The sequence below is a fragment of the Trifolium pratense genome, linkage group LG6 (genome assembly GCF_020283565.1).
Source record: "Trifolium pratense cultivar HEN17-A07 linkage group LG6, ARS_RC_1.1, whole genome shotgun sequence".
Classification (NCBI taxonomy): domain Eukaryota; kingdom Viridiplantae; phylum Streptophyta; class Magnoliopsida; order Fabales; family Fabaceae; genus Trifolium; species Trifolium pratense.
In genome coordinates this window covers 19,666,998-19,771,164 of record NC_060064.1, presented here as the reverse complement: position 1 = coordinate 19,771,164, position 104,167 = coordinate 19,666,998, and the positions used below count along the sequence as shown (strand labels likewise).

Below are 104,167 nucleotides of genomic sequence, written 5' to 3'. Positions count from 1 at the left end.
TTTATCTTATTTTGTTTAACCTTAAATAGGTTAGGAAAAATCTTATGTTGTTTATGATCTTTAGCAAGATATTCTCTCCACAATGGTTACTTGAATGAGTTGATTGGTAGTTATATGATTCCTTTGAGAATCATACCTAATTGACTTGATTTGCATGTGTATGTGTGGTGCAACACAGACTAGACATATGCTTGTTTTTTTTTGACAGTCAGACTAGACATATGCTAACTAACTACTAAGATGTTTTTTTGTTGTTGAAATTTTAACAGTTTGATAAACTCAGTTTTAAACTTTGCAAATCCTTTAGATAATTTGAATATATGTGATCTAATGTAAGTTACATCTTTGAATTTTTACTTTCTATTAGTAACCATTAGAAGTGAGCAGTGAGGTACATCTTTGATATTTTTGTTGTAATTTGAAATCTTGGCTCAACTAATCAGGTATTTTTTTTTATTCTATTTCTGATCAACTACACCCTCTAGTTTTATATATAAGAAAACGTTGACTTTTTAGATATATTGTATAATTGATGTATCTAGACAATAATATCGTTTAGATATATTGATTTTACAATAATCTAAAAAGCAAATTTTTTCATATATAAGACTCGAAAAAGTATAATCCAATTATGCGGCTTTTTTGGGCAGCAAATCTTATTTGACCTATGGCATCATTATCATAATTAAACATTATTTGTTGACCCGTTCTGTTTCTTCTTGATCATTCATCACTCTAGGAATGGAATGTCTATTCTACACGCATACAAATATCTTAGACTTTAAACCATCAAAGCACCTTCGTGGTAATCTTCTTGTTCCCATTAATTCAACAAATGAAATTTATAAAACAAAGTTTAATTCCCAATCTCATTATTGATTATTATTCTCACATATATTACTAACCAAAACGAAACAAACAAGACTTTGATCAGCTAGCAGCATCATTTATCATCATCTTCATAATGGCTTATCCTTATAAGCCTTCTGCCTCTGCACCACCGATGCCGGCGCTTCCCACCACCATAATAGGCCCTCAATACTGTGCTCCTTATCACTTGGATCTTGCGGTCGTCAAAAAAGTCTTGACTATTTCCGATGGAAATTTCGCTGTCACCGATGTCAACGGCAACATCATCTTCAAAGTTAAGGGTTCTTTCTTAACCCTCCGTGACCGTCGTGTCTTGGTTGATGCCGCCGGTTACCCAATCACCACCTTACGTCGCAAGGTTCAACTTTGTTCTCTCTCACATATTTTTTTTGGTTACTTTTAATTTCAACAAAAGGTATTCTCTTCGTCCTAAATTATAAGAAAAAAATAACTAAAAAGGGAAAGCAGTTATTATATTAAAATCATAAGTAAGGTTTCTTAATAATAAAGTGAATTCTTTGTTTAGATATGTAACTCATGTATTTATTTGGTGAACTTTTCTATATGATATTGTAATTTCTTGAAAGAATTTATGTAAAAAAAACCTGGTAAGTGTAGTTCTGATGTAAAATTAAGTTGTATGATTTTCTTGATTGATTGATTGATGCAGATAGCGACTATGCATGATACGTGGAAAGCTTATAGGGGTGAAAGCACAAACTCTAAAGATCTGATATTTACATTAAAAAGATCATCCCTAATCCAGTTTAAGACCAAATTAGATGTGTTTCTAGCTAGTAACAAAAAACAAGATGTTTGTGACTTTAAAGTCAAAGGTAGTTGGTTCCAACGATCTTGCACTGTTTATGCTGGTGAATCTAACAACATTGTTGCCCAGGTAATAATAATTAAACTTAAATTAAGCTCCTCTAATTAGTTATTAATTATCACTTAAAGTATGTATGTATATACTAATCAAAACCCAATTTTCATGGCATCATTGTTATTGCAGATGCACAAAAAACACACTGTTAAGAATATTTTAATTGGTAAAGACCATTACATGGTCACGGTTTATCCCAATGTTGATTACGCTTTCATAGTGGCGTTAATTGTCATTCTTGACGAGATTAACGATGATAGTAGGCAATGATTATTTTTACTATGATTATTGTTACTACTTCTCTACCCTCACATGAATTGAGGGTATATGTCCTATGCTGACATGTCACCAATCAAATTCAGTCATATATGTGTCAGAGTCAAACATAAATAATTTTTTACAAAAAAGTAATTTTAATTACTTTAATTTTCAAATAATTATATTTTAGGTTACACATATTCTTATCATTTACTAAAAAACACTTTTCATAAATCCTATTCATCTTTTCTTACGATTCATCTTTTCTTACTTCGTAAGATCAAATTTTTTCGCTGGCGCTTCGCCTGTCAACGCCGCTTCACTTGTCCTCGTCGCTGCTTCCTAATTACTCTCTGTCGATATTCCTTGAGGGATTTGTAATTGCTATTTGAATTGTTAAATCGACAAATAGTGATTAAAACATACAAGAGAATAAAAAATAAAATCAATGTTACCTAGATGAACAGATTCTGGAACAAACGTAGCCAAAACAAAATTCTGAAAGACAATTGTGAAGAGGCCGATGATGGAGAAGTGATTCTGGAGCCTATGGAAGCGGCGATCTTCAAGGATCACAAGTGAAGCAGCGACGACGACAAGTGAAGCGACGACGACAAGCGAAGCGTCAGCAAAAAAATTTGATCTTACGGAGAAAGAAAAGATGAATTCATAAGAAAAAATGAATAGGATTTGTGAAAAGTGTTTTTTAGTAAATGATAAGAATATGTGTAACCTAAAATATAATTAATGAAAAGTAGTAACCTAAAATATAATTATTTGAAAATTAAAGTAGTTAAAATTACTTTTTGGTAAAAAAAAATATTAATGTTTGACTTGGACACATATGACTGAATTTAATTGGTGTCATGTCAGTATAGGACACCTACCCTCAATTTATGTGAGGGTTAATTAGAAAAATCCTTATTTTTTTGGTTAATGTTTACCATGTATTATTGAATTAAGAGATAGATTATAGATTGAAGTGACAATTATTTTGTAGGCTTAAATGCAGTTTTGCCCCCCCTGTTTTGATTAAATCGGAGTTTTACCCCCCCTGTTTTAAAACGCGGACTTTTACCCCCCCTGTTTTATAATTTTTTGGATTTTGCCCCCCCTAAAATTCTGTTTTCGAGTCACAACTTTAAAGCTTCGCACACAACTCAATTTTGATCAATAATTCACCAAAAGGATACCGAAATGACCGTAATCGAGTTATCTTTCCACATAATCAAACCCCACTAAATTTGGAGTTACAAAGAGAGATTAATTACCGTTTTAGTGAAGGTATGTCCCCCAAAATTCTGCAAAAAATCTGCTTTCGAGTCACAACTTCAAAGCTTCGCATACAACTCAATTTGGATCTATAATTCACCAAACGGCTACCGAAATGACCGTAATCGAGTTAGCTTTCCACAGAATCAAACCCCACTAAATTTGGAGTTACAGAGAGAGATTAATTACCGTTTTAGTGAAGGTATGTCCAATTACTAATTCTGCAGAAATCTACTTGTGATCTTCAAATTCAACATCGTCTACTGAACACATCGTAACTCCAAATTCGACGAAATTGAAATGCCAACAAGGGTAATTTCGTTAGATTTCCATACATGTAAATAGTATTAAAAAATGAGCTGCAGGGTGAGAGGAATGACAAAAATACCAGTAGTAGTTTCATACGATAATTAATTTGAACAGACCTTCACTAAAACGGTAATTAATCTCTCTCTGTAACTCCAAATTTAGTGGAGTTTGATTCTGTGGAAAACTAACTCGATTGCGATCCTTTCGGTACCAGTTTGGTGAATTATTGATCCAAATTGAGTTCTGTGCGAAGCTTTGAACTTGAGGCTCAGAAGCAGATTTTGTGCAAAATTTTGGTGGGGGGGCAAAATCCAACAAATTATAAAATAGGGGGGGTAAAATTCCGCATTTTAAAATAGGGGGGGTAAAATTCCACATTTTTCAAAATAGGGGGGGTAAAACTGCATTTAAGCCTATTTTGTATTTGTGCTGGACATTATTAATTAATTACCTAAATAGCAAATTTCATATTCTAAAGTAGGCTCCTTCTATCATGCATAAGTGAGATACATCTTTCAAATTTCATATTCCATTTGGATTTTTGAGTGAAGTGGACTTAAATTAGAGAGATAGAGAAGTGGGTATGGCGGTGAAATTTTGGAAACCGGAATCGGAGCTCCAAGAGAGAGGAGGAAGCTAATCAAAGGACAAACTAAGGATAATTTGTTAAGTGTTGTTCACCACATTAATGTCTTGATTAATAAATTAAAAGGTTAAAATTATTTGTGCACCATTATAAAAATATATTATTTGTGCACAGTAAATCATATACTTTTTCCGTCTATAACAACTTAAATGAAAATTACATTTAATTTACTCTGTCTCTTATCTTTCCCATAACCAATGATCAACAAAAATTGTTTTTAGATTTTTTCATGAAAGTGTTTTTACAAAAATAAATATGACATACACTCATGAAATTTATTTTTGTAAATCAATTAATAGTACAATAAATGAGTAAATAAAATTCATACCATGAGATCTAAAATAATAAAATTAGGGTCATGTTAACTTGTACCCTAAGGGCACATGTTAAGCTACCTAAAAATAGAAATATAGTATTTAATGATACAAAGAATTTAATGTTTAGATAATTGAATACACCACAAATTCAATAAATTTTTTCCACATTTATCTTCTTAACATGTGCCCTTAAGGGCACAAGTTAACATTCTCCATAAAATTATACTACTGATAGTATAAATTTAAAGCCTAAAAAAAAATATGAGGCTCAAAGCAACCGACTCACTTGCCTACCCTTGGCCATCATATAACAATTTAAGCATTTTGTGATGCAAATTAGGCAGCACTTATGACCACAAATCCACCTCTATGGCTCTATCAATTGTTTATCTTGGCCAGTCACGCATGAAAACTATAGTGCTGAGATTCAATATTTGTGAACAAACTTTGCTCAATGAGATGTTTCCCCTTGTATAAGTGTTAGTTAATACTTAATAGTTATATCATTGGTCGGCAAGTATAATGCAACACTTGTTACACTTCCACTGTTTTTTTATAAAAAAATTGTTACTAGTTTACTACAAGAAATTTGATTTTTGGCAACGCTTTTTTTGTTACAAGTCATTGGCAAAACTACATTTCTTCTAGAAAGGTAGTTTTTGCCAACGACTTGTAACAAAATAGGACGTGCCAAAAATCAAATTTCTTGTATATTTTTTGGAAACTAAATTTCAAAGACTAGTATATTTAAAATTTTACTTTTTTTAAAGGTATTTAAAATTTACTTATCAATTATTGATTAAACAACCTTAAAAATATAGTATATAAGAAAAAAGGGAGTAATTTTTGCTTGACCATTTCTATGTAAGTATTGCATGGTAGAGAGCCAAGTTCTTGACCAACTTCATCAATGAATATGCAATTATTTATGCTTTTTCAAGTCTCTTTTTCCTCTTTATTAAAAAAAAAGAGAAAAAAAAGAGAAGAAGAAACACCTTTATAAAAGTAGACTTTAAATTTTTCAAGTATAATTAATCTTTGTCATACCATTCCTTCCTGTCTTTTAAATATTCTTTTTTCAGATAAAACAGCATCCTAAGACACATGAGATGCTGAGATGCATATCCTAGTTTTCTTTCAATTTTTGTTTTATGACTATATTAAAAAATTAATCAAGAAATAATGGTACAATTTCTTCCAACATTTGCATAGTACAAAAAGCTACGGTTAAACCGATAGTTTCATTTTTGTTTTCTCAAAAAAGTATTATTTAATTTAAAATAAATTTTATAAGCATTTTTTATTTTAGAATACGTAATTTAATAGACAACAAATTTTATATTCCATTCTAAACTTAATTAGGATGTTAACGTTAACGTAGTTTAGACTAACACTTAACATTGATTAAAAAAGGATTAATACCTGCACTTCAACTCATACTAAACTTTGAACTCATACTTAAGATGATGGAGACAAGATTCTTCAAAAGACCTATTCATTTTCTCTCTCTCTCTCTCTCTCTCTCTCTCTCTCTCTCTCTCTCTCTCTATTTAATCATTTCATAAATAAATATTTAAATAACTCTTTTAAAATGGTCCTCCTAACTATTATAGATATAATATTTGTTATAAGTCCCTGGACATAGTTCAATCCATAAGATATTAAATTTTATATGTAGGATCGGTGTTCAAACCTTTGATATTTCACTTAAAAAAATTAATCAACATACTACTTGACCAAAAAAATACATATGTGGCAAACGGAGGTTGATGTGGCAGCTTGTGACGTGACAAACAACGATGATGTGTCAAAGATGATATTCAGTCATCTATTTGGAGGGAACAAATTCAAAAATTAAATTGCATAGAGAGACCAAATAAAAAAAAAAGTAATTGAAATTTTAAGATAAAATAACTCATTTTTATTTTATTTTTTCTTTCTTTTGAATATCTCAAATCACATCCATTAAAACATGTTTTGGTGGTGGACGGTGATTTCATCCGATAATTGGAAGAAACTGAATTGTGTTTTAGGGTTTTTAATTAGGATAGTCGGTGATGATTTCATGTTTGAATTTGAGGTTTACTTTTTACAAAATGCAAATAACAACATCACGTGTTTAAATATCTCTTTCTCTCACACACACACACACATAAATTGCTTCTTTTTCCGATTTAAATCCAAATATTTTTTGCTTATGTTGAAAAATTGGGGAATTAATTTGAACGTGAGCTAAGAAAAAATATAAGTTTGTGTTGAATTTGTCAACAACAATAATATGGCTCATGTTGAATCTATTACGGTTGAAGAAGAAGAAAAAAAGAGAAAGAAAAATTACAAAGATAGAGAAGAACACATTTGATTTATAGATTGAAAGAGAATTCTAATAGTCTCAATATCTAAACAAGAAGAAAATATTGTTCAAAAAAATAAGAAGAAAATATCGTTTTAGTATCTTCAACATAGATTTCTAGACTTATAGAAATATGAGTTAATTTATGGGTTTAGAGAAACAAGAAGAAAAAAATATTTTTGGGTTCAATGTTGTTTTCATTTTTCGATTTGGTCCTTCTAAGTAGATGATTGGGCATCATCTTTGACACATCATCATCACTTTGCCACGTCACACGCTGCCACATCAGAACCAGTTTGCCACATATGCATTTTTTTTAACAAAATTTGACGCCAGGGACCAAAATCAAAAGGATTTGCACATTCAAAGATTTTTTTTAAAACAAAAAAACATACAAGGATGAAATCCAAAAACTCGCGAACTTATAAGGACGAATTGATTATTTACGCAAAAAAAAAAATAATGTTTATCATGTGTATTGAGAAAAACCTATATCTAACGAGTGATATTTTGGGTACCAAAAACAAAAGAGTGACATCTTTTAGATTTTAATTAAGTTGGTATTCTTATTAATAACTATTTTGCTTATTCAAAAAAAGACACCTATAATCGTCTCTGAAATTTTGAATACCTTATGCGATCTATGATTATGATGCCAAATTTTTAGAATAGAAGTTTGAGCGAAGTTTTATAATTTAATATATTCATTTTATTATAATTTTGGTTTTGTTAATTTTTTTACAATTATATTTGATTTGGCTGAAAATTTAAATTTAGTATTAATTTTAATTATTTGATTTATTAAAAAAGTGTAAATAAAAGAATTTAGACGATTTATCAAAATAAAAAATTTAGACAAAGAGTAAAAATAGAAGAAAAAAGTTTACACTCTTATGAATAATAAGTCTTAGTGAAAGCCTTAATGAATGTCCATTTTATCTCTTCCATTTCATATAACTCCTACTAGTGAGTAGACTTTAATTACCTTTGTTCTTTCACTTACTTCTTTGTGTCCTATAAATAGGACTCTTGTTATGATGTAAAAACACACATGTGAAGAGTTGAATACAAAACTCTCATTCTCTCTATCTTTATATGTAATAGTTTGAGCCCCTCTCTTAGACGATCCCGGCACTGCCACCTCACAATCTTCTCTACTCCCCTCTCTAGGAGGGTTTTTGTCTTTTGTGGGAATGGAACAACGTACCATGAGGTTCAAGTACGTGTTCAATCTATTCTCACTACTAATCGAGCTAACAGCTCGGCCCTGTCTCTTAGGTGATCTCGCCACTACCACCTCACGATCTTCTATAATCCACTCTCTAGTAGAGTTTCTGCCTTATGTGAGAATTGAACCACGTACCAAGAATTCAAGTAGTTATATAGAGGTGAGCAAATTCCATGCTAAAACTAATTTTTGTACTTCACCCTAAAATTGGAGCAATTTGGAAAGGAAAGAAGTTAAACTTTTAAAATTATAATCATGTGTTCAAAATTACCCTCATCCATATCTGTTTAAGTTTTAAGAATATTTAAAATTGTTTGTCTTCTGTTTCGGACTGCCCAAACCCATATTTGTTAGCTGGATTGACCGAATCATACTTAGTTAGGCCGGTTATACAGTAGACACGCTTTAAAACACAAACGATTACCACTTGATGAACGACACGTGTGACCTCCAAATTTAGCCTTCTAATCATCAGTCAACACATGTCCACATGACAGATGTCCAAGAGAATATTATAGGTCCCCAAAACCCTAAGTGTATGTTTGGTTTAACAAAAATAAAGAGGAAAGAAAGAAAAACACAAAAATAATCCATAAATAATATTTTATTCATAAAAATAATCTTTAGTTTATTTTTTTTAATGTATTAACTTAGTTCCCGTTTGGATTATCTTATTTTTGAGCTTATGAAAACAACTTATGCAAATTTTAGGTATTATTATAAGTTTGTCAAGGTAGTTTATGACAGGGGCGTCTCCGGGTTTTAGGAGGTCCTGTGCAAAATATAAAAGTGGCCCCTTAACATAAAAAAATTAATTTTTTTTTAAAAAAAAACTGTCGATTTAAATTGCGTATAATATAAAAAAAAAATCATTTTTATTCTTGTAAACATATAGATTATCAATATTAAACCAATTGCATCAAATCAAATGGGATAAGAAATACAAAATAATTATCTTTATATATAACGTCAAAAAGGAACCTCATAATCTAAGTTTAAATTTTATGAAAAGATTAAAATGGACTAAAACTATATTTACGAGTATAGATAATTAATCTATTGATACTCATATGATATTATATGAACATTAACAATATATAACTATTAGTTTAGGGCCTAAAAATTAATATATTAATAAATATCTGATATTTTATAGGTATAAATAATATATAAGTAATATTATAGGACCTCAAAATTTTGAGCCGAGGCCCTTAAAATTTTGAGACCCGATGCCGTCGCACACGTTGCACATGTGTGCAAGCCGCCCCTGGTTTATGATAACATAGCTTGTAAAATAACATAAAACCTAATTTATATTGCATAAGCCGTTTGCATAAACTCAAAAATAAGTTCATTCAAACGAACCCTAGATTCGAATTTCATAGAAGTTCCCTATCATTTAATTATATAGAAACATAATTGGAAATATAAAAAACCCACTTTGGTCCATAGGTATTGGCTTGAGTCCTTGGAATATGTTCCTCTCAAGGTTTCATGTTCGATTTCTCCTAGTGCCAATTTCGGTGGGCTAAGTCCAAACAGAGCAAAAAAAAACTCTGTCTTTAAATGAATCGCCTGCAAGTGAGTAGTGAGATTGGTCTTTGGATTAATCGGTCCTAGAGCCGTATCTCAAGTTTTTTTTAAAAAAAATGGAAATATAAAAAATATATTTATTAATCTAATTATTACTATTATTATTAAAAGAAAAAGAAACTAGAGAAAGAAACTTCAGCATGACACAGCAACATCACGATCCTATTACAGTGACGATGAATAGGAAAAAATAAGCCAAATTCAACTTTCCTTACCATCAAAATATGCCACGTGGCGCGTGATATTAAACACTCAAAATCCGCGCGTGAGTCATACAACACCGCCCAATAATCGCAAGCTCCTTTCAGCCAAATAAATAAATCGAATAATACGAATTTTCCGGGAAAATACTTTTTTTCTTTCAAGAAAATCTTTTCGCAAAAATTAAAATTTCGCCGAATCCACTTTTTAGCACAAAAAAAATAAAAAAAATAAAAACAAACATAAAAACCGACGACTTTTCGAATCATGATGATTATTGCAATTGATTTTTGTTTTGTTCATGTTCATGTTCATGAATTGTGCTTGCGCTAGGGTTTCGTAATTTTCCTTTAATTGAGAAATTTGCCTTCAAAGTTTTAATCTTTTTCCGTTTTTGAGTATTGGGTCGTTGATCGAAATCGAATTTAAGGTGTTTGAAGAAAGTTCAAAGAGAAAGGGGAAAAAAATGATGGCTGTTTCTTCTTCTTCAGCTAGTGTCGCAGTAGATAAAGCAACTAGCGATCTTCTTATGGGTCCTGATTGGACCATGAACATCGAAATTTGTGATTCAATCAATTCTAATCATTGGTAAAATCTTCAACTATAAGCAAAAGAGAAAGAAAATTAGATAGCATATCAATTTATAATTTCTTTTTTGTTATGAATGGGTTTGACTTTAATCATCTACCACATGTTTGTGATTTTATGGTTTTAAATATGATATATGATGTTCCATGCAGATGTTTATGGGTTGTTGTTATGATAATGAAATTTGGGGCAAAAAAAAAAATACTAATTTTAGGTGTTATTGATGATATTATTATTTTATCATGTTTTTCTGATGAATTAATCAAGAGTAAGTTTCTCAAAAAATTTTAATTACTGTTTTAGAATTTTTTTTTCATGCATAATTGTTGGTGTGAAAGTGTAACAATAATTTATAGTGTAAATTTTTATCGTAGAAACAATTTTCAGTGAATTTTAGAACAAACTTACTAGGTTGTCTCTTTGGTTTTCTCTACTTTTTTTTTTTTCACTTCAATGAATTTGTGTTTTGGAAAATTAGTGATTTTTTAACTGAATATTTGGTATTCTTAATTTATCAGGCAGCCAAAAGATGTGGTAAAAGCTGTGAAGAAGAGAATACAGCATAGGAGCTCTAAAGTTCAAATACTAGCTCTCACGGTACTTTGTTGGCAATGTTTTTAGGATTCACCTTTGCATATTTACTTCAATACTTCTGAATTCATTTTTGTTTGGAACATGATTTATGGTTTCTTGTTGTCTATTGATTAGCTTCTGGAGACAATGGTGAAGAATTGTGGTGATTACGTGCACTTTCAAATTGCTGAGAGGAATGTATTGGAGGAGATGATAAAGATCGTTAGGAAGAAGGTAAGTTGGCGGTGATTGGAAACTTTTGAGTTTTGATGCATTCTGTTATAATTTGCACATTTGATGCTCAAAACAAATTGTTGTTGCATATCTATATACTTAATATTAGCTAGTAATTTGTTTTCTTCGAAATAATAAATCAAGCCTGTAGTTGTTCAACCTTCAACTCCACCCTTGACAACCTTTCTGTTATCGATAGTTTTTATATTAGTATATTAGTAAAAGTAAAAATAAAATTATCAAGAGAAATACAGAAAACATTGAGAAGAGACTGATGATAATCAAGATTTTCATATTGATGATGTGATTCACACCTGCAACTCTTTTCTGATAGTGGAAATAATTTTTGTTTCTCTCGGCTGAACTGTTGTGCGGCGGAGTGCGGACTGCTTTGGAAATTTACCTATAGAGTGATTAGTATCAATATCAAAGTTCAATGCAAACATCATGACTTAATTTACTTCATTAATATGGCATTTGGTATTGTTGTCGTTTACTGCGCCGCATGCCTTGTTTAATTGATATGCAAATGAAGTTTGTGGCGCTACTCATGTATATCATTAATGACCTTTATCTTATACTGTCTACGGTCTAGTCGAGATTTCTCATGTCATTCCTGTATTCAACCACTGTAATCATGGTTGTAGACTTCAAAATTTAAAGCCACTGTCCTTCAACCTTTAAAAGGTTATGGGGTCATGCAGGGGCGGATCTTTTCTAGGGAGGGGATGTGCCATGGCACCCCTCAAAGTTTTATTCTTTTTAGTTTTATCTATATATTACAAGTTTCCCCAAATATTGTCAATTTTATCTAATGGCGTAGTGGCAATAGTTGGTTTTGCGAGTGGATGGTTCGGTGATCGATCCCGATATTTGCCATTTTTTGTGTATTATTACTTCATTATTGAAAAAATGGGATGAGAAGGATTGAACCCGTGCATGTGAGGTAAAAGGTAGCGATTTTTACCACTGCGCCAAGATACAAATTTGTTTTGTACATTAAATGTTAATAATCATTATAAATATGACCACATCTAAAATTTCAGTCAAGATCTGCCACTGGGCACTGAGGCAGGGACGGAGGCACATAGACCATCCTGGGGGCACAAGCCTGCACTACATTTTGAGAATTTTTTTTATATAGTATGCATGTGTTCACACTTGACTAACTAGGCCCACAATAATTAATCACCCAATAGAAAGTTTGATCTATTGTTTAGCTATTGCTTGTTTGAGATTGGAATGTTTTCAACAATAACTTTGATATTTATTTAGCTATTGGCTCAATTTTATCGTTCAAAGTTTTCTCCTATTCAATTATTGGCTCTAGATTTTCAACTTAAAAATTATTTTATAGATGTATGTTGTGAAGATGCATTTTCAAAATTAGAGGGGATTAGTGATATATTAGTATAAAATTACAGTGGAGACAAGAAAACATATTGTTTATCTGTTAGTATATATATTTTTTTAAAGTTATCTTTGATACTACATGTGGCAACAACAACTACTGAAAGAGCTTTCTCTGCTATGAAGATTATCAAGAATGAGTTGCAAAATAGCATGGTGGATCAATGATAAATGATTGTTTAGTTACTTATATAAAGATGTTTTTATTGAGATTGAAAATGAGAAAATCATTCAATATTTTCAAAATATGGCAGATCGTAGAGAAAATTTGTGATGTATATATATATTTATGCGCTAAAAAATGAAATATAAAATATATTTAATGCTACAAATATATGGTGCCCCCTCTCCATGAAATTTCTGGCTCCGTCACTGCACTGAGGTCATAAGCTCAAAATTATCTGAAATTTTATGTGCGGTATTTCCTGTACGAAATATTACTGTGCAATGTTAAGTTGGTGCCCTTATATGATTGATTATTAATTAATTAACCTAAATATGGATGGTATTTACCTAGGCAAAACAATTTAGGATTTTAAAATTCTTGTAAGTTGTCTCGTCTAACATAAATACATGTGGTGATCATTTAGGCAGACATGCAAGTGAGGGATAAAATTTTAGTACTGCTCGACTCGTGGCAAGAGGCATTTGGGGGTGCTGGTGGAAAATATCCTCAGTACTATTGGGCGTACGAGGAATTAAAGGTTAGTATACAGCTGTCTACTCAATAATATTTCTTGATTGTCTTTTATACAGTCTATCTTGATAGCGTCATGTGTAAAGCGGGAAGCTAGATAAACTCAAAATTAGTATTCACTTAACATCTGTGGATTTTCTATTACATGACGTTTCACTTTTGCAAATTTTAAGAAAACAACTTTTCTTATGATATATTTTTCCAAATTTGTATTTTATAACTTAACTTGGCACCTCAATAATTTGGATAGATGTTTTATATACAAACCTAATGTGAATAGATGAATTCTAAAGGTTTGTTTTTGTTTCAGAAAACATTTTCTATTTTCAGTTTCAAATACAAAAGTGCCACCTAGTTTTTCATTTTGTTTCCTGTTTTTAAAGTTTTGAACTATTTCTTATACAAACCGTGAAAAATCAGAAATAAAGTAAAAATACAGTGGCATGTAAAATGTTTCCAGAAGTCAAACAAGTCCTAAGGTTTCTCTCAGAACCTCAGTATGCAGAACTGTCGTTGTTTTTGTTGCTAAATTAAGTTGAACTTTGTGATTGAATTTGAAACAGCATTAATGTCTGTAAACCATAGTTACACGAATCATAATTCAATGACTGTTAGATCATATCATCAAATTATTGTGTTGAATTTTATAAATGGCAGCGGTCTGGAGTTTCTTTTCCGAAGCGTTCACCGGATGCAGCTCCAATATTTACTCCACCTCCTACTCATCCATCTTCATCTTCAAGAAATATGCATCCTGGATTTGGGATGCCAAGTAATTCTTCCAAAACACTTGATGAAACAATGGCAACAGAGATAGAAAGTTTGAGGTGAAACTCTGATTTTTTTTTTGTCTGCTCACCTATGCTTCTGTGTTTATGTGTCACTGAATTTCCATATGCTGCCAGCTTCGTCTTTTGGCTAATTTTCCCTTTAAATAAATCCTTAGTATGTCAAGCTTGGAATCCATGCGGCATGTGTTGGACCTTTTGAGTGACATGCTACAAGCTGTAAATCCTAATGACCGTGCGGTATGTTAAACGGTGTTGCTTGACCTTTCTAAATCCTCTTTGCAACCAAGTAAATTGGTTTAAGTGTTTGCTTTTTATGCTCTCTAGGCTGTGAAAGATGAAGTAATTGTTGATCTTGTTGATCGATGTCGCACCAACCAGAAAAAATTGATGCAGATGCTGACAACAACTGGGTTAGTTCCATTAAATAAGTTATAGCATGCGGCACATCTCAAATATAATTGTGTGTCTATAGGATTTGCGGAATAATATTGTTTTATCATGGTTATGTTGTAGGGATGAGGAACTTCTTGGGCGGGGCCTTGAACTGAATGATAGTATTCAAAGTTTGCTTGCGAGGCATGATGCAATAGCTTCTGGAGCTTCTTTTCCAAGTCATGGTGCAAGTTCAAGCACTATATCATCTGAAGGTCAATCAAGTGTCAATCAAAATGAAGTGAAGAGCCCCAGCCCGGCTGAATCTTCAACACCAAAAGCTAGCCCTCTTGCTGCAGTTTATTCTGAGCCAAGGGGAGAGAGTGATGAAGAGGAAGAAGATGAATTTGCACAGCTTGCTCGAAGGTATCTTAAAACTGATAATGTTTCTTAAATTGATATTTTATTGCTCATGGTTATTATGGGAACAATTTTCTTTTCCACTGCACCTTTCATATGAAATTAGAAGTGTTACATGACCAACATCGAAAAACATAAATAGTTTCGCATGTCCTCCACACCATGCATTTTGGTGATATTCATGACAATGTGTTGATTTGCATGGTCAAGTGAATTCTGTACTGGTTATGTTCAGCTGAAATAGGGAATCATTGCATGAAGTGTTTGTTTGTTTTTTTTTTTTAAAATTCACACTGCATGCCATTTTATTCTATCGTATTTGACAAAGCACGGTATATTATATGCCTATAAGTCTTTTTTCATCATCAAAGAATTTCATGTAAATTGGCATAAGCAACATGTTTGTGGTCAAATTGTAATTATTCCAATTGTTCAACTTTTTCAATAATTTTTAATCAATTAATTAATTTGTTTGAACTCTTCACTACGGCAGGCATTCTAAGACACAATCAGTGGCTTCTAAAGATGCTACAATTGGTTCTAGTGAAAATTCAGGGTCAATGAACACCAACAGCACGACTCCAAATGTTCCAGAGACCTCAACTTCTATCCCATCCTTGGCATTAGCTCTTCCCGACCCGCCGGCACCTATTAGTACTACATCAAAAGATCAGGACATCATTGACTTACTGAGTATCACTTTGTCCCTGGCACCATCTTCTCCACCGCCAACAACATATGCTCCATCATCAGCTCCTACCCAAGGCGGCATGCATCAGATACCTGTTCCATCCAGTGCAGACAGTTATTCTTATTCTCCCCAATCATATCCTGGAAATTCGCCATTCAACAGTTACGTAGCTCCTTGGGCTCAACCTCAATCTAAGTCAGAGTTTCAAACCCAGCCTCCACAACAGATGTATCAATCCCGATCCCAACCCACAACCCCGCTCTCATCTCAACAATTGCATGCACATTATCAATCCGAGCAACAGATGCATCAATCCCGATCCCAACCCAACACCCCGCCCTCATCTCAACAATTGCATGCACATTATCAATCCGAGCAACAAATGTATCAATCCCGATCCCAACCCAACACCCCACCCTCATCTCAACAATTGCATGCACATTATCAACATAACCAACAACCCCAATCTGAACTAGCTCAATCACAGCTGCAGAATCAACACTTCCAATATAGGCCTCACCAACATAATGAACCCCAACCATCACAATATCAGCCTCAACAGCGTCCACATTTACAGCCTCAACCACAACCGCAGTTGCAAATACAGTCTCCGCATCAGCCTCAACCCCAACCACCGATGCAATTACAGTCTCAGCAATCTCAACCGCAGCCACAATATCAGAACCAACATGCTCAATACCCTGCAAGATATCCTCCACCACCATGGGCTGCTACACCTGGATATGCCAACTATCAAAGCCATTTATCGGCTCAAAATGCTATTTCAACCTCTCAAGGCAACAGCGCAACAGCATCATATCCTCTTGCTGCACAAGGGGTTAGGCCCTTGCAACATCAGCATTCACTCCCTTCACAAGCAGTTGATCCGAGGGCGGTAAATTCTGGACAAAGACCCTTCATTCCCTCTTACAGGTTATTTGAAGATTTGAATGTATTTGGAAACACAGATGGAAGGGTAAGTGGTACATCATCCAACGTGTCGGGGGCAATGGGACCCGGTATGGTCGGGGGAGGACGTAAGTGAAGTTTTTAGTTTTATATTCATCTAATGTAAAGAAAAAAGTGATGTGCTGTATATCAACAGTATTGTTAGATTCTTCACATTTGCTGATTATCTAAGTTGTTTAGATTGATGGAAGTCATTAGTTTTGAGTGCTACCTAACCTCAGATATGACAGACATGGAACATTCTTTGATATAAGATTTTAGTTTCTGGCAGTGGTTCTTACTTTCAATTTCTTTCATTTCATTGATTCTTCAAGCTTAGTTTAGACTTTAGAGGTGTTTATGTTGTACTTGCATGTGTTTCATAGATTTATAGCATGTTTGGATTCGCGTTCATGTGTCAATTCTCGTTTCCCAATGTCATTTCCACTGCAAATATTCTGAAGCTACAAATTGAAGCGTCTAATAATTGTGCGTTTAAATGGTTCTGAACATATGCTGAAGCCGTTTAAATGGTTCAGAACATATACTTAAGCTGATAAATGTAACATGGTTTTATTAGTAGACAGATCCATGCAGACACATCACACATCTGATTATGGATATTTTTATATGTATAATTCTTGTCTTTTTTTTTTTTTTTTATGTTGGAATTTATGTATTTGATCATGGTTGCAGAGAGAAGCTAAACAATTATGTCTTTCATTTTGAGCTAATGCATGTGGAACTGTTATTTTTATGTTGGTTTTTCATTTTTTTTTATCAATCCCCTGGTTCTCTCAGGAGAAGTGAGTCTTGGTAATTCAAAATTCGGTCACGAGGTAAATAAAACTTATTTTTATTTTTCCTTTTTACCCCTAAAATAATCAAATTTTACTTTCTATTTCGGGATTGGATTTATGAATTCAAAACATGAAATTGTTAATTATAGGTCTGTATAAGATTTCTACCAAAAAATAGGTCTATGTAAGTTTGCTAAAATTACATAAATATTGTGGGATGGAGATAATAATATATTAGTTGACTTATATATGAAATGTGAGCATGTGACTTTTTTTGGTAAATGAAATGTGATACTTTTTGAAGATGTGACGATGGATATGTTAATATAATCCGGATGTATTATTGAAACACAAATTTTTACACTTAATGGAAAAAACACAACAACAAAAAAACAATTAAAATCTAGAGAAGAGTGTTAGAGATTTGTTAACAGGTTAGCACACCGGTTATAGTCTCGTGACACATGTGATAAATTGAGGTTCTTCATCCATGGCAGTGGAGTAGAGAGATCACCACTTGAAGTAGAGGATGGAGAAAAGCATTTGGAAGTGTACCCTAAGTAATCATATTAACAACAACCAACAACCAAACTAAGTATCACGAAAATAGCACGAAATGTTGCACAAAAAGAGCAAGAGTTTAAGCTACAAATCATCGATCACTTGTTTTTGTCTACACGTCATAAAACTTTTCTTTCATCACTCACACTCAAGCACTTCATTCTCATCATATTTCTGAGTTTACTGAGTGTTTCTATTTGCTTCTCAAACAAGAACTGTATTTATCTTGTAACAGAAGATTGCTCAAGTCAATATATAACTATGATTGAGTGTTACCTTGTAAAATCTGTAGGAGTAAGTAGATTGAGCTTGTAGGGCTTGAGGTTTTTGATCTTGGTCTAGATCAAAGAAGAAGACGACGGAACGTAACCCAAGATTAGGGTGAAACAGTATAAATTTTGTGTGTGAATCTCTCTTACCTTTATAATAAAACTATATATATATATATATATATATATATATATATATATATATATATATATATATATATATATATATATATATATATATATATATATATATATATATATATATATATATAACTTATTTAAATTTAATAGTTTTATTTTTAATCTAGAAATTTAAGTGTTGTGAATATTAATTAAAGCAAATATAAAAATTTAATATAATATTAATTTTAAATTCAAAAATCAACTTTAAATATTAGATAATTCTTTACACTCAATTGATTGTATCTCATTCCCGTGAATTAAAGATGACTATATCATGCATTTCAATTACAAATATTGTTGTTGTTGGTTGAAAAGTCTTGATTTTCAATGACATCAACAACTATATACCTACAATATATAATAATACCACTCTCATTTTGCATATATTAAATATATATGACTCTTTAAATCATGCCTATCATGTAAGAATGAATATTATATATATTGAAATATAAAGTTATTGTCGTGTAAAATTTAAGCTTTGTTATTTTATTTTTACTATCTATCTATCTATCTATCTATCTATCTATCTATCTATCTATCTATCTATCTATCTATCTATCTATCTATCTATCTATCTATCTATCTATCTATCTATCTATCTATCTATCTCTCTCTCTATATATATATATATATATATATATTAGTAAAAAAAAGTATCTATTAAATAACTTATTATATATTTTGAATAATTGCATAAAATTTTATAATATTCTATTATTTTATCAAAATATAATTATTTATATGTTTCGTCTCTCATATATTTTCATCTATTCTTTTGTATATTTTTCTTTTCTTATTTTCGCACACATGCATAAAATAAGAGGCATTGTTTCCGACTGGCTGCTATAAGTAAAAATTCAGTTTTAAGATAATTGAATAATTGATATATTTGATGTATAATATATAATGAATATTGAACCTTATTAAAATGCCAACAAGTGTAAAAAATTATTACCCCCTAATTATTTATTACTTCTATGATTTTATATTTATTTTTAAAAAGATGTATGCTCTGTAAAATAATATTTTAGCTTAAAAACGTTCAAGTAAGTTAAAACGTACAAGTTTAAATGATTTTATAGATTTTATAGAGTCGTGTAAATTCATTTTGACTTGCGGTTTTACTCAGAACTATTTTTGATTTAACACGACGATTTAAAATGAGATTTTAACAAATTTACACTTGAGATTAAAGATCTCTAGGGAAACCCCTAAAAAAAGATTGAACATATGTGACAAACGAATTACTCTTGAAAATTACCCTTGTTGATTGATTGAAGATGTGGTGAAGTCATGGATAAATCCCTAAAGCTTGAGTTCCAACTTAATTTTCTTACAAACAGCCCCAAAGCTCCTTGAATGACGTTAAGACACTTACGTATTAAATCACCCTTCCAAAGCCTATGTCAAGATGGATTGCACATGCAATGTTGGTAACAATGGATGAAATTTGGGAGGAAGGGGAGAGAGATGGCGTGAGTTGGAAGAAGAGGGGGTGAAGAATAAATGCTCAAACCTTACTCTAATTGACCTTAGGAACATATGAAGTAGATTGCATGCTTGTTTTATGTTCAATTTGGTGAGTTTTGTGTAATGAAGATCAGAATGAGTTTTTTTGCTTATGTCAATTGTTTGTGCCGCTAGAAGGTGGAGTTTTAAGGGAATTAAAGAAAAGTTGAAGTTAGAGTTAGGAAGGTAAAAAATTCTGCATAATTTCATTTAGACATATGTCTAGTAATTAAGCTGTATTTGTCAAATCGTAATTTCGTTTTTAATGGAATTTACATGTCTGGAAAGCCAACGAAATTCCCGTCGTTTGGGCTTCAATTTCACGTATTTTGGATAATGTATTGTTGGTAATTTGCTCATACTATCTTTTGTAGAACAATTTTAATTCCACAGTTTTAATGTTTCCGATTCAGTTATGCATACTCCTATCGATATTATAGATAAATCAATACGAAGTGTTATAAATTTTCTTTTGTTTGGATAGGGTAGTTAGTCCTACTGTAATTGTTACTTGTCTTTTAAAAAATGTGTCTGTTATTGTTACTCATTAGTGTATCTTATTGATCTATTTTTCTTTACTACTATTATATCGAATAAGATACTAAAATACTAGGGCTTGGTATACCAAGGTTAGAATTATACGGAGTTAATTACTTGTTTTCTGAATAGCTTAGGATCAATGGATGATAGATCAACAAGGTGGATGAATGCTTATACCGGAACTACTCACTACTCTCGATGAGCAATCAGACTTCTATTCTCACAAATAATTCATCCTAAAAAAGTGCCCATTAATTACATTCACTTGGTTAAACTACTATCTTATCGGTATATTAATAATTTCTTAAAGTATGCACATTACATTAAAAGATAAATACTATGAGCCAGAGGAAAGCTCTAATAAATAGCTGAACCTCATGGTGATTGCAGTATTACCATATGTATCATGTTCCAATTTTTTATTTTTTATTTTTTTTAAAAAAAGAAACGATGGATAAATAATGTAGTATGAAGAACAGTGGTACCATTACTACTAATTATAACATATTTCTTTTTAAAGACAACTATAATGTTGTTGTTTTTTTACGAGAAAAGGTATAACACAAACACAACGACTTATTCAGATGTCACTTATCTTAGGACAACTCTTGTTCAAGTATGATCGACTGCGGAACATAACTATAATGTTATTGTTAATTAATAAAAGAGTAGTATATGGTTTATCTTTACTAAGAGAAAGCCTATGAATCTTTTTCATAAGACACCATTGCTATGCAACTGTGTTCTTGAGTGTCACATTATGTTGTGCTTTCCTTCGTATCTAGTCACAAATGATTTTGGATCATCTATCGCTTTCCACACTCATTCATCGTGGAGTCCACGTCAAGTGTCAAATCTTTATTTAACATTTCGCATCATACTCTCTAATTATTGAACTTAATAGATGAATTTCTTTTTTATTGACATGTTACAATTTCAACACTAATTTGAGTGATTGATACATTTTAGTATGAAATTGACCATTCACTCAATATTTAGGAGTAATGCCTAACATAATTCAGAACCTTCCTTTACAAGTAACCTTGAAACAAGTAATTTATAAACGTTAATTTGAAGAACAAAAGTATAAGAAGTATCAACCTGGGATATGGATTTCCCTTTACCACCTTCTGTCCATATTTCCTCCGACGAAAGCCGTCTCCAAGGATTTCAAAATCCACATAACTTTGCATCACAATGCGTGGCTCTAATAAACCTTCCTCTGATACTGCTCCTTAATTGGATTGATTCTCATTTTTCCTGGTGAACAATGTACAAACATAAGTACAGTTCGGTTCAGCTATATACGTTAATGGTTCGGTTCAGTTTTTTCGAACCATTGTTATGGTTCAGTTCGGTTCGGTTCAGTTCTTTGACCGAACTGAACCATGAACAGTCCTAACTTCGAGAATACTCGCTTCCTTTTACTTGCTTCTGTCCATATTTTCTCCAGTTATATCCATCATAAGGATTATCTATCAGCATTCATTGTGGATAGTGTTAAAGCTTTTTGGTCCTCTTCCGTGTTCTGCTGTGCCGTCTTACAAGGTTGAGTGGCCTGCTGGTATGTTTCTTTTGGGAAGGTAATGTTCTTAGAATTTAGATTTGGACCTAACTTAACTCTATATGCTAACTTATGGGTATACGAGTTGCCCTCGCTTATAACCATTGTTCATGCTTAATAGTTAATATGACTCTCAACCATCTCAAAAAATCTAAGATTCATATGCATGAGAAAAAGAACAGTACTATGTGTGTGTAATTAATTACTGACCATATTTGCCAAGAGAGAGACGGTTGTCTTTGGCACAAATTTTGCAGTTGGCTTGTAAATGAGAGACTGATTGGTGTCTGGTTTGGGATCCATGTCAGACTGTAATTGTAAAAAACATAACAGATGTTAGAAATAGTAACCAAGAAGCACTTCAAAACAGTATCATAATGTTTTAAAAACCGAACAGGACGTGAAACCAGCATGATCTCTAGGTCATCACTCAACCGCCTTATTTGAATCGGGACTAAACCGCAATCAAAGTCAAACCACCAACCTAGTCAAACCGTATTAAAGGCCGGTTGCAGCACAAATTGATGTTGGGATTCTATTTGATTGGATCACATAACCAGGAATGCTAGTTAGTAAATATTGAGCCAAAATACCTACCCACAAAAGTGAGTGATTTTGCTTTCAAAACTGACAATTTACTTGATGAAGCATTTTATCAAGGATACACTCATAATCAAATTTAGAAGTCCTTTAATGACACTTCAAGATCCTTGGCAATTTCAATGTTCAAATCTCTACTCAAATTACTTGCAAGATCTCCTGAGACATTATTATAAAAGAAGACTTTGACTTTTTTTAAGGTATAGTTTCTAACCTAAGGCATCACAATTTTATTTTTCTTCAAAATAGAACGAACCAAAGTAGTCTGATCAGAGGAGGTAACGTCAAAGGCTTTCAAAGCACATGTGTAAAATATATATATATATAGGCTATGTTTGGCCAAGAAAAATAGTGAATAGCAGCTTATAACATATGTTTGATAAGCTCGTCTTGTTGGACTAGGAGCTCTACTAGGCTTGACCGCGGTAAATTAACTTATAAGTCAAGTGGAATCAGTTTAATTTTTCTTTAGATTGAGATTCAATAGAGAATGATTTGGCACATCTTCAATTTCCTGGTATGAAAACTTGGTTTTTATTTGAGTTCAAGATATTCGGGTCAGGAGCACTTTTTTTTGTTACGAAATCCTCTGGAAAGAGAAAAGCCTGTCCCTTTCAGTTCGAGGTCAACCAGACAATTAGTTTCCAATTAGTCAGTTCAAAGCTTCAAGAGGAATAAAAACCTCCATATCTTACCGCAGCTTTACTCTTTGAGTTGATAGCCAAAGAGATATTCTAAATAATTAGTAGCGAGTAAACTAAATGATTAAATTTATAATGTTTAATAAACTTACCAGTTAAATTAACTTATAAATATAAACCGACAAAAACATATGTTTAATAGTTAATTTTTTTCCTTTAAGATTTAACAAAAGTAAACTTAAAGAGAGAAAAAAAAAAAAAAACAGCTATAAACTACTTTGTTTGTTACCTTATCAAAAAAAGGCTATAAACTAGTCAAAATAAATTGTGAACACATAAAAAAAATGACAATTACTCCTTTCGTCTCATAAAGAGTATCTTATTTGCAATATTTTTGCCTCAATATTATTGTCACCTTAAAATAAATATTATTGTCACTTTAAAATAGCTATGGAAAATTAATTTTTTCCACAAATATATTTATTTCAACTCATCTAACTACTCTACTAAATTCCTTCAAAAAAAAAAAAAAACTACTCTACTAAATATAATTAATAATGATTTTACTAAAAAATTCATACAGATTTTTTTTTTGACGAATATATTTATTTGTTGTATTTCAAGTTTTCAACTCATCAAACTACCCTACTAATTATAATTAATAAGGAGTTTACTAAAAAAAATCATTTTATTTTTAAAATCAACGAAACTAATCGTTTTCTTAAAAATTGCAGACAATCCAAATAAGACATATTTTACTAAAAAATATCATTTTATCATTAGAATCAACAAAACTATAGTATCATTTTATGAAACGGAGTTTAAGCTAAAAAATGTCTTATCAAACAGACCATCATAGATACCGAGTATACCAACTATAGTATCGCAGCCTCCTTATCCCCAGAGATGTTAATTATTAAACTTGTAATCTGAGAATAAATTGCACACTGAACAAACTTGAATTTAATTACATGTTGCTCAAAGCAAAGGTAAAAAAGTCACAACATAAACTACAATCATATGAATGAAAGATCCCGATTTACAGGAGTCAATCACCCACATCTGTCAGCAAACTAAATTATGTTTTCAGATAAAATTTACAAATAATGAAAGGGTGGACAACAACACACAAAACAGGAATAAAAATTAATTATGGATAAAATGATATTTACACACATATACGAACATGACCTTATTTGTCGGAGCCTCCGATATGCTTCTTTCTTCATGTCAAGTGCAACCATCTGACATGGAGGCTAATGAATATCTTGCATACACTGCCAGAATAATTTATCCCTACCAAATATTTTCAGATGTATTCACAGCAGAGAGGAACTAAAGCATCATCACAGGATTATACAACTGTGATGCACTCCTGAGAGATATCTGATGGACTCTTCTCAGCTGGAGACAACCAATGAAATCTTCAAGGGAAAAATTGTGGATTCATTTTGCTTGAGTGTTGTCATCGGCATAGATGCAGACACATGCATCTGCAGCACCAGCAGCAAGTAGTAATTGGTATGGGTGGAAATTGAGGCAGCTCACGGAACCAATTTTCTGGGCCATTAGAGTAGGATAGTAACGAATGGTGCCCAGTTGATCACCCTCAAGGCTGAAAACCTTAATGAGTTGTTTGGCAGAACCACTGGCAATAATTGGAGCATGTCTATGTACTGCTAAAGCTGTGAGTGAGCCCCGGTGAGCTTCAATGGTGAGATAGGCGCTGCTATGATTTCTTATATCAAGAAATTGAATATCCCCGGCCTGAGAAGCACTAACCAACTGAAGGAAAACACATAATTTCATCATCCACATCAAATCAAATTCATTAGTCACTGAATTTCTGCTATGGTCAAAATAATGAAAAATATGAATCTTTTTCTTTACCTTTCCAGGGTCTAACCCAGGTTGAAATCCAATCCCCATAACTTTTTCTACTCTCTGTGTGTGTGGCCGTAATCCACATACGAGCCTAAGAAACATCATTGTCAATAGTCGTTAGTCATTAAAGTGACAGATTAAGAGACATGGAAGATTTCAAACTGAATCTTAAAATGGTCTAGACGTCTTAGATAAAACTTAAGATACTAGATTGATCAATATGGTTCAAGTCTGAACATAAAAGCATAACATCATAAGAACTGAACATAGAAGCATAACATCATAAGAACATGTAGGAGCTAATAAATAACAATGCTGCTCAAATCAATCTCATCAGTTAATGATAACCAGTAACCATGATTTTCCATCATGATGGAAGCAATTCAACTGAGGTGCTTACTTTTCAGGTGTTCTGGTATCATAAAGTCTTACAGAACCATCCATAAAACCAGCTGCAAACTGACCCCCGTGAACTTGAGAAGCAGCCTAAAATACAATAGTACATAAATCAGAGGGTTTGGGTCATAATTTAATTATATGTTACTGAAAGAAAATCACATCAAATATGCAACCCAAAGTTGTGCGAATTCAACTGGAAAATGATCAACCCGTGTGCTGAGTTTCAAAATTTGAAAAAAATCATAAACCATTAGGCCAAATTCTCTATCTTATAGACTTAATAAAAATGAATTGAGGGTCAGTATGATGAAGTATGACAGCAGGGACAGCTAAAGAATTAAACTTCAGAGAAGTAAACAAAAGATCAACAAAGCTGTAATAAATAGAAGATCAACAAAGCCGTAACTTTTAAGACTTCTAGTTCTAGTGCAACACTAATTTTGAAGAAGCCATAGTAAAAGAAAGAGGGGGAGAGCGAGGTTTCTAAGTGACAGTACAGTTACATAAGTTTGGTATTATTATCATTAAACTTCACGGCTAACAAAACATAATAGATTCACCCGTTAAGAGCTCTAACAAAATAGGTAGCTGAGCAGGCTTACCGAGGCTAATTAGCTTATACCTATAATACTATAATAATTTGAGCAAAAATAATATTCACCAAAGAAAAATGTCAGCATAGAGCAGGCTTACCAAGGCTGAGACACTGCACTCTGATAATGAAGGTATAGTATTAACAAGCTGCTCTTTATCAAGATCCCACTGCATTATTGATGACATCTCCCCCGATGAATACTGGTAAATGCATTGGAGTAACATGAAACAACACAAGTCATTAACATAAAAGCGTAAGGGAAAAATCAGAGTTCTAATTTAGAACATTGGTAGGGAAGAGGAAAACATCCCCTATTCCAAAGCATAATATTCAAAGAAGAACCATATACCAGATAACCACTTTGCTGTTGCCAATCAACAACTGCATTCCGACTTCTTACACCAGGTTTATGACCATGAATTGAAGAGAAAGCAGTGGCAAGCTTCTGTTTCCCTCTTAGGGAATAGTCTTTCCAAACCCGGATGTTTCCGTCAGCTGCAATAAGATTCCACAAGATTTATTATTCTGATAATTTAGAAATGGAATAATATATTATTAAACAGTAGATAATATTACATGAAGCAGCAAGAAGCAAGCTATCATCAAGCTCATTCACCAGGCAGAGCTTAGAAATTCCTTTGTCAGCAAAATCGTGATTATCAAAACTATTAAGTAGTGTTGCTTCCTCGTGGTTCCATATCCTGTGCAAAACTCCAAAGTACATTAGTCACAGCAGAATTTAATATGATGCAATACAAAGACTAACAGTAATCAATTAATCAAAACCAGAAAAATATTATGACATAGTCCAAACACAATTCCTATTGCCTATAGGATTAAGAATGCTGGTGGTTTAGTTTCCTAAGGCACCGTTCCGGGTGGTGTTCTGTTTTATGTTTTGAGATTTTAGAAAAACGAAACCGGTGTCAGTTTTGAGTTACAAACTCAAAAATAAATAAAAATATATAATCAACGAAGAAAGATTCACATCAGGGGAAGGAAATGGAAGGCTTGAAATTGATTCAACAAATACAATAACAATATAGAAAATGGATTCATCAACACAGGAGAACAACTCCATTTGCATCAATACAAGGAAAATCATAACCCCTTTTTCATCAATAAAAGCAAAACCACAAACCCATAATCCATAAAAAAATAAAAATCAATTCAACAAAAAAAGTTTCACATCAGTGGGAGGAAATGAAAACCTTAAAATTGATTCAACAAAGATCACAAGATAAAACCCAAACGATTGAGAGGTGAATATCATATTCTAAGAAAGATCTGATAAAAAACTCAGCTTGCAACTGGATCTGCACCATCAATCGGCTAATCCACTGCTCACTCAAAAATGGAAGAGCTTTGCACTTCCACCACGTTTTACATCAAGAGGTTCACAAATATGTGCTTTACACAGAGAATATATCCTCAACACTCAAACACCGCCCTTAATAGGGACAACGTTGGAGGTATGCAAAAGTATGGGAAGATGATGAAGGTCCAAAGGGAGGAAGATGAAAGAAACGATGGTTAGCATGAAAATTGAAAACTACCAACAAAAAACCTATTTTTGAGGTTGAGTTTTAGGGAAATAATGTTTTGAAATTATGTAAAACACAACCTTGACCCCATTTTACCCGGACAGGTTTTGTTTTCAAAATTAACTTTCAAAACCAAAAACTCACAACCACCCCGAATGGGACCTAAGCCCTTATACCTGAGAATCTTTCTGAGTTCTACCAACCCAGAAATTGGAAACATTTTGGAAATTTATATCCCTTAGCAATTTGTCGCAGCTCACATTTAACTCTTTAAATTTATTCTCTTAACATTTACAAAGAACACATAAGTTGACTTATGCTCCATGCCTAAAGCCATGTCCATCTTCATAACAGTATCCAATAAATTAACAATAGTATTGACGAATTTTTCATACCTGATACGTTCATTCTCGTCAGCAGCTACCACTATAGGAGAGAAAGGTTGTAGCAACACTGTTTGTGTACCCTTTATGTCCCATTTAGCAATTGGATTTGTTAACCTAGTAACAGCTGACAGAATAAAATGACATAAATTTATCAACTGGAAACTGTAAGGGATTTGCTTAATTGAACCAAAAAAAGGTGAAATACAAACCAGAGTGCTGGCATTTCACAATGTGCTCCAATGCAATTTTCTCTCTCTCTTCTCTTCTAGCTAAAATTTCTTCGCTATCATCTGGAGCAGTTAAAAGTGATTTGGAGAAGTGCCCACAGCTCCAATTATATATAATTGATTGAGGAAGAAAACTGCGATCTGAAGTCCCAGAAGCTCCACCAGATCCTAAAAGTGGGTCAGCTAGTCCAGTGTCTGGAGAAGTCATCAGGTGAGGCCTAAACTCCAATGAACATACTCTACGCATTCCAGTAATATAACTTGGGCGAGGAGGACTAACTGGAGGAGTTCTGAAGGTTAGAGGCAAGTGTCCTACCAGAGCAGGGTTCAATTATAAACATAAAGCAAATAACATGGCAGCAGAAATTCAAGACATAAAAAAATGATGCAAAGAGATAAACATTACCAAACACCATTAGAAAGGTTAATAATTAAATCAAATAAAAGTGAGACCTACCGCCATTCATATCAAACCAAGAAGATGAGCGAGCAAGACTAGGAGAAACAATAGCTTCACTAGTCCGGACACTAGAAGGCTTCGATGGTTTTGCTACCACTTGTTCAATACCTATTATGGACAGTACCCGACGACCCAGGTTCCCAACTCGAGGAGATGGATCTTTTGCCAAAGTACACATAGCAAGTACACATTGTGAATACAACGCATTGTCCAAAGGCTTCGGCCCAAAGTTGTTAACCGCTCCATTGCTGAAACCGTCATTCAATATTCCTGAATCAGAATGATGAGACGAATTGTCAGACAATGGGGACCCATGCATGATTCCAGAACTAGCAAGAGGACTGCTTGAAGAGACCCTTCCATCACGAATTACTTTAGAATTATCACTCCCAACCCTTAGAGGACCGATTTGAGGTGAAACAATACCACCATGAGCCACATGTTGGCTCTGTTTAGGATATCCACCATCCGTATCTTTAATATTAGCCAGTGACGGCAAGGAATTTATCAAAGAATTAGTCTGAGGCTTCCAATATGCAGCAGCAATAGATTTCAGGTGCTTGTTGTGGCCAAAAGCAAAGCGTGCTAGAGCTGACAGTTGAAAAAAAAAATCCATTTCAGTAAAATATCTTCCAGATCCTGCCCACACTTAATACTATAAAGACAAAATTAAGTTATCTAGGAGAATGTTACATGCCAACCATCAAACAAAACGACAGGCTGTCATTATTAACAAATTAGAGAAAACAACAAACAGACATAAATTTACATACATACATACATATGTATAAACAATTGTGGGTGGGTGGGTGCGGAGGTTTTAGATGCAAGTTTACAAAGTTCTGATATAACTAGCTATTAGGAACTCATTTGCATATAATTAAGAATTTCTCAAGATCATTCTACTTCTAAAATAAATAATCACTAAACAAACAATCAGTATTTTACATCTAATCATAAGAACAAAAAATCTTCTCATAAAAACATTCAAAATAAATATAAACGTTCAGATGTTTCATCACCTACCAACTGCTACCTCTGCCCTCACCAATGGACTCCCATCTGAAGCAACACTCAACAGACTCCTAACTATACTAACTTCGGACCTAAACTTGTCATCATCATCACATTCTTCATCTCCAACACTTCTACATGAATCAAATCCCACGTCGACAAGGGTACCCAGTGCAAAAACAGCAGATGCCCTAACCTGAGCAACAAATTACATGGCTCAGCTGTTTATATACCGAAACAGTAATCATCTGGAAACTATAAATAGAGCCAATAAGTAGGTAGTAAACCTCTGGCTGGGGTTCAGATAGTAAAGGAGCGAGTATAGAAGTTGCATGTCCCTGCAAACCGATTATTTTCCCCTCTGGGAACTCTTCCCACAATTTCCCCAAACACAGGCAAAGCCATTGAAGGAAAAGGGGCTCAGTTTGTGAATCATTAGGAGATGAACTCTCCAGGTGCTTTAAGCAGACATGGCTCAAACCATCTTCAATACAAGCTTCTTGGCCTCTTCTATGACCATCCACAATCACAGCCAAAACAAAAGCAGCCATTGCACGTTGCTCTGGGTATGCTTCCAAGCTATCAAGAAACTTCATAAAATAGATATGACCTCCGTCCTTCACTAGATCAACCTGACATGACTGCAACCCAGCAATGGAACACAATCAATGTATAATATATAGTAGACATGCCACATGGAGAGTTTCTAGCCCAAATTGGAAAAAATAAAATAGGAAATAGGAAATACATATTAGTGGACAAAATATGAGTTTTTGTAATACTCTCATTATTCCTTCATTGATTCTATTGTATATCAAGCACTTATGTTGACTGTTTCATTGGGACTTGATTGCACAATTTACATTTTTCATAATTCAGGCATTCAATCCATAAAATGATCAACTGCCAATTAAAGGTTTATCATAAAAGAAAAGAAATATTTCAGTCTGCCTACACAAAAAAATAATAATAATAGGGAAATGAACAATTGAGCAACTTCATATTGGCCCTTGATGTTTATTTCCCTCCTTTTCTATTCTCTATCTTTTACTTTTTCAGCTAATCCAGAACTACATCTGAAGGAAAATAATAACAAGAATTGACATTCTATTTAAGACAAAATTAAGATCCTCCAAAAGTACCTTGTCAAGTGCAAGAATCTTTGTCCATATGAATACAAGAATCTGACGTAGTTCAGGGGTGGTTGTTTGCAACAACTTCAGAACATAAGGGAAGATTCCAACAGATAATGCCTACATATAAAAACTCAGTATCCAATTATTATAATATAATAACAATGCTTTTGAAAATAGATAAAAACTGCAACAAAATTTGATGAATTGTGAAAGAATTACCAGATCCACAGCCCATGGGCCCATATCAAGGAATCGTCCTAGGAGTACTAAGGCGCGAAATCGGTGGCATTGACTAAGTAAAACCTGAAATAGGAACAGAACTACTTATGAATGTATGCAAAGATATGAACAAATGCCAAACAATTTTCCCAGAGAGCATGATTAACCAAAAAAATTATAGAAAAACAACACAATCAGTCATCATGCAAGTCTAGTATGATTACCGAAGCTAAACAGAATAAAGAGAAAGCAAAATAATTCGGAATCAAAAACTTGCAACAAAACCCCAGTAATTGAACAATTTGAGAAGCAGCAACTTGTCCTCATAAATTTCCAATAGCATCTCCATTGGCTGAATAATGAACCCGGAAAATATCCCTTGGCATTTCTACTTTGGAATCTAGACATATAGCTAAGAGAAAATGCTTGCAATAAATACATATTTTTATCAAATTTCCTTCAGAAGAATGATAATTATCATCATCAGCCAAATTGAAAAAGTTTTAGCCAGCAAAAACATAATTCAAATACCAAAAACCTAATCAAGGAACAGTAACCTACATAACAAGGGTATTAGAAACCAACACAATGGTTCCAAAGGTAAAAAAGACTAAGACCATGTGATGTACCTGAAGAACTATAGGCAACTGTTCGGGTGGTTTCTTATGCTCAGAACCATGGTCAAGCCAAACCTCGAATGCTGTTAACTGCTCTGTGAAAAATGTACTAGGCTGAAATAGAACAGTCATATACTTCATCAGGTAAGTTAAAAACTTAATAACAATATTTATTCATGCTATTGTTCCTAGTAAAACCAGAATACCAGAACCAACTTTCTATATTTAATATTCAAATTCAGAAGGAAAATTTACATCAGAGGTATAAATAAAAACTATCAAATTACCTGAAATTCTGCATTAGGATCCTCAACTAATGAAGGAAGTTGAGAAAGGCAGAGCTCGGCAGCCATGTCCCATGCATCCCTGCAGCATGCATTAAGAACATATTCTGATGATAAAGTTTATCAGCACATAGCAATATCATAACAACAATCATCAACAATACCACATATGATGTTGATGGGTTGGTGGTAGTGTTGGGTGGGAGACAGGAGTACAATTTGCAGATCGCATAATTCGCTCAGCAAGTAGAAAATTTCGAAACAAACTTGCAACAAGCAAATCCTGTCTGAACAGTCTCTGAAAAAGATCTGCAGGACAAAGTAAATATCAATATACTATAAAAGAGACCAACCAAAATTGGTAGCCAAATACCTGCGTTGAAAATACACCATGGAAATTGAAGAAGTCAGCAGTAAGAATGGGGAGGGTTGAGACCTACCATGAGGAAGAACATTCCATGCAATCGTATCAGTTACTGCTGTAAAGATCCAATTCAATTCACCCAGAAGTGTCTTTCGGTCATTTGGACGGCCAGGGATCTTGTCTATAAGTGAATAATCAAACGAGTCGCGAAGTAATGATCGAGTACAAAACCTAGAGACAAAATACATAAAAACTCATTGAACATTTAATAATGAAATAAATGTTTCAACTATTCAAAAGTTCATGATTTAGAAAGTGACAACTATTAACTGGGTCAAGAGGGAAATTATGAGCATTACGTTCATGCATAACTTCCATACCAAGCTTAGTAATGAAAAAAGCATAGTCAAACAAAAATCAACTTAGTAAAACCGTCAGTACCAGTGACATTTTTATATCAGCACAAGCATAAATCCAGCTAAAATACATTAACACGGTAATAATAGGCTGGTACAACAAAAATACCCTCAACCTCGAGGAACAAATTACATAATAAAATATGCCCTAAACAGTAATGATGTATACAACCTGTCATCATGAAATGGCACTAGATAAAAGCAATCAGAGTTAGTAAGGAATCACTCTGCGAAAACATACAAAGACTAAAGAAAGACTAAACTAATACCAATCACATCACAAAAGCATGCCATATTTGAAATTACATGTGCAAAGCATTATTTTACCCCAAAAAAAAGATACACTAAACCTTCCCGAAAGTTTATGATATGAAACATTCTAAAGACGATACTAGGCCAGAATTAATGGGAGAATATTCACCATCGCAATGCCATCTTTATAGGTGTTGTAAGACAAGCTGTAAATACATCAGCTGGGAATTCTACACTCTGGGGCAAAGTCTCATGCGCTTCACATGCTGCAAGCATAATGCAATCCCTTGGAGACCCGTTTGAGTTAGAAGCACTCCATTCATGAAGCTTATCAATAACAAGGCCAGCAAAAAAAATTCATAGTCCAAATAAGAAGAAAAAAATTACAAAATCAGAACCGATATATTGAAGTTTTCATATATAGTATTCAATAAACATGATTTTGAATGAATACCTCAATGAAGGAATTCACAACTTTACCAGCCCCAGAGCAATCAAAAACATAAATTGATGGGGTCTTCAGCCAGGAATCCAGATCATTGAGTGGTAAAGGGATATACTGGGTATAGCTCTGCAAGAACGAAAATGAGAATGACAAAGGACACAAATTTGACATTGAACTTTGACATCAAATTGGATGGTTAATGCACTTCAAATGTGGTTAATTATTCAGTTCAGCGGATGGTTATTATAAGGTGCATCAACTTCTTAACCACACAGTGAACACAATTAACCACGAATTGTGAACGTTATTATAACTAAAATAATTAGGTGTTCAAATATACATATATCGATTAACCATCCAGATTGTGTTCAAATATACATAATTTTCAGGTGTTCAAATATACCTAGTATTTATTAACCACGATAAGCTATTTAGTACAAAATGTTCTCAAATAGCGGGCTATAGCAGCACTATATCACTGTACGAACCACTATTTTCCGTGATTCGTGATTGACAACACTTGGCGCGACACTTTGGTATATTCGTTAATCGTTTGCTGAACGTAATTAACCACATATTTGAACTACATTAACTCAACTCAATAAAAATATGATAAATTTCTTTTCATTATTATGATATAGTAACTAGGGACATTTTATGGATTTGAAATCAACGGTTCAGTAGTTGGAGTTAACTTATTCCAGAATATCTGGTAAATAAACATTCACATCAAGTGTAGCTTTACTATAATAGTAATAATTTCCGGTTATTCCATAGTTCTTCTTTTCCTGATTACCTAACCTCTACCGCCCCACCTCTATGCTGACAAAATATTTTAGCAAAATAAAAGGCTTAAAAAGTACACTAATTAAAATACAATATATTCATTTTGCTTGGATAAAAATAGCAAAATTGCTTTCTCGCCTATTGCCATCCCATACTTGTCACTACTTTTCTTCTATCCAAAGATTCAACATGTGTGTAACTGTGTATTATCACTCCTTTTTTCAATCCTCCTATTTTCATCTTTTATATCAGTAATTTATTTTTGTGACAATAGGAACTCTGAATATGTAATATATATAAGAAGCTCCAATACGAAGCAAGATATCTGTCTACTGGTCAAACATTTCCACCAAGAACAGAGTGACAATTTATTGATTAGATAATAAATTGGTTTGAGCGATAAGAAGGAAGAAATTTGACCTTATTGAAGACCCAGAGTTCACCATTAGGAGTTGGCTTTGGTACACCATGCCCATTGTAATGGAACAAAACTCTTTCCGACTTTGCATATCTACGACATGTAGTACAAAGCTTTTTTACCTCTTCCAATGTTGGATCAAGTTGACACTTATAACGTGCCTGTAAATATCGCTACAAGGTGAGATAAAAAACAATTTAAGAAGCTTATATGCAGATGAGGCTAGCAAGCTAAACATCTCAACCTTTGGTTGCCATCTTTCATACTGACTGGTCAAAGATTTCCCGATCAAATCTAATGCCTTTTGTGGTGCCATTGAAAGAGGATCTGCAGCGTTAAGAAAGTAAGGCATTAAAGGTTGTTTGTGCCAATAACCATAGTCATAAACGTGCAGAATTTTAACATGCTACAAAGATTTTACTTCTTCATTTTATTTGCATTTCTCAATAACAAAGTCGCACCTACTCAAAACAGTTAAGTTGGGAGTCAACAGGCATAGCTTGGGAAAAAATTGGACAAGACATGTAAACACTTAAATCTGAGAGTCCAACCATCAGAAATAAGTGTAAAACAACGTGCAATTATATGCCTTACAGGCAGAAAATTCATTTACAATTAGTTTGGATTTGTCAGCATTTGGAACTTGTAAATTCAACTAATTATTTAAGCAAAAAAATATATGAACTGAACATGAAGAAATGCCAAAAAGCTAATTCCAAACATTAACTGCACATGAAGAAATGCCAAAAAATGGGAAGTAACTTATAGTACAAACAAGATCGGAAAGGTAATAAGAGACCTATCCAGCACTCCATTCTGGCACAAGGGGATATCTTTATTACATCTGGTGGATCAACACTAATGTTTAAACATAATACTAGGGCTACACATCCTGTCTTCATCTGCAAAACAAAATTAGGGGTTAAACCAAAGAATGTGCCTTAAATATATATATATATATATATATATATATATATATATATATATATATATATATATATATATATATATATATATATATATATATATATTTGTGTGTTTTTCTTTCAGAAACATTGATTATAATATTTTTTAAGGAAAAACAGACATTTCAAAGGAAAATTTCTTCTTATTAGGAAAAAATAAAAAATGCTGATATATCTTTACAGTGTAAAGCTAGATTACGAAAAATTCCCTAGTTACAGCAGAATATTAAATAAATTTATAATGGAGAGATAGGGAGGGAGAGGGAGGGAGAGAGAGAGAGAGAGAGAGAGAGAGAGAACTTATGTGATTTGAGCTACCCTGCCCCCAAAATAGGTTACAGGAAAATAAGCTATGTTTATGTTGCTTTATTCTTGGTAAGAAGTAAGAATTCTATATGAAGGAAAACAATCATGCTAGACACTATCACTATAAAAAACACCAGTGTTTTGGCACAGTTCAGATTTGTAATGTTATTATTATTAAAGATAATACGGAATACATTTCAGAGAATTACAAATGATAACATAGTACTTGTTTTTTTACTCAAAAAAAAAAAAACTTATTTTTGTTATTTATTTTATTCTTATTAGTTTTTTAATATATAACAATCAATTGACTAGATGGATGCCCAAAATTATTAGATGACCTTTTTCTTATTCTAGTTTTTTTCTTTATTTTTGAATTAATTGGTCTGAATGGCCCAGCTTTATATCCTTTTCTCTAACCTAGAGACAGAGTGGGTCACTGAAGAGGCGTCAAAATCAGCGCAGAAGGATGGATCAGAACCAGCCACCCCTGCTACAAGTTGAAAATGTTGCTGCCGGCCAAATGCGAAGAGAGGTCAAAAGAGGCTGGGAAAGAGGAGCACAAAGCAGAGAGGGTCAAGATACCCGAGAGAGATTGGTTTAGAAGAGCAAGGATGATTGAGAGAGATTGGGAGTCTCTAAAGTCTAAACAGAGTTTGTCTGCTGAGATTTGATTTGTTTTAGGGCACAAATTGGAATACGGGTTCATGAAACTGGGTTGTGCAACCCAACCTGTATCGTACTGAAATTTGATCTTACATGCGATATCAGCAATCTCACCATTATAGCAATCTTCTGCGCAATCTCACCACAACCCTACCAGTAACCGATCTTAGATACAATATGACTTTTCCAGGCATAGCAAGGTCATCCGATCTTACAATTTAACTCATCATCTTAACAGCAATGATTGTACAAATACACAAAATCGGTTCTCCCCTCCTAACCTAAGTCATCCATTGCACCACAGTAGCGGGCGACAGCAGCGTAGCAGTGTGTCTGTGGCAGCCATTGCAACACTTTCCGCCACCAATGCGGCACTTCAACAGGTGTGGCCATTGCTGTAGCAATACATTTTTCTGCATTTATTGACTTTTTCTACACAAGAATCAACTTCTGTCATCCACTTGCCACCTTATTCCCAACCTAAGAGACTAGCACCCTCCCATTCATGTGACAGACCACCTCCTAGTGGAAACCTACTGATGTTTATAAGCAAATGTAAAAATCCTCATTTCCAAAAATCACTACTTTTGTCAAGCAATTCCAGCATAATTGAACCATTTTCAGCTCAATTATTTAGCCAATATGAATTCTAGAAACACCATTTTCAGCCTAAAAATCCTTGTTTTCAGCCTAAAAATCCTTTTTTTTCTACAGTTTCAGATTTCTATGACACTAATTTCCACTCAAACAGAAAGAAAACCGTGAATCACAAATTCATCACATAAAAAATGCAGAAAAACAAAACGTTACCGCAAGATACTCTAAACAACCGAATCAAAAACAAAGCTCAAGGTACCAGCATACCTTATCCTTCGGTCTCCATTTCGATACCAAACCACTATCGGAAGGACCTGAAGGAAGTTCAAGCTCAAATGCATCATGACGAAGCTCATTGAAGAAACTCGTCTGAGGTAAATAAGCCATAGTAGTGGCGGCATTAGCATAACCGGAGGTGCTACTACTACTTGCAGCGGTGAATTCAGAATCACGGCGATGAGGAACGGAAGTGAAATCGCTTTCATCGTTTAAGGCGGCGGCGGAAGCAGATGAGGAAAAAGCAGTAGCGGTGGAATCGTCATGGTGATTCGGAACTATGAGAACAGTTGATTGGGAAAAACGTGATGCCATTAAATCTCCCAATGCCATTCAAATCGGAAACCCTTAGTGATCAATCATTCGATAAAGATGGGTTTTTGGAAACCCTAGGTATTGTTTTGTGGAGAATATGAAGGTGATTGTGATAACGACGATGGTGGTGGGTGGTGGTGGTGGTGGTGGTGACGGTGGCGCATAGAACGGTGGTGGTGGTGGTGACGGCGGCACCGAGTGTTGTTTCTTCTTCAATGGAAATGGAAAAAACCAGTGACACAAAAATGCGATTTTGTAGAACAGAATAATAATTATAAAAGGTAAAAATAAATATAAAATAATAACGATAATATTTATTATTTAATATTGTAATAATGCAAAATTTTGTTTTTGAGCATGTAATAATAATGTAATTTTCAAAATGTTTCAAAAAAAAAATAATGTAATTTTCAATTTAAAAATCTTTATGTTTTGGAGAATTGTTGTATGTCTGCTGGCTTTTTTTTTCTCTTTCTTTTTGATATTAGACATTATTTTATTTTTTTGGCGAAGATATTAGACATTATTATTTGTCGCTTTTCTATGTTACTTTTTAAAATATTCATTCACTTAAAGATTGATTTGATTTGAAGTATAATTTAGATTGATTTAAGCATGTGATTATTTCAGCACAAAAATACAAATTCCATGTGTATACTTTACTTTAGTTTATTTACTATTTAATTCAAATTATCTTTTGTTTTTACTGTTTAATTCAAATTATTTTTTGTTTAAAATTGTTTCGATAAAATTGTATCTTTCTTTTTAGTATAATTAAAGGTTCTTAGTTTAAAATTTAAGGAAAAGAAGATTATAGTGGACTCGATTGTTACGAGGACAAAGAATTTTAACCTATCAAATTTAAATCAAAGTTTTTATGATAATGCAAATTAAAGTAATCATATATGATCGCCAAATGTGCAATACATTAAAATTCTAATTTTTTTATAAAATAAATATGATATTATATATGTAAGATAATTACACTTGAATGAATTCTCGATATATTCTAATATCTTTTAAGATTATGATTACCTAATCATCCATATTTTTATGTGCTAATATAAACATTTAGACTTGAGTTCTTTTAAAATAAATTCTCCATTGCTTTAATGAATAAATTGTCAAAATGAGTATCAAAATTGTCAGCATCATACAATTTGGAATCTGAAATTTATAAAAATTGTGAATTCTTCTTTAAAATTAATAATATCACACAAAATGCCTCATGCATCGAGAATTATGGTTAGGAGTGTTGAGATATCCCGATAAATGATATTGTAGTTTGTCCATGTTGGTGGGTGCTCACATCTAAATCTATTCAAACTAAAGCCGCAAAATGATCCAAACAAAAATCGCAAAAAATCGAATTTTATATAATGTGTTTGTATGTGCTTTTGTGACAATCACTCAAATTGAACCTGGCTTTGTATTTTGTTTTTAAAGTAAACTAAATCGAACCAAAATGCATATATTAACATTAATACTTTTTTTTCTTCTATTACTATGAATCTATGATATATTGCATTAGTATACTATTTATTGGTTTTTAATAATACTTATTAGTTAAAACTAATGCATTATTTTAGGGTTAATAACACTTTTATTCCCAGCCAATTGGACAAATTTTGGTTTTCCCCCTTGTAAATTTTTGTTTTACAATTTCACCCATGTAAATTGAAGATTTCTTATTATTAGTCACTTGTAATACTTTGTGGCATTTTAGAGGGGGAAAACCAAAACAAACTCAAATGGCAGGGGGCAGAAGCGCTATTAACTCTTTATTTTAGTTAATATATTTTTTAAAATATTGTTGAGTTACGTTAGATATTAAAAAATGTCAATTGTTGATACAACGTGTCACGTCATCTATACATTGTGCCACATCTTCTACTTAAGACAGTCACATGCCATGAGAGACTAAAAATAAGGAATCTTCAAATTACATGGGTGAAATCTTAAAAATAAAAATTAAAGGGATAAACCAAAACTCGCTCAAATGGCACGGACAAAAGTGTTATTAACCCATTAATTTATTATTTCATACATTTAAAATGTAATGATTTTTTTTTACTAATTTTTTACTTATATTATAAGTTATACTCTGCGTCAAATCTATAACTTTACCGTGTTTTTCTATTATTAATATTAAAAAAAATTACCCAATTGTTATTTGGATATTCAAAAATCGATCCAAACCGCATTAAATTGGATCTGATCTTTTTTTTCTAGTCATTTGAAATTGAACCAAACTGCGTGTGTATTTTTAATCGGATAATTTTTTGCCTCAAACAGATCCAATCCGCATCGCAAACACCCTTATTGGTGACACATCATATGAAATAGAAAAATCTTATGGGTTACAAACTTCAATGAACATTTTACCTACAAGATACGAATTTCAAAGAGTCTGTCTATAAATAATTTAAATCAGGGAGCAATTTTCTTCCCTATTAATCTTCTTTTCCAAATCCGAAAATTTGAAAATCCCCAAATCTAGAAATTGAAAAATCCAAATCTGAAGATTCTTATTTTTATCGTGTTATGTGAGTCTTCAGAAATAAATTTGGGACCATAACTTTATTATATGTTTCCTCTATAATATATATAATGTGTCAAAATCATAACTTTAAATACAAATAATGGCAATACAAAATATATAGGAAAAAAAAGAGGTCGGGAAAATAGAGAAGTTAAAATAACTAACCTTGGTAGAAACACCGGTGATAAAAGGTCTTCCTAAATTCTTGCAAGTAGGTCTTCCTAAATTCTTGCAAGTGTTGACAGATCTGTTGAGATCTATTATTTCATAGTTGCGATTGAGCAAATAATTTTTTTTGCTCAGACCCCCATAGACACTAGATCTCCTTGAACGATTTTTTTTCTTACTTTTTCTACTCTCTGTTATTGGGGTATCACTGCGATTCATTTCACAAATTTACGGATTAGGGATAGATTTAGAGGGGAAGAAGAGATCCAGCCTTCACAATTTCTGAGTTTAGGGTTTTTCAGATTTAGGGTTTCAGAAAGAAAATAAATAAGTAGACAAAATACACCCTAATTTAAATTATTTAAAGGCAAAATGCTCCCTAAAACGTGTAACCGATGATTTAATTATTTAATTAATTAATTATGGACTAATAAGAATGGTCAATTATTTATGAATTATTAATTAATATAAAATAGGCCACATGTATCAGGAGTCCTTTAAGTTTTACGTTTGTAACAGTTAAGTCCTTTAAGTTTTTTAGGTAACAATTAGGTCCTTATTAAAATGTTTTAGCTAACATATCGGTCATTTAAGTTTCTAACTTGATTCATTGTTACCCTTCTTTCAATTATCCTCCCTTTCAACTGAGTCTCATATGTCTGAAGCTCATGATTCACATCAGATTGAACCTAAAATTCATCATGATATCATAATTAATAGTCACGTCAGCGTTTTGTAAACATAGGATAATATATTGGAAGGGTAACAGTGCAACAAGTTAAAAACTTAAATGACCTATTTTGTTGCATGAAAAACTTAAAGGACATAAATGTTACACACGTGAAACTTAAAGACCCCTAAATATAGGATTATTCATTATTAATTGTGAACCGAACCAACGAACCGAACCGGAAATAACCGAATCATACTATAAGTTGACGAACCGGACCATTAATCTCAGGACAGTTCTCTAACTGTGAACCGAACCGCAGTTAACCGAACCAAACTATGGATAACCGAACCGCAAACTCAAAACTTAAAAACAAAAATTTTCTCAATTTTCAGTTTTTCACGTTGTTTCTTTCCACTTTCCTTGATGATGTAGAACTACAGAACTGCTTGCAAATTGAAGAGAATTTTGATGTGTTTTGACGCGCTTGGTGTTTCAACACTTAGTTGTTTTGATGTTTCAACACTTTTGGTACCAACTACTAGATAGTAATATGCACTTGTGTATGAAGTAGCAAAGTTTTTCACAAAAAATGGAGGTTTGAATTGTGACCCTTTTAAAATTTAACCTTTAGTCACAAAATAAAATGTTAGTAAATAAAATAAATCTGTGCACAGTGAGATCGTTCTAAGAATGATTTGTGCAGTGTAAATCAGTTGTAGAAAATAAAAGTTAAGGGAAAGAAGATAAACACAAAGAGTTATTCTGGTTCACCCCTAATCTTTGGGTTACGTCCAGTCCCCACCACATGTGAGTTTATCCACTAGAATCACTTAAAGGTTACAGATCCACGATCTACAATTCTTCTTTCATCTTGACCTAAGATCAACAACTACCAAAGCTCCTAGAGCTTTATACTTTCCTAGTCACCTTGACCAAAAAACACTCAATCAATAGTCACGTATTGACTTGAGCAATTACAATGTGATTGATTTGGTTCTAAGCTATTTTAAGACTCAATACAAAAGAGAAGCTTAGATGAATGCACTCTAAAAGAGATTGGTACTCAGATTATGATACAAATAAAGTGACTTAAAAAAGAGCTTTGAGCTAGAGAGATTGAATGTGATTGTATGACTTAGATTGCTTGAAAACTCTTGCTCTTTCTCTTGGCCTCCATCCACCGCCTTTGAGAACAAACAACAATAACCTCAAAAAAACAAAGTTACACACCAACCAAACAAGCTAGGCACACAACCACCCCGGAAGCAAATAACCGTCAACAAAATTCAACAAATTTACTCTAAGCAAACCAGAAACGGGTAGGAAGTTAGGCGCTAGACACGAAAGGTGGCCACATCACTAATAGGTTCAGTTATAAGACCTCGTAGGGTTCACGACCCTTGTTGACGTTTGCAACTGAAACCGAGGGTCACGACACCTGGTCGTACCACCACACTTTAGTGACTACATTTTGAAGTGAATGGTTTGAATTTTGGAGTAGGAGAAAAGGTGGCGGCGGTTTTAGGTTTGAGTAAGAAGAGCGAGAACTAAGAGTTTTTACATTATTGATATTGTTGTCTCTTAATCAGATGTCATGGAATTAAATTTGGGTCTCTTAAAAAAAATTCTAAATAGTGTGACTAGAATTTGAAGATGAAGTCCCTGTGAATACAATTCATTATTTAAGAATACTACATATAATATGTAGGATTGAGGTTTAAGGTACATCCATTTATTCATCTTAAAAAATAAAATTTTAGATACTAAACTATTTGACAAATAAATATAAAATTTAAAGATGAAATTTACAATTTAGTGCAAAAGCATCTCACAAGTAGTTGGAAGCTCTTCGTATTAACTTTATCATAAGTAACTCTTTTTTTTTCCCTGAAAAATAAGTTCCTTTTTTTCTTAATAGCTTTCTCTAAAAAAAAAAAAGTGGTGGGATTAGCTTATTATTAGAAGGAAAAGAGAATGCAAAACTAAACTAAGCCAAACAAGCTCTAACTTTTAATTTTAAAGTGGGTTCTAACCTTATAAAAATATTGGGACTGAGAATCGAATGATCATCTTTTTATTATTCAACATTTTAACTCATATTTCAACCACCAATTCAATCTTATATCTCATTTATTTTAGAAAATTCTTTTAAATAGAGTTATGTTTAAGGACAATGCACTTTGGCAATGCCACACATGCATTGTAACACATGTTCAAATCTTGAGTAAGAGTAGGAGGCAAACAACTATATATATTGAAACAAAACATTTACCATTTCTGAGAGAAACTTTGTTTGATAAAGAAAGCACAACATAATTGAAACAAAAATTAAATTGGCAAGAATCATGAAGACAACAATTTTTTTAATTTTTAATTTTTTAAAATGAGGAGGTTTCTATGTAGCTTTGCAAAGTGTCATTTGAACAATGCCACATAATAGACAAAATAATTATTTTTAATATGAGGAAGTTTCTATGAAATTCTATATATCTTGTGTGACGCACACAAACACTAAGCATTTTCTAAGAAAGAAACTCTTTGTGGTTGAATTCTAAAAAAATATTTTGTTCCAATTATAATATCCACAAATGGTTTAGTAGTGACAAACCCCATTTTCCAATTCTCCTAAAGTTCATCTCTCACTCTTAAAAAGCTATCCACTAACTTAGTTCAAATTTCAAAAATATTATTATTTTTACATTAGACCATGCCTTTCCAACACACTTTCTACAAGCATTTGCAATTTATACACTAGGTTCTATGTGTGGTTAGAAGACTAAAAGCAATTGTTGACTTGAGCATGGTGATGAAAGCACTTTTTGGTGGAATCTTACAAACCAATTATGCTTTATTGAATCTTTACTTCCACTACTCTTTACTTGAATTAAATGTTGTAGATATAGTATAATCTTTTACATTTCTAAACATATTGTTTCATACATATAGCTTGATACATTTCATGAGACATGAATCACATGATATTAATTTGGATAAAACTTCTAAGCTTTAAGTGAATAATGTGGGAGTTTTTCTGACTCATACTTATTACAAGAATTTATATATTTTATAATGAATTTAATTTATATATACTGTTAATGTAAAATTATTTTACACATGTGTTCAATAATATACCAACTTTCTCATCACAAGACACGCCAACTTATACCACTAGGCTGCTTATAATATTGCAATAAATATCAACAATGTATATTTTTTATTTTGAGAAACAATTATATGTATATATAACATATTAGTTAACAAAAAATGTATACCGAGTATATATAATGACTAACAATGAAAATTTTGTAACGGGTCGCGGCCGTCCCAACCCTAACCTAGCTCCGCCCATGACTCAAGATGCAATGATATAAAAAAAATTATTTTGGTATAAAATGTTGGGAATACACAGATTATTTTTAAGAAAGTCGTAATTCAAAAACATGATTATTTAAATTTAAAAGATGTTACAATCTATATTTTTTTTAAATCAAATTAGTAAGGAAGACTATATATCATACTTTCAAATGGACACATATATATAATAACAAGATTAGCACACTTTCAAAATAAAAAATTAGCATAAATGTATTTCAAAAGAACTCCCAATGGGTTGGAATATAATTAATAAATCTGATTCTGGGATGAAAGTGAAATGCTACTTATCTAATCGTTATTGTCCAAGTGTGATGAGAATTATTCTAGAATTTTAAGCACTAAAATAAACGAATTAGCAGGCAAACCAATAAGAGAACATATATATGCCAATGACATATGCTTGATGACTACACTACACCAAGAGTCTTAATCGCTTTTGCATTTAGCAAAGCCAAAAGTCTCTAATGATTAAGCCTTTTAATTTGCAAAAAGCACAATTTTTATTTTGCCATGTTTAAAATGTTAGCTAGGGATTCTATTAACCAAGATAAGATAATAAGAATCGATATTAACTTGGTTAATGAATTTCTCCTAAAACAATAGTTTGAAAGAACTCGAGTTCAATTTCTGATGGGAATAATTCTTAGTTATATTTTATTTATCTCGCGGACGAACTGTGAATTATCATAACCTATTTCTCTTAAAAATCAAAGGGTTAATATAAAATGACGATAAAATAATAAGAAATCTCTATTAACTTTTAAACAAAAAAAATAAAATTCTTTTAACTTAATTAGAGGTTATAGGTTCGTATATTTAATTATTAGAATGTATTAAATCTATCTCTTGAAGGAGAGTGTTACTATTCATTGTAATCTTACCTAATTCAAAAGATTAATCTCTACAGTTATGTGTAGAGAATATCCGATTCATACAAAAGTAGTTAGAGAATTTCTCCATGCTAGCGATAAATTGAAGAGTTCTCTTTTTCAAACTGGATATCTCTCATTCGAGTAGGTTGGACCAAAATAAGTGTAAGCTCTTTTTTGTCTGCTTGGGCATCAATCGACTAAGCGGTTATTCATGTTATTTTATTGGTTGACGTTCATTATAAACTTTTGTAGTCTCTTTTGGCACACCTTGTGCTGATAAGACTACTCTATTAGTTTTAATATATATATATATATATATATATATATATATATATATATATATATATATATATATATATATATATAGGGTCAGAATCAAATGACACAAACTAGTTTGACACAAAATGTTACACCTCTCAACAACGTTTTAACCGATATAAATTTTATAAAATCCACCGTTGGATTGAAAGTTTATATCATATAGATCATTTATGTCAAACTTTCGGACAAATCCAAAATCATTTGATGTGTTATTGCGACACATAAAGATTAACGACATGTAAAAAAAGATGCAACCCGTTAATTTTGATGTATCTCAATAACATATCGAATGATAATATATATATATATATATATATATATATATATATATATATATATATATATATATATATATATATATATATATATATATATATATATATATATATATATATATTTCATTTTGATGCATTTGGCAACATCAAGCTTCTCCTTTGATTTTAATACATGAAGCAACTATCTTTCACTTTTTTTTTTCCAAAAACACAAGTTTCTCATGAAATTTAATTTGGTAGTTATTTAATGGGTGAAGTTAAATAATCCTGTGCAATGTTTAAATCAATTTATTAATTTTGTACGGAGATTAATTTTAAAGAATTAATTCAGAAATTTGTTTTAAGTTGTGCTCCATTAAAATTTGAGAAGTTGTGCTCCATTGAAATATTGTGTTGTTGCAGAAAGAAAAAGAAAAAACAGAGAGAGGGCAATGAAGAAGAGGTGAAAGGGGAAATAATATAGTGTGGAAATTTTTTTTAAGGGGAAACACTATTTTTTTAAGGGGAAATTTTTTTTTTGATAAGCAGCTTGATTATAGTTTGATGTGAATTTTTATGATCTAAGGGTGAATGTAAGTCTCCCACTGTGAGAGACCCATTACACTCACCCACCCTAGACTGCGCCCGTTTTTTTTACATATAAGATAAAATATATAGTATCCACATTATTTTTGAAAATTGTTTGACTTAGACTTTTTATAAAATAAAAAAATAGTGTTTGACTTTTTTTTTTTTACAATAATAGAATTTGACTTTTGAAACTTTTCCTTCTAGTATTTTTTGGTGGCAACTGTATTTTTCTACATGCATTTATACCAACAGTGTACACAAGTGATTTTTCAACTATTTGATCTATCATTCAATTTGTATGTATAAAAAAGAATATTTTATTGCAAGAGGTCAACTGCTAGAATGAATATCAGTTATCTTGAGAGATTAGTCTACACAGTTGCGTAAAGAAAATAAAAGTGAAGTCAACAAATTTGTGGCATTATAATATTAACAAAAATATAAAATTCCACATGGAATTATTATAAACAATAATTAATGGGTGAAATTTTCATCATCCTCAAAGTCACCTCAGAATTACACATCCGAAAAACCTGTTTTTCCGTCGTAGGGATGGGTACTTGCTGGTAGTACACTTCCGAAATCATGTGTGGTTTCTTAGAAATGTGGAGGTGTGTCAAGTTGCTGCTCTCTAGTTTAGGGACAATATTTCAAAGGGGCTAATAGTTCTGCTGAACCTGTCATGTAGACATGATTATCTTCATCCTTCCATTCAATCTGAAGATGCATAATACACTAAATTAAATGTGTCGATCAACCGTGCAGTTCTGTAACAAAATGACAGATTGAAAAGAATAATCAGGGTACTGTTTGCCTTGGGAACACAACATAACTAGAACTTAAAATTTAGGACTAAAACCAAAATTTGATCTCTTATATTTGAACCAACTGCGTTTGATTCGTAAAACAACAAAGACTGGACATGACAGTACAAGACATAACAAGATAATACAGGACAGGACAAAACTGTATCGGAGAGAAATAGGGCGATAATATTTTTATATTCGAAAATAAAATGTGTATTTTGGTATTTTTTATAGTTGTACTGTGGACAAAAAGTTGTACCGTGGTTCAGTGAGGGACAAAAGTTCTTGTTTTTGTCCTGTTCCTTGCTACCTAATTTGTCCAGTCCCATAACCAGTTTCAAATCAAACAGGGTACAACAAAAATTGTCCAGTCCTCTGTTTTTTTAGCAAATCAAACGGACCCATATATGTTTTTCAGCTGACACTCATACCGATGAAAGGAATCATACCATCCAAAGTCGTATATTTTAATAACCAAAAGACATAAATTGGAACCAACTCTACAGTGTAACCAACTCAAGTATAAAATAAGGATAAAAAAAAAAGATGATTTGCAACTGGTAGAAGAAAATGTATGACCAAATCTCTAAAATTAGTACAATGCACCAACTGAAGCATACCATACAAAAAATGATTATTTCCAAGACAAAATTTCAAGGATATCTATAAATGACTGCTAGTCCATGGTAATAAAATCACCATCGAATCATTATCAATACTGGTATCATCAAAATACGAAATTTTTATCGTGAAAGTTGAATGTTTTAAAAAAATTGCCCTAAATACAATACCACAAGCAACAAGACAAAAAAAAAAGAAGGTAAGAGTTTCTGGAAAATGGACATACCTATGCCGACCATGTAAACTCTCAAACTACAAAACGAATTTAGCAAAGCACTGCACTGCATTGCCACACATCTAAGGAAAAAGGTGTGAATGTGAGAAATATAGCAAACTTGTCAATTAATGAAGACCAAGAACAAATCACGATTTGTACCTGAACAAATGTATTTGCAAGAATAATTAATCACCTCAGGCTCACTACCATCAGAGTTGAAAATCCTCATTGTATAGTCAGTGCCATTGATGCCAGGCGAGATGAAAATAACTCCTTCGGCACAAACACCAGAGTAGCTTTCCCCGAATTAATCTTGGGATCGGAAGAGTCTCTATTATCAATCTATTCATACGAGAAAATATCATTAAAACCTGAAAGCGAGTGTTATAACATATACGGATAAAATAATTAGTTATAAAATCTCTCCCGTCCCCTCCGTTGAACCATACAGACAGAGAGAATAAATTGCACGCTTGGACAAACTTGTATTTAACTACATGTTGGTCAAAATAAAGGTACCCAGAGTCAACAGAAACTGTTAGTCCCCATGAAGTTAATCAGTCCAATCATATGTCAGCAAACTAGATTATATTTTCAGAAAAAAATTTACAAATAAAGGGTGGAAAATAACACAAAACAGGAATGAAAAATAATTATGGATAAAATGATATTTACACACATACGGAGATGACCTTATTTATTCAAAAAAAGAAAAGAAAAGAGATGACCTTATTTGTTGGAGCCTCCAATATGCTTCTTTCTTAGTGTCAAGTGCAACCCTCTGCCATGAAAGCTTAAGAATATCTTGCATACACCGCAGAATAATTTACCACTACCAATTTTTTCAGATGTATTCACAGCAGAGAGGAACTAAAGCATCATCACAGGATTATACAACTGTGATGCACTCCTGAGAGATATCTGATGCACTCTTCTCAGCTGGAGACATACCGTTGATGCATACGCATGCATCTTCAAGGGAAAAATTATGGATTCATTTTGCGTTAGCGTTGTCATCGGAGTAGATGCATACACATGCATCTGGAGCACCAGCAGCAAGTAGTAATTGGTATGGGTGGAAATTGAGGCAGCTCACAGAACCGATTTTCTGGGCCATTAGAGTAGGATAGTAACGAATGGTGCCCAGTTGATCACCCTCAAGGCTGAAAACCTTAATGAGTTGTTTGGCAGAGCCACTGGCAATGATTGGAGCATGTCTATGTACTGCTAAAGCTGTGAGTGAGCCCCTGTGGGCTTCAATGGTGAGATAGGCGCTGCTATGATTTCTTATATCAAGGAATTGAATATCCCCAGCCTGAGAAGCACTAACCAACTGAAGGAAAACACATAATTTCATCATCCACATCAAAGTCATTAGTCACTGGGTTTCTGCTATGGTCAAAATATTGAAAAATATGAATCTAGTGAGACACTTTCTTTACCTTTCCAGGGTCTAACCCAGGTTGAAAGCCAATCCCCATAACTTTTCCTACTCTCTCTGTGTGTGGCCGTAATCCACATACAAGCCTAAGAAACATCATTGTCGATAGTCGTTAGTCATTACAGTGACAGATTAAGAGACATGGAAGATTTAAAACTGAATCTTAAAAAGATCTAGACTTCTTGATAAAACTTAAGATACTAGATTGATCAATATGGTTCAAGTCTGAACTTAGACTTTTTTTTTTTTTTGATAAGCAGTCTGAACTTAGACTTGACGACGTGCAGGAAACCATGTAAGAGCTAATAAATAAAATGATGCTCAAATCAATCTCATCAATTAAGGAGAACCAATTACCATGATTTTGCATCATGATGGAAAAAATCAAGAAATTTAACTGAGGTGCTTACATTTCAGGTGTTCTGGCATCATAAAGTCTTACAGAACCATCTATAAAACCAGCTGCAAACTGTCCCCCATGAACTTGAGAAGCAGCCTAAAATAAAAAAGACAGTACATAAATCAAAGGGATAGGGTCACATTTGAATTAAATGATACTGAAAGAAAATCATATGCAATATGTTTCAAGATACAAAAGGTAGTACATAAATCAACGGTTCAGGTCACAATTGAGTTAAATCATATTGAAAGAAAATCCCGTCAAATATGTTCCAAGATGTACTAGAGAACAACTGAGCAACGCAAAGTATTGTGGGGATTCAACTGGAAAATGAACAACCTGTTTCTCACTTCTTTGAAGAAAATCATAAACTATAATGCCAAGACCTCAATCTTATAGATTTACTAAAAATGATTTGAGGGTCGGTATGGGTAATTTTCACTCGCATATTTAAAAACTGGCAAGGGCAAAGTATGACAGCTGAGACATCCAAAGAATTAAATTTTAGAGAAGGTATGCAGAAGATCAACAAAGGCATAATAAACAGAATCTCAACAAACGCCGTAATAAGAAGAAGATCTACAAAGCCGTAACTTCAAGTGCAACACTAATTTGAAGAAGCCATATTAAAAGAAAGCGGGAGGTTTCAAAGTGATAGTATATGTACATAAAATTTGGTATTACTATCATAAAACTTAACGGCTAACAAAACATAATAGATTCACCTGTTAAGGTGTCTAACAAAAGATGTAGCTGAGCTGCTGAAATACAATCACTATACAACTTTGTATTTGTCTCTTAGGGTGTGTTCGTTTCAAGTTATCTTTGTAGATTCCTTAGAACAAAAGGATAAAAAATATGCATTCCCAGGTTTGTTACAGTTAAGAGTCCCACATTGGATGAGAGATGACCTGAATATATGTTTATAAGTAGGGGCAATCCTCGCCTTACAAGCCGGTTTTGTAGGATTGAGTTGGGCACAACCCAAAATTCTAAGAGTTACAAGTTTATTAAATTTTATCACTGGCTATAAAATATTCCTAGGAAAAGAAAAACTTCCCTATTATAAAGGTTCTCGGGAATGTTTTAATATTAACCAAACATTATTTGTTATTTTTTAAAAAGTGCCTATGAATCAAACTCTCGTCCTTATATTCCCAGGAGAGTTATTACCTGGAATAAATGTAATAAACATGAAAACAAACATCCGCTTAAGAATAAACTCTGCTTGCCTTATATAGCTACAATGCGAATTTGAGCAAATATAATATTCACCAAAGAAAATTATGTTGGCATATAGCAGGCTTACCAACGCTGAGACATTGCACTCTGATAATGAAGGTATAGTATTAACAAGCTGCTCTTTATCAAGATCCCACAGCATAATTGATGACATCTCCCCCGATGCATACTGGTAAATTGATTGTAGTAACATGAAACAACATAAAAAATCATTAATATGGAAGCATGAGGGATGAATCAGAGTTCTATTTTAGAACATTGGTAGGGAAGAGGGAGACATCCCATATTACAAAGCATATTCAAAGCAGAACCGTATACCAGATATCCACATTGCTGTTGCCAATCAACCACTGCATTCAGACCCCTCACACCAGGTTTATGACCATGAATTGAAGAGAATGCAGTGACAAGCTTCTGTTTCCCCCTCAGAGAATAGTCTTTCCAAACCCGAATGTTTCCATCAGCTGCAATAAGATTCCACCAAAATTAATACTCTGACAATTTAAGAATAGAAGGATATAATACTAAACAGTAGATAAGATTACATGAAGCAGCAAGAAGCAAGCTATCGTCAAACTCATTCACCAGACAGAGCTTAGATATTCCTTTATCAGGAAAGTCATGATTATCAAAACTGTTAAGTAGTGTTGCCTCTTCGTGGTTCCATATCCTGTGCAAAACTCGAATATACATTATTCCACAGCAGAATTCAATATGATGCAACAGACTAACAGTAATCAATTCATGAAAACCAAAAAAAATATTCTGACCTAGTCCAAGCATAATTTCAACTGCCTATAAAATTAAGAATGCTAGTTGTTCAGTTTCCTAAGCCTCTATATCTGAGAATCTATGAGTTCTACCAACCCTGAAATTTATATCCCTTAGTAATTTTGTCATAGTTCACATTAAGCTCTTCAAATTTATTTACTTACATTTATGAAGAACACACATGTCACATTATGCTCAATGCCTAAAGCCATGTCCAGCTTAATAAATAGTATCCACTAAATTAACAATAGTATTGGCGAATTTTGCATACCTGATACATTCATTCTCATCGGCAGCTACCACTATAGGAGAGAAAGGTTGTAGCAACACTGTTTGTGTACCCTTTATGTCCCATTTAGCAATTGGATTTGTTAACCTACTAACAGCTGACAGAATAAAAGGACACAAAGTTCTCAACTGGACAACTGTAAGGAATTTGCTTAATTGAGTTAAAAGGTGAAATACAAACCAGAGTGCTGGCATTTCACTATGTGCTCCAATGCAAAATTTTCCCTCTCCTCTCTTATAGCAAATACTTCTTCGCTATCATCTGGAGCAGTTAAAATTGGTTTGGAGAAGTGCCTACAACTCCAATTATATATACTTGATTGAGGAAGAAAACTGTGATCGTAAGTCCCAGATGCTCCACCAGATCCTAAATGTGGGTGAGCTAGTCCAGTGTCTGGAGAAGTCATCAGATGAGGCCTAAACTCCAATGAACATACTCTACGCATTTCAGCTATATAACTTGAGCGAGGACGACTGACTGGAGGAGTTCTGAAGGTTAGCGGCATGTGTCCTACCAGAGAAGCAAGCAATAATTAATATAAAGTCAATAATATAGCGGCAGGAATTCAAGACAAAAAATTGATGCAAAGAGATAAACGTTACCAAACAGCATTGGAAAGGTTAACAATTAAATCAAATGAAAGTGAAACCTACCACCACCATTGATATCAAACCAAGAAGTTGAGCGAGCGAGACTACGAAAAACGGTAGCTTCACTAGTCTGAACACCAAAAGGGTTTGATGGTTTTGCTACCTCTTGTTCTACACCTATTATGGACAGTACCCGGCGACCAAGGTTCGCAACTCGCGGAGATGAATCTTTTGCCAAAGTACATATAGAAAGTACACATTGTGAATGCAATGCATTGTCCAAAGTCTTCGGCCCAAAGTTGTTAATCACTCCATTGCCGAAACCATCATTCAGTATTTCCACATTAGAATGATGAGCCAAATTGTCAGACAATGACCCATGCACGATTCCAGAACTAGCGATAGGACAGCTTGAAGAGACCCGTCCATCATGAATTACTTTGGAATTATCACTCCCAACGCTTAGAGGACCAATTTGAGGCGAAACAATACCATCATGTGCCATATGTTGGCTCTGTTTAGGATATCCACCATCCGTATCTTTAATATTAGTAGACGATGGTAAGGAATTTATCAAAGAATCGGTCTGAGACTTCCAATATGCAGAAGCAATAGATTTTAGGTGCTTCTTGTGGCCAAAAGCAAAGCGTGCTAGAGCTGACAGTTGAAAGAAAATCCATTTCAGTAAAATATATTACAGATCCTGCTCACACTTAATAATACTATAAAGACAAAATTAAGTTATCTAGAAAGATATACATGCCAATATATACGAAAACACACACACACACACACAGAGAGAGAGAGAGAGAGAGAGAGAGAGAGAGAGAGAGAGAGAGAGAGAGAGATAAACAATTGTGGGTGTGTGGGTGTGTTCGAAGGATTTAGATGCAAGTCTAACCATTTTCCTCATTCAATTGAAGTTTTTTCTTATTCACTTACAAAAATTAATTTATTTGAAATAGTTCAATCATTTTCTAAATGTGGATATAGTTAAGCTATTAGGAACTCATTTACATCTAATCATAATCATACGAACATAAAATCTTTCTCATAAAAACGTTGAAAATAAATATAAACATTCAGATGTTTCATCACCTACCAACTGCTACCTCTGCCCTCACCAATGGACTCCCATCTGAAGCAACACTCAACAGACTCCTAACTATACTAACTTCAGCCCTAATCTTGTCATCATCACATTCTTCATCTCCAACCCTTCTACATGAATCAAATCCCACATCGATAAGGGTACCCAGTGCAAAAACAGCAGATGCCCTAACCTGATAATAACAAATTACATGGCTCAGCTATTCATATACGGAAACAGTAATCATCTGGAAACTAGAAATAGAGCCAATAAGTAGGGCAGTAAACCTTTGGATGGGGATCAGACAATAGAGGAGCAACTATAGAAGTTGCATGTCCCTGCAAACCGATTAGTTTCCCCTCAGGGAACTCTTCCCACAATTTCCCCAGACAGAGGCAAAGCCATTGAAGGAAAAGGGGCTCAGTTTGTGAATCATTAGCAGATGAACTCTCCAGGTGCTTTAAGCAGACATGGCTCAAACCATCTTGAATACAAGCTTCTTGGCCTCCTCTATGGCCATCCACAATCACAGCCAAAACAAAAGCAGCCATTGCACGTTGCTCTGGGTACGCTTCCAAGCTATCAAGAAACTTCATAAAATAGATATGACCTCTGTCCTTCACTAGATCAACCTGAAATGACTGCAACCCAGTAGCAGAACATCATCAATGCAAGATCCGGTAATCATGCCACATGGACAGTTTAAAAGCTAAATTAGAAAAATAAACTAGAAATACATATTAGTGGACAGAATGAAGTTTTGTAATACTCTCATTATTCCTTCATTAATTCTATTGTATATCATGCACTTATGATGACTGTTTCATTTGGACTTGGTTGCACAATTTGGATTTTTGATAATTCAGGCATTCAATCAATAAAATATCAAACTGCCAAGTAAAAGTTTCTCATAAAAGAAAACGAATATTAAGTCTGCTTACACACAGATTTTTTAATAGGGCAATGCACGATTAAGCAACTTCATATTGGCCCATGATGTTTATTTCCCTCTTTTTATATTCTCTAACTTTTACATTTCTCAGCTTGTCCAGAATCACTTTTGATGGAAAAGAATATGTTCATATACTTCAATAGTTTACAAGAAAGCATTATCAATCATGGCAGAAAAGTCAACAACGTATTGAGAAATGCTATTGTCAAACTCTCTAACAAACTCCTTTTATCACACGCTCATACACAAAGCCATGTCACCCCTCTTATTAATAAACATCCTGGTTACCGGTTGTCCCAGTTGTAGTATTTTCTTTTATGCTATTTGTTCAACTGCTCAGACGTACTTCACACCCCCTCAAAAAAACATCTCTTCTGACGTGAACTCTGCAACTTCCCCGCTACCATCTATGTGGTGTTTTATGTTTCAATAAATGATATATCAATCAGAAGTACAGAACTGTGATACACCGATACATATCAGTGGTTTCAAATTTTAATTTTGCCATAACAACCTTAATATGACAGAAAAACAATTAAAGCGGCAGAAGGTTGGCGGTTGCTTAGAAGAACTGTGAGGGAGTCAAAAAAAGAAGGGATTGGAAGGCTGGAGTTCTTGAAAAAGTGAAACAACATGTGAGAGCGGTTAAATTTACACCACAATAAAAAAATTAAAAACAAAAATAATGCTTTCAACCTAAACAACTGGTGAATCAGTAGATAACTAACAAAATGGGTTGATGTGGCTTTATGTATGTGTGTAAAAAGAGTTTGATAGAGTTTGACAATAGCATTTCTCTTTGTGTATACATGCACAGCGAGCATATATTCTGCAACAAATTAAGGAATTGAAAATTGACATTCTATCGAAGACAAAATAAAGATCCTTCAAAAGTACCTTGTCAAGTGCAAGAAACTTCGTCCATATGAATACAAGAATCTGACGTAGTTCTGGTGTGGTTGTTTGCAACAGCTTCAGAACACAAGGGAAGATTCCAACAGATAATGCCTACATATAAGAAAATCGGTATCAAATCAAATTATTATAATATATAACAATCCTTTGGAAAATAAATAAAAACAATTGCGACAAAATTTGATGAATTGCAAGAGAAATTACCAGATCCACGGCCCATGGGCCCATATCAAGGAATCTTCCTAGGAGTACTAAGGCACGAAATCGATGGCAATGACTAAGTAAAACCTGAAATAGGAACATAACTACTTATGAATGCATGCAAAGATATGAACAAATGTCAAACAAGTTTTACCAGAGGCTTAAAATATTACTAAAGGAAGAATAAATATGTAGGCCCATGGAATGCTCCCCTAGTCTCTAGCATAGAGTAACACACCCCTGTAACTAACTGACTGCCACTTGGCAGTCATAGATCTAGCTCTAAGCTGCTATAGGCAGTAACAAGAGCAAAAGTTATAAATAGATTGCTTCTCATTGTAAATGTGACTAAACAATTCATTCAATAAAAGCTAATAGAGCAAGGTTTCAGTATATAATAGGGGGCATATCAAGTGAGAGGACTTATTATTGTGAGAGATGAGAGGCTCAATTGCCAACCGTTAGATTCTTATCAATGGATGAGATTAAATTTGTCATTGAACGGTGCACTCACACCGCTATCTCCTTCAATCTCCCTCTCCTGAAATTGTGATGCACTGACTCCACCGATTCCAATTCCAATTTAACCATCAATTTGATTTTCATTGAATCATTTTTTCTTTTTTAATTGAGCAATATCACTTTGCAATACACAATTTATGATTACATGGCTTACAACTTTAACATAAAAAATCCCAATTTCATTCAGTTTTGTTAGACTTCAAGAACAACCCTTTGCTGCAAAACCCATTTATGATTCTCCCATGGCTTACGAACCTTACGGACAAGGTATTTAGCAGCAGCAAAATTTCGTTCACCGAAAACAAAGTGCCTGGATGTTGTTACAGCGGCGACGGCGACAGAGATGACGATGGCTTCCACAAACTCGAGTGTCGTAAAATCTGTTGGGTTTTAGTGTTGTATCTTGAAGAAAGACAAATCGTGTGAATGAAGGATTAAAATGTGTTACCTAAATTCTAAAACATCAAATTGCAAAAAATATTCGAGAGAGCAAGATCTGGAATTAAAAAACAAGGGTTTTAATTGATACAGATTAAGGTAACAAAACCAAAACAATAGGTTATTAGTTTTTTATTGATTAGTCCAGGTTTAAGTATGATTACCCGTTCAAAAACTTGCAACAAAACCCCATTAATAAATAATTGAGAAACTAATGATTGCAAAACAATTGGAGAAGCAACAAATTGTCCACATAAATTTTAAATAACATCTCCATCGGCTGTCAATAAAGAATAAAGAAAATATCCCTTGGCATTACTACTTCTAAACTGGATGTAGCACTAAAGAAAAGATGCTAGTAATAGATAAATATTTTTCTCAATTTCCTTCAAAAGGATGATAATGGTCATCAGCCAAATTGGGAAAGTTTTTGCTAATGATAACCTAATTCAAATACCAAAAACCTAACTAAGGAACAGTAACCTGCATAACAAGGGTATTAGAAACCGACACACATGGTCCCAAATGTAATAAAGACTAAGACGTGTCATGTACCTGAAGAATTATAGGCAACTGTTCGGGTGGTTTCTTATGCTCAGAACCATGATCAAGCCAAACTTCAAATGCTGTCAACTGGTCAGTGAAAAATGTACTAGGCTGAAAGATAACAGCCATATACTTCCTTAGGTAAGGTCAAAACTTATAAACAGCATTTACTAATGCAATTTTTCCTTGTAAAACAAGAATACCAGAACCAACATTCTATTAAATATTCAATTTCAGAAGGAAACTTTACATCAGAGGTATTAAAAAAAAAACCTATCAAATTACCTGAAATTTTGCATTAGGATCCTCGACTAATGACGGAAGTTGAGAAAGACAGAGCTCAGCAGCCATGTCCCATGCATCCCTGCAGCACGCATTAAACACATAATATTCTGATGATAAAGTTTATCAGCACATAGCAATATCATAACAACAATCATCAACAATACCACATATGATGCTGATGGGTTGGTGGTAGTGTTGGGTGAGACACAGGAGTACAATTTGCAGAACGCATAATTCGGTCAGCAAGTAGAAAATTTCGAAACAAACTTGCAACAAGCAAATCCTGTCTGAACAGTCTCTGAAAAAGATCTGCAGGACAAAGTAAAGATAACATATGATAAAAGAGACCAATTAAAATTGGCTGCAAAATACCTGCGTTGAAAATACACCATGGATATTTAGGAACTCATTAGGAAGGACGGGGAGGGTTGAGACCTACCATGAGGAAGAACATTCCATGCGATTGTATCAGTTACTGCAGTAAAGATCCAATTCAATTCACCCAGAAGCGTCTTTCGGTCATTAGTAAGGCCAGGGATCTTCTCCATAAGTGAATAATCAAACGAGTCACGAAATAATGAACGAGTACAAAACCTAGAGACAAAATACATAAAAAAATCATTGACCATTTATTAATGAAATAAACGCTAACAACAATTAATAAAAATCATGATGTAAATGTCAATTATTAGTAATGAAAAAAGCATAGTCAAATATAAATCAACTTCTTAGTAAGACTATCATTATAACAGTGACATTTTTCTATCATCACTAACCTAAATACAGCTAAAATAAGTTAACACCAAAAATAACAGGTTGATACAACAAAATACCCACAAGGAACAAACTACATAACAAAATATACCATGAACAATAATTATGTATACAACGCATCATCATGAAATGCCACTTAGATTAAAACAGTCAGAGGTTAGTAAGGAATCACTGGGAAATATACAAAGACTAAAGATTGGGAAACTAATACCACTCGCATTACAAAAGCATGCCATATTTGAAAAATCGTGCATAAAGCATTATTTTACCCACAAAAAGAGAAAATACACTAAACCTTCGTGAAAGTTTATGATATGAAACATTCTAAAGGCAATATACTAAGCAAGAATTAATGGGAGAATATTCACCATCGCAATGCCATCTTTATAGGTGTTGTAAGACAAGATGTTAATACATCAGCTGGGAATTCTACAGTCTGGGGTAAAGTCTCATGCGCTTCACATGCTGCAAGCATAATGCAATCCCTTGGAGAACTGGTAGAGTTAGAAGCACTCCCTTCATGAAGCTTACCAATAACAAGTCCAGCAACAAAATATCATAGCCCAAATTAGAAAAAAAAAATTACAAAATTAGAACCGATATACTTGAATTTTTCTTAAATTGCATTCAATAAAAGATGATTTTGAATGAATACCTCAATGAAGGAATTCACAATTTTACCAGCCGCAGAGCAATCAAAAACATAAATTGTTGGGGTCTTCAGCCAGGAATCAAGATCATTGAGTGGTAAGGGAACATACGCTTTATAGGTCTGAGCAGAATATCAAGAAGAATGAGAAATTATACTTTGACACAACTCAAATTGGACAGCTAACGCAATTCAAATATGTGGTTAATTACGTTTGGCAGTTGGTTATGAATATATTATAAGGTGTTGCATCTAATTTTCTTCTTTCCAAAGATTTCACCTGCTTCTATTATCACTCACTCCTTTTTTCAATCCTCCCATTTTCATCTTTTATATCTATTTTATTTTGGAGGCAATAGGAACTCTGTATGATATATATAAGAAGCTCAAATATGAAGCAAGATCCCTGCCTACTGGTCAAGTATTTCCACCAAGGACAGAGTGACAACTGACATTTATTTTTGGATAACTAATTGGTTTGAAAGATAAAAGGAAGAAAATTGACATTATTGAAGACCCAAAGTTCACCACTAAGTGTTGGCTTCGGCACACACCATATTGGACAACTAATTGATTTGAAAGATAAAAAGGAAGAAAATTGACCTTATTGTAGACCCAAATTTTACCATTAGGAGTTGGATATGGCACACCATGCCCATTGTAATGGAACAACACTCTTTCCGACTTTGCAAAACTACGACATGTAGTACAAAGCTTTTTCACCGCTTCCAATGTTGGGTCAAGTTGACACTTATAGCGTGCCTGTAAACATAGCTACAAGGTCAGCTAAAAAACAATTTAAAAAGCTTATATGTGTATGAGGTTAGCAAGCTAAACATTCCCACCTTTGGTTGCCATCTTTCATACTGACTGGTTAAAGAATTTCCAATCAACTCTAATGCCTTTTGTGGTGCCATAGAAAAAGGATCTGCAGCATTCAGAAAGCAAGGCATCAAAGGTTATTTGAGCCAATAACCACAGTCGTAAACGTGCAGAATTTTAACATACTACAAAGGTCTTACTTAATCATTTTATTTATATTTCTCAATAAAAAAGCTGCAATTACACAGTTAAGCTGGGAGTAAACAAGCGTAGAGTGGAAAAAAATTGGATAAGACATGTAAATGCAGAAATCACAATTGATTTATGGGAGTCCAACAATCATAAATAAGCGCAAAACAGCATGCAGTTATATGCCTTACTGCAAGAAAATTCATTTACAATTGATTTCTGGGAGGAACAATTCTTAGCCAGATTTTACTTACCTCACAAGCGAACTCTGGATTACCAGGACCCCCCATTCCAATGGGAACCGGAGGGTTGACACAAAGACAAAAGCTAATTCCAAACATTAACTGAACATGAAGAAATGCCAAAAATAGGAAGTACTCCCTCTGTCCCTAATATTTTGTCCTTTTAGGTATGAGCACACATTAAGAAATAATTATTAATTTAGATAGAATTATACATTTTTACCCTTAGATTTATTTATTTAATAAAAGTAAAATTCATTTAATGCATGCATTTGGTTTTTGTAAGGGTACAAAAGGAAAAACATCATTAATTGTGTCTTGGTTTTCTAAAAGAACCAAAATTGTGGGACAATATTAAAATGCTTAAAGGACCAAAGATCAGGAATGGAGGGAATAACTTATAGCAGAAATAATGAAAACAAAAGTTTCAAAAACAAATGAGATAAGAAATGTAACAAGAGACCTATCCAGCACTCCATTCTGGCACAAGGGGATATCTTTATTACATCAGGTGGATCAACACCAATGTTTAAACATAATACTAGAGCTACAAATCTTGTCTTTATCTGCACAACAAAATTAGGGGTTAAATCAAAGAATGTGTCTTAAATATATACGGTTCTTTCAGAGACATTGATTATAACATTTTAGAAGGAAAAAACAGACACTTCAAACGAAAATTTATTCTAATTAGGAAAAACTATAAAGTGACAGTATATCAACAAATTCCCGGTTACAGCAGAATATTAAATAAATTTATGTGATTTGAGCTACCCTTCCCCCAAACCAAAATAGGTAACACAAAAATAAGCCGGGTGTCTTTTTTCTATAGGATGGAAAACAATCATGCTAGACACTGTCACTATAAAAACCACTAGTGTTTTGGCACAATTCAGATTTGTTACGTTATGTTATCTATACCAATAATAAAGGGAAAACTTCTCTTTTGGTGTAGCCTTTTTTAAAAAATCCCAAAATACCCTTATTAATTTTTATTTTTTTTATTCACACTTTTCTTTAATAACTTCCAAAATAAACTACTTTTTTTAACTTCCAAAACCAACTATAAAAGTTTCTATTCATTTGTTCCATTCTTTCACTTTATACATCTCTCCATATTTCTTCAACAAAATTCATAAAAAAGAGATATATAAAAAATCTAAAATATAATATTTTACACAACTTAACATAATAGAAAAATTGGACCACAACAAAATTCATAAAAAAGAGATATATAAAAAATCTAAAATATAATATTTTACACAACTTAAAATAAAAGAAAAATTAGACCACACATGACGCAGTACGGAAGCGCTAGGTTAGCAAAACGCTAAACCTAATGGATAAAGACAAGCCGCAAACACAAACTTGTCAAAATAGGGTTTCGGAGTCCACCGAAAGAGTAATTTGGAATCCACCAAATTTGAGAAAAATCTCTGAATTTTTGTTGAATCAAAAGGTTTTCTTTAAGGCTACAATAATTTAGCTTAAATAGTAGTGAAAAATAAAAATAACAAATCTGCTAAAAGATTGTAAAAATAAAAACAACAAACCTAGCTAAATAAAAATTACAAATCTACCTAAAATATAAAAATAAGGAATCAACCTAAAATATAACAAAACTAAATCTAACTAAAATAATAAAATACAGAAGAAATCCTCCTACATCAGTCTCCTCTACCTCAAAAGAACTCGACCCCGAGTTCTCGTCTTGATAAAGAGCTTCCTTTGCAGGTTGACTCCTCCAATGAACAAGAGACCACCCTCCTGGATCCCATTGAATTAAGTGAGAGGACCTGTCTCGTGTCAACACATCCAAATAACCACCGGGGTTCCATTGCTCAAAGATAGAACATAGAATTTGAAATTTATCACAAAAGGGTATTTGACCCAACTCAGTTAACATGTTTGAGCTAGTGCCTAAACCATAAGGTTTAAGGTAAAATCCGAATTGAACCTGATCTATAAGCAAATCCTTGAGTTCAATGTGACGGCTGTGATGCGGCGGTTTTGCTGAGATGGAAGTCGCCGCCTGCATCCTAATGTCTGGAGGTCCTAGTGGCGGTGAGGTTGTTGCCGGATTTCGCACAAATACATCTGGCTTAGACGGAGCCGCCACAGGTAGGTCGACATCGAGTTGTGGATCGCCGGACTTGCACAAGATAATTTTTTTTATACTAGTTGGATTATCTTCACCTCCCTCTTCGGACACAACTTCCTCATCCTCAGAACTCGAGTCATCAGTAGATGGGTTGTTGCGGTTGTTGTCGCCGTTTCTGTTGTTGTTATTGTTTCTATTGCTGTTGTAGTTTCGGTTGTTGTTGGATAACGTTGTCACCTGTGTTGTCAGAGCTGTGATGGCCGCGGTTAAAGCCGTCATGGCACCGTAAAACTCTGCTTTCGTCACCGGTTGATCTCCCATCTGATCACGTTAGAAAAGAACAGGGGAAACCTGCTCTGATACCAACTGACGCAGTACGGAAGCGCTAGGTTAGCAAAACGCTAAACCTAATGGATAAAGACAAGCCGCAAACACAAACTTGTCAAAATAGGGTTTCGGAGTCCACCGAAAGAGTAATTTGGAATCCACCAAATTTGAGAAAAATCTCTGAATTTTTGTTGAATCAAAAGGTTTTCTTTAAGGCTACAATAATTTAGCTTAAATAGTAGTGAAAAATAAAAATAACAAATCTGCTAAAAGATTGTAAAAATAAAAACAACAAACCTAGCTAAATAAAAATTACAAATCTACCTAAAATATAAAAATAAGGAATCAACCTAAAATATAACAAAACTAAATCTAACTAAAATAATAAAATACAGAAGAAATCCTCCTACATCAACACAGATGGCCACTAGTTACAAATACAGCAAGAAATTTAACGTTATTTTCAAAAGAATAATCTCTTTCTTCCTTCACAAGTCTCCATAAGGATATAAGGATTATCCATTGTACCCAATGTTGTCAAGATAGATCTTGCCTAGAATTTAGCAAGATCGAAAAATGTAAGATTCTAACAAGGACCGTAAGATCCTACCAAAATAATTACCTAGGATCAATTTGGGGTAGCAAGATCGTAATACGTAAGATTGTAACAAGGATCGTAATATCCTACCAAAATGAAAATTATACCAATATATCTAAATATTCAACAGTGAAAATCACTCTCATATATATAAATTATAATATAATGCATACAAAATATCAAATATGTATGTTTTTATTTGTAACATTAACAATTAATATTAGTAATGCTAAAAATATTCCCAATGATAATATTTTACCAGATCTATATTAATTTTACGAGGAATGTTATGCTCACATCCACTAAAACACCACCATCTATTGGGTCAAACTTTATCTCCTCTTCCCTAACCTAGAGACAGAAGGGGTCACTTATGGGGCATCAAAATCGGCACAGAAGGCTGGAGAACCAGTCACCCCTGCTACAAGTTGAAAATAATGTTGCTGCCAGCCAAATGTGAAGAGAGATCAAGAAAGATGAGCACAAAAGCAAAGAGGGTTGAGATGCCCAAGAGAGATTGGTTTGGACAAGCAAGGATGATTGAAAGAATGATTGTTTTAGGGAACGGATTGGTTTACGAAAATGGGCTGCGCAACCCGACCTTGATCGTACTGAAATCCGATCTGACATGCAATCTCAGCAATCTCGATCGCTCTAGTGATCTTTCGCACAATCTCACTACGATCCTACTGAAATCCGATCTTATATGCAATATGTCTCGTCCAGGCATAGCAAAGTCATCCGATCTTACGATTTAACTCGCGATCTTGACAGCAACTATTGTACCAAGTGCATCTGGAACATTCAATTTACCATGTATATTTACTTAGTATACTCTTTTATTTAAGAGTGACTAATCTTTGTTGATGAACTGGTTGGATACACAAAGTGGGTTCTCCCCTCCTAAGCGGGTGATTGCGGAGTAGCGGTGCGGTGGTAACTGCGACACATTCGGCCAGTGAACAGGTGTGGCTTTTGCAGTGGCAAATTGTGGCGAAACTGGGTCACAATGGCGGCCCAATCACTTCTTCACCTTTGCATTAGGGTTCAAGACAGGAAATCCCTTAAATGCCAATCATTTTAAACCATTTGTATTTTCTTAAGGGTATATCGGTCATTTTGATTAACTATTAGTGACATATTTTACACTTGTTGTGAAGCTCACATCTTGTTTTGTGTGACCTTCTGTGTGTGCAAACTGTGAAGGCCACTCCTACTAACTACAAAAACCTCCTCCTCCTATTTCTCGCCTTCTTTTGCATGCAAAGACCACTTTTACTGTCCTTTCCTCTTTGGGTTCCTCTGTTCTTTGGGTTCTTATGTTCTTCTTTGTTCTTTGATTAGTAGTTAAGTTATATTGGGTTTTGCTATAGTGGTTTAGTTTATGTTCTTTGTTCTTTGGGTTCCTCTGTTTTTCAGTCTTTAGAACTGCGGCTATCCCGCTGGCTGCAATACCACTCTGTACCGCTATCTGAGATTAACAACATAGCTCCTAACCATGTTTTCTCCACACACAAGAATCAAACTTAACACTATTTCTATTGCACAAAGGCAAGTAAAAGGCCTAAAAATCTTTTCTTTGTACACTTTCTAAATTTACAATGCACTAATTTCCACTCAAACAACAAGAAAATCTTGAATCACACAAATTCATCACATAAAAAATGCAGAAAAAAGAAAACACAGAGCAAGATTCTTTAAACAACCGAATAAAAAACAAAAGCATGAAATTAAACTCAATGTAACAGCATACTTTATCCTTCGGTCGCCATTTCGAGACCAAATCACTATCAGAAGGACCTTTAGGAAGTTCAAGCTCAAATGCGTCGTGATGAAGTCCTTTGAAGAAACTTGTATGCGGTAAATAATAAGCCATGGTAGTGGTGGTAGTGCTACTACTATTTTCAGCGGCGAATTCGGAATCACGGTGGTGAGGAACGGAAGTGAAATCGCTGTCATTGTTTATGGCGGAGGCGGTGGCGGCGGAAGCAGATAACGGAAAAGCAGTTACGGTGGAACCGTCGTGGTAATTCGGAACTGTGACGACAGTTGATTTGGAAAAACGTGACGCCATTAAATTTTAACTATAGAGATTAAAAAAATAGGAGAATCACAAAGAGACAAAACTAGGGTTTCAATTTCAACAATATAATAATAACAATATATAATAACTTTTTTTTTAAGGAAACAATATATATAATAACTAAAAATATAACTAAAAATAAGGGTTACAAAAAGAATTTTTGTTAATAAAATATTTTTGTTGCTAAAAAAATGTGTCTCTTATGTTAAGGTGAGTTTGTTAATAAAAGATTATTGTTGCTACTAAAAACATCAAGGGTATTGTTGGTATTATGAAAAATCTATGTCAAAAAAACTCATATATTCTCTTTATATATAGTGATGATAAATATGAAAATATTCGGTACAAATTAATTACTAACCATTATGGAATCCTTTTTTATAAATCACATTTTTAGTCCATCTATTCTCATTTTTTATCGGTTATCAATATTTTCAAGTTTTTCCTGCAAGTCACTCTTGACATTACAACATATAGTTGCCCATGAGAGAAAATTGACGGTGGAAAATATACGTCAACCTATTTAAGTGATTGGTCCTGAATCTTGTTGATAGTCACAGCAAATGAAACAACCAATGAAAACTGTCTACGTTGAAATTTAAAAGAGATTCTTTTGTCTGAATGAGTCAATGATAACCCGGGAATAAAAACATTTTCACCAATATTGTTGTCGGATATCACTCTACCTTCAACGACATATGTTCCCATTTTTGTACGTAATTATCAACTGTGTACCATTGCGTAATCCTAAAGATTGATCAATGTTTCTCAGCAACATTATTTGTACTCCAACTTTTAATCTTAGCAATTATGATTCAGAAGTCCAGAAGAAAAAGTGGTGTTCAAGAAAATCATAAACTTTTAAATCTGATTTTCACATCATATTCAGTAAATTTCTTTTTAAAGTTTAACGCAAAATTTGAGCCGTTGTGAGAAAATGATGGGAGGTCGGTTGATTCCGGCGGATCATCAGGAAAATATGATGCAACATTACATTTATCCAAATTAAATTTCATTGGAGGGGTAAAAATAGGAGGATGAATAACACAATCAAATTTGTCCTTTGAAAGAAAAATTATTATCTTTTGAAAAAAATAAAAAATTATTAACCGACGTGAAATTTTAAAAAATAAATATAAATTAAATGTATTTCCATGTGTGCATGCCACGTCATCGAATGTGCACAGTCAGATGCTTTGTTGTCCACCTAAGGGGCAAAATGAGAGAATCTTCGCATTGCAGGGGGTAAACAAAAAAAAAAATTGCGCAGGGGTAAATGAAATTTCCCTAACTTTGCATCGGTAAAAAGTCATTTACCCTAAAAAAAGAGTGGAACAATGAAATGATTGATTTACAAGAATAAATGAATTTACAAACTTTTACTACACTTTGTAAGTTAAACAATGCTTATATACCTTATCATTTCATCAAATTAACTAACATGAACATGATGCCTATGAAGACTAAGATTTAAGTTTAAGAAGGTGTTGCCTCAATGTTTTCTTCAGTAGGTGGTGGAGGAGTACTACTAGATGACGCCACACCTTCAGGATTAATGTTTTCTCCAGCAGGTGGTGGAGGAGTACTACTAGATGACGCCGCTACACCTTGAAGATTTTTTGCTTGCGGACTATATCTCCGAAGCACCCTATCTTTGTTTGTATTCCACCATTCTTCTGCTTGATGTTCATGAAACCTTCTTTTACTGCATTAAAAATATACATTATGAAAACATCAAACAAAGAAATTGAAAATATAGAATTTGTTGGATGAACAAGTAACAGTAGTAGTACCTGAATCTAACACGTTTGAAAATTTTGTTACCATTAGGCTTTACTATTAGTGTCACATAAACGCCTGGTTCGAATTGTTCAATGATTTGATTTTCTCCTTCGTTCATTGATCTTGAAGGGTTCAATGATTTTGAATTATTTTCAGAGCTTTGTGATGGTGCCGTTGTTGATTCAGTATTAGACGAAGATGCTCCATTGCTTTCTTGAAAGACATTTCCAGCATCCTGAGATGGATTAACTTCTGCAGCTTCATTATTTTCTTCTATTCGTTCTTTCTGTTTATGTGAACCATTGTTTGAAACAGGTTCACTTTGTTGCTCAGAGTCCAAATTTGATGGTACGACAGAAGATGTTTCTTCTGTTTCCGATTTTGAATTTCCATTTAGAAAATTTTCAGCTTGAATAAGCATGTTTTTAAATTTTTCACTCTCTAAAACTTCTGGTGGAAATTGCTCAGCCATTTCCTTGATCTGGATAAATTCATAAGCAAGTTACCTATTTATCATTATCATTGTTCAATATGTAAAACAATGAAATATTTAAGAAAAATATAAAGGTACCTGAACTATGATGGACTCGAGATTTTCTTTGGCTGCTTTATGTTTAGAAGATTCTTCTTCAGCCAATGAGGTGGTATCCTTAATGTTTTTCTGTAGCTTTTGAATTTCCATGATACTTTTTTGCTTCAAACTTCGATTCTAAATAAAAACAATTTTTTCATAAACTTATCAATGATGAGTTTTTTTTAAGGGAATTTACACAAAAACAAAAAAAAAAAAAGAAGCAAAAGTGTAGTAAATGGATCTACTTGGTTCTGCAATTTTGAGACTTCTTGGTTCAAAAGCTCATTTGTCTTCTTCAAGCTATCGATAAGACTTCTTGAAAATCCCGGATTGGAAGAACGTGGCGGACTTGGCCTTCTCGCATACGGGGATACTGATCTTGAACTAAGAGGTGGAGTTGCTGGTGGAGATGGAGCTATATTAAGCCTCATACCATTTTGAATGGGAGTTGTTGAACTTGGAAATGACATGTCTTTCATTTGTGTAAGTGATGGAATTTGAGAAGGTGATAGCATGGAAGGATTTCCGAGCATATTAGTCCTCATCTCAAGATATTTTAATGGTTCTGAGCTTGAGAAAGGCGGAAAAAGAATTTTTGTAGACCTAATTATTTCACCTTGGCCAAATCTTTCCCTTCCATCGATAGAACTGCGAGGTTGTGTAGTAGTAATTTTTCTGTTAAGATTTGCAGCCGCGTTTGCCTCAACAGCTTTAAGCTTAGCGTAGCAAGAATCACATACACGGTGAGGCTTTCCTGGTGTTGGAGCCAATGCAGCTTTCATAACTTTTCTTGAACTACAACCATGACAATGTACTAATCCGCAATTATAACAATTATGCCTTTTCCTAGTAAAACCAAACGGTTGTCTACAACCGGTGCAAGCGGATTGGTCAACTCCAGATACCCACTTATGAATACATATGCAAGACGTGAAACTTGAGCCGCAAGAAATGTTTTTGACATGCCTTTCTTTCAAGGCTTCAACCAATGTAGGTGATTTTCTATTATCTATATCTCCATGTCCCAATCTTCCATTTGCACCTTTACCCCAAGTAAATAATTCACTCCTTGAAGTCAAAGCAGCAACATGATGAGCTCCACATGATATTTCCTCAACAAATTCACCCACCAATGTGTCTTGTACTAGTATAGGTATTTTTCCATCGGACGAAGAATTTCCTAGTTGACCATGTTCAGTGCCTCCCATAGTAAATAAATGTCCAGAAGTAGTGAGAGCAATAGTCATAGTGTGTCCACATGCAATCTGGTGGAAATTATATTCAATGAGTGTTGAGACACAAGTAGGTTGAAGGTATGTTTCCTTGTTTCCATGTCCTAAACGATATTTGTCTCCGTCTCCCCAAGTGAAGAGCTTTCGAGATGAAACATTTGAACCTGATTGAAAAGTAACCTCTACAATAGCCGCGGTATGCCATACTCCACATGCAACTTTAATAGTCTTCAATCCACTTAACAACTGAACCTCTTTTGGATATGAAACACTCTCTCTATTTCCATGACCCAATACACCAAATGTTCCATCACCGAAAGTGAAAAGTTTTCCGTTAGAAGTTGCCAATGCTGAATGCCATGTACCACATGCAATAGATATAACTTGAAGTCCTTCCAAAGGACCGCTAATTCTCTTTGGTATCCAATGGCTAACATCGGTGCCATGTCCGAGAAGTCCAACATTATATTTACCATCACCCCATGAGAATAGATCGTCCGAAATTGATACAGCACATGTATGATTCTCTCCACATGCAACAATCTCGACATTAGTAACAGCTAGAAACTCAACAAGTTGAGGGCGCCCGAAATCTTTATCGATTCCATGACCAAGTCTTCCACCAGATTCCTCTCCCCAAGTGAAAACTTCTCCTTGCCTGGTAACTAAAGCCATGTGACGCACACCGGACGCAATCTGTTGAACATCAAGAACAACACTCGACTCTAAAGGCTTAGGAACCAATACATCTGTCGTGGAAGGGAATTGATTGCCAGTTCCATCAGGCGAAACTACATCGGCCCAAACTTCTCCCCATATATAAACATCTCCTAATGACTCTATGTCATCAGGTCCTGATCCTACACTTGAACAGCTAGGTGTACTAGACACACTAACCCGAAAACCATCTCCAATACTTGTCCTTCCTTGCATAATTGTACGATCTAACCCCACATCTGAGTTTGTCCGATACAATGAAAACTCACGAGGATTTGAATCAGTCGACAGCCTACCACGAGAATTAATGCTTGTAGTAAACTCTAATGCTGCACCGAAAGGGCGACTATTTGAAATAAAATCACCACCATCCTAAAACCAAAATTCAAAAAGTATCTTAGTTACATGCAAAAAAAAAAAATATCCACCAAATGAAAATAATAATTAGATGGATTATTGTTAAAACTCACATATGATAATTCACTTTCAGTTAGCTTATTATTCCTTCCAGTGGAAATTAATGCCTTAAGCCCTGCAAACCACACCTCTGCCTCAGCTTTGTCCTTGCATATCTATTATTAAGAGGAAAAAGAATCGTCATATTCAAAATGTTTATCAAATGGAGAAATTTGAAAATACACTACCAATATGTTTTCTAACCAAATCAAGTGTCCGTTCTCCGTTATTATAAACAAGTGAGAATGAAAGATAATCCTTTTCTGGCTGCAAATATCTTCTAAAGACAATCTACAAATGAATCGTCATAAAAAACATGAGAAACCTTCAAGAGATCGAAAACAATGACCAATTAGTATTCATTCAACTTACACTTCTTTGTCCAGGAATAATGCGCGAAACCAAAGATAGTTTTAGAGTCCTTTCCCTTTTATGAGAAATCCAAATCAGTGTTGTTTCATCCTGTTAATGTCACTAAATATGAAATTAGTTAGAGATAGTAAATTCATCATACATATGTTAATAGAGGCACTAAATTTTTTGTGCTAGATTTAGAACTCACAATGGATCTCGAATAATCCAAAGTCTTAAGCTAGAACTGTGGAGATAAATTCAATTCATAAGTCATAAGTAAAACCTCACCAAGGAGAGTCTGAAAGGGCAAACTTTCGGCTTCGCTTTTCGGCTGTACTTTATTAACTGAGATCCTTTCTTCAAAATAATGAGTGCCTTCAAAAAGAGTTGAAACATACATCAAATTCTAGTTAGTTGGTAAAACATCTAACTAAGCGAATCGAGAGGTATCAGATCGAAGTCACATATATAATCCATTCATTTCTCTAAAATATAACATAAAAAAATTATGTGAAATTTCTAAAATTATTTTCACAGTTATCACTTTCATCTTCATTCACCACTCTTAATTATTCAACTATTTTTTTCTCATGACTATGATTTTGTACACTGCATGCAATGGCTTAAAAGATGACATTTTTATCTTCCCATTTTCATCCTTATCATCAAATAATTTTTTTTGAAGAAACTAAATTAGCCCACCCAAATTGGCACCACATGAATTGGCACCACATGATTAAGTGCCAATGCATATAATAACATTTAAATGTGATTAATGTATAAAGACAATAACAATTGGTCCAGTGGTGATTGACGCTAGACTTAGTACAAAAGATCACGATTCGATCCCTCGCAAATGTGATCTGGAGGGGGCTAGAACTACTTTATTTCATAACTGACCCCGAACCAGATTAGGCGGTCCGGATACTAGTGGTGAAAACAAACAAAAAAATGTATAAAGACAATGACCCTAAAATTTTGGTTTGTCTTTGTTATGAACATACTTTAACTCATTTACCATATCTTAATTTACACTATCATCATCCACATGCAAGGTGAAAAAATTTTGTCATTTGAGTAACACAATTTATTAGAGAAAAAATTAGGAGAAAGTACTTGTTCAATATCTCTCTCAAGACCTCCATTACTAGCAGGATCTGCCATTCCATCTGAAAAGATTGTAATGAAACCACCAACAACAAAGCTCAAGCAACATCAAATGTATCAAATTCTCCATAGATAGGTATTTTTTCTATCTTGACCTCTCATCAAAATCTCCAATATGAAAAATTGAACATTACAAAAAAAATAAATAATATATAACTAGGACTAGCCCTTATGCATCTAGTAGTGAATCAAATATGACAAAATTTTATATCAATGTGAAAAAATGTGCAAAAGATTAAAATTTGTCAAAAGGGGTTGTGAAATTAGCATAAAGTGTTACAATAATCTGGAAAAAAATGGATTTTGACCAAAGAAAGAATGATAGGAATTGCAGATGAATGAAAGAGAGAGAAGAGGCGAAATGAGTGGAAAGTAAATGGTCAAAACTGAAAATGAAGAAAGTGTGGTTTTTTGTGTCTTTGTCTATCAACTAACTAAACGACTTCTGCCACATGGCTTCATGTCTCTCCATAAAAAAATACATTATAGATGTCACTCTCATGTTTACACACACATTTACATTTTGATAAATTGAATAACTCAGTGTAAACCATTGAATTATTATATATGAAATTTCCACACACATACATATATATTTTTTTTTATAACAAATCTTCATCATCACTCCATAAAATATATGAAGTTTCCACTAACAAAAATGAAGAAGATTTAAACCAATCCATTAATACCTTGACCAAATTATTGTTTGTGATTTGTTATATTATTGTTACATATTATATTATATATTATGGTGCAATAAATTCTATATATTTTTTAAGATTAATTATATTATATTATGGTGCATTAAATTCATTAAATTTCTTAAGATTAAATTCCATAGTATGCAAATGAAATCAAGACTACAATACAATTTAATACTTTGCTCTCAATATTCACCATTTTACTTCTTTGCCATTTGTATTTGCATTTTACAACACTATCTTTGTGAAAAATATGCTACTACATGAGCATGAAAAAGGCTTCCAGAAAAAGGACATATATTGCTTTTCTAATGTTTGAAAGCAGTTTTTATATAAAATGATGTAAAATTGTGTATTTAGCTTTATGTTTCTTGTCTGAAAATCTTTAGTTTTCTTAGAGAAAAGAACTCTAAAATAAGTGATTTTCTGTGAAACATTGATTGATGGCAAGCAAAATATTAAGGAAAGTATCTACTTCTCTGTTATATCTTATTCTTAGTACACAAATGTAAATTGATAGCTATAGCTATGAAGGATTCTAAACCCAAATATATAGGCATAAAGCATTAGTTATCCATAGATATAAATTATAGTAGCATATTATTCATATAATATTTCATAAAAAGATCAAATTAATATTATGAAGGATTGCTTGAAGCAGAGTCTGAGAATAAACTACTCTCTTTGCTTTGCTACCTAGGTTTTCAGCACATTAGTTAACCGTCTATAGAGCAGCAACTAAATAAACCATTGGATTCACTTTGGTTAAAGAGTCAAAGTGTTTGACCGATGATGGAACGACTCAGGTTACAAGATTGCATTTTAAATGATGATACAGAAGATGCAGCAGACATTGAAAATGAGGATGTTTTAGAAGAATCTGATGAAGATACAAATATTCAAGCTGGAGGGAGAATAATAGGAAAACCATCATACTTATATGATTTCATTAGTGTTGAGAATAATATATAGAGTCATATAGTTATGAATAATATATGAGAAAGAGAACAAGGAAATAAGAATACGAATGCGAGTATTCTCCATATAACAATATATATGTGCAAGATGAATCGTTTTCTACGTGTTGAAGTGAAGCGGAATGAAGCTGGAATTTGCATAAGCCAAGCTAGATATGCAGAGGAGAATTCTAGACATATTTGAAATGAGTAACTGTAAACCTGTTCTATGTCCTATTATTCCAGATTCAAAGTTATCAAGAGATGAAAGTGGAAAGAAAGTAAATGAAACAAACTTCAAGCAAATTGTTAGTTGTTTGATGTATTTAACAGCCACACGACTTGATCAGTAGATACATGGACAGACCAATTGAATTGCATTTACAAGCGGCTAAAAGAATTCTCAGGTATTTGCAAGGAACTACTGAACTTGGAATTCAGTACACCAACAGTGGAAAAGGAGAATTTATTGCTTATACTAACAGTGACTCTGCTGGTGATATTGATCATAGGAAAAACACTTCAGGGTATGTGTTTTTACTTGGTTCAGGTGCTGTCTGTTGGTCCTCAAAGAAGCAACCAGTGGTCACCCTCTCAACCACTGAGGCAGAATTTATAGCTGCTGCATATTGTGCTTGTCAAGTAGCTTGGTTGAAGGAAATACTGGACAAAATTGAGCTGCCTCAAAGTAGAGCTTCTGTGATATTTTGTGGTAATAGTTCTACTGTAAAACTGTCCAAAAATCCGGTATTCCATATTTTGAGAAACCTGGTTAAAGAAGGAGTACTTGATTTGATCCACTGCAGTTCAGAAAACCTAGTGGCTGATGTTATGACAAAACCATTGAAAACTGAGACTTTTCAAAGGCTGAGAAGAGAACTTGAGCATGGGAGCAACGTGTAATACTAACATCCCTATTTATAGTTTAAGATGACTCTGTAATAACTAATAAGAAAAACTAAAATAAGAGTTTTGTTGTGGAAAAAAGAAGAATATGTTCATCAGAAAACAGCAGAGTGACAAGTTTGTATTACATTTGTTTACCAAATTATACATCTATCAATCCTAATTTACAGTATTTTAGAAAATTTCCAGTTCCTAATAGGATCCAATATACTGGCCACCAAGGATTCCTAACATTAGAACTCTTTAGTAACTAAAAGCCCAAAATTGAACATTGTTGGACACTGGATACATCATTGATACAAATATTATGGATATTGGACATGATATTGACACATATCTGTAATAATATATGTGATTGAATGTAAATACATGTGTCAGTGTCATACTAGTGACACATAGTTTACACTCGACATGTCCTTAACCTATTAAGTGTTGGTGCTACACAGGAAACATCCCTGTGTAGTGGAATGTTGCTGGTGAGAATATTTCACTAACATACAGATGGAGATGTTATCCTAAGTAAGGCTTTCTAATATCCCTTCATTATCCTAATCCATATCCATATAAAATAGCTAATATTTGGTTCTTAAACCGTCATATTACAGACTTGAATCATGCCTGCATCTGATTCTTCCTCAAATAATAGATTTTGGAATTTTGTCCAAATCCTTGGACAATTGAATTTTCTTGACAACAATGAGAAGAAATATAAACTAGCTTGACATGCATAACTCACTTAAAATAGAGATATGGGTTCAATTCCCGCTACCAGGATGATTACCTCTTTGGTAGGTGATCCGTAAGTACCTATGTAAGCGCTCTTTAAGCCACGAGGTATGCCCTGAACCTGGCAAGCCCCTAAGACTCAACTCACCTAATCTTTTACAGAACCAGAGATAGCCTTAATGTATTTTCTTTTAAATCTTACTAATTGCTAGAAGTCCATAATTAAGCTTCCAATTGCTCAAAATCAAATTTTAGTTTCAGCATTCAATAGTGTAGAGTCAACTATACCGTAAAATCAGAGGTATAAAACATAGGGAAAAAACAGGAAGAAATATCAGGATTGGCATATGCATGAAAAGTAAAGGTGCAGCAAACAAAAATGGGATGAGATAAGATAACCAAGAGACAACAAGTTGTTGGCTCATTCGTTTTCCATGAAATTAAAGGAGCAGCGAATAAAAAACAAAAATGGGATAAGAAAGATAACCAAGAGACAACGAGTTGTTGGCTCATTCGTTTTCTACGATGGCAGTTGGCAACTATAAATAGGTCTAAAACCTGCAGGTAAAATTTATAAATTTTACTTGCTAGAGTCGAGATGGAATAATCTAATAGAGTTTAAGTTAACATCATAAAGTACGGTTGACATTTATTTACACTTGCATCTTATTTAAGCTTCACAGTTCACATTCTAGATAATGTGTAGTCCATGGCATCCACTAGGAAATCTGCAAACAAAACATAGACAAGATGTAAGTAATAAGGACTAAGAATAGTACTATTTTTTTATGCAATGTTAAAGAGAGAGAAAATTAGAGACTAACCTGCATCTTCTTTGGTGAAACATAATGGAGGTGTAATTCTGAATACATTTCCATAATAGCCACCTTTTCCAATCAGCACTCCTAAGTCTGTGGAAACAGCAGAAGAGCATATCATCGGTTTATATAACTCAGCTCAAAATCCGAGATACTAGACTGTTTAAGAATGTAGGGAATTGACTAGAGGAAATCCAGAACAACTTAGCCTATAAGGATTGAGACTTTACCTTTCATTTGGTCCATCACATGCAGTGTTTCCTCTTTTGCTGGTGTTTTAAGTTCACGGTCAGTGACAAGTTCAACTCCAAGCATGAAACCTTGTCCTCTTACATCACCAATTACTATCAAAGAAAACAAGAAAGTATAATTAGAGACATTGAAAGAAAAACAAATTTTTGTTCTTTTGTAACCATAATGCATCTCAGCTATAGTCCTTTCTTCTGCATCATGTAACTCTCTCTAGAATGAATTCATGAATGCATGTGCATTAATCTTAGATAAGAAAGTATAAGGGACGAAACTATACCTTCATATTTGTCCTTGAGCGCTTTAAGCCTCTCTTTTAAATGGGACCCCACTACAAATGCATTTTCTTGAAGCTTTTCCTTCTCTATTACTTTTAAAACAGCCAATCCTGCGGCTGTGCAGACAGGATTTCCACCAAAGGTATTAAAGTAACTTCGGCGAGTTAGGACCTTTGCAATCTCAGGAGTAGTTACAACAGCACCAAGAGGAATGCCATTTCCAATACCCTGCCAAAAGCAAAATTAAGAAAACAAGCCAAAAAACAATGAGCAGACATACTTGACAAGTCACTGTCACGATGGCATTGCAGTTCTTGATACTTTAGAGAATCTCTGTCAAATACATCCCAATTGTGGTTTCATTGCAGATATCAAACTCATTGATGTCGCAGATCAAATCGTAATTGCATATTTTTTTTACGAAAAAAAATCTTGGATATAATTTATCAATTATAACTATGGTCTATGCATCACTTTCATTACCAGAGAAGGCAAATATTCTATGTTTTTTGACACAGACGGTTAGACTTTTCTGTTTGCTAAATTAAGTGAAGATGGATTCTTTCTACCCCGACAAGAAGAGAAGAATTAGTTACCTTTGCCATTGTTACTATGTCAGGTTGAACACCATGGGCTTCAAATCCCCAGAAATTGCTACCAGTGCGAGCAAACCCAGACTGAACCTCGTCAGCAATACAAAGACCTCCAGCTTTTCTAACACTATCATAGGCAGCAGATAAGTAACCAGGCGCCAATTCAACAATGCCCCCAACTCCCTAACATAAACAACAAGAGCATCATCAACAAATGTGTTTGCTTACAAAAAAGCTTATGATACCATATCGCCGATTCATGTTGCTTAGGAAATTACACATGATACATCAGTTTACACTATTTTAGTATTAGTTTTACACAATTTCTTAAAAGTTACACACGGAGCGATAAGTTTAACTTAATAAATAACACAAAAAGTGGTCTATCGCTATCTAATGCATGACTTCAAATTGCAGTACACAACCACAATTGCTTCCGAAATATAACGGATTTTGTGGTCTCCAGTATTACAACCGCGATATCAACCGCATCAGCTGCAATTTCTCGCAATATAAAAGTTCGCAGCGTAGCACAATTGAAAACCATCATCTAATGTATAATGATATACATGGTTTATATCTAAAAATAATTAAGTTCACCATAGATTTGATATGGTTTATAAGGTACCTGTATAGCTTCAGATATGAATGCAGCAACATTTCCGGAAGTTCCAAAGTTAATGATGTCTTGAACATCTTTTGCGTACTTCGGTCCATCGGAGCCAAAAAGGCCTCTGTAAGGGTCTGGATTTACTGCATGATGAACACCACTCTTGATGGCACCCAAAACAGAAAAATATAACCGTTAATTAAGCAAAGCATCAAAAAGACAAAAACTATTTTACATTTTAAACTTAATTAACACTCGTTTAAAACAATTGGGATTCAAATGGAAGGGAACATAAAGAAAACAAGCAAAGAATAATACACAATTTTTTTTTGTTGGAGAATACTCCCTCCGACTTTTATTATAAAAAAAATTTATTTTTTAAATTCTTAAAATGTTTGGTGTATAATATTTGGCCTATAATAGGAACCAAATATATCTAAAAAGTGTTATTTTTCTTATAATAAGAATCGGAGAGAATAATTCACAAATTTGAATTTGTATGTGAGCTCACATGTAAATTTTTTATTTTTTTTTTGACGAAAGCTCACATGTAAATTGGCAACAAGTAAAATACACTATCTTAATTAGAAAAAATACTAAAATTTTGGGCCAAGATAGTATTAGTATATCTTGTACTCCAAATTGAAAATGAATAAGACACACCACAGCACATAATTGTAATATTATTTGCTTAAGTGGGGTCTACACATTCATTATCATAAGAAATCATTGTCATAGCACTTTAGAACTTATCCAAACCTACTTAGTTTCCATAGATATGTCCATTTTTTAAATAGAAACGATAATAAGCTGGTCACTTTCATAGTTGATAGAAATGTGCCCAGCGATACCAAACTCCGTTGGTGTTGCTATCACATATCACATATAAAGTTTAGTGAAACTATGCGTCAGCTGCCTAAACGTGTTAGTCCACTCCACTACCTAAGTCAATTTCATTCCTAGTTAACTTATGTAGTAGAAATTACAAAAAGTACTTAGAAAATATAAAGGTGGGACACGCCACGTGGTTTATTATAATAAAAAATATGTTGTGAAGAGTTTGAATAGTATGAGATTCTTACTTCGATTTTCATCTAATTTATAGAAACTAAAAAAATCCTCTATCTATATTCTATAAATATGCAAATAGACCACGGTTTATAAAACCATTTTTAGACCATAGAATTTCCTCATCTAGTTGTTGCCACACTTATAAACCAGGTTTGTTGTGTAATAATTATAAAAGAAAACTGTGATCAAATTAAATGAGATAAAAAGAGGATAATATATATACCTGTACAACATTAAATTTCCAGATACTTTGAGCTGTGGCCCCCATGGTGCCACTTGCATTCCCGTGGTAAGAATTTCTAACAGATATTATGTCATGGCATCCAGTGTACAACCTTGCTATCATCATCGCCAATTCGTTTGCTTCTGTTCCAGAGTTTGTGAAAAACACCACCTACATATAATAGACACGCACACTAAATTAACAAGAGCGATATCTTGTAAATAAATAATACTAATACTAGAATAATTTCAAATGTGATTATTTAAACATGCAAGTAAATTATATATCTTTCTCAACTCTTGTATCTTACATTCTCAACCACCAAGTTACTCATTTAATATTTTTTTTTTACACTAGTTGGAGTTGAGATTGATAATAATTGGAATTTCTCCCCAAAAGCACGTTTGGTTAATCTTAAAGATTCTTATCATACAATAATTGTGTATAAAAATTAAAGAATACTCCCATTAATCAATTGGGATATTTAATAATTTGTGATACAAGATATATATGTTTGGTTGGGTGTTTTTGGACGTAAAACTTAAAACATACTTTAAACTAAATTGTTTGTTTTCTCGTGTGAATTGAATTATTTGACATGGACAAGAAACATTATCTTTTGGCCACGAAACCAGTTAGCATCGATATCACTCTACGCCAGCATAGCATCCATCACAGAGCTCCAATCCCATGATATTGACAAATTGGCAATTAAAGTATTAAAATAGTTTATTAAAAAATACTACAGTAGTAATTGGCGTACTCGGTTAATCATCCATGATTGAAACATAGTTATTTTATTCATATTTATTTATTTATTATTATAGGATATTTCTAACTATAGTATCCTTGTGGGACATTTCTTAAGAATTCTATTTAAGATCAACCATTAACATTTTGGAAAATATTATTTAAACATAATTTTTTAACAAAAATACAACAAAGTTATACTTTTTACTTTTTTTTAATACTTGTTCTACGCCTCGATATTCGTGTGTGAGTGAAGAAAGTACTATGTTGTATTTTTGTCTAACCATTTTGTGTTAATATAACACATCTCTAACATTTTATCGATCTTTTTCTTTTGTTGAGCTATCACCTGACGTAGTTCACAAATTTTATCATATGAAGTGAAGGAATCTTTGAATTGCTAGTTCATTAACACCGAAACTGGAAAAGAATTTAATTTGAATACACCACGAGATGTAAAGACGATGTAAAATTTAGATGATAGAATGAACACTATTTTAATCTCACATACACAATTGTGAGACCATGTCATCAAACTCATGTGAAGATGGTGCCTAAACTAATATAGACAAATTTTAACCTAATTATTAGGTATATTTTTTAAAAAAAGTTATTAGGTATATATAACCAATACATTAGTTTATTATTTATTAATTACTATTATTATTACTATAATATACTAACGGGCCAGACAGGCGCGTTTCGCGCCTGCCTGTGTCTAAATTATGTCCCAAAAAAATATACTTTATGTTATGGTCAATTTGTTAATTAAATATGCTTTATGTTATGGGTCGGTTTGTTAATTAAAGATTTTTGCTGCTAAAGATATTTATGTTATGGTGAGTTTGTTAATAAAAGATTTTTGTTGCTGCTAAAAAAATCAAGGGTAATTATAAGAGTCTGTTTGACAAATATGTACTATTCATTTGCCTTGTTTTGACCGTATTTTTTAATAATATATAAATGTAAATATTAAATCTTGTTCAATTTGTTTTAATGAGTATTTTCAAAATATTATGTTTTTATAATTTTTAGTAATAGACAATTAAAGATATTAATGATCAAAATTATGCATTGGCGTATGTGCAATGGTCAAACAGGGTCTTATAATTAGTGTCTTATAATTAGGGACGAAAGTAGTAGTATAGATATAGAATAGATATGAAAAGTCTACACCAAAACTCATGTATTCTCTTTATATATAATATAGATATAGATATAATATAATTGAGAAATATTTTTTTTCTTTACTGAAATGGTAGCATCAGGTATATAGGAATCTATTTTTGAAGGAATAGGAAAAAAATATCGAGTGGTCAAACGAAAAAGAAAAACAATGTACTAGTATACAATACCAAAAAAGTAAAAATTAAATTTTATACTACCAAAAAGGTGAGACATATGCGTCAAAAAAAAAAGAGCATATATACATGCATATATTAAATTAAATAAAATGTTCCCAAAAAATATATTAAATAAATAAAATTACCAAAAGAGACATATTAAATAAAATAAGAGTTAATTTTATTTTAAAAAGTTTTTATGAAAATAATTTTTTTTATGAATAAAAAATAAATATTTAATTTTTTTTGTAAGAAATATTTTAGTATTTTATTTTATAAACTTGTAATTTTATATAGACAAAAATAATATTAATATTTAACATAATAACACGCTGGAGATTACGGTAACGTTAACCGAAACGCACCTTAAGATCGCCGGGAAGCTTACTAGCCAAAGCTTCTGCAAAATCAGCAACGGCATGGTTCAGATACAGAACCGTTGAGTGCTGTAACTTTTTCGTTTGTTCGATGATAGCTTCGACTACATCAGGGTGGCAGTGTCCACAACCCACCGTAGCAATCCCTCCAAATCCATCAAGATACCTCCTCCCATTTTCATCGAACAGATATTGCCTCTTCCCTTCCACCACGTTCAGCTACATCACAGTAATCATATCATAAGTTAAAAAATTAATTAATTAATTAATTAATTAATTAATAACCGTTGCATTTTAACGAAGATAATAACAGAATCAAAACTAGTGAATTATTGACGATTATAATTATTAAGAGTTATTATTCGGTGTGGTGGATCCTCACCGGAGATTTGTAGAAATGCATGATTGAAGGGCTAAGATACTCTTTACGCTTCGCAAGGATCTCATCGCCGGAAGGACCAGAATACGGCGGCGGAACGTAATCGAACGCCGGTAATACTGGTGGTTCGACGGAAACGGTTTCCTTTGTTCTTTCCGCTGCCGACTGAGAAATGCTTCGCTGGCAGATGAATCGGCTCTGCTGCGGTGATGATCGGCGGAGTAATCTTGCAAGTAGTGATCCTGTCATTTCTTCCGGTCGATGAGGATTCCGGTGATGGTTCCGAAAATGTAGGACCCGACCCGAAACCGCACGATGAGGGATAAAGAAAGAAGAAGGAGAAATGAGAAAGAAATCAGAGAGAATCAAGCAGGATTTGAAGGAATGAGAGAAGAACGGGGAAGGTTTATATAGGGAATGGGTGAGGGTGATGATGTGGAGTGATATGATTGGTTCTCAATTACTGCTATAGATTCACAGCGGTAATAACAGCCGATTTATCCGTGAATGGCAAAATGAGAAGATACAATATTTTTTTTTTACAGAGAGAAGATACAATATTGTTTTTGGTTTTAATGAGAAGAGATAATATTGATTTTTTTTAAAAAAGACAATTTATTTGATTTTTTGGCTTTCACTGTCAGATTAATTTGATTTGGGATTAGTTCTGACATTAAAAACTCTCTTTCAATTGTAGTTGCGAGAAATCGAACTGTGGTCATCCTTAACCATAATTGATTGACTTATATGTATAAAAATGAAAGTTTCTACGATTTTTTGAAAGATAATATTGATTGATAAATATATAAAAATGAAAGTTTGTACAAAAATTCGAATGTATCGGTATATTAAATTATTTTTTATGAATTTAAAGAATTATTTGCCGAATATTGTATTTTATATATCATGATTTTATTAAGTTGCTGTTTTTTAAGTTTTGTTCATGTTAAATTTGTAGTTTGTAAAAGTAGTCTTTTTTTTTTTACGGTAAAACAATGAATAATATTGTAAAAGTAGTCTTTATTTTGACAATGTTTTGTAAAAAAGTGATAATTTTAGTCCATGTAAAATGAAAATAAGGACTAAAAGTGAATAATTTTTTTAAGACTATACTTAAAACCTTCTAATTTTATAGGAACTAAAAGCATATTTAACCTTAAAAGTAAAATAGAATAAGTCTGACATGCCTAATGAAAGCCTAAGCCTATATATATAGGTTTGTAAAAAAGTTTTGGCTTGTTCGATTTAAAGAAATAAGCTGATCTAACTTGAGCCTATATATAGGCTAAGCCGTAGGTCCCTGTAGGTCGGTCTAACCTATTCATATTTCCGAACTCTACTAGTGGTGTTGGTTTGGCACCTTGGAGTGTGTTCCTCTCAAGGTCTAATGTTCGATCCCCCTAGTGCAATTTCAGTGTGTTAGTCCATGTAGAGAAAAAAAAAACTCTGGCTTTAAATGAGCCCCTGAAAGTGAATGGTCGAATTTGTCCTTCGAATGTAATGTCTCTACTAACTGAGTTAAACTCATGCGACAATTTTTTTTTTACCACCGTAAAAAATGGATTTAGATTATATGTCCAATGTTTGGTAACAACAAATTAGTCCCACAAAATGTAAGTATGGTAACATTTTTTTTAAAGACTAAAAAAAGATGTATTAAAGAATTGATCAGTATTTGTATATTTTGTTTTTTGACTGAAGTTAATTCATTACTATATTTTGACTATATTCTATTTGACTATTTCTTAAAACATTAACTAAACTAGTCAAAACATTTGACTATATTTATGTATTTGAAAATGTATACTCCTACTTTGAGTAAAAAAAAAAAAAAAAGAGTATACTACTTCTGTTGAAAATGATTAACTTGGTTATTAACTAGGTTTTTAAAAAAAAAATTAAAGCGTATAAACAAAAGGGAGAATAACATGGACAATTTTTGAAAAAAAATCGTCCACGTAACACTCTTATAAAATATATTCTCTTCAATAAATATAAAAACTTGACTTTTGCTTATAATTAGAAATAGAGAAAGTAATTATAATCTTTTGTTAACGTTTCAGTGATAACTATGGGACACACCAGGTGAATTCTCTCCTATCAACCGAATTTTTTCCATATGCATGAGTTAGGAATTGAATTCCTAACCACATGTTTAAGCGATCAAGACCCTTACTACTTGGATCAATTCACTGTTGGTAGTGTAAATATTTTCTATTTGTTTTAAAATCAATTTTATTTCATCATATTTATGTTAATTGAGGTTATTTTATGTTAGGCTTAAATACAATTTTTGCATCCTAAGTTTCACAATTGTGTGATTTTTGCCTCTTAGGTTTCAATTGCTTATTCTAACCTCCTAAATTTCACAATTGCTCGATTTTAGCCCTCCAAGTTTACCCTCTTTTGCATTTGCTAGCTCCCCATTGACTTTTTTGAATAAAATTGCTTATGTGATATTTTAAAAATGTATATTTTAAAAGTAAAGAAAATATGTTTTAAAATTAATTTTTTTTATAAAATAATAATATAAAATTAATTTTTTTTATAAAATAATAATATTTGATTTTATAAAAATGTATTAAATTTTTTTTTTAATAAAAGGTTTAATAATTATGATTTTTTAAAAAAACAAAGTTTACAAAGTTTTTAAAAAATAGTTCATAATTTTTTTTTAATTTTTTTATTTATTTTATAAACTACATATAATAAAAAATATTTTATAATTTATTTAAAAAAAAACAATTTGTAATTTTGTTAAAAAAATAAATTAATTTTTTAAATATTTATTTTTCAATTTTTTAAATTTTTTATTATAATTTATTCGGGCTTGCGGGCAGCCTGCGGTCCATTCGGACTAGCCCATATTTTAAATGAGCTTTATCGGGCCGGGCTAAAAAGCCCGGAAACAATTCAGGCTAGAATTTTCAAGGCCCAAGCCCTGGAAACATTCGGGTTTGGCGGGCTGGCCATTCGGGCTAGCCCAATTTGATAGCTCTACTTTTTTGGTGTCCCTCCCTCCAACCAAGGATCTCTAAAAGTAATGTATTTTCCCCATCATCCGCCACATAATACACATTATTCACGAACCACCTTTCAGTTTTCCTTCAAGAACCCCCTCCATCTCTTGTCGACAACACATGTTATGAGCGCGAATGACAACTACACACACCCTCATTTAAAGTCAAATTATATCTTTTATCTAAGATGTTATACCAAATTCCACGTGAATCGATATTTAACCTCCACACCCCTAAGTAAAGAGATATTAAACTCTTTAATACGCCTCACCCAAGACCACCTTCAGTTTTCTCTAAAAACACTTTGTCCCATTTAACACTGAATTTTACGAGCCTTCTCACTCCCCCCAAAGAAAAGATTTAAATAGAGACTGAATTTTAGAGATAATACATGTCAGAGCCTTGAAGAATGAAATATAGTAAATTGGAATTACAAAAATAGTAGATTTCAAGAGAACCAGACGACCACTTTTCAACATTTCCAAACTCAATGGTAGCCAAAAAATAGTCTCAAGATCATATCCCTTTGCAACTCAGACATTGGACACGTGCATTTAAAGAACAAAGCCCAATATAAAACAAATACTAACCAAGTTATTGGGCTCAAGTAGTTAACGAGCTTCACCAAAAATGACAGATTTTGGGAGAACCCTGGTTTGATTTCTGGGTGGAACAATTTCTTTGCCAAACTTTACTTATCTCGCGGCCGAACTCTGGATTACTATGACCAATTTATCCTAAGAACCAGAGGATTATAAAAAAGAAAAAACACTTGTTTTATTGTTTTCCTTCTTCTTTTTTAATTCATGTTTTCCTTCTTTTAAAGAACAAAATTTACTAATTAGTCCATTTAAATTTAGTTGACGATTAAAAATATGAATAAATAATTGATACTTGCAAAATAATACGGTCTCTTAATTTAAAAAGGGTGACACTGAAATCCATTTATATATAAATCGTTTTTAGTTCATATATAGATGTTGTTTTCACGAAAGGATAATCTTAACATACATATTAGATAATCTAATGTTCGTATAAACTGAGCTATACTCACAGAAACAATTTGACAAATACCCTTTCTTTTTATAATAATGAGTTTAGCACAGATTAGAATAACGATGAAAATATAGATACTAGTTAAATATGTGGTTGTATGTGCAAGAACATATATACGTTATGAATTTAATTTATATACACTGTTAGTGTAATAATATTTTACACATGCGTCCAATAATATACCAACATATTATGTATGGTGTTTAAAAACATATGATGTGTCACATTCATTAAATAATGTGACAACACATCATTGGATGCATGTGTAAAAAAAATTTACACTGACAGTACATACAAATTAAACTCGTTATGAATTTAATTTATATACACCGTTAGTGTAATGTTATTTTACACATGCATTCAATAATATACCAACACATTATATATGATGTTTAAAAACACATGATATGTAACATTCGTACAAATTAAACTCATAAGTTATATTATTGATTTGTTTATCAAATTTAACATGATATATAGTTTCCAAAATAGGTAGAAAACAAACATCTACACAAATATTTATGCAAGTGACTAACAACTCTATTAGAGTCTAATTCAAAATCAACACGTATATTTTTCCAAAATAGGTAGAAAATAAACATCTACTACAATTTTTGACAAGTAAAAGATCAAGCTTTCCAAATATTTTTGTTACTATGAAATTAAAGTTGTTTTGACGAACACTTCAATACATAATGATAATGACAACTAATCTTCTATTCACTTTCTTATGCCTGTTAGAAACCAAGAGCATCCATAGATGGAAAATTTGAGGCCTTGTTGAGCTCAAGGAAAAACCTAATCCTTAAACGCTTAGTCCAAATAAATCCATAAATATAACACTACTTTGCGCATTAATTAAAACTCTTGAGTCTTAATCCCAAAAAAAAAAACTCTTGAGTCTTGTCCACTTCTAAAATTCATGTCAATATGATGATACATTTGATCTACAATAAACATCTAACTAACAAATATTTTGTTGGGTTACGAAAGGGTAACCGCGGATTGTGGACACCATATATTAACCCAAGACCTTATGACATTAGATTTATAGGTTTTCTCATTTATAAAGTGTTCAAGCTCAACTTTTCTAAATAATGTGAAACTTAACTCATCTCACATTTATCGTAACGTATTCCAACAATTTTGAGAAGAAAAAGTTATCAAAGCTCTTATTAATTTTATCTTGTCAAATAATCGGGATCAGCAAACGTCTCTTTTTTTGTCAACTATAATATGTTGCAAGTAGCCATGACCAATTGACCATGATATAAACATGACCTTTGGACATTAAATATGAACCTTAGGCTCCCCTTCTTTTTGCACGTGCCTTTTTAGGTATGGCCATTTGGCTAGTGTCCTTCCTTGTATGAGTTAGTTCAACACCAAATTATTAGTTCAATACTATTTTTTTTGGTACAAATTAGTTCAATACTATTAATTATGTTGTTGTAGAGATTTTTGGTAATAACATCGACTAATCATGCGAATAATTTTAAATATTTTTTTGTGATAAATAGCAAGATATATATTATGAAATTTTACGATTAATGTGAATAAAAACATAAAATTATTTGACAGTATCAAAAGACGAGACAAGTGATATTTTAAATTTAAATACCTAGGTCAGTCTATCCAACCCTCGTTTTTGACGGATTAAAAGCGTAACAGACCTAAATGAAAGCTGACCAACCCGTTTTGCTATCCTACCTTTGTTGACCCACAAATATCCACTTTTTTTTAGAGAATTAAAATGAAAAATTGACAATTAATGCATATTTGTCTTGTCTTAACTTAAGTTGGTCAAAATGTTACTCATACCTTATAAAAGTGAGTTTAAATTTTATTTCCTATATGAAGGTTCTAAATATATTGGATAATATCCAAGTTTTTGTACACACAAGTCTTGAGATTTTTTCCAACTCTAATGATCCCTAGACCCTAAACTCTTGTAACTTTCTTATATCTATAAAAAGTTATGCCATTATCATTTGACACTATTTGAACCAAAATTAAAGAGATGAATATGCGCCCTCTACGGAACCTTTTTTGTCAATACACCAAAACAAACAATAATGCAATTGCAATTATAATATAGTAACAATAAAGCAAGCACATAATGTACCTAGTCCAAAACGTGTATTGGATGAATTGATTAAAATGAATCTGACCGTGATTCTAAACAACTCATGTCCAAAACTTTTATATTTGTGTCAAGTCCCTCAGTTATTATTGCCTTAAAGAAATTGTAATAGTATCTTTTCATTATAGATAAAGTAACACAATAATTTACCAAAAAAATTAAGTAACACAAATAAGCAAAACAACATGAGAGTTATTTGTGGCTGAGGTTAAGAGTAAGCATAGTAGTGATCATTATTAAATTTACTAATGTCTTAATTAACATCATGATCAAGGAAAAAGCAAAAAAAATTATAGGTTAAGGAAAACAAAATGGCTTTCAGCATCATAGCTTTTTTAATATAATGAACTACCACTTTGTATATATGTTTGCCGTGTAGGATTTGCACCACTTAATTAATTCCAATGACTTACGTCAGAAAAATTAATTCCAATGACGATGTGCATGTTTTTGATAGTATTTTATTTTTGTTACTTTGTTCATGAAACCCATTAGGAATACAGCATTATTGGAAAGACCCAAATAAGTCAGCATCTTTAGTGTTAATTTTCGAAGTAGCTTACATATGGAATCTTAGAGATAAAAAACAGATATTTTTTAAAAAATTTTAATTACTAAAATATTTTTTTGAAATTAATTTCAGAATATTCGTTTGTCTTATAATGATTGACACATTTAAAAGTGACATTAATTCTGAAAATTAAATGTGACACTATTATTTATTTTGCAATGTGACGAATAAACTAATAAATAATGAACTTGGTAGGGAAAACGGTTCGATCCCAACAACTGTGATTGGAAAGAGACTTGAATCACTTGATCAGCTGGTGGTGAAAGTCAAAAAGAATAAAATAATAAATATCAATATCATATTCATAATCCAGTAAGCATCCATATATGAAAAAAGGAACTGTTGATGGGTATATCACAAAAATCTTACATGAAATGATGAAAACAATTGTATAGATAAATATACGCCATAATTTCAACGAAATCATCTTGTTTGAATTCTTCTTCGTCCTTAAAATTAAGTATAATTACTTTTGATTTTATTCCGAGTTGTATTACTATTATTATTATTATGAATGAAAAGCCTTGAGTTTGCTTGCGTAAAAATATATATATATATATATATATATATATATATTCAAGAAGCTCGCGGTTTCTCAATTTCCAAAATTAGGAACTTGTTATGATGTAAATCGCAACCGAACCAATCTAAGATGCATTGATTTGGTTTGAATGATTTTTTTAAAATCAACCGAATCAAACCGAACCACATGCATTTTTATCTCGCGGTTAGAATAACTTTTATGCTCAAAACCAAATCAAACCACACAACAAGCACCCCCTAAGCACAATATTGGAAAATTACAAATGTTAACTTCTTTCTGTCACAAATCTTACCTCTTACAGAGAGATATTTTATTGGATAGTTACCATACATTATATCTCTTGATCTCTCATTATTTTCTGCTCTCTTTCTAAACAATAAAAATACTTCATTTCTATACCATTTTTTCTCTTTTTAATTTTTCTCACTTATCTAAATCTACTCAAACAAGTACAATGTAAAGAAATCCCAATAAAAAAACTGATGGCCACTTTTTTCATTTCCAGACCCTCCTCCTCCTCATAAGTAAGAATCAGCCCTAATAATACAACAACGGATTTTTGATAAGTTAAATTTAGATTATAAGGGTACTTTTCAATTTTAGTAAATAAATTTATAATAATGCTTTTTCTGAAAGAAAAAGCTATAGCTAGGGTAGATAACAATTAATAAATACTATCACTCTAGATGTTGGTAGTGTACGTGGAGATAACAAAAGATTAGATATGTGTCTGTTTATTAATAGAAGAAGACCGTAGATGATGAGCAAGCTAGTAATATTAAAATCTTAATTTGAGAGAACGTAGATAATCTTATCTTACCAAACCCCAATCAGATTATTTGCTGACAAAGCTTTTGAGTTTCCTAGTTTATCCAAGGTTCATATAATATATAAGTGTTAATTAAACTCATAAATATGAATTAGTTCAAAATTCACACCAAACACCATTAGGGATGGATATGGTAGGAATTGAGTAGGGTATATATGAATTGTATTGGTCTGGTCTCCATACCTATACTTAAAAAATAATAATTGTTCTTTATCCCCAAATTAAATTGATCTTGATTATAATAAGTTTAATGTGTTTATATCATTGACACATATATTCCTAGAAGTTAAAACTACCATTCTCTGTATAAGTGCATTGCGTCTGTTGACGGCGAGTTAAGTTAAAATTCTACTTTACTATCTTTTAATAAATACTTGTTGTAATGTAAATCAATCGTCGGTTGAGTTATGATAGACATACACTTTTACATAAAGCTAAAATGAATCATCCATCCCTTGTTTAAGTGTAGTGTGATTGTATCAATGACACACATTGTTGTAGAAGGCAAAATAAGCATCCACCATGTAAGTGCATTGTGTTTGTATCATAGACACGCATTATTGCAGAAGATACAATGTGTTTGTACAATAGATACACATTCTCCTCTAAGGGTAATATGTCCATTTAAATATTTCTCGATATTTAAATAGTTGATATATATTGAGGGCTACAAATTTCTTAAGCTTAAAGAAAATAGAATAATCTAAAACAGGGGATAACAGTGGTTTCCCAATATATAATATTTATATTTTAGAATTTTTATCATCAACAACTACTCCGATGTATATTGTATTGGAGTTTAATTGATATGCACTGACTGTGTAAAATAGTTTTATACGATCGTCTAATAAATAACGATCATTTTACCATGTCATGTCAAGAAAGTGGGGTGATGTGGTGAAAAACATTGTTTGTATTGGTATACTCTTTTTTCTGTTTTTTTTCCTTTCATTCTTTCCTAACAAAACAAAGTCCTAAAAATAACGATGAAGGGATGCTTTGTCATACCGATCTCAAGTGCACAATCGAAACTACACAACGACCTTCTTATTCATACCCATCAAAGATAATTACTATAGATTTTTTTGTGCACCAATGTCTGGCCAGCAACTCAATTTTTTTTATACATAAACGAACTAACAAAGTCATCATATGTTCACATACACAAGTAAGGTAGTTGAAACCCTAATCATAACATCCGACCTAACAATTTGAGTTTAGTATTATAAACTGCCACCGTTTAAAAAAAGTATTATAGACGGCCAGCAACTCAATTTAATTCAAAGAATTTTCTACAATAAAACCGTAAAATGATTTAATATATCCATATATCATGATTCAGATATACTTGTTTTTCATAATTTATAAGCTAACTAGCATGACACCCGTGCGTCCGCACGGGAGTCGCGACGTTGCCGCTCCTCATTTGGTAAGATGAAATTTATTGGAAAGTAGATTAAAATATAAAAATAAAATAGAAGGGATATAATATTTGGTAAAAAAAAATAGAAAAAGAACAATGGTAAAATTATCACACAAAACTTTAGTATAACATAGTATAATCAATGTTCAAAGATTATGGAATTTATTTAACAACTTTATAGTATAGTTTATCAAAATTGTAGGTAAAGCATGCCGTACGTGTACCAAGGTACTTATCAGGAAATTAATATGAAAGAGCATATTTATAAATTAAGCAAAATCAAAATCAACCACCATGACCATTCTTATCACCACAAACTACCCAAACTCAAAATTGGAGAGACTAAAAGCATATATTAAATTTAATTATTTCTCCTAATTTTCTAAAACAAAAGACTAAATACTCAATTTAATTCCTAAAAAATATTAACAATTTATAAAGGAAAACTATTTTCTTATAGTTGAATAGTATTGTACCAAAACTTTTGAGGTCTTGGTCATTGTCGTTATTAGAAATATATCTTGTATCTACTAATCCATTTATGTGATTCTAATTAAGTCTACGATAATGGGAGGTTACGCCGAAAGATGTTCTTATAAAATCTTGGAAAAGTATGTACCGAAACAAAATCAATCTTTGAAAAGTTTATATTGCTTTTGCTACTTTAGGTCTCCATAGGAATATAAATATAGATAATGTAAAAATTATGAAAAAAAATAGGCTACCTTATTAATATATTAGTAAAAACATAGGTCTTGTAAAAATCACCAAAAAACTTATGTCAATGTATTAATATATGAGTATAAATATAGTCACGTAAAAATTATTAAAAAATAGGCAATCGTATGTGAAAATATAGGTCTCACAACAATCATCAAAATAATTAGGTCACCGTATTAAATATGAGTATAATCTGTAAATTTGTAAAATAAAAAAAATAGACAACTTAATTTTTATTTTATTTTTGTTACAAACAACTTAATTAATATATATAATTAAAAGTATAAGTCCCGTAGAAACCACACCAACAAAAAAGTTTTCATATTAATATATGAGTATAAATATAACCCTATAATATATACACAAAATACCCATGAAAGTTTATCTAATGTACCCCCTCAAATAGCCCTCTTTATCCAAAACGATATAAGATCTGGATGAGGTTTTTGTTTCTCTTTTATAATAAAGTTTTTGTTTCAAAAAAAATAAATAAATATAGGTCCCGCAAATGTTATAAAAGATGGACAAACTTATTAATATGAGTAAAACACATAGGTTCCCATAATCCCATGTACCCAAAAAAAAAACACATAGGTTCCCAGAAATCACACAAAAGATTAGGTTCTCGTACTAATATATGATTATAAATATAGCTCTAAAAAAATAGTAAAAATTTGAAAACTAAAATTTATTTGGAAAAGTGCAAAAAATATGTATTTATTGGTGAATTAAGATGAGGGTATAATAGGAAGATAATGTGCAAAAATTCACTTTCTTAATTTAGTGTTATCATTCTAACTGAACACTTATAAAAAATCAAAAGGAGTAAAATATTAAAAAGGAATTAACCATCTCAAGAAAAATTTTAAAATATTGAAATTATTTACTAACTTTCAAATATGACACAAAATACCCATGAAAGTGATGATGTGTCAAATTATTAAGTAGGGGATTTTCACATATATCTAGTTTTCTTAGGTCCTTTGTAATATATATATATATATATATATATATATATGAGTATGAATATAGTCCCGTAAAAATTATTAAAAAATAGGCGATCTTATTAATATGTTAGTGAAAATATATGTCTCACAACAATCATCAAAATAATTAGGTCACCGTATTAAATATGAGTATAAAGTTAGGTTCTACATAAATTATTAAAGATCAGGAAACCTTATTAATAAGAGGATAAATATAGGTCACTCACAATTCACACAAAAGATTATGTCTCCGTATAAATATATGAGTATAACTCGTATAATTATAAAAAAAAAAAAACAACTTTATTAATATAGGAGCAAAAATATAAGGCCCGGAGATATAACAAAAAAAAGAGGTTCCCGTATTAATATGAATATAGCCCGTAAAATTATTAAAAAAAATAGACAACATAATATATTAGTAAAAACACAAGTTCTTTGAGAATCACAAAAAATAGTAGATTTTCGTATTAATATATGAGTATAAATATAGGTCTCACAAAAAATAGTAAAAACTGACAACTTCATTAATAAGAGTAAAAACATAGGTCTCGCATAAATCCCACAAAAAATTAGATCCTTGTATTAATATATGAGTATAAATATATGTCATGTAGAAATTATGAAGAATGAACAACTTTATTAATATATGATTAAAAATATAAATCTCGTAGAAATCAGAAAAACAATAGGTTCTCCCATTAATATCTGAGTATAAATTTAGGTCCAACATAAATTATTTAAAATCAGGAAACCACCTCAAATATGACACAAAATACCCTTGAAAATAATTATGTGTCAAAAAATGAAAAAAGAGGAAAATTGGTGATTTCATATGTATCTTCTTTTTTCCTTAAAAAAAAAAGTATCTTCTTTTCATATATTGTAGATGTGTCATTATATTCATTCATCGATCATAATTATTAATTTTATGTGGATTTCTATATGTTATTTATTTTATTTTTTTGTAAGGTAAAGAAATGTTTTAAATTTAGTAATTAAAACAAAATTAATACAGCCTATATAGTAGATTGTATAGGATATATCGATGCCCAGCTAATTGATTTTTGTTTAATAAAAAAATTAAATTTATATAAAGTGAGGTAATTTGAATTTGGGTTACATACAAAAAATTGGAGTTTTAGATAAAAAGAAAAAAATTGTGGGAGAAGTAACAAATAAAGTGGTGTTTTGTGATTACAATTGGACATTTAACTCATATTGGTTCCAAAAATTTACAATATATGAAAAGAAAATACATATGAAATCACCCTTGAAAATGATTATGTCTCAAAAAATGAAAAAGGGGCAAATTGGTGATTTCATATGCATCTTCTTTTCATTTATTGTAGATATAAAGTGAGGTAATTTAATTTGAATTTGGGTTACATACAAAAAATTGGATTTTTAGATAAAAAGAAAAAAATCGTGGGAGAAGTAACAAATAAAGTGGAGTTTTGTGGTTACAATTGGGCATTTAGTGGTAAATATAATAAAAAATGTAACTAAAAGGTTAAGTGCTCGAATCCTGCTTAGAAATGTTTTAGCATTTTTCTACTAATTTTTTTAATAAAGACACAAAATACCCTTGAAAATGATTATGTGTCAAAAAATGAAGTAGGGGCAAATTAGTGATTTCATATGTATCTTCTTTTTATATATTGTAGATAATGTGTCCAATTGATTGATAAACTCAACTCCTACTCTATTTGCAATTGATTTCATAAATTTTATACATAAATATTTGTCTGCTTAGGATTGCAATTGACATGGGGAATTAACTAAAGGGGAATTTGTTCAAAAAACTAAAGGGGAACAAATTAAGATCCATGATGAATAAGAATTCTCTATTTGGTAAAAATAATAAAACAAGAAATTTCACTAAACAGATCTGATGACATTCGGTCATTTGTTATTTTTAATTGTAATTTTAATGCTTTTTAGATAGTTTTAAGGAGTTTTACATGATCAAAAAGAAGAATATTTGAAGAAATTGACACCTTAAAAGAGTTGAAGATAAAGACCAAAGGAGAAAAATAACTCAGAAGAATTTCAAGAATTTGAGCTGATTCTCGCCCCTGTTTTTCTCGCGCTGCTACAAGGATCACATAGGGGCACGATTTGCTGCTGCACATGCATATGACCAGCCATGCAATCTGCCTATGGTGCGTTGACACGTCATTAAAAGAACAAATTGTTTTGATATGCATGAATAAGGACGTGATGTGTCAAAAGGAGAGGCTTGATCTGCTTTATTGCTAAAGCCTATATACATATATGACAAAAAAATCAAAAGGGGATTAACACTTCTTGGATAGAGAGATACGTGCCGGCAGCAAAAGAGAAGAAGACTATTCTAGGGTTTCGCCGTCGCGGTCTTCATCGGTTATTCATGTATAATTTTTTTAACTCTTTTGTTATGTCAATTATTATTATGAGTAACTAATCTCATTAGATTAGGAATTATAGATGATTCTCTTTAAAACTATCTGAACCATGTAACTACGTGTTCTAGTTTATTCAATGAAAACTTATAATTATTCAGTTAATTTTGTGTTTATTGCTTTTCGTTAATTGATCACTTTCGAATTGATTTTAAGTTATAAATCACTATTGACCCTAGGGTTTATACTGGAACTAGATTAATTGTTTGCCAATCGTAATTGCTTTAGGAATAAAGAATTAGTTGGTATGATTAAGAATTTAACGGCCATTCATGCTTTTGATAATATTAGTTTCACCTAAGGAATTAGGGTGCTATATTAGATAAACAGGATCGATGAGCCAAGGAATTGGACTCGGTCTATTTTGTTAAATTATCGTAATTATAAGAATTTCATTGTTGATGGCTAGAACCTAGAGTACCAGATAGGGACAAAGAGATGATTCAAAATAATTCCTAATCGTCTTTCTCTCATAAAAGTTTACGTTTCAACTTTCTTGCAATTTTAATTATTGTCATTGTTACTACAAATCAATCTGAAAACCCCCCTTTGCAATTTATTTATTAATCCTAAATTCATTGAATTGTTTCGTTGAAATAAGAACAATCCCTGTGGATACGAATCTTATAAATTTTATTACTTAACGACGAATTTAGTACACTTGCTAAAATTGTCATCAAGTTTTTGGCGCCGTTGCCGGGGATTGTTGATTAATTTTGACTAAACAATTTATTGTATATAGGATTTTTTTTCTGTTATTTTTATTTTAGTTTGTATATAAAAAAAACTTTTACACTTCATGTTTATTTCATTGTGTTTTGCTACTGAAAAGTTTCCTTGAGTTTTGTAGTAATGACAGGAATATGGTATGAGAATGTATTGATTGATAGTGAAGAGATAGGCATTCTTCGATATCAATTATTGAGATCAAGACTCGAGGAAAAATACAGGGAGATAGATATAAAGAAGCTAAAGGAGAGGTGTGTTTATTGTGATCAAAATCATGATTGCGAATATAATAAGAAACCTTGTAGTAAAGATGAAGAGCCACAAGTGGTCATGATTAATTACAATTCACAACTGAAAAGTATTTTGGATGAATTCTGGAGGTCCAATCAAGTTCCCCGTGATAGATTTGAAGTGCAATGTGGTAACCTCATGGAGGAGGCAAATGAGTGTGAGAAGAAGTTGGTTGAGATGGTGATGAAACCTCATGCCATTGTGGTAGAAGAAGAAAATTCGAAAAACAAAAATAATGGCATGAAAGAGAATTCAAGAGTGAAGAATGTTGATCTCTATGCAACATGGGAGTCTCAACCAATGGAGATTAAAAAGAAATGTCACTTGAAAAATGAGCATCATTCTTCTCTAAAGTGGGAGAGTGCATATTCCAAGAGCTTAGTTGTTGGAGCACGGAAGAATTTGACTCTTTATGTCAAGTTCATGCAATTCCTACCAAACAAGAGAAAGAAGAAGGATGATGTGTTCTTTTTGTCATATATGCCACCCTAACGATGGGTGATGAGTCAAGCTAATGACTGTAAAGAAGCGCTTAATGGGAGGCAACCCATCAGATACGTTTTTATTTATTTTCTAGTCTTGAATTTTATTTTTTTTTTTAAAAAACAACAAAAAGAAACAAAAAAGAAACAAAAAAAAAAGAGTCAGTCATAGTTGTTGTTTGCTGACAATCCCCTATGTTTCATCCTTATGTTACTTTGTTTATTATTGAGTTGAATGTTTTTATGTCGTTTCAGAATTGTCAGTGTGTTAATACCTGAATTTGCATGATGAGAATCTCTTAGACTTGCACATAAAAGAATAACTGACGTGTGACTGCTCATGAAAGTGTGATGGTTAAAGAGACAAAGAGATGAATTGGAAAGATGGTGTTTTCCACGGTGTACCAGTTCAACTTTCAGATACCTCGGCTGGTGAGCATGTTGAGCCAAATAAATTCCATGGTATACTATTTTCTTTCACATCTTATGAGTGTATCCATGCTTTGTATATTTTCTAGAACTTGCGACTATTCTCTACTGTTGATTGGTTTTGCATTTACACACATAGAGGCACATTTGTTTGGTACTCTGAGCCTTTTCAAGCTACCTTGTTCATTATTTATCCGTTGCTAAACCATTTTGAGCCTAAAAAAAATATTTCCCTTTTCTTTCGGTGACATACCAAATTATAAGCCTTTTAGACCTGAAAATTTTTATCTGTTTGCCCTCCTTGGAGTTAGGTAGAAGCTTTAAATTTCCTTGTCATGACATCATTTTAAGTTTGGGGTTGCTTATGGAATTAGCAACATCTTAAGTTTGGGGTAGGGGTACTAGAGAACTTAAGAAAAAAAAAAGAGAATAACAGAGACTCACAAAAATAATGGAGTTTCTTAAAAAAAAAATATAAAGAGCCATTAAGCATGAAAAATAGTGGCATCTTCAAAGAAAAAAGAAAAAAATTTGAAAGATAAGTTCTCTAAGTACCTTATTAACAATGAATTGAGCCCCGATAATGGTAATGCTTCAACAAGGAATAGTAGTGGATATCTAACTCCAATTTAGCCTACTTTTTCCAAAATTATCCCACCGTTTGCCCAAGCCAAGTTATAACCCTTAAGACCTCAAAAATGTGTGCAATGTATTTACTTTGATTGACGTTTAGAATTTTTTCAAGCTTATGGTAAAATAGCATTTGCATGTTGATGGAGTGAATACCCTGTCAAAAATTGAGTGAATTAGTGAGTGAGAGATAAGGTTGAACTTTGTACATTGTGTGGAACGGTCATTGGACCAAATTTGATCCAAGTCTTGCAAGCCAAAGTGTTGATTGTGCAGGATCACTGAAGTTAACACCGGTGGTTCTATTGTCGGATGAAGAGAAAATGTTTATGAGATTTTTATCATTCAAATTAATTTGTTAATTCACTAATAATTTTGTTTCGACAGAGATGTTACTTGAGGACAAGCAACAATTCAAGTTTGGGGTTTGATCCTCACAAGAGTTTTTTTTTTTATAATCAAAAATTTATTATTAGGGAGTACAAAGGGGTACTCAAACCCTTACAACAAAGAGCATTAAACTAAGTGTTCAGAATACAAGACATAGGATTTAAACACCAAAAAGGAAAAGGAGTACAAGTCCTACACCCATACCGACTAGTGAACCACAACCAAGAATGAAGTTTGATTGTCTCCAATAACGACGAAACATCCGGAATATTGCCCTTAAAAATTACTTTATTTTGATCCTCACAAGAGTTGATTTAAACCATTATTATTAGCATTTGATTAAAATAATTATACGGTTAAAATTTGATGTCAAATTAAAGTTTGACACCTGGTGTCAACGAATACTAGTTCATAAAGAAATAAATATTTAAATTTTTTATTAACAACAATTTATCATGTGCATGTATAATATTAATTTTAGATTTCCATAAAAAAAACACTTTTATTTTAGATTTTTTATAAGCTACAACTTATCTTGCATATAGTAGTTATTTTAAATTTTTTATCGCCAATATTTTGACATCATTTTTGACATTTTTGAATATACAATCACCATTTCCTATAATAATAATAATCGTAATCTATACATCTATACATAATACAAAGAGGATACATTGTTTTTGGTGTGAACTTTTCATAATACCAACAATACTCTTTTTTTGTAGCAACAATAATCTTTTATTAACAAACTCACCATAATATAAGACACATCTTCTTTTTTTAACGGCAAAAATCTTTTATTAACAAATTCACTGTAACATAAGACATATCTTTCTTTTTTTACATACGTTAGACACAGTGCCTGACCCGATAGTAATAATAATAATAATAATAATAATAATAATAATAATAATAATCTTCTCCATATTTTATCTTCTCCATTGTTTTTTGAAAGATGTCGTCTCCATTTCTGTTATTACTAATGTTTTGATAATATAAATACAATGTGATATTTAGTGGGTCAAACTATTTAATATATATTTAAAAACTATTATAATGGAGAGAAAAATGGAGATGATCTCAACTTGACAAAATGTGTATATAGTAGCCATGTCGGTGCTTATTCATGTTAGTCAAGCTAGTTCATTTCATATTATTCTTAAGACATAAAATCAACTTTCGGAAGATAGGTCCAAAGCATAACAAATTTGAAAGTTATCTTCCAAACCATTATGAAGGGCAAATTTGAAACTTTTAAGAGGTATGGGAACAATGTGGAGGACATAAAGAGCAAAAGTCATAACTTTAGAACTATTCTTTTACAAACCACCCTATAATGTCAAAAATTGCTAAAATATCATTCTTCCAATATTTTATAAGCTCATATTAGAAAGAAAAAAGGTTTTTGATAACATTTTTTTTATGAGCTTATATTTATTATTACTAGCTTAGAGTTTTTTTTCTTCTAATTTTATCTCGGTTATTTTACTTAAAAAATTAAATATTAATTGAACATATATCTTCTATATATTTCATTTAAATATTAATTAAGCACTACAAATTTAATCGACTAACTTATAAGAACTTGGAAAAAAACTTCGGAATATATTTTCCAAACTTTTTTCAAATTTGAACTAGAACAAATTCGAAAAACTTCAGAAAACCTGGTCCGAAATTTTTATACAAGGGCAAAAAAGAAAAAATAGGAGGTAGGAAAGAAACACGAGGGGTGGAAAGAGAAAAACTCCAAACAGTAGTCGAATTTTCAGTTGGGCCAAGCCCATACTCCATCATAGCAATGATCCTACTTCGGTAGTGTATTGTTCTTTCCTTAGAGAGACTAAAAAATTTACTTTTCGTGCCCCCAAATCTTACACGTACCCCATGACATTCCAAATATACCCCTCCCCCCGCTACTTAGAATGTGAGTTTGTAAATAGCAAAAATTGAGGAAAAAAGAGTTCAAGTTAATTGATGCAAACTGCGGACTGAGTTTGCTTTATAGGATGTGAATCTTATAAAAATCAATTTTTTGTCCTCTTCACAATTCTCTCATCTCCCATGCAATAATTTTGATTGAAACACACTTCGCAAGTTAAAGTGTTCGCAAGTTAAAGTGTGAACCCTTAATTCACCTCAACAAAATATTTCGAAAGGAATACTGTATGAGCGAGTGATTAAAAAATAAAAAAAGATATTTCAATTTATAAAATTATACGTTGTGTGTGTTTGTGATTGATCAATACTATACTGTCATAACCGCTCTAGTGGCTAACTAAAATATGGTATTTGACGGTGGCCAAATTTTTATAAGGTTCAATAGTTAAAGTGCAAACTAATCACACTCTAAATAGCAAATTGTGTTTCAGTTCGTACTCTAAGTAACGTGTCACAATCTTTTTTACTCAAACCAACATCTCCGTCTCCTGAAAAAAAAAAATTATGAAAAAAGGAGATCACTCTCCTTTTCATGTTATTTTCTAATGGTCGCCATGGATTTTAGTAATTTCAAACTTACACTGGCGACAATATATTCTTGTTCCTCTTTTGAGTAAAACAAACTATTACTACATCAATATTTTTTTTAAGAGTTTCAAAGTACAAATATATTAAGCTATTTGCATAATTAATTTCTTTAAACAGCCTCCTAAAACTTATATCAGCCAAGCTCAATTCAAACAAACTCCAAGCCATTTCATGAAATAAGAGGACAAAAATGAGGACACGAGTATCAATCGTTAGTTGGTTCAATGGTGATTTGCGCTGAACTTGGTAGGAGGACCACGGTTCGATCTCCCGCAACTGCGCGATCGGGAGGATGCTAAAACCACTTGATGCCAGAAACTGACATCCGAACCAGATTAAATTGGTGAAAACCAAAAAAAATGAGGACACAAGCAGTGTTTTAAAAACCGGACCGGTCATCGAACCGGTGAGAGCACTGGGTCGCTGGTTCACTGGTTGAACCACTGGGTCACTGGTCGAACCGCATGACAAACCGGATTAAACCGATGGAATGAACCGGTTTCTATGATAAGACTATATAGTTATTAAACCGGTTGAATCGAATAATTCAATCTTTAAAAAAGTATAAAAAATATGAAAATTTAAAAATTTTATTAAAATAATGCCATAAATTCTATAAAACAAGGACATATACTACTAATAATAATAAATAAATTTTTATATAAAGAATGTCATATACAAATAAATTATGTTTATAGGTTTTAAAAGAATAAATAATAATTGTATATCTTACCAAAAAAAAAATTTGTATGTCAAATATACTTGATTTTTTTTATTTGGTTAAAAAGAAAAGTAGTCTTTTTATAATACTTTGGGCTATTAATTTAGTTAATTTTGTTGACCCAAAAGCCCAAATAAAAGTTATAACCATAAAATTGAAATTTCATTACTCCTGTTACACAACCTACTTGCACAGCTGCTCTATCTTCTCTCTTCCTCCATCTGTTAGGCTTTTTTCTTTCTTTTGTCTCTCTTTTCTTTGATTCTTTTCTCCTCACTATTTAGCCAGATCTTTGTTCTTTCTTTCCTTTCTTCTTCTCTTTCTTTCTTTCATCTCACTATTTTTTTTTTCTTCTTTCAAACATGCCTAGGGTCTGTTTGGTAAAAATAAGCTATAAGCTAGCTGATAGCTGAAAAGCTAGCTTATAGCTGATAGCTGAAAAGCTAGCTTATTGAAATTAAAGTGTTTGGTAAAATTAGCTTTTAAAGTGGTTATTAAATATAAAATTACATAATTGATAGTGGGTAGTTTATTTTTTAGAGTGAGTAGTTATTAAATTAAAGGGTAAATGTGGAATAAAGTGTAAAAAGCTATAAGCTATAAGCTCAAATGCTACTTGAAATAGCATCTGAAAAAAAGCTATAAGCTAGTACAAAAAGCTTGTTACCAAACACCTCCAATTTTTTGAAACAAGCTTATAAGCTCATATAATAAGCTATAAGCTAGCTTATTTGTGTTACCAAACAGAGCCCTAATATTAATTTTGTTAGCCAAGGTTAGACCTTTTCGGTGATTGATCTATGAATTTCAGTTCATGGGTTGAAATTGTTACTTTCTTCTTGGAATATTCAAATGAGTTAATAATTTTGAGCAATCATTTGTTTCTTTTATATTGTTATTATTTTTGCCCTATCCAATGTTACTTTTGTTGTGCTTTGGATATCAAGGGAAATTTGTTTCGTTTCAAAACAATTTCATCCGTTTTGTGTGTGTTGTTTAATGTAACAAAAAAAAAATAAAGCGTAAAAATGAAAGAAAGAAAAAAAAAAACTTAAAAAAAAAAAATTAAGCGTAAAAAAAGTGTAAAAAATCTACCTGCAAATAAACCGGTCGGTTCAAAAAACCGCCGGTTCGCCGATTATTTCGGTTTATTTTGATTTCCACCGGTTCATTAGCATGTCCGGTCCAACAATCAGACCAAACTGGTTTGCCTCCGGTTTCCGGTTTAACCGGTTCGACCTTTCCGATCCGGTCCGGTTTTTAAAACACTTACTTCACACAAGTACTGCCACTAAACATTGACATCCCCATGGAGATTTTGGAAGCTGCAAGCCTGCAACCTTAATATGTCACTCCACCGTAAGAGCAGTGTCAGCAGCAACAGTAGTACACGTGTCATTAGAGCTTCATATCCACGTGTCAAATATGCAAAACAAGATCCACTTTTTCTTAAGCCCACCACTCAAAACCTGAGAAGAGTGAAGACACTACACTAGTACTACTATTCCATAAGTCTCAATTTGATTGACACAGTTGAATGTTGTGCACTATTCACACATATTGTTTTGACTTAATTTTTCTACTAATAAACAAAAATAAATATTAACATATAAGATGTTGTTTGATTCGTCTCGATGAGTATTTTCAAAATATCAAATTTTTATAATATTTACTATTATACAATTAAAAATATTAATCGTCAAAGTTATGCATCAATATACGTAAAATGATCAATTGTGTCAATTAAATTAGGAAAGAGCGAGTATTATGCAATTTGCATCCCCACTAAGAATGACACTCAATTGAACCAACAGAATTTGATGAAAATGGGTCCCACATGAGTATCTCGGTCACCCACGCTCAAAGTCAATTCAACTTTTACTGTACTAGTAGTATATTGCACTTTCTCAACCCCACAGAATGCTTACTTATTTGTATATTTGGATACTAATTTATGAGTTTAACTTAATTAAGCAAGTGGTTAACTCCTTGGTATGAAAAAGAATTTAGTTAAAAGGAAAAAATTCAGTACCTCATAAATTTTTCGAAAAAGATTAATCATTGCTAAACTATGGTAGCAAAAACTTCTTATCAATAATGTTGTAACTTGTAACAAAGAAATTAAAGAATGAACGGACTTTGGATTGCAGTGGTTAATGAATTTTTCCT

General features: G+C 32.4%; 6 protein-coding genes across 10 annotated transcripts; 2 read left to right on the top strand and 4 right to left on the bottom strand.

The window, feature by feature from the left end:
* The first annotated feature begins 741 nt into the window (after positions 1–741).
* LOC123888288 (protein LURP-one-related 10-like) lies at positions 742–3,004 on the top strand. Its single transcript, XM_045937287.1, has 3 exons — positions 742–1,228; positions 1,541–1,768; positions 1,883–3,004. The coding sequence occupies exons 1-3, from the start codon at positions 965–967 to the stop codon at positions 2,021–2,023; spliced, it is 633 nt and encodes a 210-aa protein (XP_045793243.1). The 5' UTR covers positions 742–964; the 3' UTR covers positions 2,024–3,004.
* Positions 3,005–10,061: 7,057 nt separating this feature from the next.
* On the top strand, positions 10,062–16,945 carry LOC123888287 (TOM1-like protein 6). 2 transcript variants are annotated; one of them, XM_045937285.1, is made up of 9 exons: positions 10,062–10,518; positions 11,037–11,115; positions 11,227–11,325; positions 13,326–13,439; positions 14,090–14,259; positions 14,379–14,460; positions 14,548–14,633; positions 14,737–15,021; positions 15,509–16,945. In XM_045937285.1, the coding sequence occupies exons 1-9, from the start codon at positions 10,397–10,399 to the stop codon at positions 16,749–16,751; spliced, it is 2,280 nt and encodes a 759-aa protein (XP_045793241.1). In that variant the 5' UTR covers positions 10,062–10,396; the 3' UTR covers positions 16,752–16,945. The 2 variants fall into 2 exon arrangements, with proteins under 2 accessions (XP_045793241.1, XP_045793242.1); XM_045937286.1 differs by lacking the exons at positions 10,062–10,518; positions 11,037–11,115; positions 11,227–11,325 and adding an exon at positions 13,144–13,275 and having other exon boundaries at positions 13,306–13,439.
* Positions 16,946–24,264: 7,319 nt separating this feature from the next.
* LOC123892973 (regulatory-associated protein of TOR 1-like) lies at positions 24,265–38,184 on the bottom strand. Of its 2 annotated transcripts, none has more exons than XM_045942888.1 (23): positions 37,572–38,184; positions 35,570–35,672; positions 35,015–35,097; positions 34,773–34,931; positions 33,576–33,692; positions 33,291–33,448; positions 32,530–32,684; positions 32,254–32,398; positions 32,093–32,171; positions 31,818–31,919; positions 31,189–31,272; positions 30,976–31,086; positions 30,121–30,474; positions 29,846–30,029; positions 28,817–29,410; positions 28,342–28,671; positions 28,142–28,256; positions 26,779–26,903; positions 26,552–26,697; positions 26,301–26,402; positions 25,609–25,694; positions 25,215–25,299; positions 24,265–25,109 (listed from the first exon to the last, which is right to left on the bottom strand). In XM_045942888.1, the coding sequence occupies exons 1-23, from the start codon at positions 37,911–37,913 to the stop codon at positions 24,771–24,773; spliced, it is 4,098 nt and encodes a 1,365-aa protein (XP_045798844.1). In that variant the 5' UTR covers positions 37,914–38,184; the 3' UTR covers positions 24,265–24,770. The 2 variants fall into 2 exon arrangements, with proteins under 2 accessions (XP_045798844.1, XP_045798845.1); XM_045942889.1 differs by having other exon boundaries at positions 28,342–28,638; positions 37,572–38,152.
* A 9,006-nt stretch (positions 38,185–47,190) lies between these two features.
* Positions 47,191–65,841, bottom strand: LOC123890612 (regulatory-associated protein of TOR 1-like). 3 transcript variants are annotated; one of them, XM_045940251.1, is made up of 26 exons: positions 65,473–65,841; positions 61,157–61,259; positions 60,286–60,368; positions 60,044–60,202; positions 59,447–59,563; positions 59,160–59,317; positions 58,457–58,611; positions 58,182–58,326; positions 58,018–58,096; positions 57,742–57,843; positions 56,230–56,313; positions 56,008–56,118; positions 54,446–54,799; positions 54,171–54,351; positions 53,132–53,725; positions 52,659–52,988; positions 52,461–52,575; positions 51,964–52,088; positions 51,737–51,882; positions 51,486–51,587; positions 50,187–50,272; positions 49,778–49,862; positions 49,064–49,668; positions 48,495–48,677; positions 48,345–48,415; positions 47,191–47,408 (listed from the first exon to the last, which is right to left on the bottom strand). In XM_045940251.1, the coding sequence occupies exons 1-23, from the start codon at positions 65,791–65,793 to the stop codon at positions 49,330–49,332; spliced, it is 4,074 nt and encodes a 1,357-aa protein (XP_045796207.1). In that variant the 5' UTR covers positions 65,794–65,841; the 3' UTR covers positions 47,191–47,408; positions 48,345–48,415; positions 48,495–48,677; positions 49,064–49,329. The 3 variants fall into 3 exon arrangements, with proteins under 3 accessions (XP_045796207.1, XP_045796206.1, XP_045796208.1); XM_045940250.1 differs by having other exon boundaries at positions 47,191–47,458; positions 65,473–65,808; XM_045940252.1 differs by having other exon boundaries at positions 47,191–47,458; positions 53,135–53,725; positions 65,473–65,808.
* Positions 65,842–67,023: 1,182 nt separating this feature from the next.
* On the bottom strand, positions 67,024–72,207 carry LOC123889922 (PH, RCC1 and FYVE domains-containing protein 1-like). The gene is made up of 9 exons (XM_045939441.1): positions 72,034–72,207; positions 71,206–71,292; positions 70,936–71,025; positions 70,768–70,854; positions 70,578–70,679; positions 68,404–70,479; positions 68,156–68,293; positions 67,596–68,065; positions 67,024–67,507 (listed from the first exon to the last, which is right to left on the bottom strand). Exons 1-9 carry the CDS (start codon positions 72,079–72,081, stop codon positions 67,279–67,281), a joined length of 3,327 nt encoding a protein of 1,108 aa, XP_045795397.1. The 5' UTR covers positions 72,082–72,207; the 3' UTR covers positions 67,024–67,278.
* Positions 72,208–75,738: 3,531 nt separating this feature from the next.
* LOC123888961 (alanine--glyoxylate aminotransferase 2 homolog 3, mitochondrial-like) lies at positions 75,739–82,651 on the bottom strand. The gene is made up of 9 exons (XM_045938132.1): positions 82,068–82,651; positions 81,674–81,904; positions 79,216–79,386; positions 77,940–78,083; positions 77,315–77,494; positions 76,721–76,946; positions 76,422–76,535; positions 76,198–76,284; positions 75,739–76,101 (listed from the first exon to the last, which is right to left on the bottom strand). Exons 1-9 carry the CDS (start codon positions 82,311–82,313, stop codon positions 76,058–76,060), a joined length of 1,443 nt encoding a protein of 480 aa, XP_045794088.1. The 5' UTR covers positions 82,314–82,651; the 3' UTR covers positions 75,739–76,057.
* Positions 82,652–104,167: the final 21,516 nt, after the last annotated feature.

Coding starts and splice junctions, on each gene's coding strand:
- LOC123888288 (XM_045937287.1), top strand. CDS start 965: ATGGCTTATCCTTATAAGCCTTCTGCCTCTGCACCACCGATGCCGGCG. Junction 1,229..1,540: donor TCACCACCTTACGTCGCAAG/GTTCAACTTTGT, acceptor TGATTGATGCAG/ATAGCGACTATGCATGATAC. Junction 1,769..1,882: donor CTAACAACATTGTTGCCCAG/GTAATAATAATT, acceptor TTGTTATTGCAG/ATGCACAAAAAACACACTGT.
- LOC123888287 (XM_045937285.1), top strand. CDS start 10,397: ATGATGGCTGTTTCTTCTTCTTCAGCTAGTGTCGCAGTAGATAAAGCA. Junction 10,519..11,036: donor TCAATCAATTCTAATCATTG/GTAAAATCTTCA, acceptor TTAATTTATCAG/GCAGCCAAAAGATGTGGTAA. Junction 11,326..13,325: donor TAAAGATCGTTAGGAAGAAG/GTAAGTTGGCGG, acceptor GTGATCATTTAG/GCAGACATGCAAGTGAGGGA.
- LOC123892973 (XM_045942888.1), bottom strand. CDS start 37,913: ATGGCATTGGGAGATTTAATGGCATCACGTTTTTCCCAATCAACTGTT. Junction 31,273..31,817: donor AGTTGCCTATAGTTCTTCAG/GTACATCACATG, acceptor TTCCTATTTCAG/GTTTTACTTAGTCAATGCCA. Junction 31,087..31,188: donor GCCCATGGGCTGTGGATCTG/GTAATTCTTTCA, acceptor TTTTATATGTAG/GCATTATCTGTTGGAATCTT.
- LOC123890612 (XM_045940251.1), bottom strand. CDS start 65,793: ATGGCGTCACGTTTTTCCAAATCAACTGTCGTCACAGTTCCGAATTAC. Junction 58,612..59,159: donor ATAAAGATGGCATTGCGATG/GTGAATATTCTC, acceptor TTTTGTCTCTAG/GTTTTGTACTCGTTCATTAT. Junction 49,863..50,186: donor GATGCCAGAACACCTGAAAT/GTAAGCACCTCA, acceptor GATGTTTCTTAG/GCTTGTATGTGGATTACGGC.
- LOC123889922 (XM_045939441.1), bottom strand. CDS start 72,081: ATGGCAGATCCTGCTAGTAATGGAGGTCTTGAGAGAGATATTGAACAA. Junction 68,294..68,403: donor TCTCAAAATTGCAGAACCAA/GTAGATCCATTT, acceptor GTTTTTATTTAG/AATCGAAGTTTGAAGCAAAA. Junction 68,066..68,155: donor TCGAGTCCATCATAGTTCAG/GTACCTTTATAT, acceptor GAATTTATCCAG/ATCAAGGAAATGGCTGAGCA.
- LOC123888961 (XM_045938132.1), bottom strand. CDS start 82,313: ATGACAGGATCACTACTTGCAAGATTACTCCGCCGATCATCACCGCAG. Junction 81,905..82,067: donor TGCATTTCTACAAATCTCCG/GTGAGGATCCAC, acceptor ACTGTGATGTAG/CTGAACGTGGTGGAAGGGAA. Junction 79,387..81,673: donor AGCTTCCCGGCGATCTTAAG/GTGCGTTTCGGT, acceptor TATTATATGTAG/GTGGTGTTTTTCACAAACTC.